Source organism: Lacerta agilis, chromosome 3 (genome assembly GCF_009819535.1).
Source record: "Lacerta agilis isolate rLacAgi1 chromosome 3, rLacAgi1.pri, whole genome shotgun sequence".
Classification (NCBI taxonomy): domain Eukaryota; kingdom Metazoa; phylum Chordata; class Lepidosauria; order Squamata; family Lacertidae; genus Lacerta; species Lacerta agilis.
In genome coordinates this window covers 29,584,985-29,713,855 of record NC_046314.1, presented here as the reverse complement: position 1 = coordinate 29,713,855, position 128,871 = coordinate 29,584,985, and the positions used below count along the sequence as shown (strand labels likewise).

The 128,871-nt window shown below is 45.1% G+C and overlaps 1 protein-coding gene across 6 annotated transcripts; it reads left to right on the top strand.

Moving 5' to 3' along the window:
- Window positions 1–7,200: 7,200 nt before the first annotated feature.
- On the top strand, window positions 7,201–69,091 carry CYRIA (CYFIP related Rac1 interactor A). Of its 6 annotated transcripts, XM_033143133.1 has the most exons (14): window positions 7,201–7,466; window positions 35,538–35,588; window positions 40,681–40,716; window positions 51,237–51,316; window positions 51,495–51,574; window positions 58,466–58,587; window positions 60,081–60,186; window positions 61,331–61,467; window positions 61,592–61,669; window positions 62,570–62,686; window positions 62,816–62,895; window positions 64,571–64,697; window positions 67,075–67,145; window positions 68,996–69,091. In XM_033143133.1, the coding sequence occupies exons 5-14, from the start codon at window positions 51,502–51,504 to the stop codon at window positions 69,057–69,059; spliced, it is 975 nt and encodes a 324-aa protein (XP_032999024.1). In that variant the 5' UTR covers window positions 7,201–7,466; window positions 35,538–35,588; window positions 40,681–40,716; window positions 51,237–51,316; window positions 51,495–51,501; the 3' UTR covers window positions 69,060–69,091. The 6 variants fall into 6 exon arrangements, with proteins under 6 accessions (XP_032999024.1, XP_032999025.1, XP_032999026.1 ...); XM_033143134.1 differs by lacking the exon at window positions 51,237–51,316; XM_033143135.1 differs by lacking the exon at window positions 51,495–51,574 and having other exon boundaries at window positions 7,204–7,466.
- Window positions 69,092–128,871: the final 59,780 nt, after the last annotated feature.

The following is a 128,871-nucleotide window of genomic DNA, read 5'->3' as shown; positions in this document are numbered from 1 at the left end:
ACCTTCGGATCTTCGCATTGCACGGAGAATTGCCTGATGGAGGTGGAAACGTCGGAGACGGAGGGGAGGATCGCCACGGTACGGTTGGAAGACTCCAGGGGAATTCCACCACAGTATGAAGATTTCAAGGAAGTGTTCAGTGAAAAGGAAGCCAACAGACTGCCCCCCCATAGGCCGTATGATTGTCAAATTGAGTTGCTGCCGGGGGCAAAGTTGCCTGCAGGAAAGTTGTATTCTATGTCGGAGCAGGAGTTGCAGGAGCTGAAGGAATTCCTCACACTGAACTTGGAAAGGGGATTTATTCGAGAATCCAAAGCGGTGGGAGGAAGTCCGATTTTTTTCGTGGACAAGAAAAATACGGCACAAAAACGCCTTATTTGCGACTACAGGATCTTGAACTCGCGAACGAAACCGACCGCCTTTCCGATGCCCAGGATCGACGACTTGTTGGCGGCAGTGCGTAAGGGGAAGATTTTCACGAAGTTGGACTTACGAGGAGCTTACAACCTCATAAGGATCAGAGAAGGAGATGAGTGGAAAACAGCTATGTTTACCCCGTTTGGCACCTACGAATATACAGTGATGCCTTTTGGCCTCCAGGCGGGCTCACACACCTTTCAAGCCTTTATGCACCATGTGCTGGGTCCCTTGCTGTACCGGAGCTGTGTATGTTTCTTGGACGATATCTTGGTTTATTCGGAAAATGAGAAGCAGCATGAGCAGCATGTGAGACAGGTGTTGCAGAAGTTGAAACAGCATCAACTGTATGCGAAGCTGGAGAAATGCCAATTTCATGTGCGGCAAGTGGACTTTCTGGGGTACAGGGTGTCGGACAAAGGTCTGGCAATGGACGGGGAGAAGGTAAAGGCAGTGTTGGATTGGAAAACACCCAAGACCAGAAAAGATGTACAACGCTTCATTGGGTTCAGCAATTTCTACCGCAAGTTCATCAGGAATTTTGCGCAGCTCACTAGCCCAATAACCGACACGTTGAGTACTAAGAAGAAGTTTCAGTGGACTCCAGAGGCGCAGGAGGCGTTTGAGCAGTTACGCAAGGTATTCGCCTCAGAGGAACAGCTGCTGCACCTCGACGCGGAGCGGCCCATACGCATGGAAACTGATGCGTCGGACAGGGCGGTAGGAGCGGTACTGCTGCAACAGGATGCAGCAGGCGACTGGAGACCTTGTGCGTTTTTCTCAAGAAAACTCAGCAAATCGGAACGCAACTACACCATCTGGGATAAGGAGCTGTTGGCCATTGTAGCGGCGCTCAAAAAATGGAGGCATTTCCTTATCGGAGCCCGCCATCAGATCCAGATCTACACGGATCACAAGAATCTGGAGTACTGGAGAACAGCCAGAGTGCTCAACCAGAGACAGCTCAGATGGGCGGAATTTTTTGCCGACTTTGATTTCAGGATCCATTATGTCCCGGGGGACAAGAATGCGAGGGCGGACGCCTTGTCTCGCAAGCCGCAGTACCTAGAGGACGAGGGAGTGCCGGAGGAGAGACATGTGATGCCACCCAGCCGATGGCAGTGCGCTGGAGCCAGGGATCAAGAGTCTCTCATACGACGTCTAACTAGGGAAGATGCGTTTGCGCAGCAGAAATTCAAAGACCTTCAACAAGGTACAGGGGTGGAAGACGGCTTCGTAGCCAAGGATGAACTGTTGTTCTACAAGGGAGCATTATATGTTCCGGGCGATCACTTGAGGGCTAAGGTTCTCAAGCAACTGCACGATAGCCCTTCGGCAGGGCACCCGGGACAGCAAAAGACCTTGCAGTTGGTCACCAGGGATTTCTGGTGGCCAGGGGTGCAGGAGGACGTCAAAGGCTACGTGCAAGCTTGTGATTTGTGTCAACGGGTCAAAAGTGACAATAGACCCCCTGCCGGACTGTTGCATCCCATGCCCACCCCGGGGAGGCCATGGGAGATGGTGTCCATTGACTTCCTGACAGATCTGCCGGCGTCGAAGGGCAAGACGGCAGTGTTAATCGTAGTGGACATGCTCACCAAGATGTGCCATTTTGTGGCTTGTCCCAGGGCGGTGTCGGCAGAGGAGACAGCCAGGTTGTTTGTAGACAACGTTTTCAAGCTGCATGGAGTACCATCGAGGGTCGTGAGCGACAGAGGCCGCCAATTTACGTCGCGGTTCTGGCGCAAGCTCATGGAGCTCTTGGGTGTGGAACTCAACTTGTCGACGGCCAGGCACCCGCAAACGAATGGACAGGCAGAGAGGGCCAATGCTATACTGCAGCAGTACCTACGTTGCTACGTTAGCCGACGACAGACGGACTGGCCAAAGTTCCTAGCTTTAGCGGAATTTGCCTATAATAACTCAGTTAATGTTTCCACAGGGATGACACCCTTTCTTGCGAACTATGGAGGACATCCGAAGTCGTTCCCGAGGGGAGAGGATCGGGGCCCGAGTGTGCCAGCGGCAGAAAATTTTGCGGAGGAGATGCTCCAACTGCACGAGCAACTCAAGAGCACGCTGGACAGGGCCAAAGAAGCCTATAAGAGGGCTTCGGATCAGCATCGGAGGGAGGGGGAGGCCATCAGGGTGGGGGACAGGGTGTGGTTGTCCTCCAGGGGGCTGCCCACCAGAAGCAGGTGCAGGAAGTTAGAGCACAGACGTTTGGGACCCTTCCAGGTAGTGGGCCAGGTCAATCCCGTAGCCTTCAAGCTGAGGTTGCCTGAGGACATGAGAATTCACCCCGTGTTTCACAGAGCGCTGTTAACACCATACAGGGAAGGGCACCCTTATCAAGGGGAAGGGGGGGTGACAACAGGGCCTTCAGTGGAGGAAGTGGGGGCAGGCAATGAGGCCACTGAGATCCTCGATTCCCGGTGGAGGGAGGGGCAGGTGGAATACTTGGTAGCCTGGGAAGGGGAGGACCCCGAGAACAACACATGGATGCGCCATGATAATATTCAGGAGGAGTACCTCAAGGCTGAATTCCATGCGTTATACCCACAAAAGCCAGCCCCACCGGGGTATGAATGTTGGCAGGGACATCAGGAGGAGGGCATGGGGGACCAAGGGTCCAGAGGAGGGGAGGAGGCAGAGGAACCCCATCCAGACTGGTCAGAGGAGGAGGTGGACGAGGTAGTGTCATTCGCACCCTTTACGACGGAACAGTGGAAGACGGTGTTTGAGTCGGATGAAAATGAGGACACAGACTTCCTGGGGTTTGTCACTCCACCGCGCACGGAACAGTGGCAGCATGGGAACGGGGAAGTGGAGAATGTTAGCACGATCATACACCATCCGCTTGAGTCCAGCGACTCCGGGGAGGAAGGGGGCTTGGAGGAGGGAGTGGATGTCACGGAGACAAGCCTGGATCGGGAGAGGAGCGTGGGAGGAGGATCAGTGAGGGAAAGTAGCAAAACAGACAGGCAGGGGGAGGGGGCGAGGTATCGAGAACCGGGCCCATTAATCTCAACAGATACGTCCGACGATGATGACAGCAATCTCTTAGAGGTATCGCCAGAAGAAAGGGGGAGTGCTGATGTCAGTAATAAACAGGGGGAGGGGAGCAAAAGCGGGAAGAAGAGATTCACGCGTCACTTCCGGAGCACCAAGGGGTTATTGTGTTGGAAAAGGCGCGTAACGGAAGATAGCAGTTAGGATGTTTGTTTTAATGGAGTGTAGACGTGAATTATAGCTCTGTAATTAGTAAGGACAATAAAATGCTTTCAAAAGCGAGAAACGAGCCGGCTGTTATCCCACCGCAACACCAAAGGCAAGGTTGCCGTGACAGGTACGTAAGATATCCCATTAAAAATATTCATATGTCTAAAGTAAATGTTAGCCATGCGCTCAAATCTCTGATCTTATATTTGTGGCCCAGAGCTAGCATCTTGAAATCACTTGATTACAATAAACAGAATACATTGTTAGGGATCCAAAAATATAATACTGTTGCCAAGGTTACCATGCAACTGAAAATGTGTTTCCACCAAGAAGCTGAAATCATTTTGGTAGCCTAGTAATATTAACAGGATCTGAGTTGATCTCTGCAACTGGTGATCGTATTAAGAATGTGAAGGTTGTTGCCCAATTTTTGTGAAATCTCTTTTACCTGTAACCAAATATATTTTTGTAAAATGTCAAAATGCCCAGGCCGGCTGTCCTTATCATTGCATTGCATAACTGTATTTTTTGTCAAGTACACTTCACTTATACAATAGACATTCTGTCATTGCTTAACGTGGGCGATGTGAAAATAGCCCTTCGTAGGTCGCAATTATTTCCTGTTCCTTTATTATAGGAAGGGGGCATATGTGGAAGGTTCCAGTAGGCAATATTTTTAGTTCCCTCTCTGTTTGATTGTGAAGGCATCTTGTTTTAGTCTCTGTTATTTCCCATAGGTACGTTCCATGACATCTGTGGGGTTTGATGTTATATTTCTGCAAGCAGGTTTGCCGTGATCGCTTCATGGTGCATGGTAATGGTTTCGTGTGGGAGACGAGATGCTTAAACAAACGCTGTTGCCAACAGCTATCTTCTGCTGCTGCGGTGTGCATCCTACTGTGCCGACAGCTGGGAAATGTTATGTGATGGACTGGTTGGACGCAGAGGAATGGTTGAAGGCACCAGCTGGGGAACCCCCAAAGGAAGAAGGCTCAGAGCCCAGGGGGTGGGGTGGGGTGGGTGGGATGACAATGAATGGTCAGAGGGAGAAGACTGAGAGGGGCGGGGTATCTGAAGCTGAAGAGGTAGCAGGGTTTAGTGAGCAGGGAGAGTATGTGCTAGAGAGAAGTCCAGAATAAGAAACGGAAGCAGGAGAGAAGGGATGCCCAGAGGCTGATGAAGAAACACAGGGGGTCTCCCAATTCTGTTATGACAAGCTGCCACCCCCTCTCCCAGAGAAATGAAGGGGGAGAAGCACAGGCAGGCAGGCATGCTGGCGCAGTCTCAGATTGCTTGGGGGGAAACCCTGGAAAGGAGGAGACTTAGGCAGTTGCGGGAAGGTGGGGAACTTTAGTCTCTGCAACTGCCTCACCGGAGCAAGACCTACCAAAGAGAGTTGCTGTGTCCATTAGACCTGGTTATCTGAGCAGATCCTGGTTTGTTTGTTTTTCCTAATAAAGAGTTGCCTTTGCCTACTCTGTGAAGTTTACAGAGAGCTCGCTTCTGACATGTTAATAGGGGAGAGCGGATCAGCCAGAACCGCAGGCATGCAGGACTTGCCAAAGGGCCAAATGCATGGGAATCGTGATGCTGTATAAGGAGTTCCCTGCCGAGGAAATCCAGGGGAAATCCACACCAGGCAAAGAGGAATACAGAATGAGGAACTCAGGGGGGGGGGGGGGGAACCCAGGCTGAGAAACCAGGGAGAAATCCCCAGAACCAAATGAGGAAAACTTTGCTGATGTGTGGAGAACTGGAACTTCCTTTCACGGGTGATTAATGCAGGGAAATAGTTTCCGCAAGCACCCGCCACTTGCCTCACCTCTTAGGCTTCTTAGGCCGCTGGTGTTCTGCAAACAGCCTCATGGGTCTCCCCCCCCCCCGCCTCGCATGTGGTGGACTTGCAAGAAAGCGAGGGTGTTTTGGGAAATGGTACAGGACAAGACCAAAAAAAATGTTTAAAATGAGTATATCGAAAAGGCCCGAAGTATTTCTGTTAGGGATTATAGGGGCAGAATTTATTTATTCATTTAAAGTTAAAAGTTGTTTATGTATGTAACAGCAGCAGCTAGGATTCTGTATGCGCAGAAATGGGAGGAATAAGAAGTTCCAATCAAAGAAGAATGCACAGGTAAAATAATGGACTACTAGTTAAGTATTTTTATTTGTTTACCTGATCTGGGGGGGGGGGGGGAACAGCACGCCCATGGTTGAAACTTAACAAAATATAATTGGGGGGGGGGGGAAGGCTGCTGATATTCACACACTCATATGCGGGTTCCCAGCTCCTGCTCCTAATGCAGCACACCAATCCCACATCCCAAATCAGCTGAGTTGTGCCGGACGAAGCTTCTTCTGTCCCATTCTCCTCTTCTGATCTTAGGCTGTATAAGGAGATTATGTTGAGCTGCATAATCATCTCCGAGCTAGATGGCATTTGGCTCTGGGCCCATTGTGAGCTGGAGGCTGCCCTTCTTATCTCACACATTACAAGCCGGCATATATCTGCCTAGTAGTCCTTTCCAGTGAAAATTAGACTTGCTCTCAACTGCCGGGCAGCCAGAACTGTATGCCAATCTAAGGGAGTCACTGGCCACATCTTCTCTTTCATTGAGATGTTGGTGTTTTTTAATAATGTTTAATTAGGGTTGCCATATTTCAAAAACTGAAAATCTGGATAGAAAAGTTTTTCAGCTTTTTTGCAAAATCAGACGTTTTAGAGCTGTTTCTTAAGATTTTTACCCAGGCACTGTTTGCGGCTGCAGCATCTCCATGAAATTTCTGATGTATGGCAGGTATAGTATGTTTTATATATGTTGGAAGCTGCCCAGAGTGGCTGGGGCAACCCAACCAGAAGGGTGGGGTATTAATATTACTATTATTGAATAGGACTCCTTATTTGCATCAGAGAAATGTTGGAGGGTATAAAATGCGCACATGGGTCTTTGCCCTGGGTGAAATCAAGCCTAGTTTTGGCCCTGCTTTGTGTGGTGAACCACTATACCTACGGGTATAGGGCGGTATACAAATTTAATTTGGGGGACGCTGTGGTCTAAACCACTGAGCCTCTTGGGCTTGCCGAACAATAGGTCAGCGGTTCGAATACTGTACCAGCTGCTTCCAACCTAGCAGTTCAAAAGCACACCAGCACAAGTAGACAAATAGGTACCGCTGTAGAAGGAAGGTAAACGGCGTTTCCGTGCACTCTGGTACCCGTCATGTATCCCGTCGCACCAGAAGCGGTTTAGTCGTGCCATCCACATGGACCCGGAAAGCCGTCTGTGGACAAACACTGGCTCTCTTGGCCTGAAGCGAGATGAGCGCTCCACCCCATAGTTGACTTAATCCGGGGGTCCTTTACCTTTACCTACCTACACATTTAATAAATTGAATGTTAATTACATTAATCCCGTGGGGTTTGCCGCCTTGCGCCTTTCTGCTGCCAAGAAACCCGGACACCAGGTGGGGGAGGGGGTGTTAGCTGTCCGTATTTATTTGTGTGTGTGAGAGAGAGAGAACGGAAACGTCGCCTGCAGAGGAGGAGAAGCCCACTCTGCCTTGGCAACGGGCTGCGGCGGCGCTACATCGCTGACAGGCAATCCGGAGCGCCTCCCCTCGCCGACGAGCGCGCCGGAGGACGAGGAGAAGCGGCTCGCGGGGAGTGTCCCGCCCGCCTCTCCTCCCTCTTTCGGCCGCCTCCTCTTCCCTTTTCTCCCTGGCGGAGCTGGGTGGGCTCCTCTTTCCGAGGAGCCTGGCTGGGCACGGCTGCTGAGTGCTCCGCTGACTGCTGCGGTGCCGTGGAGGAGCGCCGAGCGCGCCAGGAGCCGGTGAGGGCGCGCGGGGCGCACAGCGCAGCGAGGTTGGGCGCGGGGACGGGGGAGGCACACCCGGAGCCACCGCTTTCCGGGCTGGGAATCAAGCGCTGCGTTGGATGGATGGAAGGAAGGAAGGAAGGAAGGAAGGAAGGAAGGAAGGAAGGAAGGGGCCCGGCCTGCGGCGGAGTTGTGCTGGAAGGCGGGATGAGGGGATCGCGCGTCGGGGTGCCACCGGCCAGCAGGGTGGCTCTTGCCTCGAGCGGGGTTTGGGCATCTCCCAGCGTCTCTCCCTTTCCTCTCGGGCCTGTTTTTGTTTCTATCCTTTCCCCCCTTGCTCTTTCCTTCTCTGGGATCGTAGGAACTAACTCCTAGGGGCCGAGGGCCCTTTGCCCGCCCCCCAATAAAATTTGGGTCCCCAAATGGTGTGGGTGGTGCGCCCCGTCATGTGATCGATGGCGCGATGTTTCCTTCCATATTTTATTCACGTTGGCACCCCGGGGATTATTTGGTTGCACCGCGCCCCGCCCGTGAATCCCAAGTGCGGCCGCCTTTACTCGCGAGTAAGCCCCACTGCGTTCCTCCGAAACGAAACGCGCGCTGTGCGGTGGGGGTTGCTGAGCCGGGGTGGCGAAAGGCACCTGCTGCCGCGTCTCCCTCCTTCCTTCCTCCGTGACCTCGGCTTGAACTGTGATTTGGCTTGCTAAAGGGATTAAAAAGAGATGGCGATGCCTTCTCACGTGCCTTTCCGGCAACCCACCCGCTCCTAGATTTAAGCCAAGTTCCTGCGTTGCAGGGGGTTGGGCTAGATGACCCATGGGAACCTTCCAACTCTACAATTCTATGATTCTGTGATATGGGACTGATGGTCCATGCCTGTTGTGGATCTTGGGGAGTGCAGACTTAAGTCTTTTGATCTTTTGCCTCTGATACTCCTTCCTTACCACCCACCATCCTGTTGAGGGCGGATTGGCCTTTTCGCGGTTAAAATCTGGTTTTGGTTCTGCCTGGTTTTCTCCCCTCATGTGCAGCATAGGGTGCCCTCTTGCTGGTATCGATTCTCATTTTTGTTATCCTTCTCTCTGCGACATAAGGAGGTCATATATCAGTTGGATTGGGTTTTTGCCGGCACCAGATTGTATGGGCTGGTGGTGTCCAGCTGCTTTGACCCTGCTGGTGTTCTTTGTGGAGATATTTCAGGCCTGGCAAAAATAAATAAATAAACGGCATGCATCTCAAACTGCGTTCAGATCATTTGCAATCAAGCTGTGGTTGTTTGCCGCCCAATGCGCCTCTTTCTGTGTGCATTCAGTCGAATAGCACTCTCTTAAGTGGCAGCCATGTGGCTCCTGTGTTAACCCCGTGTAATGCATAGCTGTCAAGTCTCCCTTTTTTGTGGGAAACTCCCTTATTCCAAGCCATTTCCCGCTGCTATCCCTTATTGTTGATATCCCTTAAATTTCCCTTATTTCCGGGAAGGAGAGTTGGAGTCTGGGGACTCCTTGGGTCCCTGCCTTTCTCAGCCCTGCCTGCCTGCCTGCCTACCTCACAGGACTGTTGTGGGGATTAAATGAGGACTAGGACCAGGGAGCTCCTTGGAGAAAAAGGTGAAATGTAAATACCTAATAACAAACAGACAGACCGAGAGACATATAAAGAAGAAGATAAAATAGACAAATGTTTCTCGGCAACAGGTGCTCAAATTAAGCATTGCTGCCCCTAACTGGAGGCAGAGCAGAGCCAACCTGGCCAGAAGCCACCAGTGGTCCTCTCCTCCTGCATGAATTTGCCTAATCCTTTTCTAAAGCCATCCAAGCTGGTGGCCATCGCTGCTCCCTGTGGCAGGGAGTTCCAGAGGTTAACCGTGTGCTGCGTGAATAAGTGCTTTCTTTTCTCTGCCCTGATTTCTCTTTCCTGGTGTAAATTAATTTGTAGCCTGGGGGGATTACCGCGGCGTGGACTGTCCCTGAGAACCGTAGACTGTCCCCGGGACAGGTGAGGGTGCTGATCCCTTATTTTCAAATCTGAAACTTGACAGCTATGGTGTAATGATGCCACCAAACTGTGGGGAGGACCTACCTTGGAAAAGGGGTGGATTGTGTGGGTGTTCATAAATGTCTTTGCTTGGAAATTATGTAAACTGGACAAGTTCTATAAAGATAAAACATGGCTGAAATCCGCAAACCTGTTAAAAAACAAATATATGTAAAACCATCATTGTGAAAAAACAAATGGGAAATCAATGGGAAAAAACTGAAACCAATTTAGGTAGCTAATTCCATGTGTTCCTGAACCTACTTCCCGAATAGTGAAGTGTTCATCATCAGGTGCCTAAAGCAATATCGTGAGGGGCAGTAGGTAAGGGTAACACGAAAGGAATGGAGCTACAAAGCTTGGGGAAGAAGAACCAGTTCTTGTATTTAGGAAGGGCACATGGTGCAGTCCTCTCAGAATGAGTACATGGTGCAGTCCTCCTCTCGTAAAGATGTTCCATCTGTATTCTGATGACAGACCTGCTGTCTGTCGGAATGAGAATTCTTGAGACATTGGGGAAAAAATAAATACAGCTTAAGCATTAACACAAATAAAAGTATTTGTTGAGAGTGGGGGAGGATAAATAAATGAATAGCAGTTTGAAAGTGGACACCTTGTGTCTGGGGCATGGGACTTCCAGCTCACATCAGCGCCAGCCAGCATGCCTAGTGGTCAGAGATTCAAAGTCTTAGTCCAACCGCATCTGAAAGGCCACATGTGGTAAATCCGTGATTCCTGATACATTTTTGTTTCTACTTTAAAGCAGCTGCAGGGGTGTGTGCACGCAAGTTTGATTTGGACAGAGGTAGCTGGCGAGGCGGCAGCGTTTGGTTTCCGTCATCTACATCTTTCCCCGCCCAGAGCTGGTTGGAACGCCAGCACTGTTCTAACTCAGCTGCAAGACTCCCGCATACTGTGATTGGGCCTGCTGCACATGACATTTTTAATGCATACGGAAAGATCTAGGTCAGGCATCCCCAACCTGCGGCCCTCCAGATGTTTTGGCCTACAACTCCCATGGTGCCTAGCTAAGAGGACCAGTGGTCAGGGATGATGGGAATTGTAGTCCAAAACATCTGGAGGGCTGAAGGTTGGGGATGCCTGATCTAGGTATAAGTTGCTGTACATTTTGTGCCCCCCCTTCTTCCTCCCCATTCTCAGTTTTGGAATTCGCATGTTTTGCACGTGAAATTAAGCTGCGCACAGTAGATGGTTTCTTGAGCTTGCCGGTCGAATTGAGAGAGGGTGTGTTTCTATCAGTGGTTCTATCCTCTATTCAAAGTGGTGGTCAGGTTTTGGATGAGAGCAGTGTATGGCTGTCATTACACCAAGGCTATAGCAAAAATTTCAGAAGCCTCTGAAACTACTGTGTAGGCTTGTATGCATGACACAGTTCCTATTCCTTTTGCTCACCGTACAGAGCAAATTGCCACTAATTACAGCATTACTTCAAATTATGGCTATGTTTTAGAAGCTCCCATGCGTTTAAAAGCGTTTCTGAAAATTATTTTTAGAAAGACAGGAGCTGGCAGAGTTAATTCTGCCTCTGTATAACCTGCATTCTCCCCTTTAGTCATGAGGGTTAAAATCGCCTTAGCTTTCAAAACAAGGTTTGATTCGGCAGCTAAGACTTCACAGAAGTTTTCAAATACAAGAAGAGGTTGTCCCGTCCCGTCCCCCCAAGGAAGGGGTGTCATGAGTTGGTAATGTGGCTGGGATCCTTCCTAATGGTTGCTATTTATTTGGGTCATGGTATTGCCTTGCGGTGCCAACAAGGGCTCTTGTGTTCCAGGATCTTCATTAATATATTGGCAAAGAGATGGAAAAATCCATTTCCCAGACAGCTTACTGTCTTGTGCCAGGCCATACTAGAGGGACAAGGCAAACAAGAGAATGGTCGAGCAAATGCAATCAAATCCTGCACAATTAGAATTGCTTCACTTGCCTGCTTCAAGCATTGGGTCTTCTTTCCTCTTGTGTCCTCAACAGGAGGACCCAAACTCTTGTTGGGTGTGTCGACTTTCAGTTTTCTTCATGTATATGGATCCTGTTCATGTTATATGGATCTCGTGTGCTTCAGTAAGATTTCAGTATTTTTGCTATGTTCCGCTTTCCTCCTGGAAGGAGGAGAAATCTCACTGGCTGTGTAACCACTTTTCTTTTAAAATGTACAGCTGTATCTTAGTCTGACTGTTGGGCGGCTGCTAGAATTTAGCTGTGGGCACAAACCAACCTCTCCTCATCCTGAAGCACAGCGGTGGGCAGAAGGTAGCCCTCGGGGTAGATCTTGGGGCGATTCACAGTACAGGGAGGAATCTTGACTTCCAGCTGTTTAACAAGAGCAGCAACAAAATGGCACATATACATGTGATTTCACCTCCTGAAATTATATTGCTGAAAGCTTGGGGTAGCAGGACTGGCTTTTTGTGTAGAAGGACCGTAGGCTCTATTTGTTTGGGTACAAGAGACTCTCAGTTTATGTTCCAGGGATAGCGCATAAAGCTAAAATCCCATGTAGTCAAAACGCATTGGGTGCAATGGCCAGTGGGATTTCCAAAGCCTTTTTTCCTGGGCACCCGGCCCCTTTCTGTTTTTCTTTTTAATTTGCCAAGCGTGTAGAATGCTGAATGCGCACGAGTTAAATACGTGTAAGTTGTGGCTCTACTACTGTACTCAAAAGCAATGCCTGGGCTCAGAATTTTCATTATTTCTAAGCATTTTCCATTTGCACCAGGCTCTAGTTGTTCCACAGGGAGAGTTTATTTTATTTTACTTATTTTCATTTTATTTGTTCGTTAAGATTTATGTACAGTGGTACCTCTGGTTATGGATTTAATTCGTTTTGGGGTTCCGTGCACACCAAGAAAAATCCGTACGTAGAGGCGCTGCTTCTGCGCATGCGTGAGCGGCAAAACCCAAAAAGTATACACTTCCAGGTTAGCCGCGACCGTAACCCTAAGATTCTGTAACCTGGAGGTTACGCGACACGAGGTACCACTGTACAGTACTGCCTTTCATCATAATATCTTGGGGAGGTTCACGGAATAATAATACAGGATAAAAAGCAGTAAATCGTTAAAACAAAGCAGCAAAACAATAGCCACTCGCTTCCCACAGACGTGTTTAAAAGTCTGTAGAATATCAATCGGCCAAAGGCCTGGTTGAAGAGGAGCGTTTTTGTCTGGCACCTAATATATATATATATATATATATATATATATATATATATAATGAAGGTGCCAGGCGAACTTCCCTTGGGAGAGCATTCCACAAACAGGGAGCCATTGCAGAAAAGGCCCGTTCTCGTGTTGCCACCCTCTGGACCTCATGTGAAGGAGGAGTCACACGAAAAAGGGCCTCAGATGATGAACTCAGAGCCCCAGGATGGTTTAGATGGGGAGAGGCGGACAAGACAAAGTAAGCCCTGCAAACCTGCCCATTCCTGCCATAAATGATAACTGTTCACATTGGGGGAGCTTCTCTATATTAGCTCTGCTCTGCTCTGCTAGTAGTACCCCATATTCCTGCCCATACATTCATATATTTTGTATTAGACTGTCGTTGTACTTGGAGTTGACCTTTAGCATTTTTTTTAATTGCCCAAGTTAGTTTTACGCATCCCACTCCCATGTTGTTAAGAGAGTGCTTTTCTGCTCCCCAATTGTTGTACAGTGAGAATAAGCGCGAGTGCAAAAAATCACCTCTGCCACATGTAAAAATAAATAAATAAGCATTTCCTATTTTCGTGTTTCCTTTTTTGTGTCGCTCCCTGCCCCTTTACCCTTTTTCACATGCTCCCACCTTCTTCCTCAGAAACAAATGTTGGTGGTAAACCCCCCCCCCCACCTGCTGCAGTAAAAAAAAATGCTGTTAATACATTTCACACCAGCTTGTCTCTTTTTACATACACCTTCCGTGTCACAGCAGGAAAAAGACAAAACCCCTCATGAACTTGTTAACCTCATACTCTCCTTCCCTGCGTTACTATGAAATTCCATTTTGTGTCTCGTTTTGTGACGGGCTACACTTGTGTCTGAAGTATAAAAACAGGTCAGGTCAACATAAAATTTCTCTCATGTGTTTTACCCTGTGATTCCTGTTCACCTTAAGTAAATCGAGGTTTGTAAATGTGGCCTAACCTTAAGAACTGCATCCTCCAAGATTGAAAAGAATTTTTTAGAAAGCCTCATTCTTTGGGCTCTATTTTCACTTTTGTGCATGCATAACATGCACACGAAGACAGGAGTGCCTGGCGTGCTCTGGTCCATGAAGAGTCGGACACGACTAAACAACAACAACAACATGCACACAGTTTCAGAATTGCCCAATTGTTTTGCTCGCTCGCACTGTCATTCAGATAATGACAGGTGTGGCTGTCGATGTTAATTGTTGACCATGTGAAACCAAAGGATCATGGGCACAAACCGCACCATAGGCAATTGTGGGCAAGTCCTGCCAATCCTGGTAGTATTCACTGTATTTTTCATAGAAGCATATGATTTGTAGAGTTGGAAGGCACTCCAAGAGTCATCTAGTCCAACCCCCTGTAATGCAGGAATCTCAACTAAAGCATCCATGACAGATGGCCATCTAGCCTCTGCTTAAAAACCTCCCAGGAAGGAGAGTCCACAACCTCCTGAGGGAGACCGTTCCACTGATGATCAGCTCTTACTTTTGGAAAGTTTCCCCTGATGTTTGGTTGGAATCTCCTTTATTGTAACCGGAAGGCCTACCCTCCAGAGCAGGAGAAAACAGGCTTACTCCCTCTTTTGTATGACAGCCCTTGAGATATTTGAAGATGGCTATCATCTCTCCTCTCAGTCTCCCCTTTACCAGGCTGAACATAGAAAATTCCCTCAACTGTTCCTCATAAGGCTTGGTTTCCAGACCCTTGATCCTCTTGGTCGCCCTCCTCTGCACATGTTCCACTGTTCCAGCTTGTCAACACCCTTCTTAAACTCTGGTGCCCAGAATTGGACACAGCACTCCAAGTGTGGCCTGACCAAGGCAGAATTGAGTTACTTCCCTTGATCTGGGCTCTAGACCTCTGTTGATGCAGCCTAGAATGGCCTTAGCTACATTTGCTGCTGCATCACACTGCATTATGTGGTTTACATAATAAGTGTGCTTTAAATATTTGTGCTGAATCTGACTTGCAGCGATCGTACTCGTTTGCAGTTGCTGAGCTGGTACGAAGTCTCCTAGCATCTTATGTAGGAGAGGACCTCTGCTGTGTGAACTCCGCCCTTGAAGGCTTCTCACACACAGGCAGGGACCATTTGGTCTTTTTAGCTTTGCCAATGCCTCATTATGACATCATGGCACAGCTGGTCACTGAAACCCTGAATATTAAAAACAAAATGATGGAGGGTTTGGTTTTGACTTCCATGGAACAAATTTATCCTCCAAGCTTGTGGTCAGTTGTGTGCGAAAAAAATCCATGTTGTAATTTTTACTGAGACTTTCGCCCCTTTTCCTCCTTCTTTCCCATCTGCCTTTTCTCCAAATTTGCATGCTTGCAAAACCGTATGTTCTGTTACCCAAATGTTATGCAAAGTGGTTGCTAAAAATAAATATTGAGAACCAGGCTACACAGCACATAAACGCGGTTTTCCCTGCATCTTAATATCGTGCTTGTTTGTTTTTTTAAGGTGCGGATGAACAACTAGCCTGAGAAGAGCACCTCTATTTACTATCAATCACAAGCTGCATTCACATCTAAATATTCAGCTGCCATTGTTGATGCAAATGATGAATAGTTGAATGCAAGTGATTCTTTTGGAAACTCTGGATGAAAAAAACACCACCGGAAAACAAATTCTTCAATTACATGCATACTGATAATCAGTTTCCTTTTTCACATCTTTTCGTTTCCCTTGCTTTGGTTTCTCTCTTGCGAGCATTTGCATGCTTGCTGTCTTGCTGATCAAAGTTGGCAGTGCCTCTTTTATAACGTGACCCTATTTCTTCCATGATTTCCACCCTCTCTGATGAACTTAGGGCCATTATATTAATCATACTTGGTATACTGTTGGATATTGCACCACTCGTATTAATAAGAGTCTAGGTTCAAGTAAATTATGACCATTGGCCAAATTTGCTGGCGCTGATGGGGCTTGTAGTTCAGCGACATCTGGAGGGTCAAAGGTTCCCCACACCTGTTCTACGGCAAATGTAGAAAGCATTTCAAAATGCCTGGGTTACAATTAACTACTGCATAATGTAAGACTAGGAGGACAAATCCATGTGTGAATAAAGCTTGAAAGACAAGTTATAAATATGGGATGGGCTGTTTTACTTTGTTATAAAATTAAATAGCATTGGGGATCCACCTTTCTCTCAGCTTCTGTGAATCAAAGCAAGTTGGCCTCCGGGTCCAACACAAATGGTGACTTGGAAATAAATTGAGTTTGCTTCTGCACATATTTTTTTATAGCATACTTAAGATTCTAGTCTTTGAACTCGAGGTAGGGCAGCTTTTCTGTGAGCTTGTGCAGTGCCACAGTACAGCTGTTGCACCCTTGAACTTTAGATATTACTGTGCTAGCATAGTACAGTGGAACCCCGGGTTACGCACGGCGATCCGTTCCGGGTCACCGGGCGTAACGTGTGCGTGCGTATCCCGAACGCACGAAAAAACCCACAAAAAACCCGGAAGTAGCGCGATTTGAGCGCTTCTGTGCATCCGGGGGGTCGCGCGTGCTCCGGAAACACTTCCAGGTTGCGGGCGTTCTTAATGTCCGCAACCTGGGGTGTTCGTAACCCGGGGTTCCACTATAATAATCATTGTGGAACTGAGACGCAGTTTTGATTGTAAGAGGGCAACATCAGCTAATGCCATAGGGGGGGGGGAGAGATTGAGTCACAAGACTATTTTTACCTTGTGGTGGCTGCTTAGAAATGCATCTGGTGGCAGGAATGCTTTTCCGGTGTCAATATCGCGATAGGCACTTTAAACTTTGCATTCTATACGTTTCCAACTATGTGGACAATGATCTCCGTATAACAACGTGAAGCTGCCCCAAAAGTCGGGACTCACATTTTCTTTTTAACACATTTCCCTCCTTTTGCTATGCACCTCTTTAGACCGCCTAGCTAGCATCTGTAGCACATTGATGCTACACTTAAGCAAACTGAGCTCAGATGACTGATGCAATCTCTAAGCATTCCAATGGAAAAGCATTGAGCGTGCCATAAGCTGATAAATAGAAGTGAATTCTAGTGAAGTCTCCCCTTCTATAGCTTTAGGGCTGTATTGGCTGTGTTGTTTTTCCTCTGGAAGCAGGTCGCTTTAGAAATGCTTTAACGATTGGAAATTGCATCAGTTTGAAGTTAATGGTGATGGGTCCATAGCAACACTTACAGGGTCGTAGTAATTATTTCCCTGTATTTATTAATGCAGCGAGTGTTCTAACTAGGTTGTACTCTGCTTACGAGCTAGTATGGAAACTATGATCGTCTCCAGAAAAGTTCATGGCTACAATTTGGAGGGGACAGGGTACGCTGGAACTGTGGCTGCTTAAAATCTGAACAGAGTACTGTATAGTAAAAATTGCAAAGGTTACAGAGTTCATTCAGTTATGGGATGGCAAGAAAAAAAAGGTCTTTATGACAATGACATGATTGATAAACTTTAAGAGGAATATATATGGATTAGATATTCACTGTAAAATTAATTCAAAATGGTATTGAGCTATTATTATGCTTAATGGTTAGGTTTATAATCTTAAATAAACAATATTGCACTTTATTGTATTTAGGTTATCATTGAGGTATATTTGATGGTATGTGGTGCTATTGATTTTAATATATGTGAACCCGAAAACAAGGTGTGTGTGTGTGTGTGTGTGTGTGTGTGTGCTAGGCTTTGCTCTGGTTTTGCTTTGAAGTTAACTTTAGTCATAAGAGGTAATCTTTAGAAAACCGCAATATTTTCCTTGAGAATTTTCTCAGAGAGTTAACCTGCTTCGCTCAAAGTTACCTTTTGTTCTAAGCGTGGTGGCTCATGTTATGGAACCGTACACTTTTAGGCATATTCATTAGTTGGCATCCGTCACTCTCTTGAGACAATGGGGAAATGCGCCATCACGGTTAAAGTCAAAACAGTTGGAGAGTTACAGCGTCTTCTGTACCTGTAGAGACCAGTACAGGAGAGACATGTTTTATTGCAGCTGGGGCAGATGAAGGCATCCGGTTTCTCTGTTACAGATGCACCACGACATTTCTTCTCTCTGTGCTCCTCCCAGCAGTCATTTCTCCTCTGGTGACTGCTGGTACAACCTGACTGTCTCCAGGCACTGCGGTCATCTGCAAGGGATTCCCACATGGTGGGGTTGATGTTGCCAGCCTCCATGTCACGTTTGCAGACATCTTTATAGTGCTTTTTAAATATGGTATATTTTTGTATCATGCTATAAAATGTCTACCTCACTTTTCACACACACCCCAAAAAGACTACAATAATTTTATACACTGTCTCTGTTCATGGAGACTTTTAGGTCATTGGATATTCATGGTACAAGAGTGATCATTAAACATGAGAGAATTGAGAGTCATTCTAGCTACTGCTCCTTTTGCTTTGAAGCATCTGTAACTGTGGTAATTTGTGTGTGTGTGTGTGGGGGGGGAGTCTTCTCACTAATGGACTGGTAAGTACGGACTAATTGTTTTGCCACCGCTTCCATTTTGCCAGCAGTCAAAAATGTAGTCCAGCATGTCAGATTAATCAAAAGCTTTTAAAGAGGGTGGGCAGTGAGGAGAGGGAACCACTTCTCTAATGAATGCTCTGGGTTGTTGCTTGGTTGCTGTTCATTTCTGCGGTTTCTGAGCTTACACTTCACTGAAGCCAACCTCTTCTGACAGGCTCTGTTTTCTAAAACTGTGATCGCGTGGTCCGTGTGGCTGAGTGCTAAGGCCATTTCTAAGGTTCCCTCTATCAAGCATCGTTGATAATGTGAATATACTAAGTGTGCACATCAGGGTTATCTGGGGATTGTCCCGTCCTTCCTGGCGAAGTGCAAGGTCACCCACACTCACACCCAGACAAGTCAGCTTAGGGCCTCCACAAAGCCTTGTGGCACTCTGTTGTTTCTGTAATTGTGAGCACTGTGTAGCTACGTTTCTCCTATATTTCTACGTTTCTCTGGCTCCAGGTGCTTTCCAAAGAGATAAGGCTACCCAAAATGTTGCTGGGGAGCACTGCAAGAGCTCTCAATTTGTTCATTGTTCAAACACGGCAGCAAATGACATTCTAACATGTTAAAAGCTTAGTTGTGTTTGTGTGTGTGGTGTTTTTTTCCCCCTCTCTGTGCTGCTCTGCTTTAATAAAAACACAAAACCCAGATCTCTTCGGAACTTCGCAGGCAGAGTTCTAGAGAGTCTTATATTTTAAGAGCCAGTGTGGTGTAGTGGTTAAGAGCGGTAGACTCGTAATCTGGTGAACCGGGTTCGCGTCTCCGCTCCACCACATGCAGCTGCTGGGTGACCTTGGGCTAGTCACACTTCTCTGAAGTCTCTCAGCCCCACTCACCTCACAGAGTGTTTGTTGTGGGGGAGGAAGGGAAAGGAGAATGTTAGCCGCTTTGAGACTCCGGGTAGTGAAAAGCGGGATATCAAATCCAAACTCTTCTTCTCTTCTTCTTCTTATTGGAGGCCTGTAAGGTCTAACTCTGAGAACACAAACAACCACTGGAAATGTTATAAAAATGGGCAATAAAAATACACACCACTTGCTGCCTCTCGTTTATTTTAAGGTGAGAAAGAGCAAGAGAGGAGTTTGCAGGATACTAGCAAGATAATCCACGGGTGGGCGGGGCTCATGTGCCTGTAAATTTAATCTGCTTTGGCTAAAAGAGAAAAATAGTTACAGTCCTTTTTTTAGATTTCCCATTATAGTGAAAAGGAAGCACATTTTATCCATTTTATACAGAGCAGCTTGGAACCCAGATTACAGATGGAAGTGAAGAAAGCTCAGAACAACTCAGAAACAGATTAGGATTTATTTCTTTTTTTAATGCACAGATACAAGCCAAATCTTGTAGCTTGAATATCCCAGCAGTACTAATCGTAGTATGCTGAGAGATAGATTGCGGTGGGATTCATCCTTGCTTCAGCATATCGAAACCATGTTTTAATTAGTTCAGAATTCCTCGATTGCTAAAGCTCCCTTTGTGCTTTCTGAAGAGTACCTGCGGTTATAGTTCTGCAGCTTTTAATGTCTCGTTGAGTGCTTTCCAGTTAACATCGGTGCAGACCAGCAATATATTTGCAAGAATATTTCTCCTTAGAAGCCTTATAGGAGTATGATGTCTTGGTCCTAAGTAACGAAGTCATTATGTGGAATGGAAAGGATGTTGAATATGGTAGGCAGACTTCCTTCTCGACAGATCTGCTTTATTTTTCACTAAAACCCCAAAATCTATTGTTCAGAGCCAAGTGCAAAAGACATCCAATTAGAATTAAAGAACAGGGTGCCTTGAGGCACATTCAGAACCAAGGAATTTGTTTTCAGATCAAGAACTGAATTGAGCCTACAGGGCCTTTGCACAAAAGTCCTCTTCTGGTTAGCTTTCTTCTTTGCAGCAGCCCAATTTAGGCGGAAAAATGAATTTTGCTGTTGCTAAACAGTTGGGCGTCAAATCCTTGGTCTACCACAAATCACCCAGAGCTCTGTACATGCAGAGCCCAGTGTTCCTGTTGCTCACTCCTGGATTAAACAGCGGTGAGAATTTCTGCTTTGGGAAGAGCAGAGGCACTATCCCCCAACCCTTGAAAATGACTAAACGAGGTTGGTGAAAAATGAAATATTTTCATCTTTTGGGGGGGATGGGGGGGAAGAACGTTTGAGCATCAGAGAACATACATAGACTGTTACAGGGTGGTTCCATTGAGCCAGGCTAGCAGCGAAACTGACAAATCTGCAACGTTTTATCCATTGGAAAAGCTTCATTTTATCAAGTGGCTTACAAATTCTACAAACAAACAAGCAAACACACTGGAAAGCAAGGACCCATACCAAGCTCGGAAAACTGGATACAAGACTTCCTGCAATTGGCAGGCAGCAAAAAATTCTGCTTCCTAAACATATAAAGACAACTTCTAGGAGACCTGGAGAGCATTTTTTGGAACTCTTTGCTGAGTAATATCCACAACCAAAAGTTTAATAGCCAAAAGTTTAGTATGGATTAATAGCCAACTTGACAAGGGTTTAATTCTCCCCCCCCCCCCGCCCTCCTGGGCTGGCATGCCACAGGAAGCTGTGGTCAAGAACTGAATCCTGATTTGTTAAGCTACGAATCATTCTATGAGGACGATATTGGTTGCCACTTTGATAATATTGAATGGTAGCTTCAGTTGCATAGACTCTATGTGTTTATTCCAGTTAACAGAAAATCTAGGATTTATGTCCACTGCAACAGCCATGCAGCTCCAATATTTTAGTGAAGCTGGAACTAAGCACAGGGTTGAACACCATACTGTATCAATAACACCTACATAATTCACCTGTTAAAGGAGTTGCCCTTAGCTTCATTTCCCAGCATTTTGGAGCCTGAGTGAACTGGAAATCCCTTAATACAACATGTTAAAGCAAATGGTTTTTTTGTTAATTGAATGCTATTTTAATCCAACATATGCTATCAGCTACAGCTGGGCTCACCAACCTGGGCACCGCTTCTCCCATCACAGCTTCCAGTGGTGCCCCTGGGCAGGTGCTCTGAGCTTTCATTAAAACACACACACACACACACACACACACACACACACACACACACTCAAATTCTCTAGCCCTTCTATAGAGAAAGTTATGGGGCAAAATGTCCCTTGTAAGAATTATCTGTCAAATGAGAGTTCATTCACACATGCAAGTCATCTCTCGGGATGCTGCAGGGATCTAGTCATGAAAATGCGTTCTGTCAATCCACCCATAGTTCTTCGTGTTCATGAGTAGATGACTGCAGGGTCGCGAGAAAGATGACTCGCAAGTGTGAATAAAGCTTCTCATCTTGAACACTGTAGGCAGACCTTGCAGCAGCTGCGTTTGGCTCAAGATAGTAAATGTATTCAGCGGTTAAGTCATCCAAATATGAGATGAGGAGGGTAGCACATCCCTGGGGTGAATCAGTGCTGAGGACCAGAGAGGGGACTGGTCATCTTGCAGCATCCCGGGCATGTTGTCATTAGGTTGTGAAGCTGCCTTGAGCTTAAAAGGATGGGTCATGATTTAAATTAGCTGGTGACTCAAGTAATAATGTGGGCTTAAATGTTCCCATCCCCTTTCATCTTGCTCAGCATGTTAGCATGTGTAGACGTTTAAGCTTGGCATTATTGCTGTAGTAAATAGACTTTCAAACTGTTGTGGCCTATGATGCATTGTGAGCAAGATGATCCAGTAGCACTTCTGCTCCTGGGAACGAAACATTTTAAAATAAGGACGTGAGAAAATGGCAAGACTCCTGCGACCCCTGCCTCCTTGCTGTAAAGGTAAAGGTACCCCTGACAGTTAGGTCCAGTCACGGACGACTCGGGTTGCGGCGCTCATCTTGCTCTATAGGCCGAGGGAGCCAGCATTTGTCCAGCTTCCGGGCCATGTGGCCAGCATGACTAAGCGAACCAGAACAGCGCACGGAAATGCCATTTACCTTCCCGCCGGAGCGGTACCTATTTATCTACTTGCACTTGGACGTGCTTTCGAACTGCTAGGTTGGCAGGAGCAGGGACCAAACAACGGGAGCTCACCCTGTCACGGGGATTTGAACCGCCGACCTTCCAATCGGCAAGCCCTAGGCTCTGTGGTTTAAACCACAGCGCCACCACCCGCGCCCCCTCCTCCTTGCTGTAGTATGAACCATTTTCCACGTCTCTTCCCCTCTTTAAGGACAACCATGCTGGGGGCTTCTTTTAGCATATTTTAAGACGTGCATTTTTACATGTTACCTTTTAAAGAAATGGATTGATTTTTTCAAAGGGATGGATCTTCCTTGGGGACGCTTGAGGAGCAGAGCGTTGGGGGATGGGGGGACGATGAGAAGAAAATCACATTTTTTTGGAGTTCAGTACATGGTGCAGAACCTTTTGCTCCTTGAGGGCTGTATTTGCTCAGGAAGAAGTGGTTGTGGGCTCCAAACTGAGGGTGGATGTGCATGGATGTAGCCTGGATCTATGCTGGGAGGGCAGGACCCCCATCTGTAGTTATCCTCTGCTTGGTTATGTCTAGCAGATTCGGAATGAATGAAATGTCTCAACAACAGTTGTTTTAAATTATTTTCTTTTGATCCCAAGTGCTCGGGTGGGGGGGGGGGGAATCTGTCAACATCTTCAGCCATTTGAAAACCAGAAAGTTAAATTAAAAAGAATTATGAAATATGAAAGCTAGGAGCTAAATGGCACCTTAAACCTAGCTTATGTGCGCAACAACATAATGTCTAGGCACACTTTTTAAATAACAAGAATACAAAGGTGAAAATGAATGAACTGCAGCTAAAATGTTTATGTTCATTTTTCACATGCTCTAGTCCTTCCCCTGCCCATCCTCCTAATATTCTTAAGAGGGTCTCTTCTCCAGTTTTCGGAGAGTAGCTAGAAGTGGGGAGGCAGAAAAAGGTCCTCCTTTCTTTCCACTCTGCAGTTTTAATCTGAAATCTTAGGCGCAGTTCTGCGCCCAGAGATCAGAAACTGCTCGCTCTAAGGAAATCCCCGGTCGCAAAATGCGCCTGGAACAATGGGAGTTTCGAACACTGCTCAGCTGGCGTACCAGATGGAGCTGGTAGACAGCTGCCCTGGACACAGAACTGACCTGCACCTCCATGGACAGCTGTGAGTCCCAAATGACTTCCTGGCTGTGCACCTAGTCCTTTGGGGGCACAGTTACTCCATTCAGGGCCAGGGAATCCCCCAACCCCACCAGGCCCCTGTCGCCCCACCCCAAAAAGGACTTCTGTCTTGTTGGGATTCAACCTCAATCCGTTAGGCACCATATGTGTTTTTCTCCACCCCCATGCTGCTTTCATCTCCTCGTCCGCCGATTTTTCTGCAGTTCCTCAGAGCATGTTCCTTTGGTCCTGGGTTTCGTAACATCTGAATTGTACCATGAGTGTCAGCTTGGCCGCAAGAAGCACGGTTAGCAGCCCACTTACCAGACTGCTGTTTTGTGCTGTCATTCTCGCAACAGGTGGAAATTGTGGGTGCAGTCTGTGACATGAAAATTACAGTGCAGGCCATGGCATCTTGGCTGTGGGCTTGTTGGCAGCTGAGCCAGCAGTGCCATTTTAGCTCTGCAGAGGTGGGAGTGGGTACTAACAGGGTGACCCAGATTGGATACTGTCTCCCATCGGTCCATGCCACCAGTTAAAATGACAAAAGGGTCCGATCTAGACATACAGACAGTATATGTTTTAGGGATTCTTATGGGTTTCATTGAGTCTGCGCAAACCAACCTGATTCACCTTTCCTGAACGGATATGCGGATCAAAACACCATGATCCTTCAGTTTTTGCAGTTCTGCACATTTACTGTTCTTGGCTTAATAAACGTGCCCAAATGCATATTAAAAGTGCCCTTTTAGGGTAAAAATATCTACAGATGTGTGCATCTTGAAATAAATTTCATATTTCGGTGAAAAAAGACATTTGAAAATAATGCACCTTTTAAAAACAAAACAAAACAAAGTGAATAGAAACAGAACGGAGCAAACTTTGTGGATCTGCCACAAACCAGAAATAGACTTATCTGTTCGTCCCTAATGTGTTTTGGCTAACCTAACTACCCACTCTTTACTTCTGGTTTAGTAAGAGTGCTTCTCTTTCTTTGCTGAGTTCTTTGGTTATCAGTTAATGGAGCTAGAATGAAGTTTTATCAAGCCTTCAGATTGGCACAATCAGGCTTAGAGTTCTTGCCTCCTTCATAGCAAAGTGGCTTTTCTATGTTATTGTGCCATTTTACTGTCTCAGTGGTGTGCTGCCAGTGGACCAGGCTAGCCCCCTAAATGTTCCCAATAATTTAGGAGCCCGGTGCCTCCTTCCCAAAGCCTGGGAAGCTTCTGCTTGGCTTAGAGAGGGAAGAACGATGCTCATGCGCACAACATCAGGACGTCGCGATATCACAGGTGCGATGTTGCCCCCCTCGCAAGCTTTTGAACTGTGGAAAGGCAGCATACTAATAAAATTATGTATGTATGTATGTATGAACTGATGCTTTAGAAACCCTATGGGAGAGTCCCTTAAAAGAACGCTGGGTTTGGATGCCATAAGCTAGGGCTGCCATATTTCAAAAGGTAAAAACCAGGATACAGTTGTACCATGGTTTTCGAACAGAATGCGTTCCGGGAGTCCGTTCAACTCTCGAAACCGTTTGAAAACCAAGGCGCTGGAAGTTCGGCTTCCAAAAACCAGAACAGTCACTTTTGAGTTTCGATCGCTTGGGTCCCGATTTGTTTGGGAGCCAAGGCGTTTGAGCTCCAAGGTACGACTGTACCCCAAAAGTTGTTCAGCTTTTTATAGAAAGACACCAAAACTGTGAAGCTTTTTTTTTTTAAAGGAAAACCCAAAAGTTGGTGAGCTTTTTGACAAAAGGGCCAGAACGGCTGATTGTTCGGTTGACTTGTCTCAGATCCAGGACAAAGCGCCGCCTTTCAGAATTTCCCCTCAAACGTCAATTCCGCCTTTGAAATGTATGGCAGCCCTACCATAAGCTAATCTAACATGGGTACTTAGGACAGTGTATACTTTTAAAAATTGTATAGAAGAGGAATGAGATAAAGAGCCCAGTTGGTAGTGCACAAGCCTCTTAATTTCAGGGTCATGGGTTCAAGCCCTACGTTGGGCAAAATATTCCTGCATTGCAGGAAATTGGACTAGATGACCCTCATGGTCCCTTCCAATTCTTTGATTCTATGAATTATTTCAGGAGGCGTAGCTTGTATCTTTTGCCACCCTTTTTGAGGACTGGCTTCCAGCCACATATTTGGCTGGTGGCTGCAGGTACCTGAGCTGCTCATACCATCTGTTCCCCTGTCAGCTTCACGCAGCGGATGAGCTGGATCAGTCTCTCCTGCCTCTAGGCAGGCTGGTGGCAGTAGCAGCGTTGCAGCGTCCTAACTTATTTTACGCCAAATCAGTGAGAAAGCTATAAGCAACGAAAACGTGTCCTATTTTTCCACTTGGCTTAGATTGCCTGCCTCATCCTTTTCCTCCTTTCGGGTCCCCCTGCACGATGCAGATTTTGAAGCTTGCACCAAAAAGTCTCTCTTGCCACCAATTTAAAGTGTTAAGAGCATGCTCCTTCCGACATGGAGAATAATGAAGTTTTGTGTAAGTCAGCCCTCGATTGAAGCACTGCAGAACACCAACTGCACGAATAATAACGCTGAGTGAATCATTAGTTGAAATTGCTTCCCACTTAGCTATTCAGCTGCTGAATAGGCTTGGAGAGTTAGATGCAGGCCCTCTGAAAAGGTGGCGGAGGAAAACTGCTTAATACCAGACTGGGTGCGGGGGAGAGGATTTGGAGAGGATTCTTACCTTTGGTGAGCAGGGATTACTTTCAAGCAACAAGGCAGGGGAGCTTTGCAACAACAACAAAAAAGGGTGTTTCTTTTTTTCTGGACTGCGGGTAACTAATGTGCTGCACAAACTTGTGTAGGTTGGTTGTGCAGGCAAAGTTGCAGCCTTTTTCGGAAACTCCAGGAGTCATAGAATCACTGAATGGTCTGTTTAAAGGCTCCCTTTCATCTTCAAGTGGCTTTTTGTCATCCGTTATATATACTGTATATATAGAGGGGGGGGGGAATTGTTTAGTTTTCCATTTCTATGCTGTTTTGTCCATATAGAAGATACTATTAAATGTTGGACCATAAAGAAGGCTGATTGCTGAAGAATTTATGCTTTTGAATTATGGTGCTGGAGGAGACGCTTGAGAGTCCCATGGACTGCAAAAAGATGAAACTTATCAATCCTTAAAGAAATCAGCCCTGAGTGCTCACTGGAAGGACAGATCCGGAAGTTGAGGCTCCAGTACTTTGGCCACCTCATGAGAAGAGAAGACTCCCTGGAAAAGACCCTGATGTTGGGAAAGATGGAGGGCACAAGGAGAAGGGGACGACAGAGGATGAGATGGTTGGACAGTGTTCTCGAAGCGACTGGCATGAGTTTGGCCAAACTGCAGGAGGCAGTGGAGGATAGGGGTGCCTGGCGTGCTCTGGTCCATGGGGTCATGAAGAGTCGGACATGACTGAACAACTGAACAACAACAATTAAATGTTCAGGGCCTCAGCTATACAGTTGCAAATAAAATGTTTAAAGTGTGTTTTAAGTGCAATATACAATGTGACACTAGATGGCGAGCCTTATGGAAAATTTAATGTATTTTTTTAAAAAAAACGCTTAAAAAAAAGCATTTTCAGAACGGTTTTTATATGTGTGTAGATTCCACCCAGGTGTTTCCTATACATTTACATTGATATATTTTTGTGATGTAATGCAGTGCTATTTTTGTAGGGGGGAAAGGACCGGAACTCGCCATGAACGCCTCCCTTGTTGTCTTCTAATGGCAATGGTGCCGGGACTGAGTGCTGGCAAATTCCAGCTGAAAAAAAAACCCTGCATTTAAATGAGTTGATTAATAAGTATATTTATAGGCTGCCTTAGCTGGGTTTTTCTTTTTCTTTTAGCTAGGCTACTAGTACAGGGGTCCCTACAGACCAGGGGTTCTTGACCCGACGTACCAAGACGCCCCCTAGGATGGGTTTCAGGGGGTGAACCAGGTGCCAAAAAATGTGATTCCCCCACCATTCAGTTTCCTTCCTGTTGCTTTGAAATGTATATTTGTGAAGGGAAAAAATACTGGGAATGAGGTCCAAAGATTTCAGCAGATTCTCAGAGGGGTTTGTGACCCCCCAAAATATTAAGAACCACTGTTTTAGAGCCATAGGGTATCCCACCCCATTACCTGTGTGGGGCAGGAGCAGCAGATTCAGCTGCATCAGTGCTATTGGGCAGTTTCCAGGGACATCAGACAGGAATTGATATATTTCACAGAGTAGTTCTTTGTCCTTCATCCAGCACCTTTTGGCCAGTGTGGTGTAGTGGTTAAGTGCGGTAGTCTCGTAATCTGGGGAACCGGGTTCGTATCTCCACTCCTCCACATGCAGCTGCTGGGTGACCTTGGGCTAGTCACACTTCTTTGAAGTCTCTCAGCCCCACTCATCCCACAGAGTGTTTGTTGTGGGGGAGGAAGGGAAAGGAGAATGTTAGCCGCTTTGAGACTCCTTCTGGTAGTGAAAAGCGGGATATCAAATCCAAACTCTTCTTCTTCTTCTTCTTCTTCTTCTTCTTCTTCTTCTTCTTCTTCTTCTCAGAGAGTCTTGATGTACTGCCTCCATCTTACTCTAGGGGGTCTGCAAGCATGCAAGTTTTTGAGATTTAGGGTGGATCTACACACAGTGGGAAAACGCTATAGATAAGTCACAAATTAGATGATTATAACGAAAGAAAAAATCCCTATGGAAAATCGTGTATAAAAATTTCCTGCTCTCTGGGGCCATCTGGTGTGGCATATTGATAGTGCATTCAAATTGTTGTTTCATTCCTAATGTAGCTGAGTCCTTAATTTATGACTCAACAGAGAGAAGTGACAGCCAAATCCAGCCACATTTGAAGCGGGTAAAGCAAACTCTTTAGAAATAAAATCTTGCTGTCCACTCCAAAATGAATGGTCTTTTGGTGCCACTGAAACTTGCGTGATCAAATCCAACCTCTCAGTATTCAGTCACCAGGCAACCTGCAAAGTCGCCATCCAGTGAACACAATCCTTTCAATTCTGTCAGGCACCATGCACATTTAAAAATAAATAAAAAGTCCTTCTTGGGTTAACTAGGAGGTCAGAAGGAATGGGATCAAGCTACTTATGTGGGTGTGATGTTTGTGTTTTTTTACAGTGTGCTTTTACAGTCAAACCTCGGTTCCTGAATGGCTCTGTTTTGGAACATTTCAGCTCCTGAACGCCAAAAAAATGGAAGAAAATGCTCCGGTTTCCGAACGTTTTTCGGAAGCCGAACATCCGACGCGGCTGCCTCTTGAGTGCAGGAAGCTCTTGCAGCCAATCGGAAGCCACGCCTCGGTTGCCAAAATTTTGGAAGACGAACGGGCTTCCAGTACGGATTACGTTTGACAACCGAAGTTTGACTGTATATGTAATGAAAGCTGAGGATCATAGTAATATGGTGTGGATTATACATCACAAACTACCGAGGTCATTCTTGCGTCATTTTTGTTTTTAATTCCTTTTTGCGTTTAGCTTGTTTTTAACGTTTTATGATTTTATTGTTTGTTTTGTGTTTTTTTTAATGTTGTTGTAAACCTACCATAATAGATACCTTTTTGATACAGCGGTGCACAATTTCATTTTATTTTTAATAAATAAAATCCCAGCCAGTCTAAAATACATATCCTTGGAGAGCTTGGAAGAATGGTAGCTTTTTAGCAAGATGTCCAGCTAGTATCCAGTTACGCTGAGCTACTTTTTCTTTTTTCTTTTTAAAAAAGAAGCAGAAAACAAAATTTAACCAACCAGTAGTAGCAGGCAGATGCTGTAACTCAGGACATCTGTAGAAAACCGATGGAAATGTCATATTATGCAAGCATGTGTTTTTGTTGCTGCTCTGTGACAGTCCGCAGGGTGGGTGGGTGGGAACAAAAGGCATGTTCCAGTGATATAAGCAGCAATCATCACATTCGCTCGACAATGAATTTAAAAGAAGGCACATGCATATATCAGCACCGAATCTGTCACTTGTGGGTTGTTGTATTTTTTTTTAAAAAAGAAAACCTCTTTTACGTTTCAGATGATGAATATCGATTTGTAGCTTGCTCACCTTTGAGAAGACTGAGCAAAGGAGTTCAGTTTCCGTTTCAGGATGTGTGTGTGTGTGTGTGTGTGTGTGTGTGTTTTCACACCGAGGTGCGAAAGGGTGACTTGCATTACAACTTGCCGTGTTTCTAATTCATGCGGCTAAAAGTGAAGTGAGCTTCTTCCCCCCCCCCCTTCCCACCCCCGCACTCCCTGAACTGCACTGGCTTTCTTCTGCTTTTTTTGCCCATAAAAGGAGAAAAGCGGCACCACGTGACTTGCAGAGTGCGTGGAAGAAAGGGGGGGGGGAAGTCACAAGATAAAAAAAACCCTGTCTTATTTCAGTAGGCATTGATGCTGGTGTTTAGGAGTTGTTGCTCTCGGTGTTTGTGCTAGTCTCCGAGGGTATGTTGCTTCTCGGAAGTGTTTCTCCAGCTTTGTTAGCCTTCCTCACACTGCTTTTCTGATTCCACCAAAAGCGATGGGTTTTGCCCCGACTGTTTTGATGCGATGTTTTATTTTGGTACTGTAGCAGAGGGGCTCCACTGGATTTCAGTATTAACCAACAGTCCCCCGAGTAACCTTCAGTTCTGGGAAAGGCATCTTGATGAGGATGCATAATGAAATAATTTAATCATTTTGTGTTTCTGGAATTATGTAAGACCACTGGTGGTCGGGAGTGGGGGTGGGGAGTTGGACCTTTTATTTAGCTTGCTTGCATGTGTATTTTAAGTCACACGGGCAAACTGGCCCGATTTGCTAGATGATTTGCAAGCAGGTTTTGTTACTTGTCCTGAGCAAGAGATCAGCTGCGTCCCTTACAATTCCGGGCAAATATCTGCTGCTGCATGGAAAAATTAGACTGTAGGAAGCTGTTCTGTGCTGGATCAGACCATTGGTCCATCTAGCTGCCATTGGTTTTAGACAGACACCTCTGGGTTTTAAACCGCCCTCTCTGTGGAGATGGTGAGGGTTGAACCTGAGGCCACGCAGAATCTCTAACACTGAGCTATGGCCTAGGACAGTGTTTTTCAACCTTTTTTGGGCAAAGGCACACTTGTTTCATGAAAAAAATCACGAGGCACACCACCATTAGAAAATGTTAAAAAAGTTAACTCTGTGCCTATATTGACTATATATAAAGTAATTCTCTTGAATTTTTCATTTTTTCCCACGGCACACCAGGCAACATCTCGCGGCACACTAGTGTGCCACGGAACAGTGGTTGAAAAACACTGGCCTAGGAGCAGTGTTAGAAACTGAGATATGAAAGCTAGGAGGTAAAGGGCACCTTAAACCGAGGTTATGGGCGCAACAATGGAATGTCTTGGTGAGCTTTTTTATGACAAGAATAACAAGATTGCAAAGCTGAAAATGAATAAACTGCAGCTAAAATATTATGTTCATTTTTCACAGGGTCTAGTCCTTCCCCTGCCCACCCCCCTAAGAGGGTCTCTTCTCCAGTTTTCGGGGAGTAGCTGGAAGTGGGGAGCCAGAAAAAAGTCCCCCTTTCCTTTCACTCTACGTTTTAATCTGAAATCTTAGGCACAGTTCTGTGCCCAGAGCTCAGAAACTGCTCACGGTAATTATGAAATTCCCTGTCACAAAATGCACCTAGAACAATGGGAGTTTCAAATGCTGCCTAGGAAGTGTTCAGATTTAGGGAGTAGTTTTGGGTGCAGGGGGACGAGGCAAAGCCAAACCTTTTCTTTTTTTTACTTGGGAAAGGTTCCTCCCGGAATTAAGATTGGGATGACTGCTGAGATTGTTTTGGACCATTAGTGAATTACGGTGATAGCTGAGTCGGTAGAGCATGAGACTCTTTAATCTCAGGGTTGTGGGTTGGAGCCCCACGCTGGGCAAAAGATTCCTGCATTGCAGGGGGTCAAGCTAGGATTACCCTCGTGGTTCCTTCCAATGCCACAATTCTGTGATTCTATACTATTGGCAGAAATTCAGGAAGATAATTCCAGCTGAGATCTTCACTTCATGACATTTCACTTCATTTTTGAAAAATTTCATGACTCCCAAGGAGGTGTCAATCACTTTTTCAGGTCTTTTACTCTGAAACATTGCTAGGGATCTTCAGCCTATAATGCAGTGGTGGACGGCTTGGCGAGGTTGATGAGGTGCAAACACATTGGCAGAAACGCCAGATTGGCTCCGCTGATGCATTAAGAGCGGCAGACTCGTAATCTGGGGAACCGGGTTCGCGTCTCCGCTCCTCCACATGCAGCTGCTGGGTGACCTTGGGCTAGTCACACTTCTCTGAAGTCTCTCAGCCCCACTCACCTCACAGAGTGTTTGTTGTGGGGGAGGAAGGGAAAGGAGAATGTTAGCCGCTTTGAGACTCCTTCGGGTAGTGAAAAAGCGGGGTATCAAATCCAAACTCCTCCTCCTCCTCCTCCTCTCCCTCCTAGTAAGCAGCAACTATGCAACAGGACGGAGGTCAGGTGAGCGGTGGCAGCCTACCATGCCATCTGCTGCTGTGTGTATGTATTTATTTATTATTTGTATAATTTATTCATTGTCAGCTGGGTAGCTCAGTTGCTTAGAGAGTGGTGCTGATAATGCCAAGGTTGCAGGTTCGATCCCCTTATGGGGCAGCTGCATATTCCTGCGTTGCAGGGGGTGGACTAGATGGTCATCAGGGTCCCTTCCAACTCTACCATTCTATGATCTAGGTCTGTAGATGATCTCCCTTCATCCTTCACCGTTAAGTTCAGGTTGCCCAAAACGAGAGGATAGAATGAGATTGCAGAGTTGTCGGGCAGTATCATTTCTGATTGGAGTTTGTTAATAGTAATAATTTAGAAATCCTGCATGTAGAAAACCAGGATATCAAGGAAAATAGGTTAGGGCAGCTCTCTTCCCCTGATGTTCTGGTTTCCTGCAAGTAGGGGCTTCGCACACAACACCTGACTCCTCCAAAGAAGCTTGGGAACTGTGGTTTGCTCCCCACAGAGCTGCGATTCCCAGCACCCTTAACAAAGTACAGTATTCTTTGGGGGAAAGCCCTGTGCTTTAAATCTATGGTATGCAGTCTACGAAAAGTACCTACTCACCTGCAGTCTGAAGAAGCACGGCTCATGAGTTCTACAGGGTTATCTTGCGTAACATTTTGCAAATCACCCAAGTCCCAACACTGTCATTGCTAGACCACGTGGGCCTCCAGTGTCAGCTAAAGGTTCCCGGATGCTTCTCCTCTGTGCAGCCAGTGTTGCAATTTCCACATGAGACGCACGTGAGCAGTGGTCAGTTTGTTTGGAAGACCCATTTGCATGACGATTATGTTCTGCCTTCTACCGTTCAGCACGTCATCATAACAATTAAAGGACAGAATAGCGGAGGACTGGATCTTTTTTCAAAGAGAAAAGTCACCGGAGAGCCTTTTATCTTACTAGTCCGTGGTCGATGTTGTTTTTAACCATGCTGTTCCACAGTTCTTCCCACTCCCCTGACTTTAATTTTTAATGCAAGCTGGAAGACTGATCATATGGCCTTCATTATTTCTTCCTCAGCAGGGAACTTCCAAAGCAAGCAGCTGTGTATTGCCTTAAGTTAAATTGACTGTAAAGTGTGATTGCTCAAACTTGGCGTGTGTGATAAGCTTCTCTCCCAGAACATACAGTCAGGCAGTTGAGTTATAGGTACTGAACTAGCTTCCTTAAAAAAAAGGGGGGAAAAGATGCTTTATCTATGGCTAAAACAATTTTGTTAGATGGCTCCTAAACTGTAACATATATAATTCTCTTTGCTTTACTGGAATATATTGACTAGGAACCAAAAGCTATGCATCTAAGTTTGAGTGGGGCTGTGCATTTCTCTGCAACAAGCTTCTCACCCTCTCTCTTACTACACTGCCGAACACTTTTGAAATCCTAGGGAATTTCAAAAGCAATTTGTAATGTGGCATGGGGACCTGCTATTCATTGAAAAAAAGTTTTCAAAATCCTCTGGGCATGACTAAAGTATGTGTTTGGATACCAGCACTCAATAATGTCTGCTGTGTCTCCAGCACCCAATAGTTCACCCGTACTTGAAAAAGAAATTTTGTTCATTGCGGAAAGCTTTCTTCTCCTTGCTTCATTCTTTTGTAGATGGGGATACTAAAGAACCAGGGTTTATGAATGTTACTAAGGTTAGGACATTCTTTCCAGTAGCACCTTAGAGACCAACTGAGTTTGTTCTTGGTATGAGCTTTCGTGTGCATGCACACTTCTTCAGATACATGAAGAAGGTATCTGAAGAAGTGTGCATGCACACGAAAGCTCATACCAAGAACAAACTCAGTTGGTCTCTAAGGTGCTACTGGAAAGAATTTCCTATTTTGTTTCGACTATGGCAGACCAACACGGCTACCCACCTGTAACTGGAACTAAGGTTAGGATTTTGTGGAGGTCATATGGAAAATTGAATCCACATAGACGCTAGAGTGAAGTCAGATGGCATCTTGGTCTTGCAGTCTATGTGGCGCTTGGACTTCAGGATTATGTCATTTTATACATAAGAGAAGAAACAGCGCTCAAAATTTGCCAGGCGCATTTTGCACCTGGCTATTGGCCGCTTGCGCCCAAGTGAAGATGTCCGGGCGCCAGAACAGCGCCTGATGTTTCCACCGCCTGGAGGTGCATGCCTGGGGGTCCTTGGATCTTCACACTGTAGCAACGCATCCTGTAGAATTCTATCCACTATATTTTATCTGCACAATCAGAATGAATTTCATGAACCCCAAAGTCGTATTGAAAAATATGACTTCTGAGCCACCTGGCCCCAAAATGGCAACTTGGCATTTAGTTTTGGCGGCTGTAACCCTGCTTTAAGGAACTGTTTGGTGCCTGGCTTTGTATATGTGAGTTTCTAACGCTGAGAAGAGATATTTAAGAAAGTGGTGGCTCTCTGTTTGACTCCATACAGTTACGAGGACGCTAAACAAAACTCTTAAAACGTAGTCGGAGGCTGTATGGACAGAATCTTCCAAAAGCAAGAGCGGCAGGGAGAGACACTATTCCTCCATGAGATGGAAAACAAAGGTCTGTCTTCTTGACCTGGAAGTAGTAATACATATTCAGTAGGCTGTATGTAAACGATGAAAACATGAGTCCAAGACTATCTAGGTGGCTTCAGTGAATGATCATTGGGAGCTTCCATGTGGGAGTTTATTGTGGACTCCATGCTGTTCGGGCCTGCAGCTTTTTCGCAGCTTCTCCACGATGTTGTCCTCCTCAAAATGCCATCCCAGATGATCTCCCCACCCCACCCCAGTTTAATATGGCTTTACCACTTCCACTTTAAAAAAATACATACATCAAGTTTTTCCTGCTGCAGTGGAAAATCTTGTGTGCCCATGGTGTACGTGCTTCATGCCATGGCTGACCCCAAAGGTCAGATAACTTTCCTCACGAGAAAGCGGCCCTGTGAGGAGGAACCTTTTACTTCATGTTCTTGAACAGGTTCGGTTTTCAGAGGCTGTGGACTTCAATGTGGCTGTGTTCAATTTGGGTTTTAAGCCAGGCTGTTTTGCAAAAGAGACTGCATTCAAAAATATCCCGTTTCTGAACCTATTGGGCATGCTTTGGTTCATCCATGGCTCTTATAGGTGTGGCATTGATGGAGGGGGGGCTATCATCTCTCAAGAATGTAACCAAGCAGGACAAAGGAGGAACCTGGCTGTTTCAATTCAGCTACAGTATGTGAATACAAAAGGTGACAATCCATTTGTGGTCGCAGCTGAAGCACTGGTAACCCCGCTGAGGGAGAAGTGGTGCTGCCCGATGCAGTGGCTTCACCTTGTGTAGTGGCTGGGCCCGGCCCTCCTGAGGTTCCCTGATTAGGATACAAATAAATCATTTGAGGAGCAGAGAGGGGGCAACCATTTCTCCTCAGCTGAGGAAAAAAGGGTGGGCTTTCTGTAACTTGAACCAAAGGATTGCAAACCGCCTTGCAACCTTCTCTTCAAAGTCTGGTTTAAAGCTAACTACGAAGAGCATTAAACTTAATGCAGGTGCAAATGTGCACCATGGTTCATGATGAAAAGAGACACAGCAGACAGTTTGCATGAGAGGGACCGCCCCCCCCCACGGGGCGTTGTGGGCATGGAAAACTAGAAACATCAAACAAAGTTTCTTTATTTGTACATGACAGGTTATTTGAGCTGCATTCCACTTACAGTGCAATTATTTAATAACAATGTTCTGGATTTAAAATTGGCAGGTTTCGCTCTTCACTTAGATCTCTAGGAGACATTGGAGGATTCCTGAAGAGGTAAGATCACATCTATCTATCTATCTATCTCTATCATCTATCTATCTATCTCTATCATCTATCTATCATCTACCTATCATCTATCTATCTATATCATCATCTATCTATTCTTGTTGGTTGCTTACTTCAGTACCTAGAAAGCTTTTGACCTCCACCGCTCGTTTTAACTGGAATAGTTAGTCATCACTATTTTGGAATCCCTGCTCTGGGAACTTTGAAAGTGCACAAAGACACAAAAACTTTGATTTCCTCTTCCCCTCCTCGGCCCAGTTCTCTATTTCTCATGCTTTGCTTCCAGCTACTTTCACAGATTCCGTTCCGACTCGCTTCGTAGGGAATGCTGATGGGCAGGATCAAATTGGGGTAGTAGTCACAAAGAAATTCACCCTTCCTCTTTCTGGCAGGAGGGGGAAACCGCTTCATTTTTGAGAAGTGGGAGGAAGAAAATAACGTACAGTGAAGTCATCCTTAAAATTGGCATTGTAGTCAGCGGTTTACGAAGGGCACCACTTGCCACATGCCTTGGGAAGACGTTGCCACAGCAGAGGCTGATGACTTTCAGTAACCTGAGGGGATGTAGAATCCTTTGATAAATGCAAAATAGCATACCATGTATGTGGTAAATCGTGCGCACAATTGGAACTATCCTTCCATTGGACGGCTTGCAAAATCGGAGTGGGGAAAGGAATCTGGCCGGATCCGTATCTCCACCCCCCCCCATGGGCCAGTGCTGCCCGCTTGTCAATCATCTGTTGTTGCAATGAGGTCAGGTTTTCTTTTACCTGCTTTGTTTGCAGTCAAACTGTATAGACCAAAAAGTGTGTGCAGCGCCTCGTGAGCGCTGGCGATTGACCAACTGTCCACGCTGGGGAAGTCCTAGGGACAGTGCTTTCCCACCTCTGTCAGCTGATAGCTGGCAGTTCTGGAAGTTCTGCTCAAGGGGCATCTGCTCAGCAAAAGCCCCTTTCATCCAAGCCCTGCCCTTACCTGCCCCACACCTGACATCCTAGATGATGCCAGGTATAAGGCAGGTGGGTGTGGCTTGGGGCAAATAGGCAGATCTGGTGAACCTAATTGCACCTGTGTGCTGGAGATTCCTCATCCTTGTTGTAGGAAGATCAGCCTGAGTCTTTTAAATAGTGTTTTATATAAAGTAATTGTTTTATTGATGATTATTTGTTGATTATTTCATATGATTTGGGCTGCAATTTTGATGTTAAGTAATTGTTATTTATTGCTTGTAAGCCACTTTGGGGTTCATTTGAATGAAAAGCGGCTAGGGCTGGGCGATATCTGGCTTTCCGCATCGTGATATATCAGTAGCTAAATACCTCAATATGCTGATATATCACAATGTCTGAAATGTATCTTGGCCACTTCCTCTGCCGTAGAGGAGGAAGAAGCAGCAAAGATACATCAACCAGCCCTACAGTGAGAAGCCCTGATACCTCTCCAGTTCACGTGCGAACCTGAGGGGCAATTTTTTTTTTTTCACTGTTCAGCCTCCTGCCCCTCCACTGAGCGAGACCCCATACTGCTCTGGCTCATGTGAGCTGCAGGGGTGGGGGGCTCCCTCAAAGGCACAGGCAGGCAGGCAGGCAGAGCCTGAAAGGTGCTCACACAGAACCTTCTCAGACTCTGTTTGCAGGCAGTTTGACCTGGCACAATGTATTTGCCCAGGGACACGGATGGCTCTGTGGGTTAAACCACTGAGACTAGGGCTTGTCAATCAGAAGGTCGGCGGTTCGAATTCCCGCAAAGGGGTGAGCTCCCATTGCTCGGTCCCTGCTCCTGCCCACCTAGCAGTTCGAAAACACGTCAAAGTGCATGTAGATAAATAGGTACTGCTCTGGCGGGAAGGTAAATGGCGTTTCCGTGTGCTGCTCTGGTTCTCCAGAAGTGGCTTAGTCATGCTGGCCACATGACCCGGAAGCTGTACGCCGGCTCCCTCGGCTAGTAAAGAGAGATGAGCACCACAACCCCAGAGTTGTCCGCAACTGGACCTAATGGTCAGGGGTAGAGATGTGAAGGTCCGGGGGAAAACTGGAAAAATTTGGAAAAAACCCTGTTTCCCTCCCCTGAAGCCTTTTTTGTTTTTTTCTGAAAAATTGAAAAAATTGTATTAATGTATTGCCCACTCAAGTGGTCCGAAACAGTATCGTGATCTGAATGCCATTTAAGCAATTTATCAACATATCTCCCAGCTCTGAAAGCTGCATAGCGATACCATCAGTCAAATCAAATCAAATTATAAGTCTGAGGTTAGTGTGCCGTTAACATTCTGCAAGGGAAAGCGGGGAACATAGAGGGCCTTCTCTGTGGTGGCACCCAGAATGTGGAAAACTTTCCTGAAAGAGGTTTGGTTGGCGCCCTCTCTCTTCAGTTTTAGGAGAGGCGGCGAAGACTTTGTTTATTCCACTGTGCCATTAGGTTAAAATCCTGTACTTGCTTAGCTGGAGGTGGGCTCAATCACTTCAGTGGCGCTTCTTTTTTGAGTATGCATGCATAGGATCGCAACCTCCTGCTTTGACCATGTATTTTGAAGCTGACATGGTTATTTTATGCCTCACTCAAACTGTGAGTCAACAGTGTGATGCAGCAGCTAAAAAAGCCAATGCAATTCTGGGCTGCATCAATAGGAGTATAGCATCTAGATCAAGGAAAGTAATAGTACCACTGTATTCTGCTCTGGTCAGACCTCACCTGGAATACTGTGTCCAGTTCTGGGCACCACAGTTCAAGAAGGATACTGACAAGCTGGAACGTGTCCAGAGGAGGGCAACCAAAATGGTCAAAGGCCTGGAAACGATGCCTTATGAGGAACGGCTTAGGGAGCTGGGTATGTTTAGCCTGGAGAAGAGAAGGTTAAGGGGTGATATGATAGCCATGTTCAAATATATAAAAGGATGTCATATAGAGGAGGGTGAAAGGTTGTTTTCTGCTGCTCCAGAGAAGCGGACACGGGGCAATGGATTCAAACTACAAGAAAGAAGATTCCACCTAAATATTAGGAAGAACTTCCTGACAGTAAGAGCTGTCCGACAGTGGAATTTGCTGCCAAGGAGTGTGGTGGAGTCTCCTTCTTTGGAGGTCTTTAAGCGGAGGCTTGACAGCCATCTGTCAGGAATGCTTTGATGGTGTTTCCTGCTTGGCAGGGGGTTGGACTGGATGGCCCTTGTGGTCTCTTCCAACTCTATGATTCTATGATTCTATGCTCTCTTAATGACATAGAGCTGGAGCCTTCATTGATGCATTGAATTTCCCCCCTCGTTTATTTTTGTTGGTTTTTTTTGTGTGTGTTTTAAATATGGGAACTGCCTCGGGGGCTGAAAAAAGAGTCTGAAATGTCCCTAAATGAACTAAATAAATAATATAACCGCAACATTCACCGTACCACCCTAACTGCAGCACTGAGTTTATTCTGCTCCCAAGGGAAGGCTGAGTAGTGTCTGAATCTGCTCGTCTGTGAGGTATCTGACATGCAGAATTATAGGCTGAATGGTTTGGCCCAGGCCTTCGGAAAAGTTGTGGAAATGGCTTTTTATGGTTGCTTTTCACACCCACTTACACGCAGACGAGGAGCAGCCTTAAAAAATGCTGGTCACTCAGAGTTATGTGCACAATATATTTTACTCCATATAAGAATTTTGGTGTCTCTGAGGTCACTCAAACAGAAGGCAGGTTAAATGGCAAATTTAAACCCTCTTTTCAAGCCCAGACCTTAAAGTGCTCAGAATCATGTAGCAACCGTGTGTTCTGATTTTTAGAGCAAAATGAAACAGGCATCTGCAGATGGATGCCATTAGAGGATGGCTAAGACAAGTTGAAATGAAGTGTCACCTTTAAAAGTATCACTGTACTTTGGTTTTTGATTAAATGGGACATGCCTACTGTTCGTAGGCTGTAATTGCTGCTTTAAATGTGCAGCTCTAATTTAATTGACGGGAGTCCCAAAGATGGATATGTACTTGGTTAGATAGGGATAATACTAAAACCTACATAATGTCAGGGGCATAGTGACTGCGGGTCACTAAACATTGTTACCTGCGAGTAAGTTGCATTGAATCCGGTGCTCTTTACATAGTCAATGTACCTGTAGTTGGTTTTGTTTGTTTGCTTGTTTCAAGTGAGATATTGTGATATGAGATTTAGGTTTTGTATTCTGGGCCTTGGCCTCTCTCTAAGCCAACATTGTATTTGGGCTGGGTGATATCAACATCGCAGTATATCACCAGCTAAACATCGTGATATACCAATATATCACAATGTCTGAAATAAGGATGGAGCTCTGAGAGGCATTGACTGGCTTCACGCTTTTCCCCACGTTGTGAGTTTTTTGCATAGCACACAGGCACATCGTGATTCACGATATATGGCCAGGTCAAAAACTACGAAGCCTATATCACGATATGGACTTCAAACTGGTTTGGGACAATATATTGATATATCACCCTGCCCTAGGTAAAGGGACCCCTAACAGTTAAGTCCAGTTGCGAATGACTCTGGGTTTGCGGCGCTCACCTTGCTTTTCGCCGAGGGAACCAGCGTTTGTCCGCTTCCGCGGACAGTTTTTCCAGGTCATGTGGCTAGCATGACTAAGCTGCTTCTGGCGAAGCCAGAGCAGTACACGGAAACGCCGTTTACCTTCCCGCCAGAGCGGTACCTATTTATCTACTTGCACTGTGTGCTTTCGAACTGCTAGGTTGGCAGGAGCTGGGACTGAATAATGGGAGCTCACCCTGTCGCGGGGCCTCGAACCGCCAACCTTCTGATCGGCAAGTCCAAGCAGCACAGTGGTTTAAACCACTGCGCCACCCGCGTCCCATCGCCCTGCCCTACTTGGTGTTAAATGTGAGAATGTTCTTCTGTGCCTTTCTCTCTCTCTACCCATATATGTTATACTTCCATACATTCGATGAATGTTGACATTGCAGCCCCTTTTCATTAACTGTTAGCAGTTAGGATTTTAAGAACAAAGAAGAAAGTCTAAACTGTGACGCTAAAGGAGAAGTTGCTTGAGCAGGGTTTGTGTACATGTAAACCCCAAGTATCACATGAGATGATTACTGACTCCCCGATTCCATTGTTGCAGATTACTGAACCAGATTCAAGACAAACACATTTCCAGGTAAGAAATTACTCGGTGTATCAAATGCTTTCTTACGTAGCATACCGATTAATATTTTTAGGTCTGTTTTGTAAATCTAGCATTGTTTTGTTTCATTTATATATAAATACACTTGTCCACAGGCTAAAGTTCTGTAGGGACCTAATCACACAAGGAGCACTACATAATTATCCCTTCAACCAAAGGGAATGCCAAAAACCATGGTACCCTTTCAGTTCGTTGGAGCCTTGGGTGCTCCCCAGAACCACCAAAAATTCATTTTTAAGTTAGGAGGAGAATGTACATCTACATAACACATAGCCTATTCAGTGTTTTTATAGGGCCATTTTGAGCAGGTTATCTTGGCCGGGGGAAAGTTGTAGCTGGTAAAGCAGCAAAAAGCTAGTAGAAAAACACTTTCAGCCCCTGAGGCCTCTTGGCCTTCTGGAGATGGGTGTTGCATCCAGGAATATCCTCGGAATAGGAAACTGGTGTGAAGACGCATCCAGAACAGGCGATGGATGTATATCCTAGACTAGACCTAGCAACACAGGGCCTTTATCTTGCCAGAATTAAGTCTCAGTTTATTGGCCCTCATTCATCTGGGTACTGGTCCAGAACTTACAGGGCCACATCTGATTCAGATATAATGGAGAAATAGACATACTTGTAACAATAGTAACTGGACATTTGACTCCAATGAGATAACAGTATTATCATGCTGTACCATCCATAAAAAATAGGTGGTCCCATTTATCCTTATTATCAAAAGTTATCCCTTTATTTTCAGAGCATCAGTCTTCTCGGATATTAGGGGTGCCTCTCATTTCCATATTGAATAATGGCTGCCTTTATCTTGGACAGCGCAGCTTCAAATGGACCCTTATTTGTTGACATTTTGATTTAGCAACGCTCATTGTTTGAGTACCACTGCAGTGATGCACATTGGAGACCCTCGGGCAAAGGGTTCCATCTGCAGGGAAGGATTTTGATTGTAGAGTGGTGGAGAGCTATGCTATATGGTACATTAAAAGAAGCAGATGAGCCAGAGACCGGTCTGTTTTTCCTGTGTAGCAGGAACAAATCTGGATGCTTACTATTGCAGGACATGTTGCCAGAAATGGACTTGGAGCCACACCCAGGCAAAGTTAAAAAACAGGATGCCGTTTCGTAGTGTGCGAACGGCATCTGGAAATATCATAGACCTGATGCTTCTTTCAGGGGGGGGGGGGATGGAGAACAGTTTTGCTTATAAGTAGATAAATGTCCACTGTGGTATTTTTATAAAGGCTCTCTTAATACTGAGTAGTGGACTCTCTTGAATACTGCAGTTATAAAATGTCATTCAGCTAGTGGAAAAAAATGACTTTTCCTTATGTATAACAGTAACAGTATAACAGTAAACAATTTTAGGGTGGTTTTTTTGGGGGGGCTGTATACTGTTCCATTTGCACTGGAGACATCTCTGGGTTTTTAGTTTGTGAGCATTTTAGATGAGCTCTGAAAGCAGAAATTTAAATGATCCCCATTTCCTGTAACTATTAGTAGAAGCAGTTGCTGTCATCATCACAGTTGTTAAAAACCCGAACTGTCACAGTACAATAAAATAACTCTGTATTCTAAAGCCCTTGGTCCCCCCCCCCCTCAGAAAGCTGTAGCCGCCAGACCCCTACTTAAATGGTTTTCCACCCACCCAAGAACCCCAGCACTGGGATTTCCAAAGCATGTGTGACACAGCTAACGAAATTAATGGGGGGGGGGAGCAGAAGAGCGAAAACGATGCTACTCTTTTCTCAAGAAATTTAATGCCAGAGAACAGCAATAGCAAATTATCTGCTGGAACTAATAGGCAGCAGTGAAAAGATTAAGAAAGCCAGAGAGAACTTTGTTCGCTATAATTCAAAAATCGAATAAAGCCCGGAAAACATGGAAGCAAAAAGTACTTCAGAGGGTTTTAAGCAGAACTACGGATTAATGCTGGCAATAAAGATCAGCACTCGGATCTTAATTTATTTTAAGCTGCCAGTTTCTTCTGTAAATCTAAAATGATCTCAGGAATTCATAATTTTGAGGTGCCTGAACTTTTATAGTCAGCTCCAGCTGTTCATGACATTAGCACTGTGTTTTTTTTGCCAGTTGGTGTGAAATGCAACAGATAAGAGGGGGCTATTCATCTACTGCAGCCTTAAAAGCTTGAATTTGTGTCCTGAAAACAAATGCCGCACAGATTTAATAAGCTTGTGACTTGTGTGGAGGAACTGGGCATGAGGCAAACATTCTCCCCTTTGGTCGCCAACTATTTGCTGCTTACTGGTTCTTGGGTCGTGTCACCCGGGGGCAGCATCTTGTGATGCAATCCTGAGCAAAGCATCAAAAGGGCTCCCACATTATTGGCAAGGGCAGTCATTGACAGCATCCCTGCATACATAATGTAAACATGGGAGCTGTGCACTTAATACCTTGATATCTCCTTGATTCACAGCGACAGATTATTGATTCATTTTGCTGTGTTGTAAAAAGAACCCCAGCACTAACATTTTATCAATTTTTAAAATATTGAATAAAACATGAGAACTAGAAATGCATGTGGACTTGTCATCATTTTATCTATCATCTACCTATTATCTATCTATCTATCTATCTATTTATCTATCTATCTATCTATCTATATCAGTCTGTGGCTGAGTCCAGCTGATCCTTGTACAAAACACAGCCTGCTATAGATCGCTACCTACAGTGAGAAGTATTGGCTATCCTGAATGCCTACTTACAGTTTTCGAAAATGCAAGTACTGTATCTGCAATGCGCTTTTTGCCCCGCTTCCGTTTTGCTCTTCGGAAGGCAAATATTGCCACTTAGTGGATGACTCCTCTAACTGCAGTATCTTCAAAAGATAAATGGAAGGCCTGTTGTTGATTGGCATGTTTGGCCTTGGTTGCCAAAGTTCTTAAATTAAATGGAGACTTTGCCCAACATGTCCATATTGAATTTCTATGTGGTTATAAAGAAACTCATAGAACCATAGAGTTGGAAACGACCCCCAAGAGCCATCTAGTAAAAGGTAGGTAAAGGACCCCTGAATGGTTAAGTCCAATCAAAAGCAAGTATGGGGTTGCAGCGCTCATCTCGCTTTCAGGCCAAGGGAGCTGGCGCTTTCTGGGTCATGTGGCCAGCATGACTAAGCCGCTTCTGGCGCAATGATACACCATGACGTAAACCAGAGCGCACGGAAACGCTGTTTACCTTCCCGCCACAGTGGTACCTATTTATCTACTTGCACTGGTATTAAGGTTACCAGATTTTTTTCAATGAATCTGGGGACACTTTTCAACTTCAATGGATTTTGTATGGGGACTGATTAGTAAATCTGGGGACTGTCCCTGGGAAACGGGGTAACCTTAGCTGGTATGCTTTCAAACTGCTAGGTTGGCAGGAGCTGGGACAGAGCAATGGGAGCTCACTCTGTCACTGGGATTCGAACCGCCAGCCTTCTGATTGGCAAGTGCAAGAGGCTTTAGACCACAGCACCACCCATGTCCCTCATCTAGTCTAACGCCCTGCCATGCAGGAATCTCAACTAAATCTCATGCATGTCTTGACAGCATGTCCAACATTAGAACAATAGTATAAAAGCTATAAATGTGTAACAGGGAAGGAAACAGGATTCCTTATCAAATATAGAAAAATCAAGATTAAGGAGCCTATTTATTAATGTATTATTAGATTAAGAAATGTTTCAAAGAATAATCATGTAAACTTGATTCAGTCATAGCAATATAACAACAACAAAAAACCCAAACCTACATACCAGTACTTTCACCCAACAGCCCTAAGAATAAACCTAGAGGGGGAAAATACTCCTGTAATAAAAGGAATGGGGACCAATTGGGGGGGGGGAGCAATGACAACGAACACCACTTGTAAAATCACTTTCCTGTGAGTATTTCAGATGCACTGCTCCCATCTCTAGGCATCTGAGAGTGTAGACTATGCACAAAACCAAATTCCAGGAGGCAAATCTGAGGTTCTCATTGCCTTTGCTATAGGGGACTCCTGATGCCAATATGTGGCTGTTTGCAGAGGAGCCTGCTGGTGTGGGAAGATAGCAAGTGCACAGCAAGAGGCCAAGATGTGACTTCATATGCAGCATTCAAAACTCCCATTATTCTAGGCTCATTTTGTGACATGGAATTTCATTGGCGTGAGCCGTTTCTGAGCTCTGGGTGCAGTACTGCGCCTGAGATTTCAGATTAAAACTGCTGAGTGGAAGAAAAGGGGGACCTTTTTCTGCCTCCCCCACTTCCAGCTGCTCTCCAAATACTGGAAAAGAGACCCTCTTAAGAATATTAGGCGGGTGGACAGGGGAAGGACTAGAGTATGTGGAAAATGAACATGATATTTTAGCTGCAGTTCATTCATTTTCAGCTTTGTATTTTTGTCATTAAAAAGTACATCTAGACATTCCGTTGTCGCACCCACAACTAAGGTTTAAGGTGCCATTTAGCTCCTAGCTTTCATATCTCAGTTTCTAACACTGTTCATATGAGATGCATGAATATATAGGTTAGCGTTTGTTTTTGTTGTTTTGCTGTTTACGCACCCTTGGATAGCTGGGCATTATTATTACAGAGGTGACATGGCAACATCCTTTTTGCAGCCGGGGTTATGTCTCTTTGCCTTGCCAGTGCAACTGGTGGCCTTCCACTTCCAAAATGCTTCAGCGGTGGGTGGTAAACTAAATAGAGGACTTGGGCTGTGCTGCTACCAATCAGCGCTGCACAGAATAAGTGGGTGTGAATAGACAGCAGGGAACAACTTTCTCTCAACAACAGGTTTAGCACGAGACTCTTAATCTCAGGGTTGTGGGTTTGAGCCCCATGTTGAGTGAGAGATTCCTGCATCGCAGTGGTACGAACTAGGTAGCCCATGTGGTCCTTTCCAACTCTACAAATCTGTGATTCTATGATTCCTTTCGTTCTGTAGGCTAGTTTTCTAAAATGGATGTGCCAGTTAGCCCACAGCCTCTCTCTCTCTTTTAGCTTAATGTTTTGCCTGATGGATATTACTATATTTTTCCATGTATAAGACACCCCCATGTACGACACGACCCCTATTTTTTTTGAACCCCAGATAAAGAAATCAATATTTTAAACATCAAACAGAACAACTTTGAGCCCCTGTGCATTCACCATCTGTGTATAAGATGGCTCCCAATTTTAGACTACCACACGGGAAAATACGGTACATGAGACTTGTTCCAATCTTGTATTTTCATTAGTGATCTGGTTCAAATTCCAACCTTAGCCGATTTGAATTTTTCTATGAAGCTGCCCGTGCTACACATCGCTGATGTGCAAGTTACTCAGAAATCATTTCCATTTTTTATTTCTAAGCATGACATGTAAAAATAATTTCTTGCTGAAATTCAGAATGCTCAGCGAAAAGCACTGTGCGCGCTCGCATGCATGCACATTTTTGTAAGCATGTGTGAGAGAGACATTTCTCTTTTAGTTGTAGCGTCAAACAGCAGAGGGCACTGCGGGATTAATAAAACCCATTCTGAGCTCCTGTTGCTCCCCCCACCCCACCCCACCCCTTGCTTCATGTGAAGCCATGTTGAATGAGCAAATGTCTCTAGACTGGTCTGCGAGTTTTAAATGTCTCCTTTACAGGAAATCCACTGTGTAGCACTGCAGGGTTGTCCAAACAACTGCACAATGTCCACTTCTGTGCATATGTTTAACTTTGCTCACATCGCTGAACAATGTCTGTTTTCTTTGCATAATAGATCACTTTAGTCACGTGCACCTAGTATTATGAAAGGAGCAAATGATATTTGCCATAAAGGGTGTCTCTGTGTGTGATTAATCATCCCTGTGGATTTGTCATGGCTTAAAACTAGCAGCTTTTGGACAAACTGGATCTTGAATGTATAAGTGGGACTTTGTATAAACTTAATTGTCTTAACAAGATGTTACTGTATAGGTTTTAGTGCTGGGTCGAGATTAGTTTCTACTTGCTTACTGTTAAATGCACCACTTTTTTAATTTTAAAAAGCCCACTATTTACATTTTATAGTTTTTTAAAACTTGAAATGTGTGCTTGCTTGTATTTGAGAGCATTTTTTGGTTTTTTTATCAGCCGCTGGCCTTTTTTTTATTGCAGACGAACCATTACGTTCGCTTTTCTGGGCAATAGGCCCCTGTTCTAAGGGACAATAAGAATTTTTTGCCCTGTAAATTGATTGAGGAGAGCTGGCTGATCTTAAGCCTTTCTGTAGTTAAACCCGATTGATGTCTTGCCCAAGTATTTCCACTGTTTCAGCCGGGACATAATGCAGAGGTGATACTTTTTGCTCATTAATATGTGCCCAGCTGTTATGTAATCTGTCCACCTATTAAAAATAAATAAATGTGTGGTTTGGAGGGCCCGTGGAGAGGACATTTAAACAGAGCGAACAAAAATGTCAGGGTTATTCAGGATGTCATAGGAGCCCACGGATCTCTGCAGGATCTCAAATGCATACATGGAGCTTCCTTGGTCACTTCCACACAGAACAGAGCTGTTGCAGTCCTCACAGCAATTGGAACAATCTATATACATGTGGAAGCTGGGAAGGGAAGTCTTGGAAGATCTGTCCTTTAAAATTAGTCTGTGGGCCAAAGTAGACGAGACATGAAATACGTAATCAGGAGCCCTCTTCATTTTCGCTTACAAATGAACAAGATGCAGGTGGGGAAACCACAAGCAGGGCTCAAGCACAGGAGCACTGCCCCCCCCCCACTTAGAATTGTAGAGTTGGAAGGCACCCAGAGGACCATCTCTAGTCCAATGCAGGGATATGCAGCTGTCCCATATGGGGATCGAACCTGCAACCTTGGCATTATCAGCACCCTGCTCAAACCAGCTGAGCCATATAGGTGGGGCTAAAGAGATAGAATTCAAGGTATATGACTCTTGAATACCAATTGTTGGGGGACAATGGGGGAAGGCTGTTGCTTTTGTGCCCCGGCAAAAGGCCTTAAACTGGACTGGACATAGTTGCAAACAGGATGCTGGACCAGACAGACTCTTTGGTGTTATGTTGTGATGGGTGCAGTTCATCTGCTCTAATATTAATTGTGGTTAAGGCTAACCAGGATTTTCCTTGATCCGAAACCATGGCTGAAGGACAATGTCCCTTATGAAAACCTGGTTATGCTTGATGGTGGCTAAACAGCAAGGAAGGGAGAACTTGTTCCCAGTGGGCAGGGGTTGCAGTAAGAGAGCCCACGTTCACAAGGCAGGATCCCAGTTTGCAAACTCGCCAAGTACAGCAGCACAACTGCAAAAGGTCACACAGTGGAGCACTGAAAGATATATGCAGAGTATATATGCATGTACAGCTGTACCTTGGTTTTCGAACAGCTTAGTTCTCAAAGGTTTTGGTTCCCAAACGCCGCAAACTCAGAAGTGACTGTTCTGGTTTGTGAACTATTTTTGGAAGCCGCACATCCAATGGGGTTTCCGGGGCGCCCAACTGGCTGCAAGATGTGCTTTGGTTTCCGAACGTTTTGGAAGTTGAACGGACTTCCGGAACGGATTCTGTTTGACTTCCAAGGTACGGCTGTATATTGTGATGGGGAAAATATGGAAAAGGGGTTCTATCAAAACCCGGCTGAACAACCAACCCAACCACTCTCCAAAATCTCTTTGATAAGAAAGGGAGCTCTGAATCCCTGAGTCATAAAGCTATATTGCTGCGTTAAATGCCGAAGAAAATAAGTTGGGCATGACTCCCAGATTTAGAGGATGGGGGCGAGGGATGTATGTTCCCTGTGGAAGCTTTCGCCGGAGGGAGAAGAGTGGGAAATGCACAAGGATCTGTCTCATACATTTAGCAGAAACACCGTTCCCTACGGCTCCACCTTCTGGGGAGGCTGCCTTGAACTGTTAGCAGCTTTCTGAGAAAACATCAAACCTGGCATAGACATTGACACATTTCTTCAAAAATGTAAGAATAAATGCTTTTTGTGGGGGGGGGTTACTGAGAAATGTAGGGAACTGGAAGTGTGAGGCACCCCCATTTCCTCTTCCTGTACTTCTTAAGAACTCAAGAGCAACTTGGGGCCCTTTTGCACATTACACCTAGGTAAACCCAGGGTTTGCTATCAAGCACGCACTTGACAGAGAACTACAGCTTTTCCTCGTGGTACAAGTTTCGTTTGAAACATGGGCCATTCAGCTCTGATGCATTTGTCTTGGTCGGTGTAGAGAACCCCTGCAGGTATATGAATCTATGAAAGGGTTCCCCAAACTTGGGTCTCCAGTTGTTTTTGAACTACAATTCCCATCATCCCTGACCACTGGCCCTGCTCACTTGGGATGATGGGAGTTGTAGTTCAAAAAGAGCCGGAGACCCAAGCTTGGGAAACGCTGATTTATGGGATCAGCTGGCTTGCCTTTTCTAATTTTATGCCTTGAGAGTAACTAGGGTGGTTTGGAACTAAAATACACTTCGAGATTGTAATCTGATTTCATTTTTATGATGAGGTAAGTTTTTTTTATAAAAAAACTGAAGTCGGAAGCATGTAATCCCTCATTACATTATAATATGACAGTAATTGTCCTTCAGAATTATTTAGCATGAATGTTGTGTTCTGTGTACTCACCCTTATGCATGACAAGGTTGGTGATAGTGGAATACTATTGATGGTGTTGAAAGTATGTATATTTTTTACTGAACGAGGTGTAGTTGTGTTTTTAAGGTTAATTTTTTAATCCTGATTGATTTTAACCAAGTTGCAACGTATTGCAAACTTCGATTTGAGAAGCAGATGTGATCCTGTTGCCTATCCAATCCTTTACTTTCATATAAACTGGTTATGCTTTCCTAAAGTGATGGTGGTCTTGCATGTTTTAATACATTGTATGCAAAATGTCACTAACTGAAAGGGTTTGACATACCTGCTGTTAGAGAGGGAATCCAGCAAGGTTTTCATGTGCTGGTTTTAAGCCGTGAAAACACATTGAAAGTGGTAAATTGGTTTTTAAGAAGACTCAGTAAGGCGCTGGACCAACCGCTAAATTCACCCACAGGTTTGGTCAAGCCCCGTATCATTCACTACCCTTTCAGCAATGAGCAGAGCTGCTACAAATACAGGAAAATGGTGCTTCTATCTGTATACGTAATACCTTGTTTTATTGCACTTTGCAGATATTGCTCCTTACAAGGATGTGGGTGCAGCTGCTTCCATGGGAAGGAAGCCCCCCCCATCCCCACCACTGCCCCTCTTCTGGCCATGGGAGTGGGGCTGGCTAGGGATGGACATGGGCCTAGCCGGGGGGTGGGGGTGGAGGCAGCTGCCCACCCCCCAAAAAACAAGAAAAATCAATACAAATCGGAGGTTTGCCCTCCTAACAAAAGCCTGACCCCCCCCCCAACAAAAATCCTGGCTATGCCCATGCTCCTACCAGTTTTTTTCCCCTCCTTCCCCTGCACAGCCACTACAGTATAGTGTAAATTTAACTTTTATGCACACTGGGAAACCAACAAAATTTGTGTGACTTGCTTTATTTCGGTGATGTGGAACCAAACCTGCAAAATCTCCGAGGTATGTCTGTATTACAATGGCATTTGTTTATAATGTGCTCCATTGAATTCTTCTTGGCCATTATTTCATTACTGAAATCTGATTATTTAGGAGGCCGTATAACAAATTCTTACATGTAAATTAATTCTCAGTTAAAGCAGCTGGGCAGATAAGAATCATCATCTCATCATTTTATTATTTATACCCTGCCCATCTGGATACTCACACAGAAATACTTTTACAAGATCGACTGCCCAGTATTTAATGTAAGCCATTTATGACATACCAGTAGCTTGAAAGGGGCAAAAAACAAACAAAAACAACAACAACAACAAGCCAATCAACTCTCATTGGTTGTAAATAAGCTATTGCTTATTTGCACTCCCAAGTAATCAAAAGTGAATATAGAAATAAGGTCAACTGTTTTGTGTCGTCGAATAGAAAGGTAAGGTTAAGAAAGAAACAAAACTCTTCTTGGATATATTTTGTATGGACAAATTGGAACAGTTTTACAGTTCTGCTTTTCTTGAATGAAATGCAACACAGTAACGCTGAAACAAAAAACAAAAAAGGAGGGAAATATGTCATAATGTTGTACGTACATTTTTCATTCACGCCTCTGGTCAATCACACTTTCCAGGTTTTCGCACTGCACTAAAAACCTGCAAAAGCTTTCTGACCAGAGACAATGCAAGTCTGCCTCTATTGCCCCACTTCAAACTCACGGAAATACTATCTCAGCAACGAAGGTTGATTTTGGCATCTCTCTGTTTGGCCACTGGTTGCTGTGTGAACTGCTCCCGATGAGTCTTCCCCTCTGGCGCTTATTTTCAACGTTGCATTAGAAAACAGACTGGGTTTTCATTGTTTCGATTTGAAATAAGAATAGCAGAGCATGTCAAACCCTTACTTTTTCAACATTCTAATTTTGCATATATAACTCTTTTATGATTTTGTTGCATTCACTAGGTTTGCTGGGATGGGTAATCTTCTTAAAGTCCTTACCAGGGAAATTGAAAACTACCCACATTTTTTCCTGGATTTTGAAAGTAAGTTCAAGATTGGAACATCCTTTCCCCCTGACTTAGGAACTGGTTGAGAAGGAATGTTTAAGCCTGATTTGCTTTGACAGATAAACATGTTCAAGCAGTGCAAATGATCTGACTCGATGCTTTCAAGATCTGTTCTCTGAGCCACTTTCCTGTTCCTTTTTTTTCTATTTTTCAGGAACCAAATGGGAAATCTTTTAAAAGTTCTCACTTGCACAGACTTTGATCAAGGGCCAAATTTTTTCCTTGACTTTGAAAGTGAGCAAAACTCCTTGCCTGGCTTGCATTCTTTTCTCCTTTTATATATAAAATCCTAATCAATTGCATGTATTGATCTACCATACAACTAGTACAGTGTGTATGGCACTTACCCTTTCCCTGCTTCATTCTGAAAATCAGATGCTCGGTTCAACGAAAACACCAACAATATTTTTTCCCAAACGTTAACATCGCTCTGCTAAAAGAACTGCCATGCATTCTGTCAAACAGCCTCTGTCAAACAGCCTTCATTTTAGAAGGTATTCTTAATTTTATTGACAAAGAACAGGGCCCCTTGAGAGAGGTTTTAGTGAATGTTAGCATGGCACTGTTCAGACGTAAATTTCTTCCTTGAGTTATACTTATGGAGAGCGCAAGAGTGAGCGTCAAGGTTGCATGCTTTGTACAAGTTGGTCATTATAAGTTGTTTGTTCTGTATTCAAATAAACTTGCAAGCAATTCCGCCCCCCCCCTGCCTTCTCCACTTTATTAAAATGTGTAGGAGCATTGCACTGTGAAACTCTTAAAATTCTGCTGGGCAGAAAAGTGTCTCAGTATGGCATATGGGAGTAAACACCTCTTTCTTCCTATACAGTGGTACCTTGGTTCTCAAACTTAATCCGTTCCAGAAAACCAAGACACACTTTCCCATAGAAAGTAATGCAAAACGGATTAATCCGTTCCAGACTTTTCAAAACAACCCCTAAAACAGCAATTGAACATGAATTTTACTATCTAACGAGACCATTGATCCATAAAATGAAAGCAGTAAACAATGTACTGCAGTCACTCGATCAATCAATCAATCAGTAGCTGAACTGGGTTTCACAAAAACAAAACAAAAAGCGCCGCAAAAACAAAAATGCAAAATAAATAGCAAAAACAGACGGACCTCAGTGTATCACTCAGTACGGAAGTGTGGCACTCAAATCGGAAGCGTAACACTCAAAACAGCACGTTTGGCTTCCAAAAAAGTTCACAGACTTCCGGGTTTGCAGTTTTTGGATTCCAAACTGTTTGGGTACCAAGGCATTTGAGAACCAAGGTACCACTGTAGTTTCCAAAGGGCACGAGCAAATTTAAAGTTTTCTGATACGTACCCATTGACCCTTCAACACTTTCTGAAGGACTTAAAACGTTTTGAATAATTCATAGTGAATACAACACTTTTCTTGCCTTTGTTCCGTGTGGAATTGCCTTTGTTCACTGTTGAATTAATGTGATTACCTCCATTAATTGCAGAAACAAAATATAGCAATTGAAGTGGACGCTCGATTGCGTTCCCCTTAGCTTTGGATCTATCATCTGGTGAAATGTAATCTACTTCACACATTAATTTTCAAACCACATCTTACAGCTAATATAATCCTTCTGCTTACAGGCTAAATGCATGTCGTTTGAGCGTTTCTTTGAAAAGTGATCAGAAAATGCATTAAAACTCCCTTCATCCACTCAAGATACATTTCTGCTCTGCTTGCTGCATAATAGCACTTTAAACACGGACAAGACAGGTGTATGCTGTTGTTCAGCACAGCTTTTTGTGTTTCATAACTAATACGCCATGGGGAAAACTTTCCAAAAGCCACTGTGTCAATTTCAACCCAGCCCCCCTACTTCCGTTTATAAGTCTTTCTTAATATCTGTATTTTCTCAAAGCTACCTGATAATTACCTGCACTAGACTCCAGGTATTTACCTGCACTAGACTCCAGGTATTTAAGCTCAACATTCAGGGCCTTTCTGTGTCAGCCAGGTTTGTTGCTGAATGTCTTGACTTCCATTGCAAAAAGAAAGAAAGAAAGAAAGAGGGGTAGCTGTCATGAAATTGAAGAGGTAGAATTGTAGAATTGTAAAATTGGAAGGGACCCCGAGGACCGTCTGGTCCAACCCCTTGCAATGCAGGAAAATGCAGCTGACCCATATGGGGATCGAACCTGCAACCAGAACCGCAGGCGAGGCAAGTGCCCTAGTAAGCAAAAACTGCATTTTCCTGAAGCTCATGGACAACATGCATCAAGAGGGAGTCATTATGGAAATAGGCATTTCGTGATGCCGCTCAATCTGTGCCACATTCTGGAATGGTTTTTTGTTTAAAAGGTGCGTGAGAAAATCTGGTTGCATCTCTCAAGAGCACAACCCTTTCCCTGCACATTATCGAAGCATTTCTCAAACCGACAAACTGGTCCTGCCCCGCAGCATAATTTTTGTGACTAGCGCGCCCCAGTAAGTTTCAATGCTTTCAAGTGGGCCCTGGAGGTAGAAGGCTTGAGAAGTTCTGGTGAAGAGCGTTTCACAAGGGACCGTACCCGCTGAGACACCCGCTCTTGGCAGCATGACTGTGAAATGTTGCATGTTAGCATTTTCATTATGTTGAGGGTACCATTCAAGTTGATAAGAAAATGGCAGGGTCCACAAAGGTGGCTGGGAGGTGAGGCAAAAGCATAACCTCAGAATGAGTTAATAGAATGCTTCTGGTTGAAGGACTCCCCTCCCCCCCACCCCCCCCACCATTGCTCCAAAGAGTCAGCTGGGAAAGATGGGGAGGAACTGGAGAGTTGCGTAGTGAGCAAGAAGTTTTGCATCCCTGGAAACAAGTTGTAGAACGGCTTCCAAGTGTGCAAGGCCTCGTATGGTGGAATCCTCTGAAAGCAGGAGCCCATTACAGAATGTGCATGGGAATAATAGAATTGTAGAGTTGCAAGGGAACAACACGAGGTTCATCTCACCCAACCCAACCCCCCCCCCCCCGCAATGCAGGAATCTCAACACATCCAGTTCGAAACCATTCCACATCCTGCTTAGCTTTGCAGATGTGCTCGCAGTTTTTATTGCTGCACCACTGGAATGAAGGGGGGTTTGTTTGAAAGCACCCTTCACATCAGAAACTCCTCCTCCAGGGGGGGAAAAAACTACATAGGCAATATTGAATGTATATCCTTGAGAGTTCAGACATTAGTCGTTCTGGGATTACTGTGCCGTAAAGTTGAACGTTGCATTACTTCGATAGTGTTAAAGGCCCGTCAAACTTGATGCGTCAGAAGACCAATCAAATCCACCAATCAAAGGAAGCGGAGCAGCACAGTCCCTCCCACAAGGTGTTTCTCTCTCTAATGGCCGGCCCACTTGTTGTCAGGAGCAGTGGCCAGGTTTTCCTCCTGCAGCTGCAATTCCCTTAAGTGCCGCACTCAACTTTCCCTGCAGGAATGAGCGGCAGCTATATGATTTTATATGTCCCCTTCTGCATAAGTCAGCTGCGGCTTCTGTTTCTTGGCCACCTTCTCCGCCCAAACAGATGCCTCACCTTGTAGCTTGACCATTTATCTCATCGTGACAAATATCCGGGAGGATTTTACACACGTCACATCACGTGTGAATGTGCATCGAGAGCAGAGGCTGTGCGTCTGAGCACTGGCTGCATATTTAATAGACAGAATTAAGAAACCACGTCATTCTGCCAGCCAAATCCTGATATCCAGGGTTGCTAAAATGACAAGAGTTCAAAACCTTAGCTCAGTTTGGGTGCTGCAGGCCTGAGTTTCCCTGCCCACCCCACCCCACCCCACCTCTCGCAGGAAGGCTTTTCTTTGCACCTGCAGTGAATTTCACCACAATGCATCTTATTAAAACTAAGGATCTCTCTAGGCTTTTTTTTTAAGGCCTTGTACCTGCCTAAATTAATAACCAGTGAGCTGAATTTTGAACACTTCGGGCCATTTACAGCAGGCATTTTTCTCATAAAATGTGCCCTGTTAGATTTTACGGCTGCACTAGAAGCCTTTTATTTGATGTGTATGAAGCAAGAGGAAAATCGTATGCAAGAGAAGCCCTTCTAGTCTACAGTGTTAACAGGCCCTCTAATTCCTGATTTGGAGAACCCAGAGTGTAACAGAATGATGGGTGTTGTCAGGGAATTGCATGCTCAAAAATGCTTTCTGTGGTCACTGCTTTCAGAGGACAACAATGCTGATCTACTGATCTCCTGTTTAAAAGGGAAGGGGGTACCCAGACTGAGCATAGTGTGCACACACCCTAAAAACACCTGATACACACACACACACACACACACACACACACACAGGAAAGGTGGCTGTCTTTTGTGCAGCTGGTGGAACCAGCCAACATACTGAAATACCCCCAAACTTTGGTTTCCCTGCATAATAGGTGATAATATTCCACCCCTCCTCTCCTCATACAACATGCAGTTTCAAAGAAGAGTCAAACTTTTGTCCAGTCCTGTATAGCTTCAACAGAACGTTGTCCACAGATCTCCTCAGTTATTTGTTCTACTTACTTTTGATAATATGGTAGGCCTTCCCGTAGAGACTAAAAAAGCCAATGCAGCATTACACAACAGCACGCTCGGGACTTTGACCTCTTCCTATACCTCTCTGGACCATGCATCTCTTGCTCAAAATAAATATATCTTGGAACAATTTAATAATAATAATAATAAATTTTATATTATTATTTATACCCCGCCCATCTGGCTGGGTTTTCCCAGCTACTCTGGGTGGCTTACAGCACATTAAAAAAATGTAAAACATTAGACATTAAAAAATTCCAGATACAGGGTTGCCTTCAGATGTCTTCTAAAAGTCAGATAGCTGTTTATTTCCTTGACAGCTGATGGGAGGGCTTTCCACAGGGTGGGCGCCACTGCCTAGAGGGCCCCTCTGCCTGGTTCCCTGTAACCTCACCTCTCGCAGTGAGGGAACCACTAGAAGGCCCTCAGAGCTGGACCTCAATGTCCAAGCTGAAAGATGGGGGTGGAGATGTTCCTTCAGGTGTAGGCTACTGGGCCGACACCATTTAGGGCTTTAAAGGTCAGCACCAACACTTTGAATTGTGCCCGGAAACGTACTAGGAGCCAGTGTAGGTCTTTCAGGACCGGTGTTGTATGGTCCTGGTGGCCACTCCGAGTCACCTGTCTAGCTGCCACATTCTGGATTAGTTGTAGTTTCTGAGTCACCTTCAAAGGCAGCTCCACGTAGAACGCATTGCAGTAGTTCAGTGGCTTGTAGGATAACCATGACAGCATCAGGGATTGGCATTGCCAGATACCTGCTGAGACATCTATTCCAGTAGGCCCCATGTTCTGCTGACAATCCCTGGAGCTTCCTGGCCCTTCAGGTCTTATCATAGAATTGTAGAGTTGGAAGGGACCCTGTGGGTCATCTAGTCCAACCCCCTGCAATGCAGGAACATGCAGCTGTCCCTTATGGGAATCGAACCTGCAACCCTGGCATTATCAGCACCACGCTCTAACCAGCTCAGCTATCCAGCAGGACTTCCTGCTTTACTTTTTCTACCAGTTCACCTTCCCCCCTTGAAGTGAGCGATCGGTAAGAGGAGTCAGGAGGAGCAACCTCTGCATACCTTTTTGTCTTCTTCTTCTGGGGAGAGATGGATTAGACCAGGCATAGGCAAACTCGGCCCTTCAGATGTTTTGGAACTACAAATCCCATCATCCCTAGCTAACAGGACCAGTGGTCAGGGATGATGGGAATTGTAGTCCCAAAACATCTGGAGGGCCGAGTTTGCCTATGCCTGGATTAGGCCCAGTGTGAAAGGCAAACAGATAGGAAATTGGGGGGGGGGAGAGCTGGGCCCATGCAGGGAGAGGGAGCCCCTCTTATCCAAACCCAAGTGAACGATGCTCCAACGAACTTCCAGAATGTGTCAGCATCATGACAATGAGTGTCATTTCAGAGGCTTTGACAATGAGTGTCATTTCAGAGGCTTTGAAACACACTGTCATTTCTTCCATCACTGGCTTGGGTAAGATAGGCTGCAGCAGGTTGGAGATAGCTGGACCAGACCGACTTAAGTGATTTCAATATTATTTGCTGAGAGGCTAGCACACGACCCCCTGAATCCATGAATATTTGTGGAGTCATTTGAACGGATCTGGGTCCAATATCTCCCCGGAGAAAGGCTTAGCAGCGATAAAGTGCGGAATGTGTGTGCTTTTGTTAAGTTGTAAACAGGGTTTTGAAGAGGACCCAAGCAAAAGTGGCTGTAATGTTTAACTGAAATGATGAGTCCCATCGGCAGGTAATAGACAGAAGGGGGTTGAGTGCCTCTAGCAATGGTCCATCTTCCGCGATAACTTTTCCTGGTGATTAACATATAAGTCTAAGACAGGCTCCGTCCACCTTGGCCCTCCAGATGTTTTTGGCCTACAACTCCCATGATCCCTAGCTAGCAGGACCAGTGGACAGGGATGATGGGAATTGTAGTCTCAAAACATATGGAGGGCTGAGGTTGAGGAAGCCTGGTCTAAGAGTAGGCCAAGGGGGAAAGAAACACAGAATAATGGTGTGTTTTAAAACTGGAAAAGAGGGGAAAGAGTCGTGATCATTCATGGGTCTTAATATAGCAGGTAAGGATGAAAACAGCTTTTCTGCCAAGCTGTGCTTCTGCATAGAGGACTAACTCTTTTATGGATTGCTGTCCTCATTTTTTTCTTACTCAGAAATTCCAATTGGGAAGGATTGCAGCAAGATTTTTTTTCCCCCGTGGGGTGGGGGTGGGGTTGTTGTTAAATGTATCCAACTCATCGAGTCCATGATATCTTTTGACATGGAATTTGCTGAAATCAATATATATATAGTTGGTTTTGTGAGTTGATGTTTTGTTTTAATGTAAATACATTTTGCATGAGGCGTTTTTGATGGGGGTGGGGTGGGTTGCAGCATTTTTAATCCTAGTTACATTGGAGCAAAATACTAAGGCATAGATAGGGAAATCAATGAAGCCCTGCCTGAATTGTCTGCAACATAATAAAATATGGATCAAAGGGCTATTGTACTGCAAACCACAGGAGTGCATATGTTAGCTCTATTTGCAGCCGACATTTCTTAAAATAATATTTGCTTTTTATCTCACCTAGATGCTCAGCCTACAGATGGAGAGAGGGAAATATGGAACCAAGTCAATGCTGTCTTACAGGATTCGGAGAGCATGCTTTCGGACCTGCAGTCCTACAAAGGAGCTGGACAGGAAATAAGAGATGTGCGTTAAACCATACTATGGGGCACACACACACAAACACACAAACACACACACACACACGAGGAAGGAAAAATTAAACACTGGTCTGCAATATTTCTTTGCATACCCAAGCAAATACATACAATATTTCTTTCTTTTTTTAAAAAAATTAGTCATAGTTATGTGAAAATAAAACTAAAAATGACAAGAATTTTCCTGTCCACTGAACAAATCTCTTGTGGAGACAAACGGTTATCGATGCAATCAGGCTACTGAACGAAGTCAAGAACCTCATTGAAACTTGCAGCAGCGCTCCTTAGGATTCCAAATTAAAAACAGATTTTCTAGATGTGCCTGTGCATCCATATATCTGCACACAGAACACACGATTATGTGTATCTCCGCATGCATGTGGTGTGGATTATGTTTACCCCTGCATGAGGGCAAGACAAGATTGCAAAGAGCTTTTTGCGAAGGCTGTTATTTATTAATGACTCCGAAGATGAATGATGGAGTCTGAGTCCTACATGTTGGCTGAAAGGTTTCCAGTGCTAAATGGTGCGACGTCAAAGATGGACTTGAAAGCGGCTCGGCTTTTGGTCTGTGTGTGGCGTTTACAAAACCACTTGAACGGTTTTGTTCTTAATTTATACGACGCCATCCGTGCATGAAGTGTTGCGGAGTAACATGTGCAGAAAATATACCTCTAAGTTAGGTTCCTGCCCCAGCGAGCTTGCAAGCTTCTTGGGGGGCACTAGAGGCAATCGAGGGGAGGGGAAGGAAGGAGAAACGGCGCTGAATCGGATGAAATAGTTGGAATATCTTACAGGAACATAGGAAGCTGTTGGGTGATTGATCCATCTTGACTACACTAACTAGCAATGGCTCTCGAGAATTTCAGGCCGGGGACATTCCCAGCCCTACCTGGTAATGTCAGGAATCAAGCATGCAACACTGATGCTCTTCCACAGAACTATGTCCCTCCCTCTCACTTAGTTGTTGACATTTGTCTGTCTCGAGAGAATAAGAGTGCACCTCTGGGGGTGAAGTGAAGCCCCGAAGGGACCTCCCTGGAGCACAAGCCTGGACAGTGTGTACAGAGGTCCTGAGCTGCCCAGATTGACAAGACCCCCCTCTTGGCCTGATGTGGTCCAAAGGAAAGCAAAGAGCAATACATTTGTCACCAGCTTGGCTGCAGGAGTTGCCGGAAGGAGGCGTACAAGGTGCCATCCAACTGCCTTAGGGACTCTGCTCTAGATTTGTGTAGGGTTCACTCCTTAGCTTTTTCTTCTCGCAAAGATACCTTGCGATACAGCAGTTCTGAGTTTTCCTTCAGCTAGATGGGCTACCTCTTGAAGTTGACAAGCCCCATCTGGCCCTAACTTTCCGTTCTTGTTATACAAACATCATTTTGAGATATTTTATATTTAAATATAGAGGCATGCAGCAAGTCCGCTTTTTTTGTACTTTGCCAGCTACCTGATGTTGATCAAGGTATTGTTGTTGTTTTCCAGGCAATACAAAACCCCAATGATATCCAACTTCAGGAGAGAGCCTGGAACTCAGTGTGTCCTTTGGTTGTGAGGTTGAAGCGGTTCTATGAATTTTCTCTCCGGCTAGGTGAGGATCTGCCTATTGCTCCCATAGAATTTGTTCACCTCTGATGTTTTGGGTGCAGCCTTTCCCAACATGCTGCCCCCAGCCAGGATGGCCAGTGGCCAAGGATTATGGGAGTTGTAGTCCCAGCAACGTCTCTGGAGGGAACACATGTCAGGAAACCTGGTTTAGTGTGTTGCTGAACAATCCTCTGCTCTGCTGTTTGGACGGTGGTATTTGGTTCCCTCCGCCCTTTGGTGTATGTCTTGCACTCAGAACGAAGCAATTGTGCGTTCCCCTGCCCTTCATTTAAAGCAATGTTTCCCAAACTTTGGTCTCCAGCTGCTTCTGGACTACAACTCCCATCATCCTTAGCTAGCAGGACCAGCAGTCAGGGATCATGGGTATTGTAGTCCAAAAACAAGTTTGGGAAACCCTGACCTTAGAGGCTTATTTTTAACCTTAAAAACCCCTTTGATATCGTTTGTAATGGGGCTGTATTGCCAGACGTCCGTAAACAAGGGACTGATACAGTCATACCTCATGCTGTGTCTGCTTCAGGTTACCGGTACGTGTTTTCATGTTGCATCCCGCGGCAACCTGGAAGTACTGGAACGGGTTATTTCTGGGTTTCACCGCATGCGCAGAAGCACTAAATTGCGCATTGGTTCCACTGTACCTCTCAATCATCATTTGGTGAATAAAAAGCAATTAAAGATGCCCATTCCACTAATGATATCATACCTTTAAAAAACTAATTTATTCATTACGTCTCCATATTGTAGAGTTGGAAAGGACCCCGAGGGACATCTATCCCAACCCCCTTCAGTGCCCAGCATGGGGCTCGAACCCACGACCCTGAGATTCAGAGTCTCGTGCTCTGCTGACTGAGCTATCCCAGCAATCCAGCTCAATTAAGATGATTGGCTTTCTTCACCCAGAAGTAACTTTTGTTAAGTTTTGCCATGTGTAAAAGATATTTGCACATTCACATGGTTGAGGGAAGGCCAAACAGTAAAGGGTTTTTTTTGCTTTTAACGTTAATGAGTTTTGTACTAGAAGAAAAATATGTTTGCATGTTTGTTTGAAATGCTCTCTTTTTAAAGAAATACGAGACATATATCTGCAATTTCACTTGTTTTTGCTTTCCTCCCTTCTTCATCTTCAGAGAAAGCACTGCAGAGTTTACTGGAATCCTTGACCTCCCCTCCCTATGCACCAACTCAGCACTTAGAGAGAGAGCAAGCCCTAGCAAAACAGTTTGCAGAGATCTTGCATTTTACTCTCCGCTTTGACGAACTCAAGGTTAGGACGAGGGCAGGATGGTCAGCTAACACATAAAATGTTTAATGGGCTTTTTAAAGAACATTGGAAGCTTATATTTTCTTGATTTTTAAATTTTATTTTTCCCTTTTATTTTCATACTAAGATGAGAAACCCTGCGATACAGAACGACTTCAGCTATTATAGGAGGACGTTGAATCGCAACAGAATAAACAATATGCATGTAAGTGAAACGTCGTCGTTGCAGTTGTTAATTCAGTTTTTATACTGTCCTTTATTCAAAGATCCCAGAGCGGTATGCATAATTTACGCAGCATAATAAATAAAATAACCATAATAACAGTCCCCACCCCACCCCACATTTAGCATAGATTATTTAATGGCTGAAAACCTGGTTTCCTTTCGGGGCTGCTGCTTCACTAGAAGACAATCTGGCAATGTGGGAGGCTGGTTTATACTAAATACAGTCCATCTACCTCAGTTTTTCTGCACCACTAGGTGCAGGAGTGGCCCACCAGGGTTTCAACAGGACTCTTTCCCTGTTCTGTCTTGAGATAGAAGGGGTGGGGGTGGGGGCGTATTTTATTTTGCAATGCCATGTGTTTTCCCGTTCACTTACTGTATCTGCAATCAAGGCAGATTTCATTTATTTATTTTTTGCACAAGAACTTGGAAACAGCACATCCCTTGTTTCTGGCAACAGGTGGGGCACATGTGGTTTGCACATAAGGCGAAGCCACAATTGGTTGAGGCAACGTGGTGCCAACATCTGAACCTAGCCCAGCAGACGAAGCATGGTTTGTTTGCTTTCCGGCAGCAAGCCGCAGTCTGAAGCCATGGATTTGTTGTTGACATGAAACCATGGCTTGTTTGAACTATCACTTGGTGTCACGTCTGAACCCAACAGTCTTGCACAACCCATGGTTTGTGTGGCCTCTCCAAGCTACAGAGAGAAGAGGAGCTGGAAAGCAAACCAAAGCTTTTGAGAAAGAGACAGTGCCTTGTTTGCTCGTCGAGGAGACGACTCGTGGCTTGTTTACTAAGCCGGGGCTTAGCACTATGTGCAAACGCACACAGCAACTTCTTTTTATAAAGAATCAGTGTTCCCTTGTGTTTTCATCAGCTCGGCATTGAGAGCGAAGTGAACAACGAGATGGCTAACAGAATGTCCCTGTTTTATGCAGAAGCTACCCCAGTGCTGAAAACACTGAGCAATGCCACAACACATTTTGTTGCAGAAGTGAGTGACGATCTAATATTTCTTTTAAAAAAACAAAAACCTAATAGCATATTACAGAGAAATATCGAATAACTGACCTAATTTTGTTTGTTTGTTATTGTTGTTCTTGGTTTGGTTTAACCTCTGCAGAACAAAACCCTACCAATCGAGAATACGACCGATTGTCTAAGTACGATGGCCAGCGTATGTAAAGTCATGCTGGAAACGCCGTAAGTTAAGAGATGAGCAGTGGAAATATGCCGCTTTGTTTGTTTTAATAGTTCAAAGAAATCTAACGAAAGCTGGTAATAGAATGCTACTTTTATGACCTTTTGGGAAGCTGGAGACAGGCATCCAATTTTTGGGGAGATTATGAAAAAGAATATGCCATGTACTTTTATTCCATTGTCGTTTCTGGTAAATGGTTTTGCGTGACTTTAGAAACATGTTTGAGCAGAGACTATAGTGGAACAAAAGCAATGAGTGTATCTGTACACACTGCAGGTAATGGTGTCTGTTGCATATGTGGTAGAACTAAACCAAAAGCAGCAGCTCTTGGTCCTCATCTTCTCTGTCCCTTGTAATATCTAGGGATAGTCATAGCGTCATGATGCGTCATGGTATATATATATTTAATACAAATCCATCCCGGTTTAGACGAGCTTTTGGAAAAAAGAAGAAGAAAGTCTTTTCCCTGCTTTCTCTGAGGGTGAAACTGCTCTGGCTTTGCCCTTCTGACAAATATTAAAAGTTGGAGAGGGGAAGAAAAAAGAAAAAAAGTTACGACAGGACCAAAAAAAAAGGGGGGGTCAAATATCTTTAAAACAGGTCACTTTCCACATGACTTACCCTTTTGGTCAATTGTGTATTTTTACAAGCTTTGATGTTTGAAGATTGGTCATTCTGTCAGGGAAACCTAATGAACCTTGCACTCATCACCCAGGCTGACATGGTTACACATAGACAATGCAAACATATTCAATCATCATCTTTTTCTTAATTTATTTTTAATTGCGCCTTTTACTGCCTCCTCAGTTGGAATGTGCGGCAGAAGTAATTTTTTGGACAGTCCTTTGATCTTAGGACAGAGGGATGGGGAGATGGGGAGCCTGTGGCCATCTAGAGGTTGCCGGACTCTTAATTCCCATTTGCCGCTTCCAGCATGGCCAATTGTCAGGAATGACCAGAGTAGGGAGCACAAGAAAACTCGGAGGGGCACACACAGATTCCCCCACCTCCGTCTTTGGAGATTCAGCCGTGCTTTGAATCTCTTCTTTAAAAGGTCACCTAAGATGTGGACTTTTTATTGCATCCTCGGGTCATTTGTCATTACCTGTGTTACAACAGAGACATCATTATCAGTTGGGAAATGAAGGGAAGACACTGAGTTCTGCTACCCTGTTCCCAGTCCTAAGAAAGCTGGCCAAGTCTGGAACCTGATGTTGGCACCCCCTGAGGCAGTGGGCCTGTCTCCCTTCCAGGCACCTCTGTGCTGGCAGTGGCTGTTTCTGAGAGGCACAGTGATGGACGAGGTGATGGGAGCCCACCATGCAAGCTGAGATATCTAGCTGCCAGTTGGACCCAGGGTCCAGCAATGGAGGAAGTCTCTGTATAGCCACAGGGTGGGGTGCAAGTATTAGAATGGAAAGGCCAGACTCGTGCCCCCTCCCAACAGCTACCCTATATCCCTGCTGGTGGGACAACTGTGCCAGCATACCATGGGGTCAGGGGCAGTAGACGTGTTGATTTGCCGATGGTCTGCCCTGTCAGCCCTGTTTATTGGCAGTGCTCTTTTAACTTGATTAGATTGTTTCTCAAGGTTCCTTGTGCTGCTTTGAAAGTGAATGTTTTAATTTGAATTGTGACATAGGAGGCAGAATAACAGCATTTCCTCCCCTTTCTCAGAGAATACAGAAGTCGGTTCACCAGCGAAGAAACCCTTATGTTCTGCATGAGAGTGATGGTTGGCGTCATCATTCTCTACGACCACGTTCATCCCGTGGGAGCGTTCTCCAAAGCCTCAAAGATTGATGTAAGAATAATGAATGGCAAGGTGTTGCGATCCCCTGCAAAAGCTTCGTGGGGTGTTTTTTTATGAAGGAAGCACTTCAGTTCATGTTGTCTTCTTCACTGGCGGTTTGAGGCATCAGTCACATGAGCTGTACTTGTAGCCTTAGGAAAATGACTTCTTTTGCACGTTTGCTTTTCAGAATGCAACACTTAACTTGAAATAGAGAGCTGGGCACGTGGTCCCGCGCAAATTTCAGTGTAGCCTGCGACATTGAATAAAAGCGTGATACAGTGTAGCGTTGAAATCCAACACACAAACACGCAAAAAAATTAAAAACATCAGTCTTTCCTCCCAAATGCCTTCTATAGAATATAAATCTTCACTAAGGGCTCAACTAGACTCCGCGCCCCCCCCCCACAATTTGCCCCTGATCCAGATAGGATGCTAGTGTAGGGATAAAAAAGGTAAAGGGACCCCTGACCATGAGGTCCAGTCGTGGATGACTCTGGGGTTGCGACGCTCATCTCGCTCTATAGGCCGAGGGAGCCAACATATGTCCACAGACAGCTTCCGGGTCATGTGGCCAGCATGGCTAAGCCGCTTCTGGCAAACCAGAGCAGCGCACGGAAATGCCGTTTACTTTCCCACCAGAGCTGTACCTATTTATCTGCTTGCACTTGATGTGCTTTTGAACTGCTAGGTGGGCAGGAGCTGGGACCGAACAACGGGAGCTCACCACGTCACGGGGATTCGAATCTCCGACCTTCCAATCGGCAAGCCCTAGGCTCTGTGGTTTAGACCACAGCGCCACCCACATCAGGTAGGGATGTAGGGATAGGAAGGCTATAATCTTTTTTTCTGTTTCAAATTGAGGGTCTCGGGCTTGCGATTTTCACTTACCGGTGGTGGAAACTCCCATTGAAGCAAACTGGGTTTTCCCCCAGTGAAAATTGCAGACACAGGGGGGCTGACCAGGATCAGGACTGCTGTTGAGGGTAAAGGATTAAAGCCCCACCCACAGCTTCCCCAAGGAAGGTCCTGATCCAGATCAGGGAGCCCACACTGGCAACTTAGGTAAACCAAAGAGTGACTACACTTAAAGGCATAGTAGCTAACATAATGTCCAGTTTGGCCAGGTAATGTACAGTTTGGCCAGGTAATGTAACATAATGTACAGTTTGGCCAGGTAGATACTGACAGCCAGCACAGATCCCTCGGAGCAGGTGTTAACTTGCAGGTGTGAACAGGCTACTCCAGTTTGAATCGTAGGGTCATAGAGTTGGAAGGGACCGCAAGGGTCATCTAGCCCAACCCCTTACAATGCAGGAATCGTTTGCCCAATGTGGGGCTTGAACTGACAACTCTGAAATTAAGAGCCTCGTGCTCTGCCAGCGGAACCATCCCATCAGTCGAACTGCTGCATTCTGCGCTATCTTCATCTTCTAAAACAAGCCCTGCAGGCAGAGCATTGCAGTAATTAAATCTCACGATTACCAATGCATGAACAATGGCGATCAACTTGTCCCTTTCCAGGAAATTGCTGAAATGCGCTCCTTGAGAAAGACTCTGCCATCCCGTCAGGCATACTGATAGCAAATTCGTTCTGTGAGCATGAATTTTGTTGTAGCCCAAACAACGCCATTTGCACACATGAGCGAGGTATCAGCAGGCTTGGGGGAAACTTGAAAGTTTGCAGGAAAGGGGGATTTTTTTTTAGAGAAACAAAGGACGTTCCTTCCCTTCCCAAATCTCAATTATGACTGTGCGTGCTTTGTGGCTGTGCACAATATAGGTAAAGGGACCCCTGACCATCAGGTCCAGTCGTGTCCGACTCTGGGGTTGCGGCGCTCATCTCGCTCTTTGGGCCGAGGGAGCCGGCGTTTGTCCGCAGGCAGCTTCCGGGTCATGTGGCCAGGATGACAAAGCCGCTTCTGGCGAACCAGAGCAGCACACAGAAACGCTGTTTACCTTTCTGCTGGAGCGGTCCCTATTTATCTACTTGCACTTTGACGTGCTTTCGAACTGCTAGGTGGGCAGGAGCTGGGACTGAGCAACGGGAGCTCACCCTGTTGCAGGGATTCGAACCGCCAACCTTCTGATCAGCAAGCCCTAGACTCTGTGGTTTAACCCACAGCTGGTAAATCTTGACTCTCAAGTCACCAGGTTCTGAAGGCACCAGGTTAGGGTTCTATGCATATTATGGGTAGGACTTTCCCATCTGTTCTTTCCAGGCAGGGGAGGTGTTGCTGTGACCTAGCACACTTTTTGGAACAAGGAAGGTCCACACGTTCTGACCTGTAGAATAAACACTGTTCTTTCTCTTATGCTTTTTTAGTATTTCATGCATGCATCCAAATAGTAGCTCTTATTCTTCCATGTCTTCACTTCTTCTTCCCAGATGAAAGGCTGCATAAAGGTTTTAAGAGAAGAGCCAGCAGACACAGTTGAAGGCCTTTTGAATGCTCTCAGGTACCCATTATGTTTGCCTATCTTCATTTCAACCATCTGATTGTCCATCGTGTTTGATTTACCACACCGGAAGTGTAACAAAAAAATAAAAGTTGCTGGACTGGACATCGAAGACCATCCATCTCCTGCCTGTTTTCAGAATAAATGAGAGCCCTCTTTGCTATGACAGGCGGAGCGGTAACTGATACAGAGCAGGGTAGGCTGCATACCATTAAATGGATAGACAAGACCTCCGGGTTTTACAGCACTGGAAGCGGTTGTAATCTCCTGGTAGCTAAGGCGGATTTAGGGCAGCGTGGCCGGTTCCCCCGCATCGGGTGCCGAGCCGAGGGGGGCGCCGCAACTATGACGCAGTGCATGCGCGGGACGGAAAGCGAGAGGTGGGTGCCGAATTTTGACCTATCGTAGAGCGCCACTGTAATTTGAAAAGCCAAAGTCCGCCCCTGCAGAAGGTAGCAGTACAGGAAGGGGATGGAGGAAGGGGATGGAGGCAGGGCTGACAGGCAAGGGAGGAGCAGGCAGATGTCTTTCCGGTGCAGCACGCATCAGAGTCCTACCATTTCCTTTTTGTGTGTGTAAGCAGCAGGTCCTATTTCAATTCACAAATTATTTTGATTACTCATTACATGCTGTGCTGTATATAAGACAGGTCTAGCCTCTATGGTGCTTTCCATTTGTTGTTGGACTACAGTTCCCCAAATCCTTGACTCATGGTCATGGTGGCTGCAGATGACAGAAGTTGTAGAACTAACAGCATCTGGAAGAAGTACCACATTGTCTACCCTTGGTATAGATTATTATTATTATTATTATTATTATTATTATTATTATTATTATTATTATTATTATCCCGCCCATCTGGCTGGATTTCCCCAGCCACTCTGGGCGGCTTCCAACAAAAATCAAAATACATTAAAATATCACACATTAAAAGCTTCCCTAAACAGGGCTGCCTTCAGATGTCCTCTAAATGTCTGGTAGTTGTCTATCTCTTTGACATCTGAAGGGAGAGAGTTCCACAGGGTGGGCGCCACTACCGAGAAGGCCTTCTGCCTGGTTCCCTGTAGTTTTGCTTCTTGCAGTGAGGGAACCACCAGAAGGCCCTCAGCACTGGACCTATAGAAACATTGCAGTAGGCAAATCTTAGTGGTGGAGTTTTATTTGCTTGGTGTTTTTTGGGGGGTGGGGTTTGACAAAGTAATACCGGTAAATAAAAATGTGCACCCCACCCCCGAGACCATTCCATTGTAACTATCCAAGCTCCCAAAATTTCAACACCTCTTGCGATGGTTTGACCCCTTTCTGTTTCAACAGTACAAATTCTACAAACACCTTCCATATCTCCTCAAAATCACTTCTCTGGCATATTCCCCGACTTACCTTAATAGCACATGTCAATTTATCATTAATAGCTATATCCCACACCTCTTTATACCATTCTTCCATTTTATAGTATGTATTTTTATGCAGGTATGTTCATACATGGGTCTTTCTGTATTTGTTTATTTACTGCCATTTACCTTATTCATTTAATTTGATGAATGCCGTTTCCCTCACTGTTGCTGTTAATCAATGCACTCCTTTAACTTTGCTTGCCTTTATTTAATGCTGTTGGGCCTTTCATAGCTTCTGGGACACAATCTTGCTAAGACAACCACAGAGAGCATTGATTTGAATAATCTAAAGCACTTTGCGTGTTCAGAGCTGCAATCCTGAACACGGCAGGAGTGTTTTGTTTTTGTTTTTACATGCATAAGCATTGCACTGTAAGGTTGCTGTGTTATCAAGGCGCATGACAGAGCCTGAGATTCACAGGATGGTCTTTTGACTCTTGCCTTTGTAACTTCCAGGTTCACCACGAAACACCTGAACGACGAGTCTACTTCGAAACAAGTTCGAGCTATGCTTCAGTAGCGCCCTCCTTTTGACAAATGGACTTTTGTATTATTTAGAAAAAAAGATGTTTGTTTACATAATTTAATAGTGTGTGGTGTTAATACATCTGCCTACTTTACATAACATAACGGCTGGTTTTATTCCCTTTGATGCACTCCGTGGACTTGTATCGATAACCTGACCGACTGACTCCGTATGGTACAGCGTCCAGTTTATATGCTAGTCTTACCACTTGGCAGTTTAAAGAGGTACCTTAATTTGAATATATAAATGACAAAAAAGGGGTCTATGTGCCTTGCTTTTTATGTGTTGGCTTTTGTCTGTGGATGTATGCAGTAATTCTGTATTGTCGTGTTCAAACCATTCCACACATGGAAACGTGCCAGTGAAGATCTCAGTGTGGAACCTTCTAGAACAGGGCCAAGGAACCTGCGGCTCTGCGAATGCTCCTGGACTCCAGCTCCCAGAATCCTCAGCCACCATGGCCAATGGCCAAGGATTCTGGGAAGCTCTTCTGCTCTCCCTTCAAACTAGATCTTCATAGCAATTGACTGCAGGCACTGTGGAGTGGTCAACACGTTCCAACCATTGACACTTTCCTCTTGCAGAGAAAGACTCCTGACAGAGTTTTTGCTGGGTTTGCACTGAAACCTGTGCATGCACGTTTAATTTTTAATATTTTTTTAAAAGCTGTTTTAAAATTTATGTAGTGTTGCATCTGCAGTGTGCCTTTGGGCAGATAGTTGGAATGTAAATTATCGATATAAAAAAGATACGGCGCTGTTTCGGTGTACTTATCTCAGCTTATCAAACCAGGATGTCAGCGTGCTCCAGCCTCTTCGCTCCCACCTCTTTGGCATTCCAGAGTGCACGACAATTTTCCTGCGTGGATTTTTAGCTTCCCGTTACATTGAAACCAGGATCAGAACAAGCTAGGATCTTAAACCGACTTCACACACGAAGCAGGAAGGGCCAGTGCGAACATGGAAGCACTCGGGCACAAAGCTTGACCTTTCCTCGGTTTAATATCCTGAGGCGTACCCTGGAATCAGTACCAATGAGAGACAGGCAATGCTGTTGTATATATCTTTGCCTAGTTTTATATGCTCTGTATCATACCGATGGCACTGAGAGTGGCTTTGTTGTGTTTAGGGTTTTCTCTTAGGGATTTGCTCCGCTGCTCAGAGAATCGTGCATGTGATGCGGGGATGCCACTCACTTTTAACAATGCAACACACCAACGTTGCGGTTTGCATTTGTGTCCTCCCCCCCCCCCCGCGAATATGTACAAGTTAAGGGTTTGCTCATCTGGGATATAAACCCCAGTGGAAGAGATCGGCTAGGTGCTATTATTTCGGACACTGTTTCTTGGATTTATCTTGCATGAACTTCACATTATTTCAGGCTCACTTTGAGCTACTTGAATGAGTCCAGCTCAGTAATCTCTTTGTTATCGTTTTGTACGTTTTGAATGCTGCACAGCCGCCCTTACAGTTCAGTTGAGCCATGTGGAAAGTTTCTGAAAATAAATGCAAAATAAATAATAAGCAGCTTTCTGTTTTCTCCGCTACTACATTTGGATTTGGCAGGTAAAGTCCCACTTATATTTATGGCGTAATCGCTGGCCAAGAAAGGGAACTGGATGGTTGCAGAACCACATAGGAAGCTTGCAAGGAACTGGTTCTCCATATATTTTGCAGGAAGTATTGACCACATCCAGTGCTTTTTTTCTGGGGGGACGCAGGGGTACGCATACCCCTAAACATTTTGTGAATCTTTGTACTTTGGTCCATTTACTGTATTTATTTTTCCCGTTTTGAACTATCTTTTCTTGAGTCAAAATGAGAGTACCCCTAAACTTTTTTTTTTAGAAAAAATGTATTGACCATGTCAGTAGAGGTCTTTTTTTTATCATAGCCTGAACTGTTGTGGTTAAATCCTCGGCATAAAGCTCATTGTCAGCAGAAAGCTAACCTGGGGAAAATAATGTTCATTCGAATCCCTTTCCCGGCAAGAACTGTGTCACAGAGATAACATAATACTGTACGAATTTGACTCACAAACATATTATTACACAAACAAGGAAGGCCTCTTTCCTGCCATTGTATGTGTGTGCCTAACAAACACGGGATCACCATTCACACATGCCAACTCTCTGCATGATGGGGGAAACCGACTGGAAGGAAATACTCCCAGATTGCACGTGTGGAAAGCCATACTCTACAAATCCCAAAGTTGTATACAGTTTAGAAAGCAGTTGGAAGTGAGGTCTAGTTGCTAATAATTCCAGATCTTTCATATTACCTAAGGCTCTTTATAATGATAAGAGAACCTAGCTCTTAACTTACTAGGAGACAAAATACAGTTTTTCTTACACTCGGAAATGGGGGGCAGCTTATGTAAGCCAAACTCATTGCACAGCGTTGTCTTTCTTGGGGTTTCCCCATTTGTTGTGTGCTGTCCAAAGTTCCCCAGTATGACACTTCCAAGAAACAAAGATTCTTCACTGTGAGCTGCATTTGTTTTATTTCCCACTGGAGTCCCAACTCAAGGAATACCAAAAACCTTTTGCCAGTTCCTCATTTGACTGCGTCTTCGGAGTGATCTGCAGCAGCTGTGAGGTGGTTAGCTTATAGGATTTCAAAAATAACATCCCTTGCTTGTGTATATGGAATATGGTATTCATATATTTGGACCCTGTTGAGCTTGTTCCGCAATGAGTCTCCATTTTCGTTTGATTGTTTTGTATTTTATTTGTCTGAATTAGACAAGGTTTGTGCATGCTGGGTAGAGTGTGTATGAGTTTAGGGAAATTTTGGCCCAGAATGGTTCAGAAAGTGTTCTGGGATAATAACTTACTTCCTACAAATCCAGAAACTAAATCTTCTGGAGTAGTTACACTGAAGTTGGTTTGACCACATTAAGTTATTTGGGATCTGGCCTTCTTAGGTGCTTGGGGGCAAGAATAGCTTTCTATTTTTATATCTTTGATAGGATTTAGCACTATGCATCTTGAATCTGAAGCTTGTTTTAAATAATAATTACTGTCAGTACTTGATGCTGTGGGGTGCAGGTAATGCTTGAGTACAGAACTCAAAAGTCTTGGCTGTTCTTCAGACCCATTGATCAAACCTCTAATGTTTCGGAACCAATCCTCTTGATTGATTTTATATGTGAGAGTAGCCGAAATAATACAGAGGGTGCATACACAAACAGACAGACAAACAGAAATTGCGGCACATTGCTCCCCTGTAGGGCAAATTCCTGCCTCGTTCAAAGGCAACTGTTGCACCAGTCAGTGAACTCAAAACTCAAGTCACTACATCACTTGCCCCTTGGTCTGTATTTTTAGGCAGACCATCCAACTTTCTATTTTTAAAGTACTGCATGTATGCTTATTAAAGTAAATGTGCATTTGTATTTCTTTTTTAAAAAAAAATGTAGTTGAAAAGTAGTGCATTAAAAAAAAAAAAAAGTTGAAAATGGCTCTGTGGAGGCCAAGGGTGTTTTTGTGTCATCGCTGGTTTCAGCCAATAACATTTATGCACAGCCAGGTTCTGCTGCAAATGTGTAGCCCTGTTCTTTTCATTTTTCTCAGCCCAGGACAAGATGTGGTCAGTGCACATCCTAAGCAGGTTCATTGCTCAAATTACATACAAATGTACATACATGCCCCAAGTAACATATTCCCTATCGGGGGGGGGGGGAATTGACAGTCTGCACAAATCTAGACACATGTGACAGATTTCCTTAATTTTATTCATGGTTGAGGACTCGGATTTTAACTCTACTTGGAATTAATGTTTTAAACAATAGAGTTCTGTTTATAAAAGCCAAAAGAAGAGAGTTATTTGCCTTCTGTGTAATAAAAAAAAAGTTCAAAATGCTATTGTGTGATGGTTGTAATTTTATTTCAGAGGTTTGGGCTGAATCCTATATTGTTTCTTAACAAAGAGTTATCTATTTGGAATGTTACTTTATAATATGTAATCCGAGGGATGGATAAAACACAAATGACGTACAGAGAAAAAAAGAACTAAAATCTAAAGCTTGTTTGTATCAAGTACCCACTTGGTTGTGCCGCTGCAAGTTTATTTTCAAATTTCAGAACTTCAAGAAATGCATTATCGAGGTCTGTTGAATTGGTTCTCGTACAAGATGCTAACTTTAAGCTTTTCCATGATCTGATCACATGTGAATTGCTGCTTTGGGCTGAGTGTAGGGAAACCCCTCCCCCCCACATTTTTTAGAGGTAAACCAATGGTCTGAAATCATCACAAAATTAACAGTATTTCTTCTGGATCAAATTTGAATACAATGACTAAAATCCAGTGGGATTGCTCATTTATCTGTAGCTATGCATGCGTAGGGACGCGGGTGGCGCTGTGGGTTAAACCGCAGAGCCTAGGGCTTGCCGATCAGAAGGTCGGTGGTTCAAATCCCCGCAACGGGATGTGCTCCCATTGCTCGGTCCCTGCTCCTGCCAACCTAGCAGTTCGAAAACACATCAACGTGCATGGAGATAAATAGGTACAGCTCCAGCGGGAAGGTAAACGGCATTTCCGTGCACTGGTCTGGGTTCGCCAGAAGCGACTTAGTCATGCTGGCCACATAACCTGGAAGCTGTACGGCGGCTCACTTGGCCAATAAAGCAAGATGAGAACCGCAACCCCAGAGTCATCCGTGACTGGACCTAATGGTCAGGGGTCCCTTTATACATGCGTAGAGCCCGGTTTGCGATGGTAGTGTTACAAAATGTGCCATATGATCGGCATGTTAGAGGCCATATTGGAATAGGAACCAATATGGCCATTGACCCCACTTTCTTGGGATAATGATTGAATAGATTAAGCCAGTGGTTTTCAACCAGTGTGCCGCGGCACTCTGGGGTACCTTGAAAGATGGTAAGGGGTGCTGCGGGCAACACTGGCCTCTGCCCCTCTTTCCTTCCCTCCCTCCTCTGATGCCCTCTTGCGTCTCTGCCTCCAAAAGGCTTGTGTGGCTGTTTGTTGTAGCAGCTCTGGCTCCAAGGTCCCCAAGCGAATGGTGCCTCTGGAGCTGATCAGTGGGTGCTGGTTGCCAGGAGCTGAGGTGGCCTTGGAGTAAGCAAGCAAGCGGGCGAGGGAGCCCAGCCAACCAGTCCACCAGCCCTTGCTGTTGGGAATGGACAGATATTTCCCAGGCCCTTGAGGGCAATGTGAGAAGGCACCTCTCTTTGGGGCAAGAGGGCAGCTCAGAGACCAGGGGCAGCAGGAGCAGCTGCCCAGAGGACTCCCAAGAAGGGAGAGGAGAGGAGAGGAGGCTGGGGAAACACTCCACAAGGGAGGGTTTCCAAAAAATGGTGAGAGGCTGCCAGCTTTGCAGGCAAGGGGTGACCTAACTGGGCTCCTGAGCCCCACAGGGGGGGCAACAGAAAGAATGCAGTTGGTCAAGGGAGCCTTGGACCCCCAAACCTTTGGATTAGGCCTGCACACACACTGCAAGCTCCAGATCTTTTGTGGGGTCTACCACCTTGTCACTGACACCATTGCAAGTTCATTTGCCTTGTGCCTTCAGGTCGAGACTGCCAACGAGGGCAAAGCAAGTGGAAGCCACTGTTGTGTTTCCTTGCTATTGGCACTATTGGACACTCAGAGCAGGGAAGTGTGAACAGGGAGCAACACCAAGGTAGAGAATCTGTGCTGAAATGTGAGGTTCTCGGCAGTAGGGACATGGGATTCCTGTACACCTAGACCTTGTTTCCATTGTGCGCAATATCAGAAGTGTCTAGGTGTGTGATCCTCACTGTATAGTGCAAGGCTCTCTGCACAGGAAGATAATCTGGGATCGGGGACTCAGGTATACAGCTGCAAATAGAACGTTTTAAGTGTGTCTTAAGTGCATTATACAAATTTGACACTAGATGGCGACAGCGAGCTAGAGGCAAATTCAATATAAAACTTTTTAAAAAGCATTTTCACAGCAGGGTTAATTAAATATAGGTGTAGATTCAACCCTGGTTTCACATGACATGCATTGTGAAAGGATGTGGTAAGATGTTGATGAAGTGGCCTCATTTCCCCATAAATTTTTATCATCTTTCCCACCCCCCGAAAATACACACCCCGTTAGGATTTTTTGCTGCTAACTGCAAATTTTGACCCAGTAAAACTATCTAACTGACACGTGTCAATCTTAACTATCTAACTGACACGTGTCAAAGCACGGACGTTTTCAGCTGTCATGAAATTAGCACAGATCAGTGGTTTTTAATATAGGGGACGGAAGGTTGTTTACCCTGAAAATGGCTTCATTCTCACCAGCCCACATTTGCCTGTGGAAAAATTCTTACAATGTAAGCGTTCTAGATTAGCTACGATCAATATTTTGTCTGGTCTGTGTCAGTTGGTTTGATGCACTTTTATCATGTAGGTTGAGAGTTTGCAATATACTTTTAAAAAAATCTGTTGCTGACGCAGAAGAGCATGAGATCTATTGGATCCTTGTCTCGTGCTATAGTGATTTGTACTCCATAATTTACTGTATGCATAACATGGGTCACTTTTAATCTGTTTTATCCGTTTCCCGTCAAACATCGGGGAGCAGTTGAGTAGATTTCGTATTTGCATCTCCTAGAAGCTTAGAGCTTCTAAATGGCAACTTTTTCAATTCATATATACTTCAAAGTGGATCTTTTTTGGGGGGAGGGGGGAGTATGGGCAGCATGGAGGAAATCTTTCACTGTTGTTTTGCATTTCAACTCAGGCTTAATGTTTATCTGCTGCGGGCGAAGGAGGAACTGGTTGAAGAAAAAAGGAAAATGTCAAAAATGAATAATAAAATGGTGTTTAAACAGAAGCAGATTTACTGTGATATGTTTCCCCCTGATAAGCCCAATAATGTTTCCCAAATGTGTTGGTTGGATTCAGAGCCAAGATGACTGGTCAGGTTTTATGTGCTATTTTTAATTTGACTGCTTAAGAAACTTGACATCATCCTGGAGGAATTCCCTCCTGCATAGCTGTATCTAGTTATTTGTAGGTTAAAATTCATCTCAATATAGATTCATACGAAACATGTGTTGCCGCAGAAGCAGGAGATAGGTGAGTAAAATAACCAGGGGTGGCAAAGAAACCATATTTCTGTTTGGGATAGTTTTCCCTGTGTGTGTCCCTCAGCCCCACCGCTTCCCCAACCAAGAAGGAATATGTTTTCCTTTAAGGTCATCTCTCAGTTTGATATTGTAGACTCTTAAGGTCTCTCTGTTCGGCAAACTTCCTTGCCCTTTATGCAGCAAAATCAGGCTGTGAAATGGGAATACGAGTGACCTAAGAAAGGAAAGCAACGGAACATTTTTTGTGTGAGTTCCAACAAAACTGTCTGGCACGCTGCTGTGATACTGCTTTGACATAATAATTTAGTAGGCCTATATTATGTGCTGTGTAGAAATAATGGGTCTTCTATTCTCCTCTCTTGCTAAAGTCTACATCAGTGCTTTTTAAATTTTGAATGTAGCCATTCTAGAGCCTCCAGATGTTTTTGGACTCCACCCCCTGTCACCATCCCTGACCATTGGCCACGCTGGCTGGGGTTGATGGGACTTTGAATCCAGCAACATCTGGAGGGCAAAAAGATTCCCCATCCCTGTTCTGTAGGACCAGGGAGTAAGCTATTCTCAGAAGTTCAAATAATGACAAAAAATTTTGATGCTGTTCCAGTAAAGAAAGAGACAAGGTAGCGTTGGATTTAGGGTGGCTTAGGTGGTTAACTACAACTCCCATCATCCCTGACCACTGGTCCTGCTAGCTAGGGATGGTGCGATTTCTAGTCCAGCAACAGCGGGGGACTGCCTGGCTAGAACCCTGAACAGGAGCACTCGGAGTGTGTGAATATACTGCAATGTTTTGTTGAAGGCCCCACATGTGATGTCTAATTGATAGATGTGGTACTCAGTGTGTAGCCCCCCCCCTCAGTGTGTAGCCCCACCCCATATGCAGAATCAAAAGGGCTGCATTTCACAGAAGCTCGTTTTCAGAACAGAATTGGTGCGCTCATATTTTGTATCTCTCAGTAGCTAGCTTTAATGTGCTTAATTACTGGCCTTTGTAGCAAATCTGCTTTCACTTAGGAGTTCAGGGATTTTATCATAAAACAAAACAACCCGGCTAACAGCTACAGGGCAAAGAAGGTGACAAATTTTATAGCAAGCTTGACAGTCCAGGAAATATTCCACCTTAATGTCTGGCTGTGCTTGAAAGGCTGCTTAATTCATAAACGCTGACACCATCTGCCGCTACTTTGATGAATGGGGAAACAGGAACAGCAGTTTCAGCAGCGGGAAATGTACCTGATTTGGACGCTTGGAGGTAAATGAAGCAAATTTGCATTCCAGACTGTTCTGACCAAATGGCACCTATGCGTTACGGATTTCACAGCCCCCAATGTTGGATACCACAAAAAGCAATGGACAAATTTCAGACTTGGCAGTGTAATTGGGAGCTTATTCTTACTAGAAACCAGGGCTTTTTTAAAAGCCGGAACTCGCCAGAACTCAGTTCTAGCATCTCTCAGGTGGATGCTATTGCCATTCTAAGAAAACAAGGGAGGTGTTCATGGTGAGTTCTGGCACCTCTTCTTCTAGAAAGATAACACTGCTGAAACCCAAAGATCTACCATCCGGGGCTTGGTGCAAAAAGCACAGGTAGAACTTAAAAAAAGACAGTGCCTCTGAGTACCCTCTGAGCCAGGAAAATTAAATATGCTTGGTTCTCAATACCAGAATGCTGTTTGTGAAGTCACACACTCCACTTCTAGTTAAGCCAAGCTTTCTTCATTTCAATACCTAACTGTAATACCTAATACGCGGGTGGCGCTGTGAGTTAAACCACAGAGCCTAGGGCTTGTCGATCAGAAGGTCGGCAGTTTGAATCCCTGAGACGGGTTGAGCTCCCGTTGCTCGGTCCCTGCTCCTGCCAACCTAGCAGTTTGAAAGCGCGTCAAAGTGCAAGTAGATAAATAGGTACCGCTCCAGCAGGAAGGTAAACGGCATTTCCGTGCGCTCCTCTGGTTCGCCAGAAGTGGCTTAGCCATGCTGGCCACATGACCCGGAAGCTGTACGCCGGCTCCCTCGACCAATAAAGCGAGATGAGCGCCGCAACCCCAGAGTCGTTCGCGACTGGACCTAATGGTCAGGGTTCCCTTTACCTTTTAATACCTAATACCTGATTTCAGTACCCAATTGTTTTTGTTGCCATTGCTGGACAACTGAGGAGTCAGAAGCTCTTGCCAATCTTCTGCAAACCACCCAGAGATTTCTTTCTGCTCACCCCCCACGCCCCACCCCCGGTATATACTGTACAGTACTTGTCCCTGGCTATTTTACAACTCTTAAGCAAAACTGAGCTTCTTTGAGGCTAGCAGTTTCAGCTGTTTGGGATCATCTCCTCTGCCCGCTGGAAAAAAATGTGTGGGCACTCACAGATGCAAATAGAATAAAGGCATTCTGTCAGCTTGCTCACTCTTAGCATAGGAATGGCACAGAGAGCCCAAGAAAGCATGGACCAACACACACATAAAATGTAATCGTCTGGCTCCGGCCCAGCGGCATCAGCTGCTAGCTGGCAAACCAGATATGCTCTTCACCTGTCCTTGCAGCTGTCGACATTTGACTGGGAAATGAGAGCAATGGTTTAAATGACCGGTACTTGTTGCTTGTGGCTTCTCCGGACGACGTTCAGTGCGACCCATTCTCTTTGTCCAAGCCACACGGCGAAAGCTGACATCCTTGTTGGCAGTACTGTAATACAGGAAGAAGAATGAAAATGCTTGGTGTCTTGCCTTAGCAAAGAAGACCTGCTTCACTTGCATAGACCAAGAGGCCTGAAGTCTAGACCTAGAAGTCTAGATGCCTATAAGTTTGAAAAATCACACATAGGTCTGCTTCTTCATAATGATATGTGTTTGGAAACTGCAGCCACCCATGGCAGTGTCCAAATTTCCCTACATAAAGGTTAACTGGATAGCAAGAGAGGACAACCCCAGGCCCTCCACATGTTTTTTGGACTTCAAACCACATCAGCCCCAAGCCTGTATGGCTAATGGTCAGGGATGATGGGAGCTGTAGTATAGCAGTGTTTCTCAACCTTGGGTCTCCAGCTGTTGTTGAACTACAACTCCCATCATCCCTAGCTAGGGATGCCAGTGTGGTGTAGTGGTTAAGAGCGGTAGACTTGTAATCTGGTGAACCGGGTTCACGTCTCCGCTCCTCCACATGCAGCTGCTGGGTGACCTTGGGCAGAAATGGTCAAAGAATCCAGATTGACATAACAGGCAGAAATAATGACAGCTGAAACTCCCCCCACCATAAAACTGGAAGGAAAGTGTTCGTCAGCAGTTAAAAGGCACATAGAGTCTCCTTCCTGATAAGATTCCGGCAACCCTATTTATGAAGAGCTACTGTATTGCCTTATCAGGAGTAACCTTGCTCTCTTTTAATTTCGATGTGTTTTGATTGATGGTCACAGGATTGCTCCTGAGTGAAGCCTCACTGGTTTAATTCTGGCAGATACAAAGGAGATTTCCCATTGCAGCTGAAATTATACTTGGGCGTGTATGTGGTACAGTTACCCAGCTTGGACTCCAGCCATGTTTTAAGTGTTAACACTCCTGCTCTGAAAAGCGCTCGAGGGAATTATTTGTGAGCACCACTCATCTATTGCTGCGTCTAACACAATGAGCTGGGGGGGGAAAGCACCTGCAGGGACTTCAGCTCTTGCATCACGAAAGTCATTGCACTGTTCAGAAGGCAACCCTGTTTAGGGAAGTTTTTTGTTTGGTGTTTTTAATAATCTGTTGGGAGCTGCCCAGAGTGGCTGGGGAAACCCAGACAGATGGGTGGAATATATATATATATATATATATATATATATATATATATATATATATATATAATTATTTTCCATGTTCGTCAGGGTTCTGTTATTCCCAGAACAGGTACAGGGAGAAAGAACACCTGTTTTTTGTTTAAATTTAAATCCATACAATTTATCAACACTTACAATCAATTACATCCCCCCCCCTTGCCCCTTCCCCTCGCTCCCCCACCTCCCCGGACTTCCCTCAGCTCCCTTATCTGATTTGTTTTGTTCATATTGTTTCGGCATGTTAAACAATTGTACATATCATTTCCCCATTGTTCATATTCATGTTCTACTAATTAGAATTGTGTGTGTTTATTCAAAACCTGCCAGTGAATCTAAGTCTCTTTGTTGTCTTTTCACGTAGTTTGTAAAAAGTTCCCATTCTTCCTTAAAGTCCCGATTGTCCTTTTCACCTAGTTTATATGTTAGTCTTGCCAATTCCGCATAGCTCATCAGTTTTTCTCGCCATTGTTCCTTCATTGGTGTTTCTTCCTTCTTCCATCCTTGTGCTAGCAAAACTCTTGCCGCAGTTGTAGCACACATAAATAAGTTCTTTGTTTTCTTGGGCAAATCTTGACCTAAAACCCGTAATAAAAAGACTTGCCAGAAGCAGCTTAGTCATGCTGGCCACATGACCCGGAAGCTGTCAACAAGTTTGTCCCGGAAGTTTATGAACATTTAATTTATATATATATAAGACCTTAGAATTCCTATCACAGTGTTATGCCTTGTTTCCTCAGCTCCCGTTGTGTGACTCGTGTACGCAGCACTTTCTCAACATTCCTAATGTGCCCATCCGAAAAGCTCACCGCTCCCAGAATAATGTGACAAGGGCAAGTGTAGGGGTGAGGTTGTGGTCACATGCTCCTTTGTGGCAGGGAACGAGGCCCGGAAAGTTATCCGGGTTGTAACTTGGCCAGAGCGCTCATAAAATGTTAAAAATAGGATGAGACACAAATTAATAGTAGTGGTTCGTTTTGGCCTATGAAGTTCTATAAAACTTTCCGTTTTCAGCTGCATATGAGGGATGTGATAAAAGCTGATTAGCTCATACTGAGAGACACTTTTTGTGGTACATTATCCAGTTCCTGGCAAGAGTATTGATCTAGATCCCTAAAAATATCCTGCATTATTAATTAATTCAATCACACATGTCTCAGGGCAGAATGCAATAAAATCAGTTAAAAAATCAGTTTAATGCAATGCGGAAAATAACAGCAGGTAAATTTTTAATAACAAAGAAATGTACAAATATTTTAATGTCTCATGCCTGCTTTACTCTTACTCTTTATACTCATGTAAGTACCTGGCTCGTTTGCAATTATCTAAAGCCTTTCTCGAAGCTACTAACATCAGTCTGACCAAACTGCGGGAGGCAGTGAAAGACAAGAGTATTAAATTGTGGGTGGACATAGCAGACAACACAGTGATTTTCAAGCAGCTCTCTTTATTCTCAGGCTGGAACAGATCTGAACTGAAGAGCTGAGCCAGCCTGCTTATATAGTATTCAGTAACATGCAACAGTAACGACTCTCTCTCTCTAGCTACCCAATCCGTGAGCCGCAATCTCAATCCTTCATTTGCATGTGTGGACCTCAGTGAGAACTGCAGCCATGGTAGGCAGAGTGAAACTATATACACAACACTCCTAGTGGCCTACGGTGAGAACTTCAATACATAACAAGGAGTGCCTGGCGTGCTCTGGTCCATGGGGTCACGAAGAGTTGGACATGACTAAATGAATCATTGACTAAACAACAACAACAACAAACCCTTTCCTGCTTGAATTGTGCCAAAGCCTTTTTCCTTAGACACCTGTCCCCTTTCCACCCCTTTTATTTATTTATTTATTAATTTTTTGCCAAGCGCTGAATGTGTACAATTAAGTGCACTTAAGTTGCAAGCTTAAAGGTAAAGGGACCCCTGACCATTAGGTCCAGTCATGTCCGACTCTAGGGTTGCGGTGCTCATCTCGCGTTACTGGCCGAGGCGAGGGACCCAGTGTACACTTCCGGGTCATGTGGCCAGCATGACTAAGCCGCTTCTGGTGAACCAGAGTAGCGCATGGAAATGCCGTTTACCTTCCTGCCGGAGCGGTACCTATTTATCTACTTGCACTTTGACGTGCTTTCGAACTGCTAGGAGGGCAGGAGCTGGGACTGAGCAACGGGAGCTCACCCAGTCGCGGGGATTCGAACCGCCGACCTTCTGATCAGCAAGCCCTAGGCTCTGTGGTTTAGCCCACAGCGCCACCAACCTGCAAGCTTACTGAACTACTAATATTATCTAATATATAATTTGAAGTAAGGCTGCATGAGTAACCCTTCTGCTATGCTTCTGAAAGCATTTAGGTATCCTACTTTGATTTTCTGGAAGTATGGGGTGGCATTCAACTAACCTTATTTCCTAGTGCAAGGAGATTTCCCCCTCTCCTCTCCCTCTGCATGCTCTGCACAGCCCCCAAATCTCTTCCAGAAGGCTGGGGGGAAACCCCAAAACAGATTTGGGGTGGGGAGGGAGGCAAGAAGAGGGGAAGAATGCTCCATTGCACAGAGAAAACCTTGCACTGACAGCACATTCAACTTGGCACCATGTTGAATACAACCCACAGCATGGCCACTGAACTCAAAATGCCTTCAGTGCTATGCTCCTTCCACGGATGGCAGTATAGAATGCAAAAGCTGAATAGTTGCTCCTAAGATTCTCAAGTTGAATATTTTTGTATTTAAAATTTGTTTCTCATTCTTGTAATGATAGGGAGAAACGTGCTAAGAAGAAGGCACGCTTGGCAAACCCTCACCGTGGTCAGCTCCCGCCTGGAAACCTATGTCCCCACTGGATGTGTGGATCCAGAATTGGCCTCCACAGTCATTTACAGACTCACTGTTAAAGACAGTGTTCACGGAAGACAATCGCCAAAGAAGACCCAGATGTGGAGGTTCTCCTCCTATAGGCAGCCTGCATTAGCCTGATACCGCTTGTCTTGGCTTTGGGTGAGAGAACAGCTTGGCCTTTTCGACTCCCTTTTTCCAGCAGGCATGCCGATCTCCCGTCCAGAGTAACATCCGCTTTTTTTATTGATATCTAGCTTGGTGGTGCTGTGTGGCTGCTCTGTGGGGATAAGGCTGCGCCATCTGTCCGCTGCAGTATAACTGGCTGGCACCAACAGCTGAAAGCATCAAACTACACACACACACACACACAGCTGAAGACAAAGGAAAGTGCCTCCAGCAACAACATTCGCAAAGGAGGATGCCCCAGCCCCAGCCTCAGTCAGTCGAAACAGCTTTAATCTGGCTCTCTGGCGATTCATCTGCAATGCAGATCCTATCCATTTTCCTGCTGTGACAGCAGCCGGCTAGATGCTGATTAAGGGGATTCTAGCGGCCTTGGAAAGAGAGAGAGAGAGAGAGAGAGAGAGAGAGAGAGAGAGAGAGAGAGAGAGAGAGAGAGAGAGAGAGAGAGAGAGAGAAGGGTAAACCAAGGAGAAGGAATCCACAGCAAGAGGAAAAGAGTAGGATTAAGGAAGGAAGGCCCCGCAAGAGGCAAAATAATGGCCTCAGTGTGCCTGAAGATAAACCATACAGTGTTTCTATGAAGACATTAGGAAGTTGTGTATTTCTGCTAATCCATCACCTGTCAAGGGGCTGTTTCAACAGGCCTGAGATTAAAGAAAGCAGCATTGTCTATTGTCTTGATTACTGGTCACTCTGGAGCTGTTGCCACTTTGCAGCCTTGAAGTTAATCCCAGTTTAGTAGGGGGAGGTTGTCAAGGAAAACATTCCTTTTAACTGCTGCAATTTTGGAGAGAGAGAGAGAGAGAGAGAGAGAGAGAGAGAGAGAGAGAGAGAGAGAGAGAGGAGATGGAGATGCTCAGCCTCTCGGCTTAATCTCTTCCCCATCAGCAACAGGGCAGCTGGGGGCATGTGCTCCCTACCTGTGTTGTCCTTTTGCACCCAGAGCAATGGGGTCATTTAAAAGATGGACTGTGGAAAAACCTCACACAACTTCCTGAGAGGTTACAGGGAGCGGCTCTGAAGTTCCAGAGACACACATACAGCAAAAGGTGCCATTAAGCGCAGAGACAAGACGGCCTGGAAATGTCAGCCATGTTCAGGCTCTGTGACCCATGGAGTTTTTTCCTCTTCACCTGTATTATTTTAACCCCGGGATTTTTCCTAAGCAGCAACTGACACGCATCATTCCCCCCCCCCCGCCACCCGAGGGACCAATACGGTCAACGCTGTATCCTGTATGCCTCGAACTACCAATTTCATTTCATTTTTGAAAGCTTTCTTACCTGCTGTTTTGCGACGGCGTGGCGAGGCTGTGCCTCTTACTAGCTCACCAATGCAATCTGAAAGCAAACACAGCTTTTCTTATGTTTGTGTTGAGCATTAAATTGTTCAAAAGAAGATGCTCGACCATTTCATGGATGTTTTAGATTGCTAACATCTTACCACCTCTGGCTGCATAAACACCATACGTTTAAAGCACATTCCCTGGCCTGTACAATGAAATAATCCTGGGAACTGTAGTTTACTCTTTAGCGAACTATAATTCACGGTACCCTTAAACTACATTTCCCAGGATCCTTGGGGGAGGGGATACGTTTAAAGCACATTCCCTCGCCTGCACACCGAAATAATCATGGGAACTGTAGTTTACTCCTCACTGAACTATAATTCAGTGTACCCTTAACAAACTACATTTCCCAGGATTCTTGGGGTAGTCGTGGCTTTAAATGTATGGTGCGTACACAGATTTTGTCTTCTTTTTTAAGATTCTGTCACATTAAATTGTAAGGCCAGTAAACAGAATCAGGAAGCGGTGATGCACCTGAAGGCTGGCTATGCAGTTCCGAGGAGATGGGATTCTCTGCTTCTCTAGCTTGTTTGAGCATGACAACACAAGCTTCGAGTAAGTGGTCATTCAGATGCCACTGGACTCCAGCCCCAATCACCCCCAGCAAGCATGGCAAATGACCAAGGATGATGGGAGTTGTAGTCCAACTATGTCTGAAGGCTCACTGTTTAGCCACCCCTGGTTTAGTGGGATCACTGCAGGCACCTTTAAAAAAAACAAACAAACTATACCAAATATCCCTCTTCCTTCAGTTATCAGAAGCTTTTCTGATTACAGAATTCTCTGCCTAGCAACCCATTCTAATTTCAGAGCAAAGCCATGAGGTTTGCCGCCTCCCAGGAAAGATGGATCTTATTCATCCTTTTGTTCTCTAGTTATCAGTTTTCCTTAAAACAGCAGCACTTTTATAAAAGCTGTGATCCACCTCGGCTCTTACATTGGGCAGTGAGACACTCGACGGTGCAATTCACGGATGTATAAGGACCTTTCTCATTTACTGTAGCATTCATTTTACACACACACACACCACCCCAAATAATAATAAATCCATGTTTTTCTGTTTAGAGTGAAATTGTCGGTTGAATATGATTTATAGAAAGCCAGTGTGGGCGAAGAGAGAGATTGCTGGCTTTTGACCTGGGTGTAAATTGCAGCTCAACCACAGACTCCCTTGGTGGTCTTGATCTCTATTGTCTCCTTCTTGGCCAATTCTTGTGGCTGCTTTGTCTCTCACTAAGTTACTAAGTTCTGTCTAAGTGCTGAAGAAGTGTGCATGCACACGAAAGCTCATACCAAGAACAAACTTAGTTGGTCTCTAAGGTGCTACTGGAAAGAATTTTTTATTTTATTTTGTTTTGACTATGGCAGACCAACACGGCTACCCACCTGTAACTTTCCACAAGCAGTTTGTTTGTTTTTTGCACAGGATAATGGAGCAGCCTACTTGCTACCTGCTTCCCAGGAAGAGGCTCTCAGGTCTATTACTCTTTATGCATAGCAGTCGGAAGTCCATCACAACACATTGACAGGGGAGTTGTATATGCAGAGAACAGCTTCACTGGTTGAATTTTAGCCTGTCATGCAACCCTAAGGCTTCCTTGCCAGATATCTGAAAAACAAGTTCACATGTGTATTAGCTCGGCTATGTTGCTCCTGAAGTTCATCTTTCAATTTGTACCTTGCATGTGAAGATTTCTTTTTAAAAAATGTTTTATGCATAAAACAGTTCCACAGACAGTGGAGAATCATTTGATGGGCTCCATTAAAGTTAATTTGCATGAAGTGTTTTTGGGGTTTTAGAAGACATCTGAAGGCAACCCTATAGGGAACTTTTAAATGTTTATGTGTTTTTATATTTTGTTGGAAGCCGACCAGAGTGGCTGGGGCAACCCAGTCAGACAGGTAGGATGCAAATAATAAAATATTTTTGCATACCCTCCAACATTTATCCTATGAAAATAGGGACGTCCCATTCCATAAAGATAATTTTACTATTTATACCCCACACATCTTACCGGGTTGACCCAGCCACTCCGGGCAGCTTCCAAGATATATAATAACATAAAACATAAAAAAAAAATCCCTATACAGAATTGCCTTCGGATGGCTCGGGGGTCGGATAACTCCATAACCTACAACATTTCTCCAAGGAGAATAGGGACATCCTAAGAAAAAGCGGAACATTCCGGGATCAAATCATAAACCAGAGCAGCTTCTCTAAATCAGGGATGTCCCTGGAAAATAGGAACACTTGGATGTTCAGATAAAAACTGGTCTGTCACAATCACAACAGATGATTTGTAAAAAAAACAAACAAACCCAGAGGGTAATTTGAGGGAAAAGCCAGGCTGCTCCTCTTCCCATTTAGCTCCGACAGCCTGATATCATTAGGTCAGGAGGGAAGTGGAGCTCACTCTAGGCACCTTTTTAAGAACAACAAGCTAAGAAAATGTTTTATGACCCAGATTAGCGAAACCTTGCCTGAATTCTAACCTGAGGTGTCAAGAGGAACCCTCTTCATGTCAGCTAAATTGACTGTTTATGGATCTCGGCCAGGAAAGCTTGACGGAAGCAATGTCAGGAATGCTGGAGAGGTCAGCTGTGTGACTAGCGAGCTGACATTTCCTGAAGATGTGAGGCATAATCTGAGAGCTATGTTAACAGTTAAATATTTGTTAGAGGTGGACAGAAAATGATCAGAGAGAGGATCCCCCTCTTTCTTTTTCACCTCCCATTGTTGTTTAGCAGCGAGGCATTATCTTAAATAAAAACACACAGACACACACCCAAACCTCAGCAAAGAACGAGGATGGAATGCCATCGTGCTTCTTTTGCAAATTCATGGTTTTTGTGCAATCTTTGCCAGTGCTTAGGAAGCTGCCTTATACCAAACCACAGGTTAGGTCTATGTAGCTCAGTATTATCTCCCCCCTTTTATTTTTTATTTCAACAAAGTACTAATCATAAATAATTAAGAATAAAAACATGCACCCCACCCCCGAGACCATTCCATTGTAACTACCCAACCTCCCCAAACTTCAACACCTCTTGCGATGGTTTGACCCCTTTCCGTTTTAACAGTACAAATTCCACAAACGCCTTCCGTATCTCCTCAGAATCATTACTCCTCCATATTCCCCGTCTTACCTTAATGGCACATGTTAATTTATCATTAATAGCTATATCCCACACCGCTTATATACCATTCTTCCATTTTATATTCTGCTTGTCCCTTCCACTTCCTAGCTATCATAATTCGTGCAGCTTTCAATAAATTTGTGACCAAGTCCTTTATAGCTTGCGAAACTTCCACCCCATTGTAAATTGATAATAATGCTACCTCTGGACTTTCGGTCAGCTTTAACTCAGTGATTTCTGTTATCTCCTTAAACATTCTTTGCCAGAAAAAAATTGTACATATTTACACCCCCCCACCACCACCACATGTGAACATAATTCCCAGTTTCCTGGCATCCTTTCCAACATAACACCGAATATTCCTTGTTTGTTTGATTTCATCTGACTGGTGTTAAATATCACCTCCAAGCTAATTTATATATATATATATTATTCTTATAGACTCATTATTATCTACAACAGGGGTTGCCAACTTTTAGATTGAAGGCTTCTTTGCAGCCAGGAAGCAGTGGTATGGGGGCATCCACATGCACACACCTTCCTGGGAGCCAGTGTGGTGTAGTGGTTAAGAGCGGTAGACTTGTAATCTGGTGAACCAGGTTCGCTTCCCCGCTCCTCCACATGCAGCTGCTGGGTGACCTTGGGCTAGTCACACTTCTCTGAAGTCTCTCAGCCTCACTCACCTCACAGAGTGTTTGTTGGGGGGGGGGAATGAGATTGTTAGCCACTTTGAGGCTCCTTAGGGTAGTGATAAAGCGGGATATCAAATCAAAACTCTTCCTTCAGGAAAGGCTTCTTCTGTACCACATGATGACATCAGTGGCTTGGAACACCCATTACTCCCAGCCAGTGGCTTCGGTTGGTTCACCAGCTACGGCCAGTCGAGGACAGGAATAGCCTTCCCACAGCAGCCCACACAATAGTAACTTCACACCTGGAGTACTTTAATGCATTGCATGTGGGGCGGGCTATCCTTGATTTGGAAGCTATGACAAGTGCCAACCCCAGCTGCAAGGGGGTGCTCAGTGGGTACCCAGCTTTGCACATATTACATTATGCAACACATTACCTGTAGAAAGATCTGTACTAGAACTCCCAAGTCAGGCACTGGGCAGAGGAGGAATGGTGGAGACCGCTTCCCCAGCCTGACCCTTCCAGAGAAGAAGAAGATAGTTCAGAATTACAACAGGGGTTTGAGGGAGGTGAGTTCAGAGGCAGATGAGGGGGAAACTGGGAAATAATGGGAGAGGAGGAAGGAGAAGCACCAGAGGGGGGGACAGATGATGGACACAGTGTCTTTAGAAAGCATTCCAAACTTCCCCTCTCCCAGAACCTGGCAGGAATTGAAAGTAGGAGAGCAGAGAGCTCAGAGGCAGAGGGCACTTTCCAGCACCTGTAGTGATGACGCATGAAGGGAGAGAGGGAGGGGGTGGAGACTCACTCGGAGCAACGTCATTACTCCAAGAGGCTGCATTTCCAAGCCTCTCTCTGTGAATATTGAATAAATAGCATTGGTAAGAACTTTCCTTGTCTTATCTGCTCCTGGCAACCTACCATGGGGGGGGGGGAGGTGGATCCTCTGCCGCCTGACAGGCTCAAGCTGTTGACATTTAAAGCCTTAAACAATGTCGGACTTGGGGGGCTGGCAGCCACCTCCTGCAGTACAGAGCAAGCCAAGACTTCGGATCTTTCTCAAAAGCCCTGTCCATCATTTCACAACTAGCAGGTAGCCATTTGCTGATAATATGGAGGTGAGCTAAATTTAATAAGCAACTAATTATTTTCAAACATTTCTAAAACATTGCTGATTGTCAAAGAAAGAAAGAAAGAATTTCACTCACAGTACGATCGTATATGTGCTGAGCCAGGGATTAATGGCATTGGGTTCAATGGGACTTACTCCCATGTAAATATGCGTAGGGTAGGATTGTCTTTGTACAGGGGGCTTGTATTGTGGGTTTCTAGATACAGGAGACCCATGACAAATTTCTCCATCCTCCAGGCAAGGGAGAGGCATGGTCACAGTTCAAGCAAGGGCAATTCTCAGTCAGGCAAGACATCTGAGGAGAGCCAAAAGGAGTGTGGCCTGGGGATGTTGTAGTCCCGTTGTCAAGCTAAAGCATGCAAAACTCGGCAGTGTGTGAAGCCAAACAAACAGAAGAGTCTCCAATATAGGCTTGGCAGAGTTGGCATACAAAGTTAAGTCTGTTCCAAGAGTTGGGCAAACAACAACCCACATAGTCAGATCATCCAGCGGTCAGGGAATCCAATGATCATGAAGCCAAGGGTCCAGACGGCGAGCAGGAAGCAACAAGGTAGAACCAGGAACCGCAGGCATTGTTTCCAGCATCGGACTGCTGCTGGGAGTTCTGCTTAAGAAGGCTTAAGCCAGTTGGTTCTCATCAGCGCCCTCTCCTCTGCATCCTTGAAGGCTGACTAGCTGCAGGTGGAGGTCACTTCACCTTCATGCTGCTGTTCTCCTGGTCCATGATGGGGGAGTGTGTATTGGGACTGCAACTCCCATCATCCCTAGCTAACAGGACCAGTGGTCAGGGATGGTGGGAATTGTAGTCCCAAAACAGCTGGAGGGCCAAGTTTGGCCATCACTGGCCTAGAGGGTGCCTCAAGGCCCAGCCTTCTGGTCTGAGGTTCCTCGCCTTCCCCACGTTTTGCATTCAATCCCATGAGAAGAATTGCTTTTGGAGCAATCCCTTGAGGACAGTCTGATCCTGTATTTCCCACCTTGATCACCGAGATCCTCTCACGGGGCACTTCTGGTGGTTCCCACACCCCTGAGGTTCAGCTGGCCTTCACTAGGGACTGAGCTTTTCTTGTGGCAGGCCATGCCCTCTGGAACTATGCTTTTTAAAATTATGCTGAAATGGGGGCAGTGGTGATGTTTCAGCCACTAAATCTGGAGCTCATGGCCCATTTCAAGCGGCAAGCATTGTCAGTGACCGATTTGACAGAAAAGCTGGTACAAAATAAACAGCTGGTAGCACGACTCAAAGAACTTGTCAGGGAAAAGGATAATGAGTTATGCCTTAAGGAACAACAATTAAAGAAAGAAAAAGAAGCAACTGAAAACCAAGATTTCCAAATTAAAGCTGCAAAACAAAGCCAAATTAATATATCCTTAACAACACAATTAGAGGAACTCAAAAAGCAATTATGTATCGGGAGATGAAATCCAAGAAGGAATATCCAAGCAAAAGAGAGCTGCAAGTTGTGGAAAAATATTGGTAAAAAAAAAGAAAGTTGAGGAACTAGAAAAACCGAATGCCCCCCTCCAAATGAAGAGCTACGGAAAAAGATTGGTCATGGTGGGGAGTTACTCCCGCCTCCCAATTCAGTGAGCCTTCCTCACTCTCTCACCCTCTTGACAAGAAACAGCCCGTTTCGAAAAGGATCTAGACAGACGACTGACTGAGAGCCAGTGTGGTGTAGTGGTTAAGAGTGGAAGACTCGTAATCTGGGGAACCAGGTTCGTGTCCCCGCTCCTCCACATGCAGCTGCTGGGTGACCTTGGGCTAGTCACACTTCTCTGAAGTCTCTCAGCCCCACTCACCTCACAGAGTGTTTGTTGTGGGGGAGGAAGGGAAAGGAGAATGTTAGCTGCTTTGAGACTCCTTCGGGTAGTGATAAAGCGGGATATCAAATCCAAACTCCTCCTCTTCTTCTTCTTCTTCTTCTTCTTCTTCTTCTTCTTCTTCTTCTTCTTCTTCTTCTTCTTCTTCTTCTCTCTCCAAGTCATATACATTGCTTCTCTTTCCTGGAAATGCTTCCTCTCTTTAATCTGAATGTTTTTAAGGTTTTCATTTAGTTCCAGGAGGTGGCTGCATCTTTGTTCTTGGTCTTCAACTTTCTTGATAAGGTTCTGAATCAGAAATTTCATAATCTGCAATGAAGCCTCCTTTGAGGACTGACCTGCTGGGAGCTTGCCCCGCTTCTCTCCACCTGGCTTGTGGCAGGGCCTGGGCAGAGAGGGCTCTGATTTTAGTTTTTGTTTTTTAAATTGCTTTTATTTATTTTTATCTATGTCATTTTAAATTGTGATTGATATTAATGCTGTTTTCTTAGTTTTAGATTTTATGATTTATGTGGAAATGGTTTTCCATTTGGTTGTGTACTTTTTGATGTGTTTTATTTATTGCTTATGACTTTTGCTATGTTGGTAATTATGTAAATCTTGTCATGTTGTAAGCCGCCTTGAGGATTGTTTTAACTATGGAAAGGCGGCATACAAATAAAATGATGATGAAGATGGAACTCCCTGCCAGTAGAGGTTCAGCAGGAACCATCCATCCCTGCCTTTTTTTCAGATGTCTCTTAAAAAACGGTACTTTTTTGACAGGCCTTCGCAATATGATCCCCCCACCCCACCCCGCCATTTAGCCAACACGCGTCTATTGCTGTTTTACTGATGTTTTAAAATCAGGTTTTGCAGCTACCTGTTGAGTATTTATTCTGTAAGCCACCTCGATATATGTTATGAGGGTCATAAATATTCAGACAAATAAATAAATTATAGATGAACATTGCATGGCAGACTTTAAATAATCATGGCTGAAGAGGAGTGATGGTGGGCTTGGGAGGGGGAAGAAAAACAACAACAACAACATTTGTCCAAGGAAGGGAGGTTATAAAGATGAGAATAAAAGAACCTCATTGCTAAATGGACCTCTTTTTCCTTTTGCTGTTTGTAGCGTGCCTGTGTTTAGTAATAAGCCTTCAGAAACACGCAGAAGCAAATTCTCAGGTAACAGATGGAGATCGAATAAACAACAGGCAGATGGTGTGTGAGGAAATGAAAAAAAAATGCATCCCTCTCAGAGGCTCCTCCTCAGCCGAATGTTTGGGGTGGGGAAAGAGCAGAGAGGAGGCACATCTTTCTGTGACACATAAGCCAATAAGAAGACAAAATAAAAATGTAGCGTGCCAGGTGGCCATGTAACCCTCTCCCTATTCCCCCAACTTCAGTTCCCCCCTTTTTTGTCATCTTCTGCTTGTCATATACAGATAGGATGGGAGGCAATGTACCTAGAACACCTCAAGCCACAGCACTGCAATGGACATTCAACTAATTCCATGCCGGCCTTGCTCACAGAGCAGGGGCCAGGCAGCTTAGACATACGGATCCTGTGGCCTTCGGGATGTTGCTGGACTCCAATTCCCATCAGGCCCAGGGAGTGTGGTCAACAGCTAAGGATGATGAGAGTAGTCCATGAAGCTCTGGCTGGATGACCAAGAGTAGTAAGATCCTCCAGCTGAGGAAGCCACAGAGGAAGAAGACTCAGACCCAGGGCAGTGGTGGTGGGTCACAGGACACAGATCAGAGGAGGAAGCAAGCCAGGAGGTGGGAGACACAGGAGGCTTCAATGAACACGAAGAGGCAGAAGCAGGGAGCCCTCCAAGAACAGGACTGGGGTGCAATGGGACACATTTCGAGCTCAGGATCTCAGGACAGGGAGGGGCCAGACACTGCGACAACTCACAGCAGCTGCCCGATCCCTCTGCATTGAGCTCCCCTCCCCCTTTGACTCCAATGCCATGCAGAACTTTACACATAGCTGAATGGAAAGCTAGAGAAACCCAAGCGGGGAGCCCCCTCCTTCCTTCCGGAGTTTGCGTCTGCTGGGAAGACATCCGGAAGAGAAGCAGTAGCAAGGAGAGGAGGTGCCCAGAGCCAGTCTTGGCGACGTCTTCACGGGGGCAGCCATACCTGTGCAATCTCTGTTGTATACTAATTTCCTAAATAGAACAGCGAACTTTACTTCGAGTCTCCTTTCTGATCTGTTGAGGAACCTGCTCCCCCTGACAGCCCCCCGACATGAACACTCAAGTTTCAGTGACTTTCCGGGATTTCTGACAGAGGCCTCTCCCAGCCCTACGAGAAGATTAAACCTGATCTAAGGCTATGTGCAGATTACCATCTTAAAACGCAGTGAAGGTGCTTCTCCCTAGTGAGTTTCAAGTTGTATTTGCATGCTTGTGTGCACACCAGAGAGGAGAGGGGCATCTGTTTACCTGGTGTACGTTACCTGTTTTCTTTCCCTGACTAAAGGCTTTATCTAGCCCAGCATTCTCACAGTGGCCTACCAAGTGCTGACGTGAAGTTCACTAGCAGGACATGAGCAGACGAGCATTCACCCCACTTTTGTTCCCCAGCGAGTGGCATGCCACCTCTGATACTCGAAAGCCATAATTCTTCAATACTGGAAATGCACAGTGGTGGGCAAAAGATCTCTATTGTTTTTGCTTATAAAATCAATTCCCTGATTGCTAGGGGTTCTTTGAACAGTTGTCCTCCAAAGTTTGCTCGTCTTTTTGTATGTTGGTGGGTAATGATTAAAAACTAGAAGGGACTCTCTCAAATACATTTATTTAAGCTGTCCTATTCACATCTGGATGCATTCGGTTACCTTAATTCATTAAGTCGTAACCAGCGCTTGCATGAGTACTTGGCAAGTTTTTTTTTATAAAAAAAAACATTAAGCACTGTTTCGTGTTACAAGTTCTAGAGGGGAGAATCATATCCACATTACACTTTTGGAGTGGTTAGAGCCGACAATACACATTTGAATGAAATTGTGCTGCCGAGACTACAAATGAGATTTTGGTTGTCACATTCCGCATTGTTTGAACAAACATCCAAATGAATTCTTGAATCCAGCTGTGACTTATTCTCCCCAGACTAGATCAATTAATTCCATTTACATGGCAGAGAAATATTTTTTTAATTTACAAGTTAATTTAGTCCACATGAGAGCTACACTGTACCCATGCAGAGCAGCTGTATACTATGAAGTCCATGATGCAGTGCAGCTCAAATTGGTCTATGCATGTGTGCAGGTATCCAATATGGATAATGTTAAAAGAAAGAAAGAAAGAAAGCCAAACATAGCAGTACAGATGCTCCAAATCTGACGGAGACCAGGCAGAATCTAAAAATCCCCCATCCCTAATTTGATAAAATTGTTCTGACTCAGCAGAAGCTCCAAATCCTGACTTGGGGAGAATTTGCCAGTGCTGACCCTGGTTTCATGCTGCATAGCAGCTTTTCTTTCAGGAAATGGCACCTGGGCATTGCCAGTTTGGCAGTCAAGTGATGATGTGCATGCGGAAGTTGTGATGCAGAAAAGCCTTGTTGGCAGTGCTGGATTTATGTATAAGCTAAACAAGCTATAGCTTAGGGCCCCACTCACTTGGGGGGCCCCAAAAAATTAAAGGAAAAAAAACCTGGATGTACATTTCCAAAATATAAGATAAAAAACTAATAAAATAAAACCTACATCCAGCAACAGTGTTTTGTGTTGTGTAGGCTCCTGTTAGTTATGTGGAAATGGCTTTAGATCCCTATTAGTTCCATAAATTACCATACAGCATATATTCAACAACAACAAAAAAAAAAAAACAGCGACAATTTGTTGTTGACAAAGGACAGCTGGACATATAAAGTTACCTTCAGTACCTTAGGGTCTCATCAAACCTAAATCCGGCCCTGCTTGCTGGTAATTCATACGACACAGATCTCACGAAGAAGCCAAATAGGAAAAGATGAGAGTGCCTCTGAGAATATGCAAAACGCTTTACTTTCCCACAGTTGCTTTTTGTAGTTGTTATTATTAGCACTTAAACCTCGCCTTTACTCCCGGAGAAGCTAAAGGCAGCTAACAGCAAACACATAGATAAAATCAGCAGCATGTTTATTAAATCAAAGTTTATATGCTGGTTACTAGAACAAAGGCCTCTAAATGGTTTACAATAGACAGTCATTAAAATACCAGTTAAAAACAAAGATTAGAAACAAGTTACATTGGGGGGAAGTAATTTAGTGTTGCCATATCTTGAAGAACAAAAAAGAGGACAGCCTGAGCCCCCCAAAAACCTCTGGACATTTCCTTTATAATGTAAGAATCCTCCCGAGATAGGCATGTTGCCCCCCCCCCCAAAAAAAGAGGACATGTCCTGGTTTCCCCAGACGTATGGCAACCCTAAAACACTAAAGCCACATATCAAGACTGCATGTTATCAAGTAATTATTCAGCAATAAAAGGAATGCAAAATAACAATGAAATATAATACCAATAAATACAGTATGGTAATGAACTACAATAACAAGACAGCAGATGGCAAATAATTGGACTAAAAAATGCCTCAAACTTATTTTTTGTTGCCTGAGGGAAAATAGCACAGGAAATAGTTGGATCTCTGTCAATTCGACAATTGGAGAATCATCACAGAGAAGGTCCCGCTGCAGGTATGGCTATCCCATAAGCCAGGCTCATGGCGGGGGGGGGGGACCATGAAGAGGGCCTTCTCCACCCCCAATGGAGGACTAGGAGGTAGGTCTTACATGTCGGAGTCAATGGCATTCAGGTAGATGACTTGGAGCCCACACGCTTCTCCTTCAGGAGTCATGCCACAGAGCCATCCTCCAGAGAGGAAACTTACCTGGATGCGACGAGGGAAGAGGGAAGATGAGAACAAGACAGTGCAAGTAACCTTTGCAGTGCTACAACATTTATTACTTACTTACTTACTTACTTACTTTTCAAGTTTATACATTTCACTAATTTTACACTCATTTTGACATTTCAAAACTTGACTTCCATCCCCCTCTTTCCGCAGTTCCTTAAATTTTAATTTTAAATTCCTTCTTCTGCATATCCAAATTAACTTAATTTGCTCATTTGTTCATCTTCTTTAAATATATACTCTTATAAAACTGTAACTGTTGTTACAATAATCCTGCCAATGTTTTTACCTGTTTATAATTTATCTGTGAATGTCCAATAGAATCATAGAATCATAGAATCATAGAGTTGGAAGAGACCACAAGGGTCATCCAGTCCAACCCCCTGCCAAGCAGGAAACACCATCAAAGCATTCCTGACAGATGGCTGTCAAGTCTCCGCTTAAAGACCTCCAAAGAAGGAGACTCCACCACACTCCTTGGCAGCAAATTCCACTGTCCAACAGCTCTCACTGTCAGGAAGTTCTTCCTAATGTTTAGGTGGAATCTTCTTTCTTGTAGTTTGAATCCATTGCTCCGTGTCCGCTTCTCTGGAGCAGCAGAAAACAATCTTTCACCCTCCTCTATATGACATCCTTTGATATATTTGAACATGGCTATCATATCACCCCTTAACCTTCTCTTCTCCAGGCTAAACATACCCAGCTCCCTAAGCCGTTCCTCATAAGGCATTGTTTCCAGGCCTTTGACCATTTTGGTTGCCCTCTTCTGGACACGTTCCAGCTTGTCAGTATCCTTCTTGAACTGTGGTGCCCAGAACTGGACACAGTACTCCAGGTGAGGTCTGACCAGAGCAGAATATAGTGGTACTATTACTTCCCTTGATCTCTAGACGCTATACTCCTATTGATGCAGCCCAGAATTGCATTAGCTTTTTAAAAACCATTTCCATTCTATTATTATTATTATTTTTTAAATGTTAACTTGATTTCTTATTCTTCCGGTAAGTTTTGCCATTTCTGCATATTCCATAAGTTTTTGTATGCATTCTTCCTTTACTTGGTACTTCTGCTTCTTTCCATTTGGGGGCAAGTGACATTCTTGCCACAGTACAGTGCTACAATTTTTAGGAGGGGGGGGCACCACCTACCACTGATTAAAAAAGCAGACAAGAAACCATACATGTTCCATTAAAAATATATATATATTAACAGTGAACTTTTCCTATTCTGAAAACTTTTATGTTCCTAATCATACCCTCCAACACTTCTCTGATAAAATATGGATGTCTTATTCAATCATCACCATCATCTTATTTATATCCTGCCCATCTGACTGGGTTGCCCTATCCAATCTGGGTTGCTTCCAACATATAAAAAATCATAACAAAACATTAAAATTCCCTATACAGGGCTACCTTCAGATGTCTTCCACAGGTTGTATAGTTACTTATCTCTTTTGCTCAGGGGTCGCATAACTCCATACCCTCCTACAATGAAAATAGGGGCATCCTAAGGAAAAGTGAGACATTCCAGGATCAAATCAGAAACCAGGATGGCTTCTGTAAATCCAGGACTGTCCCTGGAAAATAGGGATACTCGGAGGCTGACATATTTAAAACTCTCATCTCTCATCTCTCTCTCTCTCTCTCTCTCTCTCTCTCTCTCTCTCTCTCTCTCTCTCTCTCTCTCTGTATGTGTGTCCCTTTGATGCGGTAAACCATTGCTCAAGGTAGGGCTACCTTAAGATGCTCCCATCATAGCATCCTGGCTCTGAGAGCCCCTAATGCTATAGCAGGGGTCAGCAAACTTTTTTGGCAGGGGGCCGGTCCACTGTCCCTCAGACTTTATGGGCGGCCAGACTATATTTTGAAGGGGAAAAAATGAACAAATTCCTATGCCCCACAAATAACCCAGAGATGCATTTTAAATAAAAGGGCACATTCTACTCATGTAAAAACACCAGGCAGGCCCCACAAATAACCCAGAGATGTATTTTAAATAAAAGGGCACATTCTACTCATGTAAAAACACCAGGCAGGCCCCACAAATAACCCAGAGATGCATTTTAAATAAAAGGGCACATTCTACTCATGTAAAAACACGCTGATTCCCGGACAGTCCACGGGCCGGATTGAGAAGGTGGTTGGGCCGGATCCGGCCGCCGGGCCTTAGTTTGCCTACCCATGTGCTATAGCATAGTAGAAATCAACAGGTTATGAGGTTGTGGGTGTCAGCAGCCCTCAGCCCTCTAAGGATTCATGGAAGGCCAGTGGCCCAGCGGCACACAGAATGTCCCAGTTCAATCTTCAGGACTGAAAAGCTGAAACGCTGCTGGCAGTCAGTGTGAGCAACATTGAAGTAGATGGTCTGACTTGGTTCCTAACAGATTTCCAAGGAAGATCAAATGGCTGGCTGGCTGTGCCGTTTTCTTGTCCCCTCTCTGCGGCCATCTCCGGAATGTATATGATCAGCTTATAAATGCTGCTTTTCCTTGGAGCAGAATGCGAGCACGCATTGGTCCTGATTTTAAAACATACAGCAAAACAAACCCTTGGACCACATAGTGCTGGGTAGGTAGTTTGCCTGAAGCCCTCTCTGAAGAATTGGTGCAGGGGTCTGCAACCTTTGAGACGAAAAGAGCCACTTGGACCCGTTTCCAAAGGAAAAAACAACAACTGGGAGCCGCAAAACCATTGCGACATTTAAAACAAATATAACGCTGCATATATTGTTTCTTACCTTAATGCAATAATAATAAATAACGTATAGGAGCCAATGCAAAGTATAATCAGTAAAAACAACAAGAATAAGTTCTTACTTTTTTTGCATTGACTCAGGGGCGTACCCAGGATCAAAACTGGGGGGGGGGGGGGGGCGCAAGCCATGGTCGTTCAGGTTGTGACATTTCAGCACGGAAAGGCGAATGAAACCAAAATTTTAGGGAAATTATATATAATTATAGCAGTGCTTTATTACAATTATTTGCTTGGTTTTTTAAAAATTTTATTCTAGTTACATGTCTTATACCAGGGGTGGCCAACTCCCAAGAAACTGTGATCTACTTTCAGCAGTGATCTACCCCCGTTTTTTGGGGTTCAACTCAAAGTTGTTTTTGGGGGTGGGGTGGGAGAGAGGGCTTCCCCCTCTAAGATAGGTTGACAAGCGAACTAAGAAAGAAAGAAAAAGGGGGGGAATTTGGTTTAGAAAGGGAGAGGGAGGGACACAAAGGGAAAGAGAGAAAGGAAGAGACGGGGTAGAAAACAGATGGGGGTGAGAATGGAAAAGTGGGGTGGAAAAAATATAAATTGGGGGTGGGGTGGGGAGAATATCTATTAAAAATATGTAGTAGTTTAAAAAATAAAAATAAAGGGGGGAAATCTTTTTCTTCTTTTTCCTTTTTTTGAAAACAAAAACAAAAGGGGAAGAGAAAAGAAAAAGGGGGGATAGAGGGAGAAAAGGGTAATAATAAAAATTCAAATAGAGTGGCTGCAGCAGCTGTGGGGGGTATTTGTTTGTTTTTCGTTTGTTTGTTTGTTTTAAAAATGGGATTTCCCCCCTTGGATTAAAAAAGGAGGGGAGGAAGAAAAAGAGAGGGGGTGTGTGGGAGAGCAAGGCAAAAAGCCACAAAGCAAAAAACAGGTTTTGGGGGGAAGGAAAAAAAGAAAAGATATTGGGGGGGGGAATTAGTAATAAAAAATATTTTAAAAATAGTTTTTTTAAAAAAAGAAAAGAAATAAAGTAGGGGGGTCGGGGTCTCCCTTTCCATGGGGGTGGCGCCCCGCCGCCATCCCTTCGGCCACCAAGCGGCCCGATCCCCGGGGACTCCCGCAGCCTGCCAGGCCCAGCGGGAAGCCCCCCAGCAACAGCAGCGGCGGCTGCGCATCGCGCCCGCCGCCCTCCTTTCGGCCGCCATGCGGCCCGATCCCCGGGGGCTCCCGCCGGCAGCCAGGCCCAGCGGGAAGCCCCCCAGCAACAGCAGCGGCGGCTGCGCATCGCGCCCGCCGCCCTCCTTTCGGCCGCCATGCGGCCCGATCCCCGGGGGCTCCCGCCGGCAGCCAGGCCCAGCGGGAAGCCCCCCAGCAACAGCAGCGGCGGCTGCGCATCGCGCCCGCCGCCCTCCTTTCGGCCGCCACGCGGCCCGATCCCCGGGGGCTCCCGCCGGCAGCCAGGCCCAGCGGGAAGCCCCCCAGCAGCAGCAGCAGCGGAGCACATCGCGCCCGCCGCCATCCCTTCGGCCGCCACGCGGCCCGATCCCCGGGGGGGTTCCCGCCGGCAGCCAGGCCCAGCGGGAAGCACCCAACGAAAGTGTCAGCGGCGGCAGGGCCCATCGCCCTCCCGCGCCGACGGCAAACAATTGGCCGCCACGCGGCCCGAACCCGGGGGCTCCCTCAGCGCTCTAGGCACGGCAGGCAGCCCCCTAAGCACAACCATAACGGCCCGATCAGCGGGAGGCCCCCCAAGGCAAGCGGCGGGGGAGGGGAGCAGTGCCCTGTGCCCTCCCGTGCCGCCAGCGACGCTTCAGCCGCCAAGCGGCCTGATCCTGGGGCTCTCCCTGTGCCATCAGGCCCGATCCAGGACTACATACCTGCAATGTGGAGCTCCTGGATCCTGTACGTTCCTGAACCTGCGGGAGAGAAACGAAAAGGGGGGAAATCTGGCGGCTCTGCCGCTTTTACCTGGGCCTTGACCCCGCCCCCGGCCTCTGTCCTTTGTCCCATCCTGGCCGGAGGCAGGTCAAAGCCCATCGCCCTCCCGCGTCGCCGCCTCCTGGTTCCATCCCCTCCTTTCTCAGCCTCGCCGGGGAGTCACCATTTTGCGACCGCGGGGAGCCGCAGCAGAGGTCCCGGGGAGCCGCATGCGGCTCCGGAGCCGCGGGTTCCTGACCCCCGAATTGGTGGTTCTTTATCTGTCTCCCTTTTTGCCTGTGAATCTCAAGCAGTCCCTTTCCAAAGTGTAAATATACATTTTAGCCGCACAGGCTCTAGTCCCCTGACGGAAAAACCTTAAGACGCAGTGTCTGCTCCACTGTGTATCACCACTGTGTGAGGAAGGCAGCAAGCAACACCACGAACCCACCAGTATTTTTTTTATTTCAGAAGCAGTGGTTACAGCTAGCTAACTTTTCCCTCCCATTCCTCCATCTGGCCAGGTGGTGGTGGTGTCTGCACTGCTTTCATCGACAAAGGCCATTTTGTTGTTGTTGCTGCGGTAGTAAGATGTGACAATCGATATTCTGCTGATAAGACAGAGCGGGTGGCTGAGCTGCATATATCAGGGATAGCGTTTAGTGCTGTCGGATTGTATTTCCTGCCCAGTTAAAGCTTGGAATTGCTTGTTTTGTTACGCAATCTACACCCACGTACTCGGTATACCTTGAAGGGCAACAGTGAATAGCTGCAGATGCGGAAGCCATGTGTTTATTCAGGGAGGGAGCAGGGTGGAGGAGATAAAAGGAAAGGGATGGGCAAGAAGGGTCACTGTAGAGGTGGAGCTGCGGCTTTAACTTCTCCTTTCCATTTTCTTATGGCGTCCTGTTTCTGCTATGTACAAAACAGGCGCAGGGAAATGGGAAAATGAGCCACATTCACAGGGCCCGCTGCTGGATCTTTGCATTGCTCCTTCCCTCGATGCACATGCACAGATGGGTGCATGAACAGGCTGTATGAGAGAAACCGCTGCCAGCTCCAGATGTGCTTCCCAGATTCCCACCCAGACTCCAACTCTGGAGCACTTGGATCGAGTCCGAAGTGGTGAACCTGCCTCTCGGGGGTGCCAGCTAGAGGGGGTGGAAGGGGCTTTGGCCCCCTCAATATTTGGGGGCAGGGAGCCAAGCCCCCACCGCAATATTGAGGTGCCCCAAAACAGATTGGCCTCCCGCTTGCAAACACACCCTTTGCGTTCCCTATCCCCAGCCGCCAACGCGAAGGGTGATTTACTCTCTGTGCTCGCCAGCTCCTGCCGCTGTCAGGGTGATATAGGGATCTCTGTGGGGGTAGCTTGCTTTGCACACATCCCCAATTTGCACATGACGTCTATATGACATTACACAACCCCTGGCCCCCTCAATGTGGGGGAAAGTCAGCACCCCTGCTGCCTTTACATAAACCGGTAATACTAATTGGTATGTTGATTATTATTTATCAATGCATTAAAAAAACAACACCTTTATTCCTATAGAATCCATTTCTGCTGTTTCCTACCCCTTCACTTAAATGGATTTCCTTTGATATGATCACATAATATATTTCTCCTAGCTGCAAAAGCGATACAAGATATGAAACTGCCTTTTACTGGGTCTAGCCATTGGTTCATTCAGCTCACATTGATTGGCAGTGGCCCTCCAGGGTTTCAGATGGAGGACTTACCTTAAGTTACCAGGGGTTGAACCTGCAGATGTTCTACAGAGTTATGGCCCTTCCCCATATAGCTAAATAATCCCTGATTTGGAATTGATTTAGTATTTCTAAGTTTTATTAGTGAGCACCTTAGGCAGGTGTGGGTGGCAGGAGATTTGTTTCTCTTCAGACTTGTAATGTTGGCGCATGTGCATCGATTATGCTGCATGCACATTGATCATGCTGTATGCATGCACCTGATCCCAATGCCTCTTGGGAATGGTAGTTCCCAGCAACATCTATGAAAGAGAGGCTGCTTAGAAATGCGGCCACCGCACCATGACAAAACAAGCACATCCGGGAGCCAGAGAAGCTTTTAGGTGTGGATGAAGAACAGCCGCCACATAAAACATTTACAAGAAGCAATCTGTACTCTGGAGTCCCTCTGCTCCTATATAGTCATCATGTAGAGAATCCTGTCAAGGCTGGGCCATAGGCGGAGGTCTAAGGTGAATAAAGAGTCATAGCGCCAGTCAATTTATTTACATACAGTGGTACCTGGGTTTACAAACTTAATCCGTTCTGGAAGTCTGTTCTTAAACCAAAACCATTCTTAAACCGAGGCGCACTTTACCTAATGAGGCCTTCCACCGCTGGTGCCCTTCCACTGTTCGGATTCCATTCTTAAACTGAGGTAAAGTTCGCAAACTGGGACACTACTTCCAGTTTTGCAGAGTTCGTAAACCGAACCGTTCGTAAACAGGACTGTTCTTAAACCAAGGTACTACTGTACTTACATCTTACCTCTCCAAACCTTTACAGTCATACCTCTGGTTGCGAACGGATCTGTTCCAGAGCCCCATTCACAACATGAGCAGCATGCAACCTGAAGCGCCATGTCTGCGCATGTGCGCGACGCGATTCGGCGCTTCTGCACATGCGCAAAGCGCGATCTGGCACTGCTGCGCATGTGCAAACGGCCAAACCCAGAAGTAACCTGTTCCGGTACTTCTGGGTTTGGGTTCGTAACCCGTGACGAATGCAACACGCAGCGTTCATATCCAGAGGTATGATTGTATTAGGCATTGCAAATATGGGCCAACATAAAATATCCATATATAAAATTTTAAAATATGTATATACAAAAACAGTTATATAAAATATGTAATAATGAGGATTTTCATTGGAGTTTCTTCCCGCTAAATAGTGTCATTTGGTGAGTACCGGTACCTTTTTTACTTTTTGAAAAAGCACTGAGTGGATCCATTATATTGGCTCTAAGGCAGGGGTCCCCAAACTAAGGCCCGGGGGCCGGATGTGGCCCAGTCACCTTCTAAATGCGGCCCACGGACGGTCCGGGAATCAGCGTGTTTTTACATGAATAGAATGTTTCCTTTTATTTAAAATGCCTCTCTGGCTTATTTGTGGGGCATAGAAATGCGTTCATTCCCCCCCCCCCCCAAAAAAAAATATAGTCTGGACCCCCACAAGGTCTGAGGGACAGTGGACCGGCCCCCTGCTGAAAAAGTTTGCTGAGCCCTGCTCTAGGGGCTACAAAAGGGGTGGGCAGATCAGGTGGGAAAAACAATCCCCTGGTGGCAAGCGCAGGGTCTTTTTCCTCTTTCACAGGAAAGTCAGAGCGAAAAGACAAGCCAAGAGGCAGAACTGGGGATGAAGATGCTAGTCTCCAGGCATAGGGTAGTATATAAATTCAACAAACAAACAATAGTTGGACAGAAGGATGATCAAAGAGTAATCTGCTAGTTAAGGTATTTGCATACCATATATCCCAGGGTGGTTGACTGTAATAATAATAATAATAATAATAATAATAATAATAATAATAATAATAATAATAATAATTTATTTATACCCCGCCCATCTGGCTGAGTTTCCCCAACCACTCTGTGTGGCTCCCAACAGAATTAATGATGATAATAATAAAAAGTGATAAAATATCATATAATTATAATTATAATTATAATTTATTTATACCCCGCCCATCTGGCTGGGTTTCCCCAGCCACTCTGGGCGGCTTCCAACCATAGCTGTCAACTTTTCCCTTTTCTTGCGAGGAATCCTATTCGGAATAAGGGAATTTCCCTTAAAAAAAGGGAAAAGTTGACAGCTATGCTTCCAACAAAATATTAAAATACAATGGTCTGTTAAACATTAAAAGCTTCCCTAAACAGGGCTGCCTTCAGATGTCTTCTAAAAGTCTGGTAGTTGTTTTTCTCTTTGACATCTGGTGGGAGGGCGTTCCACAGGGCGGGTGCCACTACCGAGAAGGCCCTATGCCTGGTTCCCTGTAACTTGGCTTCTCGCAGCGAGGGAACCGCCAGAAGGCCCTCGGAGCTGGACCTCAGTGTCCGGGCAGAACGATGGGGGTGGAGACGCTCCTTCAGGTATACTGTACCAAGGCCGTTTAGGGCTTTAAAGGTCAGCATCAACACTTTGAATTGTGCTTGCCAATGTAGATCTTTCAAGACCGGTGTTATGTCGTCTTGGCTGCTGCTCCCAGTCACCAGTCTAGCTGCTGCATTCTGGATTAGTTGTAGTTTCCGGGTCACCTTCAAAGGTAGTCCCACATGGAGCGCATTGCAGTAATCCAAGCAAAAGATAACTAGAGCATGCACCACTCTGGCAAGACAGTCCGCGGCCAGGTAGGGTCTCAGCCTGCATACCAGATGGAGCTGGTAAACAGCTGCCCTGGACACAGAATTGACCTGCACCTCCATGGACAGCTGTGAATCCAAAATGCCTCCCAGGCTGCGCACCTGGTCCTTCAGGGGCACAGTTACCCCATTCAGGACCAGGGAGTCCTCCACACCTGCCCGCCTCCTCTGAATTGTGCTTGGAAACGTACTGGGAGCCAATGCAGGTCTTTCAGGACCAGTGTAAGCATTTACAGTAAAATAGAATTGCATAAAATCTATCCACGTACATCGCTTTGTGCATGGAGCTTCTTCGCACACAGCAGCTGAATGCACAGACTGCAAGGAAGTGCTCTTGCCATACAAATGCATACACACCATATATTTAAAGCAGATTTCAAAGAATCCCAGAAAGCGTTCTAGGAATTGTACCTCTCTGAACTACAGTTCAGAGCAATGACAAACCTAGACAGCACCTTAAAAAGCAAAGACATCACCTTGCCGACAAAGGTCCGTATAGTTAAAGCTATGGTTTTCCCAGTAGTAATGTATGGAAGTGAGAGCTGGACCATCAAGAAGGCTGATCGTCGAAGAATTGATGCTTTTGAATTATGGTGCTGGAGGAGAGTCTTGAGAGTCCCGTGGACTGCAAGAAGATCAAACCTATCCATTCTCAAAGAAATCGGCCCTGAGTGCTCACTAGAAGGACAGGTCCTGAAGTTGAGGCTCCAGTACTTTGGCCACCTCATGAGAAGAGAAGACTCCCTAGAAAAGACCCTGATGTTGGGAAAGATGGAGGGCACAAGGAGAAAGGGATGACAGAGGATGAGATGGTTGGACAGTGTTCTCGAAGCTACTAACATGAGTTTGGCCAAACTGCGAGAGGCAGTGAAGGATGGGCGTGCCTGGCGTGCTCTGGTCCATGGGGTCACGAAGAGTCGGACACGACTGAACAACTGAACAACAACAACAACAACAACAAACTACAGTTCCCTGGATTCTTAGAGGGCTATGTGTGCTTTAAATGTGTTTTAAATGCAGGGCATGTATACAGTCTGTATGTGTGTGCGCATGGCAGAAAGCGGGCCTTTTTTAACCAACACAGAGATGGAGTCTAATTGTTAACCACATGTATGGAATACAGGAGTAGGCTGCAGAGTTCCTTGCACAGAAAATAAATAAATACAGCAACGATTTCCTTAGGAAAATATGACCCCGACACAGTCTGTGAAGTGAGTGTCAGCACTCCCAATATATTAATCGCCATACACAAACCGAGCTCACTTCTGGAATGAGGTAACTTGTTCACGCACATTGTTCAAGTTGTTCCTCTCTGTTGTGCCAGAATTCTTTGCATGTTTGAGCAAGTGCCGCAATATTTCTCTGTTGGCTTTATTTCCTTTTTAACCCGCCGTTCCTCCTCCCATGCCTGTTAGCTTAGCTTATTGGCAAACAAAGGGAAGATATATAACAACTCAGTGCTAGAATGTTCCGCGATTCTGAGGTAACGAGCTAGACAGCTGAACTGGGCAAAGCGATTTATCCCATCAAAATACGGCTGGTGTATGTAGTTTAGTTTAAACATAAAGCAATAATAATAAAAAAGAAACCTAAACAGTGAGCAAAATAAATGGGGAACTAAATTCCCCCTACTCCTTCTTCATGGTTTTAGGAATCGGTTTATCACTTTCTGTGCCACTGTCTCTAGAGTTGCAATATTTCTTTTCAAGACCGGGGGGAAGGCGAGATATGGTATAGTGCATGTGGAACTGGCTGTAAATCAGGAAGGCAAAGGGGAGAGTTGGAAGACAACATAGGAGCATAGAAAACTACCTAGCCAGATTCACCTGCCAGCAGAGTGCACAGAAACGCCATTTACCTTCCTGCTGTAGCGGTACCTATTTCTTTACTTGCGCTGGTATGCTTTCAAACTACTAGGGAGGCAGAAGCTGGGACAGAGCAACGGGAGCTCACCCCGTCACAGGGATTTGAACCGCCGACCTTCCAATCAGCAAGTCCAAGAGGCTTAGTGGTTTAGACCACAGCACCATGTGTGTGAACGAGACCACTATGTACACATTAGTGGCTTGAAATGCAGAGAGGTTGTTTCCCCCTACTGCATTTCAAGTCAAATTTTAATGTTGCTCTACACACCAGAGGCGGCGGCGGGGGGGGGGGGATGTATTTCCCTGATGCACGTTACCTGATTCGTTTCCCTGAATTTGCAGCTCTACTGAACAGTCAATGGTGCTGTAATTTGCACACGTGTGATGCCCGTCCAAAATGTGCACACCTCAGTTGTTCAGAATTGCCAGTGAGTAACGGGTTAGGGATCACAGAGTTCTTAATTGCTAGAGAACTCTCGGATTGGAGAGGGAGGAAGAAAAGCTTTCTTTTCCTGTTCTCTCTTTCTCTCTCTTCACTTTCAACTATGTAACTGAGCAGACATCTGAGGCTGTTTAAGACCAACTTCAGTATTTTGTAACCAAGAATACATTCCCTGTGTTGTTTCTGTGCATTGGACGCTGCATGAGTGGTTTCTGTAAGTAAAGCATTTAAACTTACTTAAGGTTGTGGTCTATTCACTCTGAAAGGGGTAGGTGTGTGGGGAACACAGCTGGGAACACTTAACACTCAGGTGTCTAAAGTCTAACAACCTATATTTCCTGCACTTTGCAAATACTGTACTGCACATACCGGTATTTCTTTTTTTAAAACTCTGCTGGGGGCTCTTTTGGCTAGAGAGTGAGTCAAATCCCCCATGCTTCTTGAATTCAAATAATCACCCATTTTTTCTTTATGCAGTTTGCCACACACTTGGGACTTTGGGATTAACAAGCTTCCCTCAGTTATTTCCCAACAGAATGAAGGGCACATCCACTGTTGGCAGCACATAAACTGGAATATATCCATATAAGTCACTTTGGAGAAAACTAGTTTCTCAAAATGAAAAGCCCTGATGTTTATCTGGGGTTAATTTTATGTATTTCTATTTCTGTGCTTTCTGCCCATTTCCCTTAATTCCCATTTCCCATTGTATAATTTTGGCTCAAGAGGTGTACATTTGCAAAGATTAGAGGGGAATTGAAATCTGCATTGTCAGGAAATCCTTGGTATGTTGGGTTTTTCTTTTTTCTTTTTGCTAGCCATTGGTCTATTTATAGAAATATGCCCTGCTACTTACTAGGAGGTTGAGATATCAAGAAAGTGATATTAAGAGCGGAAGCCAATTTACTCGACAAAAACATCCATTAACTTTATCACCACTGGATGCTGCAAAGTAATCAATTAGCATGCTTCACTTGGGAATGACTAATTGAATTGTTAAATATACAGTCACAGGAGTCACTTGGGTAGGCTAAATATTAATACCTTTAAAAGGCAGGAAATGTTTTTTAGATAAATTGCAGCTCCTTATGGCTTGAGTCCCAGGGCCCTTTACGTTTGTCCTATAAGCTCACAGATCAAAATCCTTCCTGTTGTCAGGGTGGGGTTTTTTATGTTTTAAAAGACCCTTGTTTGATTTGATTCACTGCCACATCTTTCCACCAGCAGATCTCTGGTGTATGATAGTGAGATTAGTCTCAGGTGAATAGTCATCACAAGTAACTGTCATTCATATATATATATATATATATATATATATATATATATGTGTGTGTGTGTGTGTGTGTGTGTGTGTGTGTGTGTGTGTGTGTATACGGGACCCAGGTGGCGCTGTGGGTTAAACCACAGAACCTAGGGCTAGCCGATCAGAAGGTCGGCGGTTCGAATCCCTGCGACGGGGTGAGCTCCCGTTGCTCGGTCCCAGCTCCTGCCCACCTAGCAGTTCAAAAGCACATCAAAGTGTAAGTAGATAAATAGGGACCGCTCCAGCGGGAAGGTAAACGGCGTTTCCGTGCGCTGCTCTGGTTCGCCAGAAGCGGCTTTGTCATGCTGGCCACATGACCCGGAAGCTGTCTGCGGACAAATGCTGGCTCCCTCGGCCTATAGAGCGAGATGAGTGCCGCAACCCCAGAGTCGGACACGACTGGACCTGATGGTCAGGGGTCCCTTTACCTTTATATATATATATATATATATATATATATATATATATATATACATATATATGTATGTGTGTGTGTGTGTGTGTGAATGAATGAAAGAAATATACAAGTGGCTGAAATCTCCACAGGCTCATCCACACTTCCCTTCACCCCACAAATTATTCTGCTTGACCCATGATTCTTAGGCATGGATCTGACAGGTTTGTTTTTTTTCCTCTTCTCCTTCCACTTTCACTGGGAAAACTTGCTGTTTACTGTTGAATCCGAACAAACATCCATCAGGTTTTCTGAGGATTTGAAGATTTACAGCTACAGCAAAGTGTAAGAGGAATCAAAATGAAAAAACTGAAATTATTTGCTTTTTGCTACTGATATATGTGAAGAACACACACACACACAATATTTCTGCTCTCTCCGTTGCAGCTTAAAGCAGGATGTGTCATGAGGCATAATGAACTCGTCCCCTGCTCCATTTTCTCTGAAGAGGCTCTGGGAATGAATTTGCTCCTGTTGAAAAACTGGCCCAGCCTCATATTTGTCCTCCCCCCCCCCAAGCAAACATGATTTCTTCGGATGCAGTGCAAGGTCCCATTCAGTTGCCCGTCCAATTGGCTTCTGTACAATTTAAGGTTACCAGATGTCCCCGTTACCTGGGGACAGTCCCCGGATTTACAAATCAGTCCCCATAAAATCCATTGAAGTTGAAAAGTGTCCCTGGATTAATTGGGGGGGGGATATGGTAACCTGTACATGGCATGGGAGGGACCACCATCTTGTCCTTTGTCTCAGGAGGCAAAGTGAACTGAGCCAACCATTCAAAGACCTGTGGCAGCCCTAGGGCAACCCCGTAACCAAAGCGATTCTCTCAATTACAGCCAAGACAGTTTGTGAGAATCAAAATGGCAAAGGAGGAGTGCTTCACTTGAGGCTAGAAGGTGTTTTTTTAAAAAAATTGTTACATTTCTCACTTACACACACACACACACACAAATGGCCCAAGCAAGAACAACGCAGCTTAAGTAATTCAGCTAGGAATGACCTAATTAGAACAGTCAAAGATGATGTTGAGGGATTAATAGAAGCTTCATGTTATTCTAGACTTGAAAACTCAGGAGGAGACTGAGTTTAATTCAGTTTTAGTCACTGTAGTATGAAGAGAAATGTACAGGGTGTTGTTTTTTTTAAAGAAGAAGAAGAAGAAGAAGAAGAAGAATCCTGCTCATTTAATAATGAGTGCATTTGCGTTTTTAGTCAAATGAAACCTTCCTGCTTGTCCCGTGAGCCACAGCCACAGAGACAGTATCTTCTCGCTATGTCCCACGAAGAGACTTTAATAACACAAGCATTTCAAACAAGGTCTTAGGTCTGGGCTTAAAATGTGACCCTTCAGGCCTCAGACCTCTCCCCAGGTCACAGCTCTCAGTGGTCCCTGCTCTGCACCCTCCCTGAGTACTTGGCTGGCATGTGTCCCTAAACTGTGATTACACTTCGTGCTTTCCTGGATCGATTGGTGTGTGTGTTGTGTTGTGTTGTGTTGTGTTGTGTTGTGTTGTGTTGTGTTGTGTTGTGTGTGTGTAAACCTCAAACTAGGCCTAGTGTGCAAAGGTAAGAGTCACATGCATCCATTGTTCCACCCACATTTGCCTCTGCCCCATCCACCCTCCAGAAGGCTACCAAAGAGGTACAGTGGTACCTCGCTAGACGAATGCCTCTCTAGACGAAAAACTCGCTAGACGAAAGGCATTTGCTAGCGAAAGGCTGTCTCGCAAGACGAATTTTCCTATGGGCTTGCCTTGCAAGACGAAAAATTTCTGCGATTCCCCCCCCCCCCGTCAAACCGCTCTTCCCCCGTTGGTGCTTCGCAAGACGAAATTTTCGCTAGACAACAGCACTCGCAGAATGAATTAATTTCGTCTTGCGAGGCACCACTGTGTCATGGTCATTGAGTTAAAAACTATTTATTGTCCCTGGTCCAAAAAGAACTCCTTTGTGGCAGTGGGGATGCAGGTCCCTTTCCATTCTGTTCTTCTTCAATCCCCTCCCCTACTCCACCACATGTTGAGCTTTTTTTAGGCAATCAGCCTCCTGGACATTTTACCAATTTTCCACCCAGACACTAAATACCAGACATGTCCTGGAAATTCCAGACGTATGGCAACCCTGCCTTAAATCTTTACTTGCCAAGTTGGCAACAACTGAACAACAAGTATGATAGATATATATGGATGAGTGCAATGCTTTTCTCTCTCTTGAGCCCAAGAGAGGGTTTAGTCCTTTTGCTTTCAAAATGTTAGCAGTGCATAAGTTATTAATCCATCATTTGCCTGTCCTCACAAACATGGATGGCATCTGCGTGAAGGCACCACCACATTCTCAGTCAAAGAATCAACTGACAGAATAACCAACCAACTCCCAACTGCCACCGCCTTTCCCAAATACCATTTATCCTTGGTGAAATGCATTTACAATGCAAGTGCAGTATGAAAACTAACAGAGGTTAGTGGCCTTTCCCAGCAAAACAACAACAACAACAAAACCCCCTGCTTTATATGGGTTGCACATAGCAAGGATTGCTTTACTCTTCCTGTTCCAAGAGTTATCTGAAGAAGACGGGTGTTTGCACTCAAAGGAATAAAACCCCTTCAAAAGATATTTCTGGAGTAGTAGGTTTTGTGCCTACACAACACTTCAGTGTTATCTCATAGGATGATTCATGACTGGGTGGAAGAACACCTTTCTTTAACAAGATTTATAAAGCACTCATTAAGAAAACAACAGCTTCTAAGTGATCTGCATAGGACAAAATACGTTTAAGAAATTACAAATGAAATCAACCTTAAAAATGTGAAAACATACTGTATATACTTGAGTATAAGCCTAGTTTTTCAGCACATTTTTTGTGCTGAAAAAAGCTGCCCTCGGCTTATACTTGAGTGAGGCGGGCGGTGGGGGCGGCGAGAAAGAAGCCCTTTCTCTCGGCTCGTGCTGCCACCTGCTCTCCCCAGTCAACCATTCCTTAAGAAGCGTACAAGAACAGCGGTTCTTTACTCTCCCCAGGCAGCTTGTTCCATTACTGAACTGCTCGCATAAATGCAAACTTGCCAAAGGAGGAAGAGGAAGGAGCAGCCCAAAGGACTGCTTTCGGGCTGCTCGTTCCTCCTCCTCCTTCACAGCGGCAAAGGTGAACCGGCTTATACTCGTGTCAATAAGCTTTCCCAGGTTTTTGTGGGAAAATTAGGTGCCTCGGTTTATATTCGGGTCGGCTTATATTCGGGTATATACGGGTAATAAAAAGTTATCAAAATATAGATAATCTCAGTTACTTCAGGGGGATCATTTTTTCAAGTGGTAGACTGGGGGCTCAACTAGACACACGGCTGATGCTGCTGTTACATATCACCTCTCCTCTCTTCCTCATAAACAAAATATTATTTGGCATGCCCCCTCCCACTGCCAGGCCTCACAGCTTTGGCAGTCAGCAGTGGCAGACCCTCCAAGTGCCCCTATTTTCCAGGGACAGTCCCGGATTTACAGAAGCTGTTCTAGTTTCTGATTTGATCCCAGAGCACCCTGCTTTTCCTCAGGACATCCCTGTTTTCATCGGAGAAATGATGGAGGGTATAGAATAGGACGTCGCCAGGGCATTTTTTTCCAGCCGGAACTCACTGGAACTCAGTTCCGGCACCTCTTTTTCTAGAAAAATAGCACTGGACGTCTCTATTTTCATTGGAGAAATATTGGAGGGTATGCCGTGGAAGATGGGCAATATGTCAAGTGATGACATGCACACCAGGCTTTCTCAGTGCAATGGATGTAGGGCTTTGCCCCAGTGCTCACTTGCCTGTCCCTGCCAGAGCTCTCACTCAAGTAGGCTGTAGCACTTCTGAACAGGAGTTCCTTAGCTTCCATCCCCTTAATTTGGTGGCCATTTTATAACCCCCAAATGCGTTGACTGTTATTGCGAGAGTCTAAAGCAGGGCAGCCCAAAATGCACGGTGAGGGCAGTGTGTGGCCCTTGAGGCCTTTTTTTTTGGTGGCCCTCAGCAACGTTTGACACCTCCCCTACCCCGGTGGCCATTGTACTGCCTTCCCAAAGCCCAGTGGTTGAGGTAACAGGCAGAGGAATGGCAATGCCGTGAACCTCTCCATCGCAGTCTCAGATGGAAAATATATATATAAATAAACCATATATCATAAAGACACCACCGTTTTTGTTCTGCCTCATTTTCCAAAAGGAAACATAGACCCTGGGTAAAGCATGCCTGGAACCCCAGGAATCTCGCACTGCTGTGGATGTAGCAAAATGTTTGGCAAGCTACTGTGCACTTCTGACTTCATAGAATCATAGAATCACAGAGTTGGAAGAGACCACAAGGGCCATCCAGTCCAACCCCCTGCCAAGCAGGAAACACCATCAAAGCATTTCTGACAGATGGCTGTCAAGCCTCCGCTTAAAGACCTCCAAAGAAGGAGACTCCACCACACTCCTTGGCAGCAAATTCCACTGTCGAACAGCTCTTACTGTCAGGAAGTTCTTCCTAATGTTTAGGTGGAATCTTCTTTCTTGTAGTTTGAATCCATTGCTCTGTGTCCGCTTCTCTGGAGCAGCAGAAAACAACTTTTCTCCCTCCTCTATATGACATCCTTTTATATATTTGAACATGGCTATCAATCACATCACCCCTTAACCTTCTCTTCTCCAGGCTAAACATACCCAGCTCCCTAAGCCGTTCCTCATAAGGCATCGTTTCCAGGCCTTTGACCATTTTGGTTGCCCTCCTCTGGACACGTTCCAGCTTGTCAGTATCCTTCTTGAACTGTGGTGCCCAGAACTGGACACAGTATTCCAGGTGAGGTCTGACCAGAGCGGAATACAGTGGTACTATTACTTCCCTTGATCTAGATGCTATACTCCTATTGATGCAGCCCAGAATTGTATTGGCTTTTTTAGCTGCTGCATCACACTGTTGACTCACGTCAAGTTTGTGGTCTACCAAGACTCCTAGATCCTTTTCACATGTACTGCTCTCAAGCCAGGTGTCACCCATCCTGTATTTGTGCCTTTCATTATTATTTTTTTGCCCAAGTGTAGTACTTTACATTTCTCCCTGTTAAAATTCATCTTGTTTGCTTTGGCCCAGTTCTCTAATCTGTTAAGGTCATTTTGAAGTGTGATCTTGTCCTCTGGGGTGTTAGCCAGACTTACCACTACATAGGACTGTGAGGAGCAACTCAAGGCCGATTTTGTGTAGCAACCACAATATGTATACATTTGTTTTTATGTTACTCAAACCTGTTGGGAATTTTACGTTATAAAGTGTCGTTTTTGTTATTATATGTATAGCATTCATTTTCAGTGATCAGCACTGAAATTGTGTAAATCCATGGCTTTTTTCCCCCCAGCCAGAACTTGCTGGAAATCAGGTGGGCACCATTGCCATTCTAAGAGAATGAGGGAGGCACAATGAGTCCCGGCACCTCTTTTTCTGGAAAAAACAGCAGTGTGTAAACCCATCCCACCGCTAAATTTGAGTTTAAATCTGTTAAAATGATAAGATATCATAGTGAGAATTTGCATTGGGCAAAGATGACGAAGACACAGGACTAACGTGGCGAGAAGAATACTGGTAGCAAGATTTAAAATAGTGGGAAGGGGAAGAAGGAAAGACCCCCGTGCGGTATGAGTTCTGTGAGCATTATGGGGGCGGGGGGGGGGAGAGAGAAGGAATTGACTCAATCTCAACCATCCCAAATCCTATCTGCTCATCTGTTCATCCTGAGCCTTCAATTAATTAATTGATTAATTAAAACTGAGCATTTAATCTGCAAATTTACATGCCTCGGCTCCCGTTTGAAAGCATTGTCTGTGGGCACTCATCAAAAGATTCCACCCTCTTCCAATCACCATTGGCTCCCAAACATATTACTTTGTAAACAGGAAATGACAGTGTTGGCTCCATGCCCTCGTATTGTAGCAACACTGCCATATGCCAGTATCATGCTAAATTCAGTAAAGATGCAACAATATAATTATTGGGGACATCTGTCAGCAGCCTAGGCCTACATCTGGCATTAGTATTTACAAAGATCCATGTCACAAGGAGGGTGGGGGGACACAAGAAGCATAGTCATAGTTTTGCTGACTGGGTTTTACAGGCCTTGTGCCAAATACTACCTTTTAACCAGCTCCACCTGGTTATAAATGAGGCTGTGTTGAATCATAAAAGCTAAGTGCTGTTGGGAAAACAAGCAGCTGAGGATCCTCTCCAAGAGTTATGATCCCTAGTGCCAAACTGCAACAATAATTCTTAATTTGATTCAGTAGCCGACAGTAGGGTGGGGTTGCATCTCCTGGCAGGTGGGTCACTGCTGCTAACAGGGAGGAACAAGGTATTGGGAGTGTCAGCGCTGTGCAAACACATTGGCAGAAGCCCTGCATTGGCTCAGTGGGCGCATTTGCACAGCGCTGATGGTCTCCCCTTCCATTCTCCTTCCTGGTATGCAGCAGTGCAGACCTTCCAAGTGTCCCTGTTTTTCAATGAAAAGCTGTCCTGGTTTCTGATTTGATCCTGGAATGTCCTGCTTTTGCTTAGGACACTCCTATTTTCATCAAAGAAATGCTGGAGGGTATGCTAGGATGTCCCTATTTCATCAGAGACATGTTGGAGGGTATGGAGTTATGTGACCCCCCGAGCCAAGGAGATAAGTAACCTTTAGTAAACATCTGAAGGCAGCCCTGTATAGGGAAGTTTTTTTTTATAATGTTTAATGTTTTATTATGTTTTTATATATGTTGGAAGCTGCCCAGAATGGCTGGGGCAACCCAGTCAGATGAGGGGTATAAATGATGATGGTGGTGATGAAATAGGACATCCCTTTTTTCATCAGAGAAATGCTGGAGGGTTTGGCAGTGACCCACCAGCAGGGAGGTCTGGTAAGCACACACCCCATCCCAAATACACTTTCCGTTACTGGATTCAAATGGATTTATTGAGGGCGAGTAGCGGAGGAAGCCTTCTCGCTACCCGGGGTGGCGAACAGAGGCACCCCCTGGGGGCGGGGCGTTGTGACGTCCGCCGCTCGCGCTCAGCAGCCCCATGAGCTGCCGATTGCTCAGCGGCTCACAAGGTCGCCGCGGGAGCAGCGGCAGTGGCCTGGCAGCGGAGTGAGCATGCGCCGGATTTCACACATGTGCACTCCGTCCGGGGCAGAGCAGCAGGGGTGGGCTGCCGATCGCACGCGGCAGCCCCATAGCGGCGCTGGTGGGCGGGCCGCAGGATGGAGTGGCCTCACTCCGCGCTTGCTCGCAGGCCACTGAGCAGGTTTGTGAGCAGGCTGCGGGGCGAGGCTGCCTCGCTCCACGGCTTGCTCGGGGACTGCCGGCAGGGCGGGGCGGGGTCGGCCCAAGTGTCACCCCCCTCCCCTGGTACCTGGGGCAACCCGCCCCCTCCGCCCCGCCCTCGCTACGCCACTGTTGAGGGCCATTGTGCTAACCTGTGGCGAGTCCCCAACATTTTAAAGGAATGTCTCTAAAATCCGAGCCACTTTTGCTGATCAGGTCAAAGGAAATCTTGGCACTTTCTGATGTGTTTGAGGACATGTGGCATTGGACTTATCCGGACTTTTTAATTTGTCCCCAAACAGAAAGGCAAAGGCCTTAATGCTGAACTTCCTGCCTTATTAAAAGTCCAGCTGAGGTCCTTGATGTTGTGTCGGTCCAGATTGTGGACTTTAATACAATACAGTGCCAGTATAAAGGCGTCTTCAAAGGAGCTACTACATGCTACTATTAACTGAAACCTCGTACATGCAGATGAATGCTCAGTAGGCACCATTATGGGTGTTCTACACCATTTCTGCAATATGACCAAAAGAAAACAAAAGAGAATGAGCTATCCGAGTGTAGGACATGGAGGTTTTGAAAAAAGCAACATTCTCAGCAACAAAAGAATTAAGAAATCCCATCTGGCCGAGCAACTTATGCTGAAGCTCATAAGAAAGGGACTCATAATGAGTTCTGAGATTTTCATAAAAGAAAAATCTGTATTGAGACGGAGTGTTCAGCCTGGCTAATCTCTGTTATTAATATTTCAAAGTGCCACACTGTGTACATTTGGTGGGGAATGAAAGTTGTAAAGCACGGCGAGGGTGCTTGGAAGAGTGACTGGGAGCAAAACTTAATTTGCTAGCTGATTGAGACCAGGGCGTTATTTAAAAAATAACCAAAAACAATCATATGCATAATTATAAACACTTTTAATTTTTATGGCAACATACTGACTTCAGACCAGATTCTTCTCATTATTGCCACATTTTTCACTAAAAGCCTGTCATGAGCACGGGGAGTGGGTGGCGCTGTGGTCTAAACCACCGGGTCTCTTGGGCTTGCTGATCGGAAGGTCGGCGGTTCGAATCTGCATGATGGGGTGAGCTCCCGTTGCGCCAGAAGCGGTTTAGTCATGCTGGCCACATGACCTGGAACGCTGTCTGTGGACAAACACCGGCTCCCTCGGCCTGAAGCAAGATGAGCGCTGCAACCCCATAGTTGCCTTTGACTGGACTTAACAGTCCAGGGGTCCTTTACCCCTTTTTTACCTGTCATGAGCACTCTCTCTCTCTCTCTCTCTCTCTCTCTCTCTCTCTCATGCCTAAATCTGCTTTGAATCTCAGACTTTCTCTCATTTATTGTCACAATAAGATACTATAGAACAGGCTTGGAGAACTCCCAGTGCTGGATCTGCAAGTTTTGCTGGAGCATGTAAAATTCTGTAGTGTCGCTGCTCTCTTCTGTAGGTTCTTGCTGCATCCACAGAGTCTTCCTTCTCTTGGTTACAGGCGCAGTGATGATGGGAAGAGAAAACACATGTAAAGGAAGTCTTTCTCCCCTTTCTCCCCTTCCTGGCTCATGTCCCATCCCATGGCCCACAGCTTCTCACCTTCCTCTTCTGGGGCAGGTCTTTCTACAACTGTCCACCATTTGTAAATAAGCAGAAGCATTTCTAAATAAGCTGTTGTCAGGGCTTGGCTCCTGCTTTATTTTCCTGCTGGTCCAGCAGAAATGTAAAAGAGAGTCAGGCCTTGGGATACCCCCCCCCCAAAAAAAAACACATTTCTCTGATGAAAATAGGGAAGTCTATTCCATGCTCTCCAACATTTCTCTGATGAAAACAGGGACGTCCTAAGGAAAAGCGGGACATTCTGGGATCAGATCAGAAACTGGGATGGCTTCTGTAAATCTGAGACTGTTCCTGAAAAATCAGGACACTTGGAGGGTCTGTCCTGGAATGATGCCCCATGGGAGAGAGAGGTGACTCCTTATGTTCCAGCTGAGTTCTGCTTTTTTGAGGAGGTGGGTGTCCATGCCCCTAACCTGCTACCACTTGTCCCCACTCAGGCCTGTCCCCCCCATCATCCTTGAAATTTGGCTATGCTAGCTAGGGATGATGGGAGTTGTAGTCCAACAATGTATGGAGGGACACAGGTTCTCCATCCTTGTTGCAGAGGTTTAAAAGTGAATATAGCTCTGCAAGTTGACTTTTCATATTTACTGCTAAACGATTGCAGTTTCGTCTGCAGCATCCCACAAATGACAGCAAGAAGCAGTTCCAACATTGTTTTGGAAATGTATCATACCTGGGTCCAAAAGGAAGCTCATCACAAGCAGTTTCAGCACCAAGGACAACACAATTTGCCAACTGAAATCACAACTCTTGCAACAGGTTCAAGGAGGGCAGCTGGACTGCCTGACCACACTTGGATGGTTATTGATATGATTTTATCTGCTTCTTTTATTTTTCTGTTTATAACTGTGTATCACATTACAATGAAGAGCATATTAGCAATATGTTTTTAAAAGTATTTTTTATTAAAGATTTTCTTGATTTACAAAGGTAGTGTAATGTCTCTCGTATTTTTTCTATGTAATATTTTTGCAAATCAATTTCGTTTGTTGAGACATTAGGAAGAAAAAGGGGGAAAGAGGTGAGCGGGATGGGGAGATGGGTGGGGTGACGGTGTTTCTATTTTACTGAATATATGTAGGGTTTGGTGTCAGAGTTGTTTGTGCAGGTTCTCTGTTGTTCCTTTGCTGATGAGAGAGGCCGGGGTTGGCATAGGGTGTGATTGTTCATTTGTGGTTGGATGTGGTGGTCTTTTTTCCCGTGTGAGTGGGGTGGGTGAGTGTTTTTGATCAGGTTAGCCATATTGATTTGTATGCTGTCGGTAGATTTTTGTCATTGTCTTGTTGGGCTGTGTGTGTGATGAAGGTGAACCATATCAGGGTGAAGGCGTCTTCTTCTATTTGTCCCCATGTCAGTTTCAGCTTACTGGTTAGTTTTTCTAGTAGGGCTGTTTCCCATACTACTTGGTACCATTGGTCCAAGGGTGAGCTCCTGTTGTTCATTCCCTGCTCCGACCAACCTAGCAGTTTGAAAACACATCAAAGTGCAAGATAAATAGGGACTGCTCCAGCGGGAAGGTAAATGGCATTTCCGTGCGCTGCTATGGTTCGCCAGAAGCGGCTTTGTCATGCTGGCCTCATGACCCGGAAACTGTCTGCGGACAAACGCCGGCTCCCTCAGCCTATAGAGTAAGATGAGCACCACAACCCCAGAGTCGTCCGTGACTGGACCTAACAGTCAGGAGTCCCTTTACCTTTACCTTTGAGAATGTTTCCTAACTTTTTAGTCTGTAGATAATGCTGTCATTTCCTAACATAATGGGCACGGGGACTGGTCACAAGAGATGGAGATGTTAAGCAGAGGCCCATGATGTAGACACCCCTGGATTTTCACACTCATGCACTGTACTGTCAGTCCTCCCACCAAAAAGGGGGGGGGAGAAAATGGGGAGGCTGGAAAAATCATAATTATACCAGATGACTCACATAGGCTTCTGTCGCCGCTCAGCTCCTATTTTAAACAACATCCCATTGATGTTTGTAATAAAATACTTACATATTTCCCCCCTTAATGGTATTAGTAAGCAATGATCCTTTTGTCTGCCCTCCTTAAATAATATAAAGCCAACTGTTGTTCCTCCACGTTGCCTTGCATATAGGTAGAGAGGCCTTTGTTTATTCTTGTCCTGGTAGTTATGACTAATTCTCTGAGTTCACTGCAGCTACATTTACATTGGCAAGTTGAGAGGTTGCTGTTTGCCAAGAGAAAATGCATATTGGTGAGGTGGGTTGGGGGGACATATTCCACATCTACATAGCCAATGAATACATTTGATAAAGTGAACTGGACATTCTTCCACTCCATTTCCAATATTGGGTACGAGCAGCAGCTGTTCCTGCTGCGGAAAATTGAGAACGTCGGGACTCAGGTCCATACAGAATGGAGTAGATATGGATTCCTTCCCCCCAATGTGCTTTGCTGGGCAAAATTTCCAACGGGCAATTCCCATTAGTAGAAACCTTAGCTGTCCAGTCACCATTGGTGTTATGCCAAGGAGCAGCTCTCTGGAGCTCTCCTGGATACATTTCATGAACGAGATTGAGGCTTCTGTATGAGTCAAGTTGCTTCAAAATGTGCTAAGTTCTCCAGAAAATAAGACCACACATTCGGGCAATATGCATTTCCCTGGAACCAACGACACTTTCATGTGTTTGGTGATGTGTTTAGTCTTTGAAGCATGCCAGACAGGCTGCAGGCCTGGTTGTCCTCTTATATACCTACTGGGATTGACAAGGCATCTGACCTTCACCTGAATCTCATAGCTCTCCTGATCTCATAGCTCTTCACCTGAATCTCATAGCCGGGTTGTCCTCTTATATACCCGCTGGGATTGATAAGGCATCTGACCTTCACCTGGATCTCATAGCTCTCCTGTAGCTGCCTCTGATTAGTTATCATTTAACTCTTAGGGGAAATAATTAACATCACAAATCATGTGCATGAAAGTTGCCGAACCAATTAACCAACTAGAAGGATTACCATTAATAGCACCAGATTCCCTATAACTTGATATTCCTGGATAGTTCTGATGAACTGCAAAAGTATTTTTAGTTTACTTTCTGTTCCCACCCTGAAACTTTTCTTTATTAGTGCCACTTTGTTTTGTACAATTCCTTGCATATGAAGGAAAACAACTTTTCTGCTTGTATATGTTGATAATATAATATAATTTTGGTTACTGAGGACAAACAAGATTGAACAAAAACAAGATTGGGTGCAGGCCTGGCGAGGACATAGGCATTCTGACTATGACAAAGGTGACCTGTGTGCTTGCTTGCTTGATTAACAGCTGTTGGGAACTTCAAGGTCCCTGCTCTCCCTTCTGATGGTCTTTGTACTGGACCTGGATCCTCCAATAGAGAGCATTCCATGTCAAGAAGGAGGGCAAGTGGGCACCCTATCAAATGACAGGGCCGGAGCTACATGGAGCAGGCCTTTTCACTGGTGGTGCATATTGTATGCCTCACTCTTCCCAGACCTGCTCCCTTTTGGCCTGTATTTTGGAGCTTTATAATTTAGGAAGACTTTGGAAGAACTGGTTGACAATTCTTATCTGTTGCTGACATATGAGCAGATTTTATTTGCTGCTATTCTAGGCTTCTGGTGCACCAGGGTTTACACCAGCGTAATAGAGTTGGCCAGGATGCCTGAAGGGATACAGTTTATCAGCTTTCTCCATTATCTGCACAGCAGAGGGTGTTCAGTCAACAGTCACATAAAGTCTTGAGTTTGCAATTTTGGGAGAGGGGAGACTGCGGCACTGAGGAGAGAGCAGGCTGGTGAGGCCCCCTAGACTTAGAGGCCCGAGTTGCCCTGCCCTCGCATGAAGTCTTGGGTTTGCAATTTTGGGAGAGGGGAGACTGCCCGCTGGGGAGCGGGAAGGCTGACGAGGCCCCCTAGATTTAGAGGCCCTAGGCTTCAGTCTACTTAGCCTATAAATAAATCTGGCACTGGTCGTTTACCTTCCCGCCAGAGCGGTACCTATTAATCTACTTGCACTTTTTGGTATGCTTTCGAACTGCTAGGTTGGCAGGAGCTGGGACTGAGCAACGGGAGCTCACTCGGTTGTGGGGATTTGAACCGCTGACCTTTTGATCAGCAAGCCCAAGGCTCAGTGGTTTAGGCTCAGCACCACCCGCGTCCCACTTTTCCTTAGGACGTCCCTATTTTGGACGGTATGGTAGGACGTCCCTATTTTCATCAGAGAAATGTTGAACGGTATGGATTTATGTGACCCACGAGCCAAGGAGGTAAGTAACTATACAACCTTTAGAAGACATCCGAAGACAGCCCTGTATAGGGAAGGATTTTTAAAATGTTTAATGTTTTGTTTTTATATATGTTGGAAGCCACCCAGAGTGTCTGGGTTGTTGTTGTTGTTGAATAGAACATTCCTATTTTCATCAGTGAAATGTTGGAAGGTGTGGAAATAAGGCTGCAATTCTATGCATCCTTACCTAGGAGCAAGCCCTATGGAACTCAGTGGGACTAATTTCTTGGTTGACATGTATAGGATCACATTGTAAGTTCCATGGGGCTTACTCTCACCCCAAGAGTCACAGCGGGATAGGTACAGCCCCGAATATGCAATGGAGAAACTCCTCACCCCTCAAAGCAAAGCAAAATAAAACAAAACCCCTTACTGTTATCCAAGCATTGCACAGCAGGGTATTCATGAAGTGTAGTAGTGCCCATTATAAGCCATGTGTAACTATGAGATACATATCTGAATAACCCCTTGACTCTCTTAGCCGAATAAGGTCCTTAGCATAATTGAACTCCTGCATGCATAATGCCTTGCAGATCCGTGCGCTGTCTGAGAATGCTCTTGTGATTCGTCATTAGTGAGCATGTCTGCCTTCTGCCACTAACAGACTTAAGTTCTTTTCATCTGTTACATACCTAATTTAATTATAGATCAGTACTAAGGGAGCCCGATAAGTACTCTGCAGCAGCAACAGGCAAGTCTTTAAGAAGGTGATATAATACGGAATAATTTATTCCAGGATGTGATGAAATGGGCAGAACTCGTTCCAATGGAATGGCTAATTTTACAGGTCGAATGGGCCACAAACATCCATAACGTGAGACACCCAACGATGTGCAGAAGGCGCTCCTGCTGCTGCGCAAAAGTTGGCAACCCAGGGGCGCAGTGAGCCGCTTGGCTGCCAAGGGCGGCAAGCCAAGCGGCACCCCTGGGGGCAGGGCGTCGCTCCGTGCACATGCGTCATGACGTCACGACGCATGCACACGGAGTGACGCCCTGCACGGACATGCACTGGCCCGGGCAGAGCCGCGGAGGCAAGGGGCAGGCCAGTGAGGAGGGGTGTCTCACCAGCCTGTCACCCCTCCTCGCTGGCCCGCCCCTCGCCTCCACCTGGGCCAAGCAAGCCAGCCGCCGTGCCACGCGCCGCACGATCGGCTTTGGAGGTGCCGATTGCGGGGGCGGGACCCCGCCCCGAGTGTTACTGCCCGGGGTGGCCTGCCCCCCACCCCCTTGCTACGCCCCTGTGGCAACCGCTTAATGCAACGGGGGCAACACTGTCAGCAGCAGGACGTACCCTGTTTCTCCTAAAATAAGACATAGCCATAAAATAAGCCATAGCAGGATTTCTATGCATTTGCGAAATATAAGCCGTTCCCCAAAAATAAGCCATACCCCAAAAATAAGCCATAGTGACGTGGTACCTCCCATTAAAACAGCCTGGAGAGGCGTGGCTATGCAGCGTACCGATGCAACGCGGTTAAAATAAGACATCCCCTGAAAATAAGCCATACTGTGTTTTGTTGAGCGAAAAAAAATATAAGACGGTGTCTTATTTTAGGAGAAACACGGTAACTGTACGAGAGTATCTAGACTGGCTCATCGCAGGCAAATGATTCTCTCATTGTCGGTCAAAGCCAAAGCACCAGTAAAACAAGGGAAAGCATATTAAAGGGTGTGGCACGGCTAAACTTGCAGGACACTTCACAGTATTAATTTGTGCCTGCTAAAGAGAAGTATGAGAAACCTGTGTCTTCTGAGCACTTCATAAGACTGACAGAATCTGGATGGAGAAATCTCTTGTTTTTAACTCTGATTTTTGACACATACACACACAAGAGAGAGAGAGATTATTCTTTTTCCCAACCTATCATCGTGCAAATTAATGAGACTGACACGGGAGCAGCCAACATGTGACGAAAGCTTCTGCTAACAAGGCCATCATGCAACGACTGCAGAGGAGCTCCTTTAAAAAGCACAAGGCCCGATCCAGCTAAAGTTGTGGTGGGGCAGAGCAGAGGAGAGCGTTTTAACCGCATGCTTCAGTTTTCTATTGAAATAATGGTACTTGCATGTGCTTTATTTGCATGTGTTTGTTTTTTTGTTTGTGAAAGAAAGAAAGAAAGAAAGAAAGAAAGAAAGAAAGAAAGAAACACAAACCTTTCCATTTACATCCAGTGTTCAAAATGTACTCCAATCATAAGCTCAACTCTTTTCAGGTAACAATTCTATAACTGTCTGTTTCCAAAAAGACATACAAAAAAGACATACGGAAACATGTTAGTCATCATGTTGAATCTCTCTCTCTCTCTCTCTGTGTGTGTGTGTATGAGAGAGAAGACCTTCTGAGATTGAATTGCATCTCAATTATATTTTCTAAAAGACACAGTGATTTTTATTTCAGTGAGACAAATGGTGAGCGGATTCTTCTACTATCTTCATCGTTACTACAACACTGGCGTGACAACCACGGCAACCTCACAGTGGGGTAACTGTAAATGACCAGAGGATATCAGGCTACTCTTCAGATTATGACCTCCACCAATAGGATCTTCCAATTAACATGACCCACCCTTGAGTTTGCATTTTATTTGACTGGCTGGATCAAAATACGGTTTAGTTTCTAGTTAGGTAATTACAAATCCCTAATTACTGACCGATAATCTTTCCCATGTATCGTCTTAACTTTGGCGCCAGTGACAGATGACGGAACCTTATCCCTAAGGGGTATAAGTTGCCCAATCCCTCCATTTAGAGATAAGTTGTCTGTACATCACGGGTGCTGAGGGATACATATATAAAAATAGATATGCCACTTTGCATACAGAGCATACAAGAACTGTATGAACTGATTGCTCTGGTAGCTTTTTCATTAGCATGCGTAACCAAGCTTAGAAACATCGTTCACATTTACGCATGACTATTAGTGGTATTTATACTTTATTAAGGTGATTTCAATTAAAAGAAAAAAAAGTGATACAGAAAAAAAGGAAAAGTGAGAGGGAGAAAAACAACAACAACAAAGTTACGTATAAAAGCAAGAATATGCAAAAGAAAGAAAGAAGTAATATATGATACATATAAATTGGTATAGTGTTATGGTCCTAGCGTTTATATATGTGTTAATAGCCGGCTACATTTTGTATAAACTCATTCCAAATGTGATTGTATTTATCCATACAGAGTCTGTGTATAAATTGCAAGAGATGTCATATCGTCAGTCCACTGACTGAAGGGTATCATACTTTTATTTTTCCAATTCCTCAATATCAATCTCTTGGCCACCATTGTTGTTTAGTCATTTAGTCGTGTCCGACTCTTCGTGACCCCATGGACCAGAGCACGCCAGGCACTCCTGTCTTCCACTGCGTCACGCAGTTTGGTCAAATTCATGCCAGTCACTTTGAGAACACTGTCCAACCATCTCGTCCTCTGTCATCCTCTTCTCCTTGTGCCCTCAATCTTTCCCAGCATGAGGGCGTTTTCCAGGGAGTCTTCTCTTCTTGGCCGCCATCAGGGTACAGAAAATCCATTTCCATTGCCGTGTTGATAATTTTCGTACTGCAGGTATATAGTTCCATAAAATATTCTCCGCTGAAAGATTTAACTTTTTCCACACACTCATAGTTACACAGTCCAGCCCTTTCTCCCCAAACCTGTTAAGTACAGAGCACTGTACGAACATATGTTCCAAAGAGGCATTGTACTTGCCACATCTCCAACACTGAGCTATCTTAGCTAACCCTTTTTTATACAACCGTAAATGATTATTAGTGGTGTCCTGCAGATGTTTTGGAGTACAGCTCACATCTCTCTTGATCACTGGACATCCTGGGCAAGGCTGATGGTTGGTGTGCTAGTCTGAAACATCTGGAGGAAGCCTGAACTAGGTTTATTTCCAGTGCTTTAGTAAGTAATATGGATTTGCTGTTCGCAGGTCCAATACTCCCTTACAAATTTGGAATCTCTAATGCACACTTCAGGCCTGATTTGGGGTGGGGAGTCTTATACAAATCTCCACAAAAGTGAATCTCATTGAATTATAGAATTGTAGAGTTGGAAGGGACCCTGAGGATCATCTGGGCCAACCCATGGCAATGCAGGACTTTGCAACTGTCCCATCCGGGGATCGAACCTGCAACCTTTGTATCAGCACCACGCACTAAACAACTGAGCTACCTGGGACTGTCAATTGACTTCAGTGCAACTCAGTTCCAGGGAAATGGATACAGAATTGTAGCCTGTCTACCTGGAAATCCTATAGAAATCTATGGAACGGGCTTAACAGCAGCTTGCTTTCTAAAGTCCGCTCAGCTTACCGGTAAGTCTGATTCCTTATTGATTTCCAGCAATGAGCTTTCACTCGATTGCACCCACTGAGGCTCCTTGCTGCCTATGGGCTAGCAACATCCAGTTCTCTACACCACAAGTCCCCCACCCTCATCCAATCTGCATATCCAACTGCCTTCTGGGGTGTGTCATCACATCACCATCCCAAACTCAATTAAATCTGAGATTTAATATTTCATTTCCTTAGATATTTTCTTTGCCTGCCATTCAGCATCGCTACTCAATACACCCAAACATCAGGATGCAGAGAAGGCATATTAACCACAGTTTTGCTGCAGGGAAAAGAGTTTACATATGCTGTTTGTAGATTGGTTTCTGTACCTTTTAAGGAATTTATCAGTCCCGAACACATTTTTTTTTGTGTGTGTATGATTAAACTGACTATTGCTCTGATGAAAACAGCATTGTCCTCTGAAGGAAAAGCAGTGTGGTCGGAGGAAACCACGTCTTCAGGAGAGACTACGCTGTGGTCAGTTTACAGTTTACTCCCTGGGCCCAAAGTAAGAGAAACTTCTTTAAAGAATTTTCTTTTCTTCCCCCCTCCCTTCTTTAAAAAAAAAAAAAACAATTTCTGGTGACTGATTGTTTGCTGGACCTGGTGGGGAAATCTGAATGGAGGAAGACATCCTTTCACTTCGTTGGGGAAAACCACAGCTCGTAATTCTTTCATAAGCGTACAATGGCCAACCTTGTATTTTTCAAGCCATCTAAACCTCCAAGTCTGATTAGATTATAACGTGCTTAAGTGCCTTTTATAAGTCAGTACGTTAGAGCATTTTTTTAAATTCTCCCTGGCAGCCTTGCAAAAGCAAATGTGGCTTTGGGAAAACACACGTTCCAGCAGTCCTTTCCTTGCACTTTCTGAATTGCTTGTTCACCAAACACTATAGCTCTTGACCTATCTTTCTCTGTTTGAATGGCCTGTTATGAAAAGCACACACAGAGAGGGGTAGAATCGAAATGATGGATTTCTGTTAAAGATTGATGCAAACTGTAATTGTACATTAAAATGAGTTGAAGAGCAAGAAAGACATATAAACTATAGCCCTATTCACTCGTTCTCCTCCACTGCCCTATATATACGTGATTACCATCATGCAAGGGAAAGGATGAGGGTGTTGGCTGCTCTCACACATCCCCAGCCCCATACTTCCAGCCATCCACTCCCCAGCTCCCCTGAAGAATTTAGAACCATGAAAGGGCTGCATTCAGCCCCCCAGGCCTGAGGTTGCTCACCTGTTCTCCAGGTAGGGATGGGAGAGGAAACTGAATCAGTTTGTATTTAAAGGTCAAGCTCCCTGATGCATGCTTTCTGAAAGAATAATAGAATTGTAGAGTTGGAAGGGACCCTGAGGGTCATCTGGTCCAAACCCCCTACAATGCAGGAATCTCAGCTAAACATCTATGACAGATGGCCATCCATTAACACCTCCAAAGACAGAGAGTCCACAACCTTCTAAGGCAGCTCTGATTGTCAGAAAGTTCTTCCTGGAGTCAGACACACCTTTCTTGTAACTTGAAGCTATTGGTTCAGGTCCTACCTTTCAGAACAAGAGAATACAAGCTTGCACCATTTCCCATGTGACAGCCCTTTAGCAATCATATACTTTCTCCGCCACATCTTTTCCAGGCTGAAATATACCCAACTCCCTCAACTGTTCCTCAGAAGGCTTGGTTTCCAGACTCTTGATCAGCTTGGTTGCCCTCGTCTGCACACGTTCCAACTCCGTCAATATCCTTCTTAAATTGTGGTGCCCAGAACTGGACACAGGATTCCAAGTGTAATTTGACCAAGGCAGAATAAAGTGGCAATATGACTACCCTTGATTGGGACATGGCTGGCGCTGTGGTCTAAACCACTGAGCCATTTGGACTTGCCGATCCAAAGGTCGACGGTTCGAATCCGTGCAATGGGGTGAGCTCCCTTTGCTCTGTCCCAGCTTCTGCCAACCTAGCAGTTTGAAAGCTTGCCAGTGCAAGTAGATAAATAGGTACCACTGAGGCAGGAAGGTAAATGGTGTTTCTGTGTGTTCTGGCACTCATCGTGGTCCTCCGTGCACCAGAAGTGGTTTAGTCATGCTGGTTACATGACCCGGAAAGCTGATCCCTCAGCCTGAAAGCAAGATGAGCATCACAACCCCATAGTTGCCTTTGACTGGACTTAACCATCCATGGTTCATTTACCTTTTTACCTGCCATGGTGCTGTCAGTGGCTCCTGGTTGCCCAGGCAGGCATAAAGACAAGGAACAGTTTCCCATTTTATTTCGAACTTTACACAGAGAGGCTGTAGAACCCAGCCTCTTGGATAATGGCATTGTCCCAAGTGCATCTCCACCCC

What these genes read in the sequence shown, in the direction of transcription:
- CYRIA (XM_033143134.1), top strand. Translation starts at nt 51,502, where the DNA reads ATGGGAAATCTTTTAAAAGTTCTCACTTGCACAGACTTTGATCAAGGG. An exon ending in CTGGACAGGAAATAAGAGAT is followed by an intron (nt 58,588 to 60,080) that starts GTGCGTTAAACC and finishes GTTGTTTTCCAG; the next exon opens with GCAATACAAAACCCCAATGA. An exon ending in CCAAAGCCTCAAAGATTGAT is followed by an intron (nt 64,698 to 67,074) that starts GTAAGAATAATG and finishes TCTTCTTCCCAG; the next exon opens with ATGAAAGGCTGCATAAAGGT.